Raw genomic sequence first — 144,179 nt, forward strand, 5'->3', positions numbered from 1 at the left:
GAACTGTAAGTTTTACCCCAAATAAATCCTCTTTATGAAAGCCAACCATTTCTGGTACTTGGTATCAGCAGCCCTTTGGCAAACTAAAACATATCCCCATGGGACCTGGTAGCCAAGAGAGAGATGCCTGTGACTGTGTGGCGATTATTGTATGCTGTAGTATTCAGTCTAGGAACTTGTAGTTTTTGACGGTCATGACATTGGGACTTTGAAACTGGGGCTAGCCATGTTTGAAAAGATACACCATGCTAGAAGGGCTGTAGAAAAGACTCAGAAAAGAAGCATCCATTCAAAAGGTCTCATATGTGAAACTCCCGTCACAAAGCACACCAGTTTTTTGCGACTCTCGAGATTACTGGGCTGGAGTCAAGCATTAGGAGTAAAAGAGAGGTGTTGTTGGGTGGGCTGCGGCAGGAGGTCGTGGGTATATGAGGCCCAAACTTTTGAGATTGCTTCCGAGAAATTGATCGATCCCTATGAGAAGCAGCACTCACCTCAGGTGATGGACTTCTATTGCCCTATAACTACATATATACAGCTCCATGTTTTTAGATTTAACAAGGAATTTGCTGGCAGAGGCTCTTCCTCCAGTGGGTGGGACTAGAGACTCAGACTGTTGCTTGCTCTCCTCCCTGCTCTTGCTATGTAGTTGTTTGACCCAACATCTTCTTACAGGAACCCTGACAGTCTCCCTGGAGAGCCAAGATTAGGAGGGCAACGGGAAAAAACTTTCTTCCTCCTGAGAGAGAGATGGTCTCCTGGGGATTCTTTTAGGAGCATTAAGTTGAAAGTTCTAAGTGCTGCCTTTATAAGCATTCTCTATAAAATAGTTCTCTTTGCAACAGCATTGACTCTAAATGCTTCTCAGTTCTCCAGCCCCTCCATTGATGTGGTTATGCAGAGGATGATTCAGAGAACAAATTTCTCCTTCTCTACAGTGAGTTCAGTTGCTTCTTTTACCTAAAGACTGGTACCACAGAAAAGCATATCTCATTGAATTTTAAGTATAGCAGAGCTTTTAAGGGAAGCTGTACATCTTTCCTTTGGTGTGGATTACCCTACAATTATGTCTTGGTCTCTTTATATTAATGGGAAATTTTTATTCACTATAACTATCAGTAAGCTCACCTTAGAATGAAATTAGCCAGAGAACAGATCTATATGATTACCAGGCCAAGAAACTAGGATTATTAGTTATTTTAAAAACAGTACTGGGAAGTGAACTTGACCCAGTAGTTAGGGCGTCCGTCTACCACATGGGAGTTCCACGGTTCAAACCCTGGGCCTCCTTGACCTGTGTGGAGCTGGCCCATGTGCAATGCTGATGCGTGCAAGGAGTGCCGTGCTACGCAGGGGTGCCCCCTTTAGGGGAGCCCCACGCACAAGGAGTGCGCTCTGTAAGGAGAGCCGCCCAGCGCGAAAGAAAGTGCAGCCTGCCCAGGAATGGTGCCGCACACATGGAGAGCTGACACAACAAGATGACGTAACAAAAAGACACACAGATTCCCCTGCTGCTGACAACCAAAGCAGACAAAGAAGAACATGCAGCAAATAGACACAGAGAACAGACAATTGCGGAGGGAGGGGAGAGGAAGGAGAGAAATAAAATAAATAAATCTTTAAAATAAATAAATAAATAAAAACAGTACCTTTCCACGTGTCATTTTCTTTCTGCTTGCTTCTTCCACAGACATTGTGTGGCATTGTGTTGGGAGTGGTCTAGTGTTTAGATTGTTGGGGTTTGAAACCAATGACTTGGGTTTCCATTACAGTTTCTATTGTCTTTCAGTGTGATTCTAGTTGGTTCATTCTAATGCTCCATGCCTCAGTAAAGAGCAAATAATAACAATGTCCCTAGATCTTCCATAATAGGAATATTACATCTATTAATTATCAGAGACGTTTTCCTGAGGAGTCTGTGAAGAAGGTGCCTGTTAGGTTCAATCTCAAAGTAATCATCTCAAAGTAATAGAATTAGGAATTTAAAAATGAACCTGACTAACAGTCCCTGGTCTGGATCTTCCAATCTTCTATACCAGGCTTTACCTCTTGGTATGCAAAGACTTTATCTTCTGAAATGAAGATCATCTAAAGAGAGATAGAAAGGCACTTCATCTTTCCTTCACAGTGTACCCCTTGACTGAAAGACCAGAGTTTCTGGAAATCAGAAGTATGGGCAGTTATTGTATGAGTACCTTTGTTTTTTCTTCTCTTTTTGATTTTTTCTTGTTCTTCCTCTCCCTCCTCCTCTTTTCTTTCTATACCTCCTTCTTTAGCAGTCGGGTACCATCTTTGGTACATCCATTTCCAGAGTTTCTTCTCTAAACACTGTAATGAGATATTAGGAGTTATCACACAGTAAAAATTTATTTTAGTTTAGGGTTTCCAGAAGCAGATTCTGGGATTAGAATTCATATTCAAATGATTTATTAAGGCAGTACCCCCAGGAGAACTGGTAAGGAAGTAGGGGAAGTAGGACAGGGAGGGGAAAGAAGCTATTCAAGTTACTATGGCTTAATAACAAATTACCTAAAAACCTAGTGACTTTAAGCTATGGCTCCATTTATTTTTCTCACAAGTATGCAATTTGGGTAGGGGTCAGTGTGGACCACTCATCTCTGGCCTACCTGGCATCAGCTGGAGTGTCTCAGAGAGTAAGACTGGAAGCATGTGAAGATGCACTTACGGGGCTGTCCGATTGTACTTCAGATGAGGTTGTCAGCTGGGACACCTAAATATCTAAACATGTCCTCTCCATGTAACCTAGGCTTCTTCACAGTAGGACAGCTGCATTCCAAGGATGAGCACTGAGACAGAGAGTGAGCGACTCAGATGGACACTATATTATCACCTTTCATTACCTTGCTTTGGAAGTCATGAAGCAGCACTTCTACCACATCCTGTTCGTTGAGACAGTCACACAGTTCTGCCCAGAGAGGAGAAACTTCATTATACCAAATGGCTCAATGGAAGGTAAAATAATTTGCCCTCCATGAAATAAAGCCATCTTATGAAAATTGTATTTGAGATTAAAGGAAGAGGACTTGGGATTCCTATTTTTTCACAACACTGCCCACACTACTTGTAGCAGTACAAATTGTAGGAGAGCAATTTAGTACAAGCTGGTAAAGTTAAATGTAGTCTGAACAAGCAATTCCACTCTTAGGTTTATACCCAGAGAAGCATTCTCATGTGTACTCAAGGAGACATGTTCAAGGATCTCACAGCAGAGTTGTTTTTATAGTATAAATTAGGAGATGACCCCAGTGTCCATCAGTAGGAGATAGATAGAATGTGGTATCCTCACACATGGAACCCTGTGTATAGATGTTAAAATGAATGAACTTGATCTGTGTGTATCGTCCTATAGAACAGGAATTGCAAACTTTTTCTGGAAAGGGTCAGATAGTAAATATTTTTGGTTCTGTGGGCCATGTGGTTTCTATGACAACTACTGCCCTTAAAGGGTGAACATAGCAATAGACAGTATGTAAATGAGTCTGTGTTCCAATAAACATTTTTTTATGGACATTGAACCTTGAATTTCATATTATTTTTGCATCATAAAATCTTCTTCTTTTGATTTTGTCCAATTATTTTAAAATGTATAAGGAAAGCTCATGGGCTACATGGAAAGAAATGATGGACCAAATTTGACCTGACAGCTGTATTATATCCACTACTTATATAAAACACAATATTGAGAGAAATGATACCATTTTTAGTATGATAGAATATATAAAAATGAAAAAAACCCCACAGTCTGCTCTCTGTTATTTATGGATATATATAAGTAGTAAAAGTATGAAAATATGGACTAGAAGCACAATAAATTCCAAGTAATGGTTGCATCTGGGGAGAACTGCAGAGGTTTGAACTTCAATTGTGACATTTTATTTATATAAAAAAGATCTGAAACAAATACGATAAACTTAACATCTGTTATATGTGGATAATGAAACGTGAATTTGCTATTTTTTTTATCTTTATATGTTCAAATTTTTTCATAAAGGAAAAACTTTTGGAAAATAAGAACATCTTTAAAATAAAAGATGTTTTATGTTTGTACTACTTTAAAAAGGCAATGAGGTTGAGGTGAAAAGAACAACATGGAATGAAAAAAGAAGATGGATAAAACAATGAAGGATTGCCAGGAACTTAGAAATGAGTTGATAGTTAAAATCCATAATAGAGCTTTACAGTGTAGGACAGAGATTATGGAAAATATAAATTTTCTCAGAATATGAAGGAAAAAGACAACGATGAAAATGGTGAGGGAGAGGATTTATATGGAGTCCAGAGAAAAGAGACCAGCAAATTGACAAGGGGAGGCCTGCAGAAGGGACCACTCTCCAAATGGGACACGAGTGGTAATGACAGCTGTAATAGAAAGAAAAAGTTTCCTGAGGTAAAGGAAGAGTTGAAGGAAGATTGTAAGGACTTAGTGGTCCTGATAAGGTCAATGATAAAAGGCCTAGGGTCCTTTTGAATTATAAGGTTAAAGAAAAGATCCTTGTGCATCCAAGTTTAAAACAGTCTTCAAAGGAAGAAAAATTAGATTGGTCTCTGACTTCTCTCTACAGAATGAAATGGCAGGAGATGATGGCAGTCAACAGAGTTTTGAAGTTTAGGAGGGGATATGTTCCAAACTAAGAACTGTCTTAATTTGGGAAGACTATATTGAAAATTCCACCCCAGGCCAAGGTGTACACAACTTGAAAGAATTACTTAAAGTTTTACTCCAGCCAATTGAATAAAGGACTGGGGAATGAAAAAGTCATGATATAAAAGGATTTACAAATACCTTCTTATCTTTTTAGATTCCAGTCAGGAATATAATTCTTTTAGATTGGATTTATAACCCAGGGGTGAAGCTAGGGTCTGTAATATTCCCATTGGTTCTTGTTGGTTTTTGCTATTTTTCCAGATTCAGGAAATGTGTTTTTTTGGGTAATATTCTTTACCTCATTGTTCAGATGGACTCTCTAAACACAACAAAAGCCATTCTTTTCTAGTTCAAAACAAAGACTGCAGTATTTAAATTATAGGGACATTGTGTTTGCAGAATTATTAAAGCCAGAAAGTATTTTTCCTCCCTCCACTAAAACTTATCGTAATTTTGCAATATAAGAGCATTGCATTGACAAAGAACTTGAATAATAATTTTTTGCTTCTTAGATCTCATGTTGAATGACCTGAGTGTATAGATTTTTTTAATTACGAAAAATGAAAAATCTACCAGTGGCAGATATAATCTGTGATTAAGATCCTCTTTGTAACATCTTCCAACTAGGACTTGTGAATGACTCTTCTCAGGCTAATTGTACTTACAATCAGAATATGTAATATAATTTTTAACTGTGTTAAATTATGCATAGAAAAAGAACTTTAAAGAAATAAAATAGAAAATGTGGATATTGCTGGGTGGTGAGATTCTGGGGTGATTTTAATTTTCTTTACATATTTGTATATTTGAACAGATTCCTATAATGAGCAATTATTATTTTTATTGTCGGAAAAATAGATGCCATTATGAAAATCAATATATACAATTTTATATATACCATATGATATAAATTATGGGTAATGTTATACACAAGGGGGAAATACCACAGTATTAAATTAACTGCTGTCTTTGGAAGTTAAATCTACAAATGGTTTGTTTTCTTCTGCTTTTCTTTTGTCTTTTCTTTCTCTTCTTCTTTTACATGTGGGTAGCTTATATATATTTTTCCTGCTGAAAATGCACTTTGTTTAAAAATATAATAATTCTAAGATGGATGTTTTAGTTTATTAAGCTGCTCAAAGCAGGTACCAAGCATAAAATGGGTTGGCTTTTAATGATGGGAATTTATTAGCTTACAGTTGAGGCTGTGAGAATGTCCAAATCAAGGCATCATTAAAGTGATGCTTTCTTCCCAAAGACCAGTTGCTGGCCAGCCCAGACTTCTCTGTCAAATGGCAAGGAACATGGTGGCATCTGCTAGTCTCTCCCTTCTCTTCCAGGTTTCATTGCTTTCTGCTTCTTGTTTCTGTGGCTTTCTTTCTCTCTTCCATTTTAAAGGACTCTAGTAAGAAGTTTAAGACCAACCCTGGGCCAGAACTTAACTGAAGTGAACTATCCAAAAGGTCCTACTTACGATAGTTTTACATCCACAGGAATGGATTAGCTTTAAGAACATTATTTTTGGTGTTTATACAGTTTCAAACCACCTCAATGGGCATATATATAAGAAAGAAAAACTTTCTGTTTTTAGCTTTCTACTTTAAAAGTATAGTTTATAAAAAAAAAAAAATAAAAGTATAGTTTATTTGAAGTGTAATCTTCTCCTCTTACATATGAGTTGCTTTTAAATTAGTGATTATCCAAACACTGAAGTTCACTGCAAGACCCATACTAATACAACAATTTCAGTAAAAATAATTATTTTCAATAAAACATGTACAATGAAATTAATACTTTTAAATGAAACAATTACAATGAAACAGAAGGCTTGGATTTTGGACTTGAAACTCCAAACCAAAGAGTTCTGGAGAAGAAAGGTCTTTTGAATTGATTTTAAGTACAACTTTCTTGTTTGATGGTTGAAGAAACTGAGGCTCAGCGATTTGAACTGAATAGCTCCAAGTTTCACATTAATTTGCTCTAGAACTCAGGGCTCCAGATTCCCTGTACAGTGATTTCTCTTATCAGAACCAAACTCCTGACGGTGACTGTCTTTGAGAAGTGATAAAGAGGAAAGGGACATGTGAACAATATTTGCCTACCTATCTTCTTAGACAAAATAAATAACAGTCTATTATTGTTTTTACAATTATGTGAAGCACCTTTTGAATTCCTGCTTCATGGCTCCTTGGTTAAAGCTGTTTGGTGACCTTTTTAAAAGGAAGCATGAAATCCCCACTGCTCTCCTTCCTGCTCAGACTACAGAAGTTCATTGGAGGGAAATTTATGGTAAGTTCCCTGAAAATTGAGCAGCTTCTAGGGCTAAACTAGCAAAGAGCATTTAGGTTCTTTTAAAATGTTTTAGAGATTAAAATCTATAGAAAATTTACTTCAAAAAGTTGTTCAGAATTTACAGGACCCACTAAGCTTACAAAATAATGGAAAACACCTATCAAAATAGTCAAACTCTAGATTCTTAGAGACTAGAAGATGGGAAAAAGAACAGTGATGAGGAAAATGATCTTGCAATGGCTTGGGGTGGTGCTAATAATTATTTCATTTGCCGTGGGCAAGCATCCAAGGGTATTCTAGGCAAGCCTTATTTTCCAAGACACATTCTAATCTTATGAGAACACCGTAGCAAATTTTTTTGAGATATATTTGAGATTGGACTCTGGTGTTAAGTTTTTCTGAATCTGTGGCAACGTAATGACATTATCTGGGATTTGAGGCTTTTCTTTTACGTGCAAGTGATCAAATTTACCATTTCCACTAGATGGCATTAGAAACTTTTGAAGTCATGAACTAATTACCAGTCACCTTTGTTAGGCTATATTTTACACCTGCATGTTTTAAGAGGAAATTGGCAAATTGACTATCTGGTGCATTTTCACTCAGATGCCAGGTACATGGTTAAGACACTGGTTTCAGATCTTTTCGTCGAAATAAATATCTCCTGGGATTATCAGAATATCGTTCCACATCTCATATTCCAAGCAAGAATTTTGAAAGCAACATCTATCCTCACCCCACCATAAATCAAAACCAAGTAATACTAACTTCTCTCTTCCTAGCCAGGCAATCAGTATAGACCAAACATGTTAGGTGGAAAGGGTCAACCAAAACTTGTTTTCCCAGCATGTGAAAGATTTTTTTCCCTCTTTTTAATGGGATGTCGTGTTTCAAGCAGGAGGAGGCAAAGAAAAAATCTGAAATTTATCAGCTTCTTCCAGGGGTTTGTTACAGGGAAACAGGATAGGTTTTTAAATTATAAATGAAAATTTACAGTGTCCCATTCCCTGTGTTTCTGAAAAGTCTTTGCTTCTCTAAAGCCCCGTCTAGCTAAACCAAGAAATAGTAGGTTCTGTGTGCGTGTGTGCGTGTCTTTTTCTGTTTTCACAGTGGTGCGTCTCTGTGCCCGCTGCTGCCGCCACTGCCTGCTTCCTAGCCTGGTTTTCATCATTTCTTCCTGTTGATTGGTGTCACCTCGCATGCTTAGAATGTCTGCCTGTCTGTGCAGAGTGTGAACACATTCCTCAGAATGCTGATCTGCTCGTTTCACACCAGTGTCAAAATGACTTATTAAATTCGGCACCTCCTGATACTCAGTGGCTGATGTGTTGCTGTCCAAACAGTAAATGACAATAAGCATATGCAGCTGGTGGGCCTAGCAAATTCATTTAGTTTGATAAAAATGTCACCGCAACATGCTTTAAATCGCTGTCCTTTTCATCATTGCTAATTGCTAGCTATAGACCTTTTTCCTATGCTTAATACAAGTGTTAGAATACTGCTCCTTCCAGCCTGATTAAGAATTAAAAAAAAATGTAGAATTCCTTTTCAGTGGCAGCATTATTTCATCAAGAGATGGATTTTGCTCTTAATTAGCCAACATGCCACTAGGGAAGCTTCAGAGTCATGGGTGTGAAACAGCCTCAAGCAGGAGATCAATCTAAAGGAAAAAAATGGTGACTGGGGAATAATTGGCAGCTCCGGTGAACGTGGGCTGCTTATAGCAGTGACAATATGCTCCAGTGGAATATCACAAACCTCTCTCCTCTATTTCCAACTTGGCACATTTCAGGCTCAACAAAAGCTCAATGATATATCCCCGTGGTTATTTGTCTATTGTTTTGTACGTTTTTTTCTTGCTGCTTCATTGAAGTTTTCTCATATGATCGGCTGACAATCTGGACATTTCCCCTGAATGGATTAAGGGATTAAGAATGAATATGAGTTATAAAAATAGTAATCCTTCAGTAACTTGGTGCTTAAAGTGGATTTTGAACTGATCCATACACCAGAAAGAGGCAAAACTGTATTAATTTGGTAAACCTAAGTGCTGATTTAACATACACATGCACACACACATATCTATAAATTGATAGTTGATGACATATCCATAAATTTTTTGATGGATGCCTACCATACTGAACAGGAATGCACTCCATTCATTTGCTTACACAGGTAAGAATGGGAGAAATTGCAACATAAACATTTTTTCCCAAGTGACTTGATATTAAATTTTTTTCAAATTCCTGTCTTCCTTTTTTCTTTTAAAATGAGCTTTGTGCATGGAGTTCAACTCCTGGAGCAAGTGGGCTCACAGCCACAGAGACCACCAGCCCCATGGCTCACGGTTAGCACCTCCCCTAGCAGAGGCTTCATCTGGGGTTTGGGTGGTACAAAATGGCACGAACCAAGGAGGGACATTTTGTCCCTCTTCCTGATATTTTTCCGTTTTTAAGTGAGGCGACCTTTCTCCATCCCTGTGCTAAACATGGGACATGGAATCCTGGATGTTTTCTCTTTTATATTTGTGGTTGCATCTATGTTTTTAAAGTTGGTCATGGAAGAAAACATCACAATGTTTTTGGTGAAAATTCTAAGTGATCTGCCTTGTCATCTACCTACTAAATCTTCCTGCTTTGATAATGTACTGGCCAAACTGAATTAAAAAACCAGTTGAAGACACGGGTCACCAATTTTTAAATAAAATTTTACTTTGAACTCCTACTCCACATCTAAAGTTAAGAAGTCCATTTCAGTCACCAGACTGTCTCAGCTGTGAAAGATAATTTCATTGTCTCTTCTTTTTGAGGTGTGTGTTGATGATACCTTTACCTCTAATGTGTAGAAGAAAATATCTTTGGAGTGTTTCCAGGAAGGCCCATGGAGGCTCCTTTTGCTCAGATTGAACAATGCTAAGAACAATCAAAATGAATGAGGACAGTGGGTTGTTGTGTCATGAATGAACTCTTTCAGGTCTACATGGGTTTATGTGGGCAGTTCCAAATGAGGACAGAAGCTCTTGTCCTGATCAATACGAGGTGGTGGTGGGTATCATCAACTGTACTAGAGTCTCAAACAAATAGTTTTGGATGCTGATATGGGTTCATGTCCCACAGCAAGGCAGGGTACCCTCTGGTCAGCTTGCTGGGGCAGAGGGAACTAAATCCTCCTGGCCATCCATCCAGGTTTTCAACTTGCCCCAGTCCTAGCCGCAAATCCACTTTACATATAGTGCCTCACTGCATCCATTTTCAAATAGGCTTTGAACCAATTTTCAGAATTTCCAGTTCAGTAAGGAAAATCATGTTTCAGTTATTCCAAATGAGAAGGCTGGGTTCTCCGAGCTTTGGCCTTTTCATAACACTAGCTCTCATTTATTGACTGGCAGGGGTTATTCTGGAATGATATTTATTCCACAAAACAAGCTAAAAGGGTAATATTTATTGGTCACATAAAATAAAAGTTTTCTTTTTTTGTACATAAATATTATATGAATACATTCTTTTTCTGAAATATTAAAATAATAAAGTCCCCATCTGCTCACCCAGCCCCCAATCCATGCCTCCTCCCAGAGAAGACTACCCCCTGCCTTGGAAAGCATGCACCATCCTATACTTTTCTGTACTCTTACATGTCTGTGGGCCCACAGATATCATCCGGGGTTGCTTAGGTGGGTTCTTTTTTCCGAATAGGAATGGTATCACACTGTGTGTATAACTCCACAGCTTGCTCTTTTAAATATACAATATGTCTGAACACTAGCCATGCTGTTTATATATAGAACTGGGTCATTCCTTTGAAGACACGCATGGATGTCCATAAAATAAAAGGAGCACAGTTTGTTTAGCAATTATAGATGAGAAAATAGAGGCCCACGAGGGTGAAGTGACTTATCCAGGGTACCCAGCCCCTAAGAACTGGAAAAAGGGGAGAAGCTAGGCCGGGCTCCTTCTCCACCAGGAGCAGTTCCTCCTGCAGGGTCAGCTTCCTCTTGTGAAGTCGCTTCCTTCTTCTCCTCTCTGCGCTGCTCTCCCCTGCAGTGTAGCTTCTCTCTTGAAGCTACATTGGGCTGTGGGTTCAGCCCTGTGGGTTTTGACCTGTGTGTCCTCCTTCTTGGGGCCAGATCCCCATCGACCTAGGAAGTACTCCAGGATGAAGAAATATTTTGAAAAACACAGACAGGCAGTGACTTCCAGCATTTTAATATTTTATTTTATTTTGCCAACAAATAGTTCTGAAGACCTTTGGGCTGCCCCAATCCCACAAATCTCTTAAAGATTCTTTTCCTCCAGCAGGTTCTATTTCCCATACTCAACGGGAAAGAGAGCAAGAAGGATGTGGAAAGCAGTTGCTGGGGGAAGTATTGCCTTCGCAAACACAAATATTGCCATCATGGTGGTTCCCCAACAGATGCTTACGGTAATATCGTGGGTCAACAGGAATTTTTGTTTCTGAAATGTCAGTAAAGTCAGAATGGGAGAATAAGTTCAATCACTCAGTTGCTTTTTAAGTGAAAGGGTCTTTATCCTCCCATCTTTCATGGTACTTGGGACTCAGTGGCACACTTCTGAAAAGCATCTTTCTTGAAAACAGTTTTTTTAATTCAGCAGCTTGAGAAGCCATCAGTGAGTAATAACAAATGAACTATTCCCCCCCACCAAAAAAAAAAAAAACTGTGGCTAGAGAAAAGTCCTGTTTGTAAATTCTGCTTATGCATGGAATGAACTAATTTTTGTATCTCAGTACCAAGAATTGGAACTTTGCATAAATGTATTTGCACATAAAATTTTAAAGCCATTGTTGCCCTGGCTACGTGCTGCCACCCCCCCCACACCCCCCCCAAGACCACCTGGTTAGCTTTCTGAGAGTTTCTGCGGGAAAGGTTTACAATGGCTGGTTCCTGGTTTGATGTCATATCGATAAATTATGGTGCTTTAAACAGATGTGATCTCACAGTGTGGAATCCTTCAGGGTAAACCTCGTGAAAAGGTTTCTTCCCCACTTGGTTTCATTGTAGTTTTGTTGTTTGGAGGTTTTATGTTGTTCATTTAGTTCCTTGGCTATTGGGGTTTTATAGTCGTATTTCCTTTGTTTAATATAATTTCCTTTTTTTCTTTTAGCTATTTTTGTTAGGGTGCCCAGAGGCTTCAGTTATGAGTGGCTGTAAAGTAAAATATATTATGATTATTACAATGATAAAGTATAAGCTTTTAAGAGTCTGCTTATATTGACCCATATATTCTCTTTCTCCCTCTCTCCAAGATACACACAGAGGCACATTGAAAATGCAATAGAAAACGGCTGCCAATTTAAAAGCATAAGTTAAGGAGAGCAGCCCGGAATGTACAGCCAGAGAGCTGTAGGCTGGCTCGGCTCTCAGCAGAACTGGGTCTGGCAACCCCAGATTCTGCTGCCTCTTCCCTCCTCTGTTATGTGGCAGAAAATGTCAGCCCCTGGGCTTGCACTTTGTTGTGACTGCTTATTGCCCAACCTTTCCCAAGCTGCCCAGCTCCCTGGAGACTTGGTTTTCTCATCTGTGAGTTGGGAGAGGCCTGCTTCTACCTCCTCAAACTGATGCGAGCCTGCATGAAATCGTGTGTGTAGAAGCACCAACGTGGTCCCTGGCATCTCTGGCATAGAGTAGGAGCTCAATAAATGTGAGCTGGAGTGAATGTGAATTCCACTCCTTGTTTCCTCATAGTACATGGCCTCCAATGCTCTGGGCTTCTGAGCCATGGCAGGTTTCCCAAAGTAGGCACTTAGCACTGTCTATTTTTGGTGCCTCGTTACATTTCCTGTGCCACCTGCTCCCTTCCAGTCCCAGATTCCAGACTTCACTCCTCCAGAACCTTGCTGTTGCTAGCTGTCATGCTTAAAAGGGGGATGATCATCTAATGACTACTCAACTGTGAGATCACAGGGATCTATGAATGTCATCCCTCCAGATAGCATTTGGGACATCATAGGTTTTGATCCTATTTTATTTAGCAATTGCAAGGCACCGAGAGTCAAAGAAAATTCTTTCTGATAGTGGAATTTAGGCACTGTAGCACATTTCTTATGGTGAGGGGTGAGCGGGTTTCTTCCTGAAACCCTACAAATCTCACCCCATAGGTGGCTGCCGACCCTTTTGGCTACTATTGATCTCTTCCTAAGCAGGATGCTCACTGGACACTCGGGATTAACCTAGTGCACCCAGCAATGGGAAGAGGTTGAGGGAGACTTTGCTGGCTGCAGGTGATGTTGGCTGCACAGTGTTGGGGGTGTAGGGCAGCTGCTGTGTGCTCTTCAGGGTAGGAAGGGTATGTGGAGCTGTGCAAGACAGTGCTGCGGGTATTTCTGAGAGTGAATAAAAAGGGCTGGGTGAGTGCCTACTTAGGTTCAATGAGAGCATGCCTCTCTTTACAATGTAAGCTATTTTTTCTTAAATCACCTTCGAATGTCTCTGGGAAAAAGTGTAGTTTGAAGGGAACATTGACATTTCAAGACACTACAAATCTTCTTGTAAAGTGAAAAATCCACCCCTCTCCCAACCTGGGGATTTTCTGTTTTGTAAGTTTCCACCCCTATACAGCAGACTTGCAAAAGTGAGTCCTTCCTGAAATGCAAGAGAGAGCCAAAGAAGCTAGGGAGAGGGAGGAGAGGCCGCTTTCACTCATTTTCTATAGGGAAGAAAAAATTTGCACAATTCTGCTAATTTAAGAATTTCAGAATGATCACTTTAGACACTTGATAATTTATTTTTGTATGTTAAGGAATAGAATTTAGCAAGAAGAGGCTATTGTGTGTCAAAATAGAGGATCATTTGAAATAGCAAGGAAAAATAGTGTTGTTGAACCATCCATTCAGCAAACAATTTCTAAGTACCTACTACATGGTAGACCCTGCTGGGCATTTGGGAAAAAAGATACCAATCTGTCTATATTTGCCCTTGATGACCTTGAGGGCAGAGATAGACAGACTTGTAAATGTAATCAAAGCAATAGCTAACATTTTTGAACACCTGCCAAATGTTACATGCATGACACGCAGGCAGCATCATTTATTCTCCCAAACCCTATGAGTCTACTATGAGGTAAGTTCTGTTATTGGTCCCATTTTGCAGATTAGGAAACTGAGGCTTGGTACTTGACTAGTGTTGTTCAACCAAGTAAGTGGTGGAACTGAGATTTCAGACTTTGGCCTGAGGCTCTGAAATCCCCATTCTTCATCACTACAAGGTGTTAGGATGTGGCTATTGCTTTACAGTTAAAAGATGGGCTCAAGAGTCAGGCTTGCTGGGTTTGAATCTCATGCCTACATGCTGCGAATTGTGCCCTTGACCAAACTACCTTACTGCTTGGTGTCTCAGATGAGAAGGCCAGTACGTGCCTCATTGTTGCGAGAATGAAATGGTCCAATGCAGGTATGTATTTAACACAGCACCTGACACGAGGGGGCAGTCACTCCATGCCGGCTTTAATTAGTATGAGTGGGTTGGGGCTATTGTTGGGTATGACCAGAGGGCTGTGGAATGCAGAGTGTTTCCCAGAACTCTTGGTTGGGACAGTGCTGCCCAATATGCATATTAGGCTCCATCCCTTCCTGCAGGGTGCCTTGGACTTGTTCCCCGTACAGATGTCTTTTGAGGTCAAAAGAGAGACTTGTGAGCCAAGGGGCTTTGGAAGCATGGGTGGAGGGGGGAGGAGGAACACACATCAGCGGGTCAATCTGACAGAGTCCCCTTTTGAAAGCGATCATTTGTGGTTTCGGTGAGTCTGTTTGAATGTGTTCCACTGTAGTAGTTGATATACAGGTTGCAGTCTGTTGGTTGAGAATGGAGGGGTGCTAGAAAATTTCCCTTAGGCAAAAAGTACCTCCAGTCCTGGTGGGTTTAAAGAATTAAGGTATATGCGCTGCTTGGGAATGCTAGAACAGTAGCTTCCCGCAGTAAGAAACTTTTCCTCCAATCATTTGAACACTTGAGCACTGGTATAAAGCTGGACTCTGAGAAAATGGCAGGTGAATTTACAGGATACATTCATGTTGATGGGGAGTGGGTATGATCTAACCTTTCCTGACAATGGTGACATTTTGCAGTGCAGGGACTTGAACTTGAAGCCATTACTTGGCTAACTCCTATGTAACCTTCAACATTTGGCTCAAACATCACCTCCTCTAGAAGCCTTCCCTGATCACCCCAGGGCCCTTCATCTGTGCTCACTTGCATATTCTGAACACCTCTATTGTAATATTCCCCATACTTTGTTGGAGAGATGGCCTTAGGAGCTTGTTCCCCTCATCCCTGCCTCCACCATATTTCTAGCAATGTGGACACAATAGACAGTAGGTACTTAAGTTGTAGTTGAACTCAAGGGGGTACTATTAGTGTAAGAAAAGAAGGGGAGAGGGTAGGTACAGAAAGGGACCATTGACCGTAACAGCCTCTCATTTCATGACCTCAACTCGACAGACCCGGCTATACATACCTAGCCAATGTGTTCTCAATCTGATCCCCTCTTTGTAACACTAATTCTGCCTAGTATAAATTTTATTAGTAATAGTATTAGTTTTTCCAGACTTGGAAAAATGACAAGCCTTTCCTTTCTTGGAAGAAAGGCAAACATGGCTGGCCTGCGTGCAGAAAGTAGAAGGGAAACGGATTCATCTCCCCAGCCTCAAAGAAAAGACAAGGGGGGCCGGTTAATCTTCGGCAAGATTCTGCTCTGAGTATTTTGGGAAACAGTTCTACATTGTTAACAGGGCCACCCATTAAATCTGTCACATGCTTCTCCAACTGGTGGGCTAGTTGGGGAATTGTACACACACACTTTCAGATCAGCTGTATTGTCTAGGGGCAGCTCTAACATCTGTGCCTGAGATGTTGAAAACTAGGCTTCTAAATATCTTCTCAGGCAGCCTTGGGATAATTTCAAACTTGAGAGAAAAAGTTGAGGGTAGAAAAAAAAAAAGTAAACTTCTTTTGTTAAGACATACCATTCCAAATCAGAGTGGACAGGTTGTAAAGTTCTAGATTTTGTTTGAAAATTCTCTTGAATATAGAACAGCATCCTTGCTGTGTATTGGCAAAAGAAGCCCTTCCTCTAATATAAGCTCAGACATGGCCATAAACCAGGCCGACAGGTATAATGCGCTGAAGATGTAGTATTTGTTTCTGGGAGAGCTTATATCACTGTACAACTCATCCTAAACAGATGAGTGCTAAATGCTTGGATTACAGAGGGCTGTAAATATAAACGTATCTAACTTGTCTTTGTTAGAGCATACCTCTCTTTGCAGATAGCTTCCCCCTCTACTTGCTTACTCCTGCCCAATTCTTCGATCAAGATTAAAAAACAGCAACAACAAAACAAAAAAACCCAAAACCCCTGAATGAACCTGTACCTGAGAATCACACCCCCTCCCTCAAATTTGGGACCACTAGAGGGGAGATGAGAGAGAGGGAGCAGGCCCTAGACATCAAGCTGGCCCCGCTGTCTGGGTAACTGTGGGAGAGTTGCTTCCCTGAGTTTTGGGGGAGGTGGAGAACTAAAGTTTCAACAATATGGACTTAGGAGCAGATAGACTTTTCAAATTCTAACTCTATTACTTGCTAGTCGAGGGACTTCAGACTTTGCTATTATCTTTTTCATTGTTTATTTTCTCTTCTTGAATGGGTAGTACTTTAGCATGCTTGAAAATTTTAAAAATATATGTTCTTAGAAGTTTCATTCACTCCTCTACCCCTATCCAACCTGTGGACCTCCTCCACTGTCTCTATAGGAACCAATTTGATTAGATTCTTATTGTGCCTTCTGGTGTTTGTTTGTTTTTTTAATGAAAATATAAACAAATATGAATGTATGTATGTTTTTCCCTCCTTCCTTACCCCAAAGTTATTATACTATATATACATTGTCTTGAATGTTTTTTTCATTCATAATATCAGAACATAGAGACCATCCTTATTTTTCACAGCTGCATTATATTCCATTGTGTGGCTGTATTATCATTTATTCAGTCAGTACTCTATTGCATTGTTTCTAACCTTGAGTTATTAGAAATAACTTCACAGTGAATAACTTGGTACATATGTGCTGGAACGTCTGCAGATATTCAGCAGAATGGCTGGGCCATTTTGCATTCTCATCAGCAACATGTATGTTTCCCCATAGTTTCACCATAGGAGTGTATTGTCAAACTTTTGGATGTTTGGCAATCTGATTGGTGAGTAAGTGTACCTCAGTGTAGTTCATATTTGCATTTATCATACTTTGAATAAGATTGAGCATCTTTTTTACATATTTAAGGGCCATTGGATTTCTTTGTTTCAAATGCTCTGTATTTTCCCCACTTTTCTCCACATTATTTCCCAATAAAAGTCTTGTCTTATGCCCCCCTCTGTGGGGAGGCCAGAGGACCAACCCACCTCATACCCTTGATGGGTGGCTAGGCTTTCAAAAGCTGCTACTCTTTCTCTAGCTTGGCAGACTAATAAAGAATATGTCACTGTCCTTAATCATCATTATATATTATTTTCTCAATAGTTTCTTAACAGGGATTATAGTTTCAAACCCTGTGTTCAAATAAATAGAAAAAACTTACCTGTAGTTGTGCTGGTTTTCAACATGGCGGCCACTGGACCTTTCAGTCTGGTGGCAATGGAGGCTGTGGCTGCCCAGGTCTTGGGTGTCTCATTGTTTGTGTCAGTCACCATGGGACCGTAAGGGCTGCTGCCACCTCTGGAGGCAAGGCAACACTTAAATGTGAGGACTTCAAGGTAGGACAATGTATTTGTAAAGATCCAACAATAAGTGATGCTATGCAAGAACCAGTTGACTGTACAAACGACACAGTCCATGTTCCATGTTTCCGAGTATCCAACATAACCTGGAAGGATTTCAGTGGCAATAAAACACATTTTACTGGAAATGAAGTTGGTTTTCTCAAGCCTAGGTCTTGGCTGATATGTAAATGGCTATTCATACAAAGTAGTAGTTGCACTGTCTCTCTTACCTGGGTGTTTGGGAGCAGAAAGATTTTACCTTGGATACCCTGTTTTTGGGTTTGTGAAAGTTTTGCATTTAGGGTTTTGTGGAATTGGGAGCCTATGATTTCATTCTTATTTCAATGCAGATTGTTGGACCTTCAGATGGATATAATTACATTATAGATTATTATGGAACCAGACTTACAAGACTGAGTATTACTGAGGAAACATTTAGAAAAACACAGTTAAATCCGTAAGTATTTCTAAAAATGAAACAGATTTGAGCTTCCTTGATTTTGATAAAGAACTCCCAATGTGTGAATTTCCAGATTTTCCTTTTTCCTTTTTCAAATGCTACTTTATGTATGGGTTTGATATGATTTTGTTGTTGATATTTTTGTTCTGTTGTTTCAGTTAAAAATATACTATTCTGAGATTTATTTAATGGGACTTTCTTTCAGAGCTGTAGGATAATAGTCGTTTGGACTGTCTCTAAGAGATAGATAGCTTATTACCCTGACATTCTTTAATGTCTTTTCCAAAGGCAAGTCATTTTCACTTATGAAAAATAGAAGTATAACTTATTCACACACAATATACAAAGACAAAACTCATCTGTGAGAAGTGATATGCATGGAGATTGCATTAATGCTTTACTTTTTATCTATTGTTGAGAATGAGAGTCCAAGTTTTAAGCATGGTTTAATCCAAACTATCAGAGTATTGCATGTTTGAACAGCGTGGTTCTGACTTAAAGAATCTATTTGAATCAAATGGTGGTTGGAATGATGCTGTCATATCACACATCAAAGCATACTTTAAGAATGAGTCCTGTGAAACTTATCATATTTACTTGTTGGTCATATGAAACAGTGGCCAGCAGCATGGACTCTGGAGTCAGAACATTCCTCTATTTGAATCTTAGTTCTGCCATTTATTGGACATCTTGCCAGACTCTCTGAGTTATCTTCTATGAACCTCAGTCAACTATCCTTATTTTTCCTTTGTGGTAATGAATATTTGTTCTTTCAGCTGCATTACTTCTCTTGTCACCTCCTTGTGGAAAAGAAAACGAGTCACTAACAAAGGAATACTTGAGAATCAGGAGAAAGAGGGATCAGAGGACGAAACCAGATCTTTCTCTGGAGACAAATTCATCCATTTATTTATGTATGCATCCTTCATTTATACTCAACAAATATTCATGAAGTGCATTGGGCTTAGCTCCATCTTTTGGGGATGGGAATTATCTCTCGCTTGGCAAAAATGCTGAGGGAGTTTTTTCTAGTGAGTATTTTTTTAGGTGTATGATCATTTTGGGCTGTTAAATAGGAGCTGTGCTTCTGCCACTCCTTTTACCCTCCAGGGAGGATCTTGGCATTTACCCAGAGCGACATCCTATCGTGTACCACAGCAGGGCGTGGTAAGGAACCTAGTAACATGTCAGTCACTAGAAGGCGTCTTGGCTCCAGCAAAGGCAAGCGTTTGTATGATGAGGCACGAGTGGATTTCGACTTATGTCTTTCATCACTTGGCTGACTCCTTTGTCAGACGAAAAGAGAGTAGCTGAGAGCATTAGCAGAAACAATCATCAGCCTGAGCTCCCTGTGGAGCTTAGTGGACGAGGGCTGGGCGTCTGGGTATGGACTGCTGTGAGAAGTCCGCTCACTACAGCGGCCGTCCTTCTAACCAGGGCCCTGCTGTGCTCACGGCCCCCTTTTCTGCCCACCGCTGGCCAAGGCGCATCCTTGTGTGCAGACCCCAAGGAGGGTGCCTCCCATGGTGGCGATGCTGGCTCAGCGGCAGGCAGCTGGCGACAGAGCTACGGGTTATACGGATTCGTGTCTCTAGACTGAGAACAAAGACAAGTGAGAAGGAGGTGCCATACCTCGAAGTAGTCAAATATTTTTGTCACGGTGAGGTCCAGCTTCCTGGCATCACTTAACGTCATCGGAAGTGTGTACGCTCACACTAGTTGTGACTCTCCACTAGGCGGGAACAAGAATTCATTAAGCATCTTGAAATTGTTGCTCAATTCAGAGCCCAGGTCAGTTTGGATTTCTTATCAGAATGTGACCTCCTTTGTTGATTTTGCAGGTTTGGCTGCCTCCAGGGCAGTGCATTAGTAGAAGAAAGCAAGTGGCAGTGACCACACCTGAACCGGGTCACACCTTCACAGTGGGCAGCCCTGCCAAGGTGGGAAAACCTGACAAGCTCCTCAGTGGGTGCAAATACATGAAAGAAAATGGAATAGAACTCCCCCTGCCTGGGTCTCCTCAGAAAGCAGGTTTTCTTCCCCACTCTCCTTTTTTATTTTCTCCCTCATTTTCAGTTCAACTGTGTCCTTTATGTTGTTAAAAATGAGATTGGAACTGAAAGGAAAAGAGGGAGCAGTTATGGCCAAAGATGACACCGAGAAAAGGTGGCAATTGGTGGCAGCACTAGGTTTCCCTGACTGGAGCCAGAGTCCCTCAGACAGACAAGCAGCAAATCACTCACCTCTCTGTTGCCTGCAAGTCTGTCAGAGCGAACTGCTGAGACTCCCGAGCTCCACGCAGGCCCCAGAGATGGTTCTGGCTCCCCCCTAAACTCCCTCTCCCCTTCCTCTTTGCTGCCCCTGCAGGACCTGCCGCCCATGGGCACACCCTTCCCCATTTGGGGAGGCGTTATGCCCTTTGGAGGAGCAGGTCTTAAATCCTAATTGTTTGTGGTGGCTCAGACTTGTTGGCCAGCAGGGCAAGGGCCTGGCTGTGGATCCTCAGTGAATCGGTGGCCTTGGACAGGTGAGATCCAGGCAGTGTGCCCATGATTCCCTCACAGAGGGGCAGGCCTGCAGGCAGAGGCTCCGGGCTGACACTCACCACCAGCGACCTCGAGGAGGGGCTGCGTTTCCCTTGAGGGAGTGTTGCCCTCACTGGGTGGTGATCGGAGCACTCACTTTCAGGCTGAGGTAAGGAAGTGATTATGACTGGAAACTTGAACTTGGAATGTGGTCTCTTCAGAACCGGGGTGCCTCTGTTGCACCTCGTTGGCGAAGTGGGCTCTCCCAGCTCCCTGAGAGCCTCCCGACGGAGCGGCTGGAGCCTGGAGATGGGACGTGTGAGTTGTAGACCTGACTGGGATTGTAACCCACGGTGTGGGTTTGGACAACTCACCCAGCCTCTTTGGGCCTCACACAAGAGTATCAGCCCTTTCCACCTCGAGAAATTTGATGTAGTCAAGTGTGTTATTAATTCGGTGTCATTCTTCCCCTGTAGTTTATGTAGAAAGGAAGTGGAGTTGTGGTAAAAAGAAACCCGGCAAAGCCAAAACACACATACACAAAACCCCTCGGCATCTCTCAGTTGAGTTTCACTTGTCAGAAAGTGCTGCTAAAGGACAGCTTGATTTTCCTTTATGCAGCTTGTCTGCAATTGGCACTTGAACTAAAATATTCCCTTTCATCTTTGTGACAGAAATATGATTCAGTAATTCTTTGTGAAAATGTAGATGATACGCTGCCGTAGTTACAGTGAGTGAGGTTTAAGTGGCAAATGCCTACTGATAAAGGCTTAATTAAAGACACAATAGCAGTGGGAGGTCATTACAGTAATTACAGTCCCAGCTTTATTGTTGGGGCCCAGTACTGAATTGTAGCAGCACATTATCTCTACATAGTGTCTTGGTTTGATGAGGCAGTGATCCAGTTCAGTGTACTTATACTTTCCTATACTGTGGGGACTGGTGCTTTTTTGTGAATGCCCTGGTTCCACTCTATTTCAGTGTCGACTTTGTGCATAATTAAAAATACCTGATAAAATAAATCAGCAGTCTGAGATGGGGCACTCTGTTTCAACTTTTCGTGGCCTGGCACCAGTGGTATGTGAAGGGTTACAAAGGTGCCCTGAAACGTTTACAGCTGCATGTCCATAAACCTTATCCTGGGGATTCTGAGACCTTGAAGAACATACATCTGTTGGGCCAGTGACTTTCTGTTTGTCTGGGTTGGAGCAACGGGTGATGTAGTGTGAAGGTGCGGAATGGCTTGACTTTGGGGTGTTTTGAGGTTCATAGTGCTGTCACCTCCCATTTCTGAGTAAGGAAGTGGAGCTCTCAGCACCTCCACTTCCCTCTGCTTCCAGGTCGGATCACAGGCAGACTGCTTTGTGCATGAAAGGACCAGCTCATGCCCAGACTTGGAGGAAAGGGGAAGAACCTTGACTTGGGGTTCTTGTCTTCTTATAGGCTGTAGTGTTGGTACTGAAGGGCAAGCACTTTCGAGTTGGTATTGAGTCACTAGCTCTTTGCTAAAGTGGTTAAGTGTCTTGCCAGCCTCATTCCAGAATTGTTTCCAAATGAATAACAGAATGCAGGGGTGAGGGAGCGGTAGGTCGAGCATGAAGGTGCATCAAAATGGCAGTCTTCTGCCTCTTAGAAGTCTGGGTTGTGTGTTATTAGACTTTCTATTCATTGGTTAAAGTTGTAGAAGGTTTTATCCTTTTTCCTAAAGTCACCATTTTTTCTGACTCTGCCCTCTGCTATTAACTTGCCTAATGATTCTCCAACAGGCACTTCTGCCCCTGACCTGGACTAATGAGACGTATGGGCCAAATATAAGGTGAAAGTCATGGAATATGATTTTAGGATATCCAGGATTTATAACTCAAAGTATCTCCCCACCATCCTATTGCTGATGCTTGGACGTGGTCCCAGGAGAAGTTCATTCCTTTTGGGTTATTTAAGATATCTTTAAGTTGGAAAACAGCATGGCCAGGAAAGTACTCCTTAATCTTATCCTAGGAATCTTAGGCCATCGAGGCTCAGATAAAATTAAATGGGACCCCCACATATCCTCCTTAGGTCCTAGCACCAGCCATACTGTTTGTTGGTTAAGACCCTGACTGAGGGCCATTTGGCTTCTGGCCTCTCCAAGTCTACTGGATGGAGCTAAATTGGGTTTTGCCTGACTTGAGTCATCTGTGGCTTCCTGGACCAAGTTTGATATATGACTACTTCTTCTCTGGCATCCACCTTCAGCAAGTCACAGGCTTGGGTTTTGCCACATTTCACCAAGCTCTTGGTTTAAATACCAGTAATCCTCAAAGGAGTGGTTGCTCTCTACCTTGAAATTTTTGAGGGGTTAAGTCTCACATGGAAAATATTGGATCCTTGTGTGGAGGATGGGACTAGCATGGCAGGTGGGGTGAGAATAAGAGTAATTGGGAACTTTATCACTCTCAGCAATTGATAAAACTACTAGTCATCAAATCTGGGAACATGGTAAGAATGTCTGCTCTCATGACTCTTATTCAACATACTATTGGAAGTTTTAGCCAACTGCAAAAAAAAAAAAAAAAAAAAAGAAAAAGGAATAAAGGTATGCATACAGGCTGGAAAAGAGATAAAACTGATTCTTGTTTCAGATGACATTATTGCCTATGTAGAAAACCCCAAGGAATCTACAGAAAAAACTTCTAGAACTAAGTGAGTTCAAGAAGGTTGCAGGATACCAGATTAACACACAAAAATAAATTGCATTTCTATATGCTGACAGTGAACCAAAGTTAAAAAAAACACAGAACCAATTACAATGGTTCCAAAGAAGATGAGGGACTTATGTATAAATTTAATATGACAGATACAGGATCTTTATATTGAAAATTGCAAAAAGCTGATGAAAGAAATCAAAGAAGAAAAATATTTGGAAAGACATACCATGGATTGGAAGACACAACATAGTAAAGATGTCAATTATTCCTAAAGTATTGGAAAGGTTTAATGAAATTTCTATCAAAATCTCAGCAAGGCTTTTAATAGACATTTATAAGCTTATTCTAAAGGCCCAAGAATAGTCAAAAGAAATCTGAGCAAGAAGAATTAAGTGGAAGAATCTTCCTGAAGTTAAGGTTTATTATATAACTATAGAAATCAAGATAGTGTGATACTTGCAGAAGGATAGACAAGTAGAGAATGGAACAGAATAGAGAACCGAGAAAAAAACCACATAATGTGCCTCACTAAATTTTGACAAAGAAGTAAAAGCAATTCAATGGAGGAGGGATAGCATTTTTGGTAAATTGCGCTGGAGCAATTGGACATCGATAGGCAAAAACTGAACATTGACCTAAATCTCACACCTTAAACAAAAATTAACTCAAAGTGGATCATGGACTTAAACATGAAATTTGAAGCTATCAAAGTTCTAGAAAAAAAATAGGAAGAAGTCTTTGGGGCTTTGGACTAAGTAAAGAATTCTTACACTTGAAACTGAAAGCACCATCCATAAAAGGAAGAGTTGATAAATTGGATCTCATCAAAATTAAAAACTTTTGCTTCGTGAAAGATCTTGTTAAGAGGATGAAAAACAAATGATAAATGGGGAGAAAGTGTATATAAATAACATATCTGTCAAAGGATTTGTGGCTAGAATATATAAAGAACTCTCAATACTCAACACTAAAAAAAACAGAATCCAATTAGAAAATGGGCAAAAGATGTTAACAGACATTTCACTGAAGATGATATAAAATGACAAAGCACATGAAAAGATGTTCAACATCATTAGTCATTAGAGACAAGCAAATTAAAACCACAGTGAAATGTAACTACACACTCATGGTAACACCAAGTGCAGGCAAAAATGTGAAAAACTGGGTCACTCATACATTGTTTTGGGGAATGTAAGTGGGTACAGTCACTCTGGGAAATAGTTTGGCAGTGTTTTTTTATTACACTAAACATGCAGCTACCATATGACCCAGCCATTGCACTCTTGGGCTTTGAGTCCAGAGAAATGAAAACTTATGTTCATGCAGAAACTTGTAGAGGAATGTTCACAGCAGCTTCATGAATAGCTTCAAATTGGAAACTACCTGAATGCCCTCCAGTGGGTGAATGATTAAACACACTGTGGTTCATCCATGCCATGGAATACTACTCAGTAATAAAAAGGAACGGACTATTGATTCTTGAACAACTTGGATGAACCTCAAGGAAATTATGCTGAGTGAAAAGCCAATCTTCAAAGGATACAAATGGCATGATTCCATTTATACAACATGTGTGAATAACAATTACAGAAGTGGAGTGGTGACTGGGGGTTAGGGATGTCGAGAGGGGGAGGGAAGATGTGGCTGTTAAGGGGGAGCACGTAAGAGTCTTGTGTGATGAGACAGTTGTGAGTTTTGACCGCGGCGGTGGATCCATGAAGCTACACATGTGATAAAATTGCATAGAGCAGCGCACACACACACACAAAGCGCATGTGTCACAGGGGGGAATCTGAATAAATGCTATGGTTTGTACCATGTCAATTTCCTGTTTTGATACTGTCCTGTAGTACAGTGATTATGCAAGATAGTGACCTTGGGGAAGGTTGGGCGAAGGGTGTACAGGACCTGCTTGCACATTTCTCTACAACTCCCTGCGAATCTATAATTATTTTAAACTAAAGAGTTAAAAAATGTCAATAATTCTTGGAATGGTGCCTTCTAAATCCTAGATGAGAAAGTGTTGTGTTGATCTTTTGGTGGAGGGTAGGGCTATGATGGTAGTTGGGGGAGAGAATCTTGAAAGGGGGATAATGGGGACAGAAAAAAGATTTCCAAAGAAAACATCATGTTTCACATTTATTTCTGGAGCCAGAGCCTGCCAGAACATTATATTAAAATAGTGTCTGGATTGGGGTTGTGGGGACAGAGCTGTGAAAGAAGTGGGTCATGATTTTATATTTTACTTATCTAAAAAATTATTTTTTGAACAACTTAAGCAATACAGAAAAGTAAAAAGAAGAAAAGTCTACCCATATTTTCAATAGCCATTGTTAACAGATGGCATATTTATTTCTAGTCTTCTTTTAAAAATTAATTAATTAGCTAATTATATTTTTTCAAATGAATACTCCCCCTTCTCCCATATTTTTTTTATTTTTTTAAAGAAGAATCACTCTCATATTTTTCTAGGGAAGTTATATTTGGTGGTAAGAAGCAAGGGGCATGTGCAAGAGCCATGAGAGGAAACAGAGAGATAAAAGCCCACGAGGCTTATTCTATTTTCTTACTTTTTTGTGTGTGTCTTTTCTCTGTTCTCAGCTTTTTCTACCTTTGAAAGGGAGACCAACTTCTTTGAGCTCTCAAAGAATTAACTGCACCAGGTATTCCAGGGACATTTTATGGCGCCATGATCTGGTTTATTGCTATGGAGCAGATAGATGCCCATGGCACAAAACTCCCGCAATCAGTGAGTTTGGAAGCTCAGTAAAGACAAGATGATTTTGAACAGGGTTAGTTTAAGAAATGGCTAGCTATCAGTGAGTATGGGATCATTCATTACGGATATAATCAGGGCAAGTTCATTTTCTTTTCTTTTCTTTTTTTTTAACCTGGTATTTAGAAATTTAGAAATTCCAAACCTTACTAGGTATGTGCAATTTTTAGCTATCTGAAAATAAGGTAAATTTAGAAATAGGAAATTTTATAGTTCTTGGTACTACAATGCCTTCCCTCTGAAGCTGAGGTCTCAGTCCTCCTGGAGCATATGATTTGAGAAAAGAAGTTTGATCTCTTCAACTTTCATCCTGGCCTTATTGGAAACAGAGTTACTATCTATGACTAAGATTCCAAAATGTTATCATGGATTCTGGAAAAGAAAATATGTCTTGGTGAGGAGTGATAGGGAGAATTGTGGATATGCAGGGAATTTGAAAGACTAAAGACAAATGATTACAAATGTTGAACTTGACCTGGAAGGTCAAACAGACACAAATCTGTGCATCTCATGTGGACCTCCTGGTGAAGTAAGTGCAGAGAGAAAATATTTAAACTCGGGAAAGAAGGTCTGAGTACTGAGGGGATGAGAAGGAAGATACCCTCCTTTCTGGTGGATTTTGTTTTTAACAGTTTTATTGAGATATAATTCATATGCCATGTAATTCACCCATTTTAAGTGTGCAATTTGCTTTCATCACAGAGTTATGAGCCATCATCACAATCAATTTAGGTTATTTTCACCACTTCAAAAAGAAATCTTGTACCCTTTAACTATTACCCCTCCCCCCACCCCCCTCGGCCCCAGGTAACCACGAATCTACTTTCTGTCTCTATGGCTTTGCCTTTTCTTGGCATTTCACATAAATGGAATCACATGACATGTGATCTTTTGTCAATCACTGTTTCACTTACCATAATGTTTTCAAGGTTCATCCATATTGTAGGATGTATCAGTTCTTCGTTCTTTTTTATGGTCAAATACAATTTCATTGTATGTAAAAATCACATTTCGTTTATCTGTTCATCAGTCCATGGGTAGTTGGGTTGTTTCTACCTTTTGACTATTATAAATAATTCTGCTTTAACATTTGTATACAAGTTTTTGTGTAAATATATGCTTTCATTTCTTGGGTAGATACCTAAGAGTGGAATGGCTGGAACATTTATTTACCAATTTGAGGAAAGGCTAGACTTTTTTTCCCAATTGGATGCCCATTTTACATCTCCTCTGGCAGTGTATGAGGGTTCTGTTTCTTTTCACTTCCCTGCCAGCACTTACCTGGCATTTTGATTGTAGCTGTCTTAGTGGGTATAAAGTGGTGTCTCACTTGAGGTTGGATGCACACTTCCCTGACGATTAATGACGTTGAACAACTTCTCATGTGCTTACTGGTTATTTGTATACCTGCTTTGTTCAGGGGCTTTGCCCATTTTAAAAATTGGGTTATTTGTCTTTACATTATTGAGTTGTAAGAGTTCTTTATGTATTTTAGATAGAAGTTCCTTCATCAGATAGATTTACAAATATTTTCTCCCATCTGTGGGTAGTTTTTTACTTTCTTGATTATGTCCTTTGAAGCACAGAAGTTTTTAATTTTGATGAAGTCCAATCTACGTTTTCTTTTATGGCTCATACTTTTGGAGTCATATGTAAGAATCCATTGCCAAATATGAGGTCATGAAGATTTTACCCTTATGTTTTATAGCTTTAGATCTTGCATTTAGGCCTTTGATTCATTTTGAGTTAATTTTTAAATATGGTGTGAGGTAAGGATATAATTTAATTCTTTTGTACCTGGCTATCCAGTTGTCCCAGCACCATTTATTGATCTCTGGTGAATTTTTTTTTTTTTTGGGTAGATTTTTAATGAATCATACACCCACTTTTCAATCCATGGTATTGGGAATTTTGATGACTGAGTCCATTTATTTAATAAAGTATACAGAATTGCCTGTGAAGCGAATATGCCCCATATGTATAGGGAGCCTTCTAATTGTATGGTGCCTCAGGTGGAACAGAAAGGCAAGGCCTCCATGGCAGTCGAGATGGGGTGAAGTCTAGTTATGGAGCCAGGTCCAGTGAGGCTCTTTGGAATGTTCCTGCTCTGGTGAGGAGATGCTACCTTTACATTGGAAGTAGCCTGAGACATGGGGAGCTCAGCAGGCTCAATTCAGCTCATTTAAACCCATCTGAGTTTGTTGAGGAGCAGAGCTGTAGGCCCAGACCTGAGGGGCTGGAGCCAGAGATGGTATCTCTTTGCCTGAGGAGCCAAAAAGCTGAAAGGGAAGGAGACAAGACTGGGCACTTTGGGGCCGGAATGCATCTGGGCACCAAGATTTATACCAGAAATATTGACATAGTCTAGAAGTATATAGTGTTTATTGAGGGATAGAAAGGAAAAAGAGGAGAAAGCAGGATTAGGCGGGGGGCCCTCAGACCACAGTGCAGACCCACGGGGGTCTCTGGGAGCCCATCAGGGAGCTCTGGAGCAAAGATAGCCCAGTGGAGGAGACCTGCACTGGGACAAATGGCACTGGAACACACGGGTCCTTGTAACACCATCCTGCTCCGTCATTTGGCAGGGGCTGCCCTGAGAAGACTACAGCCTCCACTCGGACTCGGGCCAAGCCTGAAGGATACACCAGCTGGAGGCTGTCAGTGAGCAGCCCTGCTCACCCCTGGGTGATGGGAGAGCTGGGTGGCGCAGTTGAGGTGTGCCAGAAACCCTGTGTCCCCTGAGGAATGAGGGTTACCCTAATGCCCCGGGCATTTTGCTGGTTTCTCTGAGGGGAGAATGAGAGAGTAACACGGGGAAGTTAATGAGTGCAGGGTGGGTAATCTGTCTTCCTTTGGGTGAATGTCAGAGGCTTTGAGTGAGTCATAATGAATGGAGAGAAAATTAGAAACCATAGTATTAGCTATTTTGTACAAAGCATTTGGCAGGGAAGTCACCCAACCTCCCTGAGCCTCGGTCCCTTCAGCTGTAAAATGGGCGTAGGAAAGGAGTTGATAGGAGGATTCCATCAAATAATCCTTGCCTGGAGCTAGGCATGGAGCTAGAGTTCAGTAAGTGTTGGCTATTATGGTTGTCATTTTTGTTACTAGTGGCATATTACTGGCAAGCATGACTCATGACATAATCAAAACAAAATTTATGTTTGGTCTCCAGTCACTGGAGTCATTTTCCTTTGTCCCTATAAGAAAATTCTGACAATCCAGCGCTTTTCTACCCCACCCCCCCCCTTACATAATAGAGTAGCCTATTGCCAAATTACATTGAGAATATATCTTCGATCTGGCAATTAGAATGTCTACTCTTAGCTGTTAATCCAAACAAGTAATGTAATTTCATGCCAATCCCTTCTCACCAGTGCAGTCTGTCTCTGGCTGTGGACTCTGCTTGGAAAGGTGGCTATAGCTGATTTCTTCTCTCTGTCCTGGCCTTGCCTTACCCACCCTGCACCAATCCTTGTTGGCTGTTGCTTTGGTGGCACCAGGGTCGATGGTATGTGGATCAAGAAGGATCAAGGGTACTGTCCTAGGTGGCTTCCCCTCTCTTGGGCCCTGGCAGAGGCTTCATGTGATGTACTTGTGGACCCTTCGTGGGCTCTGGGAGGACCTCTGCTGTGCCCTCTCTCCAGCAGTTTCCTTGACCTGGGTGGACTTGTCTGTGCTCCTAGTGGCTCCCTGTGACTCCTTCCTCAGCCCCCTCAGCTTTTACCTCTAGGTGCTTGCTGCTGAGGTCTTCTTCTCTTTCTGGGCCGCTTGATTGGAAAGGACAGTCGTAAGATCCCTGATAACTTTCTCTCCTGGTGGCTGTAAATGAGCCCCTGGGAATCCCTCCCATACCTTTCTCTCATGATCTGGGAAGGGAGGCCAGTTTCAGAGTAGCTACACTCTTCAGTCTCTGCCTCCAAAAGGCCTGTAAGCTCAATTTCCTTTTGTGTTCCTGGGTGGGAACCAGACTCCATTATGCTCCTTAAATGCACTAAGGCTTGCCTAAAGACACCATCCACTGTAGGTCTCCTGCCTTCTTTCTCTTTTTGTATTTTCCATGTAGACAGGCTGCTTTGAAATGTTGCTTTGAAATTCTGCATATGTGATTAGCAACTCAGTTTAGAGTCTGACTTCCCTTGTATCTTAGTGCCCACTTACAAAGTCAGGAGTAACATTCTATAGCATCATTGCCAGGTCAGTCCCCTTGTTGGGCCTCTCACGCATCTTTGGATCCAACTAAGGCCAATAAGGGCCCATATGTAAAGATAGAGCAGAAAGCAAATCCAGTAGTTTAAAAAAATTTTCCTCCAAGACCCACCGCAAGAAAGTCATTTTCACAGTGTAATACATGCATGCCTATATAGAGAACATGAAGATAAAAGTTTTACAAAAAAATGTGTACACTTTCTATATGTGGTGAACTTTGATATTTCCTATTCTATTCCATTCTACTCTTTTATTTTTTTTAATGAAAAAAAAAATCCCCCCTCCCCCATTGTTTTTGCACTTGTTGTCTGCTCTCTGTCCATTTGCTGTGTGTTCTTCTGTGTCTGCTTCTCTTCTCTTTAGGAAGTACTGGAACTCAATCCTGGGACCTTCTGGAGTGGGAAAGATGGGCTCAATTGCTTGCGTAACCTCAGCTCCCTGGTCTGCTGCGTCTCTTGTTGTCTTCCTCTGTGTTTCTTTTTGTTGTATTACCTAGATGCACCAGCTCTTCGTGCGGGACAGCGCTTCATGTGGGCCAGTACTTCATGTGGGCCAGCACTCCTGTGTGGACCAGCACTCCATGTGGGTCAGCACTCCTGTGTGGGCCAGCAGGTCTTGTGGGCCAGCTCTCCACTCGGGCCAGCTCGCTGTATGGACCAACTTGCCTTCACCATGAGCCCCAAGAATCTAACCCTGGACCACCCTATGGTAGACAGGAGCCACATCTGCTTCCCCACTCTATTCTTGTCTACTCTATGTTATGGAAGATGCTGGGGACAACCTACTTAAATTGATTTCATGATCTACTGAAGTGTTATGGCCCAAGGCTTGGAAAACACCAGACTAGTTGAACTGTATTGTTTTCAAAAGATGGAGTTAGGACTCAGCTTGTCCCACCTATACAGTTAAGTAGTAAAAAACAGTTGGGAATATCATAAATGAATGCATGCTGCCATTTACTCCATAGCACTTACTAAGTGTATTTTAGATACCAGGTACTGGGGATAGAGTTGAAAAACAAGTTTTTGCTCTCAAGGAGTTCATAGTCCAGTGGAGGAAAGAAACAGGAAAACAAAAATTACAAATGCATTATGATAAGTGTTTAGGGAAAAATCCCACCTCCCACCTACTCTCTTTCAAGGGGGGCGCTATAGGGAAAGAAGGTACCACTGTGGCCAATAGCCCTTTCAGGAAGGTCCTCGCCTCCATGAACTATGCTTCATCCCAGCCTGGTGTCTTCACCTGCTTCTGTCTTGGCTCTGACCTGTCCACCCACTGCCCTTCAAGTGAAGAATGGAGGAGGGACCTGGCCCAGAGGGCCGTTCCTGTAATGTTCCCTCTTCCTCAGACCTGCCTGTCAACTTCTGCCTGGATTCCTGCACCTCATGGCGGAGGCTCAGGGCCCAGACTAGGGTACACAATTTCAGGAGACACCTGCCTGCATGGCTGTGAAAGTGCAGCATGTAGCCCTAGTGTGAGTGCCTCCTGAAGTTTTGGGCCTGGTTGCCTGGTTCACTTCATTTTATTCCAGGTCCTCCCAAGTTCCTCTGTTTTGATTCCTGCTGTTTCATCACCTGGTTCTCCCTGGCTCAACCCAATAGACCTGCCGGATACTCTTATTTGTTCGTTCGTTCGTTCGTTCATTCATGTGAGCCACAAAGAGTTTTTTGAGAACCAACCATATGCCAGACAGTCACTGGGGATTCAATGGTGGATAATGGAGACAAAAAACTTATTCTCTTGGCGATTACATTATTGTAGGGAAAGCTAGAAAAGGAATTAAGTGAAAAAAGTACACAAGATAATGTCAGATAGTGATAAGCGCTATAAAAGAAAAGGGAAAAAACCCAGTGCAATATGATATGGTGAGATGCTTAGAGGTATGGAGGGGAGGACTATATTTTTTTAAAATTTTATTTATTCATTTTAAGAAAAATATTACATTAAAAAAATATGAGGTCCCCATTCACCCCCACCGCCCCCACCCCACCACTCCCCCCACAGTAACACTGGGAGAGGACTATTTTAGCGAGGTGGTCAGGAACCTCTCTGAGGAGGTGTCATTGAAAGTGAAACCTGAATAATGAGAAGGAGCCAGACTTAAAAAGAGCCACGGCTGCTCCGTGTTAAAAAGACTATATTTTGCAGACTCCCTTGCAGCTAGTATGCCCATGTGAGCAAATTCTTGCTAAGGAAGTATGCAACAACTAGGTCATGGCCTTAAAGGACAGGGTGTGTCTGCTCCTCCCTTCCTCCCTGCTGGTAGCAGGAATGCTGCCCCACGGTGCACCATCTTCAATAGGTGGCGAGGACAATTTCTTAGGGATGGCAGTGCAAGAAGCTAGAAGGAACCTGGACCCTCGAGGATTTGGCAGAGCAGAGCAGAACCCCCAAGCATGCTCAGACTTTAAATGAGTGAGAAATATTTAATAAATCTTGGTTAAGCCATGATTACATATGATCTCTTTCATACAGCCAAACCTCTAACCCAGCTAACACAAGGGAGAAAATAAAACATTCCGTTAGTGCAGGTGGATTCAATCAGAGCCTTAGGAAGAGGGTAGAGATCTAAATCTTAGAATCATTAGTATGTGGTACCTAAAGTCCCACCTGCTTATCTAATCTCGTCTTTCTGCCCACCCTGGCTTTTGGCACCAGGGTGTGTCTTAAACTGGACCGCCCCCAGGTCTTAGACCTTAGATCCACTGTAACTGCAGCCTGGCTCTGTGCTTACCTGTCAAGAGCTGCCAGGTCCCTGGATTCTCGACATCCTATGCTGAATGCCTAGCCTGCTATCTCTAGCAGGCCACTCTCATGAAAGTGTTCTTTGTTCTCTTCACAGAGAACAGCTTTGGGTTGCTATGGTATTGTTCCAATAACCTATATCTTGTCTCTACCTACCAAGAATTAGTCCTGAGAGCACAGGTTCCTTTTTTTTTTTTTTTTACTTTATTGTGTTTCTTCTCCAAGCACCACACTGTATCTGTAGGTGCAGCTCAAAAACATCCCTAATTGTGAAACAGATCATAAAAAGTACTTGACGATAACCTAAAATATTTCCAAGTACTCTAGATTAGGGAGCACTAGAATGATTTCTCTGCTCAAGCCACCAATTCTGTCCTCAGGAGAGGTTAGTAGAAGCATATTTACTGGAGTGCAAATGAGAGCTATTTAAGGGCATAATTAAATATGGAAACAGCATTATGAATTGGCATAGATGTGGCATGCACAGGTCAGTAAAACTAAAAATTTGTCTTGCAAATGTCTACTACCTTCATAGAGACCCAAATGCAAACTCCCCCTTTGGCTTCTTATAGGGTGTACTCACCAGTGGGGTATGAAGATTCACTTTTGGTTAGGAATCCCCTTGATATGCCTCCATTTCCATCTCAGTGAAGCTGATTGCAGTGATTGGGGTATGTAGATATGTCTGTATAACCCACTAACAGTGCTTCCAGCATCCAGCATTCCCAAAACCCAGAACCATGTAACTAGACATAAAATTACAGATGTTCTTAAAATACTTCCAACAGTAAGTTAGTTGAAAATACTCCATTTTATTGGTTCTATCCTTCTGGATTTGGGCTTGTCTTTCTTCATGTCCCTGGCCCTTTGCTCAGATCCAAGGATACTTTCAGAATCCAGAGATCGTCAGAAATATCTGCAAAATGAATATATTCTAGCCTGGATTTCCTGGTAGAGAACAGAGGGTACATGTTTTAGAAATAGTATCTCTCTTTGTGACAGAGAGAGTTGATTGTCTTCCAAGATTTTCTTTTTTCTTATGTTTTCTGTTTTTTTCTTCAACTAATGTTTTGGTCTCTCTTAGTAGGTAAGGAACTAAGTGAGTGGTTTTTTTTTTTCTTTTTTCTCTTTGAGGTACTGGGGGCTGGGGATTGAACCCAGGACCTCATATGTGGGAAGCCGGCACTCAACCACTGATTCACACAGGCTGCTGAGTCTGTTTGTTTGTTTTTAGGAGGCACTGGAAACCGAACCCAGGAACTCCCAAGTGAGAGGCAGGCGCTCAACTGCTTGAGCCACATCCATTCCCTGGAACTAATGTTTTGATGTAGTAGACAGAGTAAGGTATAATGTTGGAGGGGAGAGCTGATGGAAAGCACAGAGACTTGGTCTTTATCCTGGTACTGCCTTTTGTTGGCAATGTGACTTGGATCAGATAATAATGACAATGAAAATAATAATAATAGAAGGCAATATTTATTGAATTGCTGTATATCTCAGGCCCTACTATAATTGCCTTCTTTAGATTGTCTCATTTAATTCTCACAACAACCCTATGAAATAGATACTATTTTTATCTCCTTTTTATAGAGGTACAAAACCTGCCCCACCAGCGCAGCTAGTGGATGATATGGTTATGATTTTGACTCTAGAGTCCTAGCTCTTAACCCCTAAGTCATGCTACCCTGAACATCTGGGGAACTCATGTTTTCCACGTGTACAACGGATTAGATAGTGTTTAGGACCTTTTCCAGTTCTAACATTCAAGGTTTTATTTGACTACACTTTATTATTTATGGAAACACACTACTTGTAAGGGAAGCCCAGTGCTAGGTGCTTTGGGAGATGATGAAACAGGGCTAGTTTTGCTCTGAACTTTTATTCCTGGACCAGGCCTTGGCCTCTTGCACGACTGCTTATGGCTAAGTCCCCTGCTTGGAGCCTGGTCTGTTTTTGGGTCCCGGTGGCATTTCCCTTTGCATGAGTTTTGTTTTGATTCCTAGCCTCACTACACAGAACAGTGCCTAAGGCATCTGAGTTCTGCCTTGCTCTCAGCAGGGTTTCTGGGAATGGAGTTTGCCCTTGAACCCAAGTCCCTCTTTCTAGTGTCAGGGTCTTTGCTGCTGCTTGCCGGCCTGGCTTGCACCTCTACAGTTCACTTGCCTTTGTCCTCAGAAACCGCCCTTTCTTCTCAGGTGGGATATTGGTTGCCTGTGCTTTGCTCCAGGAAGCCTGTGCGATGCCTGGCCTGCAGTTCTCCCTGCCTTAGCCCTTCTTGATAGCTTTATTGCTCCTGGGGCATCAGTGAGATGAGGAAGGTAAACTTGATGAGAGGGGACCAAACACTTGGATTTAAACCCACAATACTCTGAATTATTAAAAGAATGGCATTACAGTTCTAACGTTCAGCATATTGCAAGATTGTATTTCAGAAGTGTCCTAGTTGCCTGCCTTTTATGTCTGGGAATTTTTAGCAGCCTTCTAGCACATGCTGGCATTTCAGATTCACTCAGTGCAATTAAAGAAATTACATGACTGCTAGTTTCTCCTCTTATTTTTACCCCTCTGATAAATTGTAGAATTCAACTTGATTAAAACATTTATTAAGTGAGATTTAATAGATTCCAGTAATGCTGTGTGTGTGTGTGTGTGTGTGTGCGTGCGAGCATGCGTGTGCAGTTATTATCCGATTCTTCCACATGTGCCAAGAATGGCCATGTGCATAGAGAATTGTTCATGGAACTGGCTTTATTCTGCAATTTACCAGCAATGTCAAATTAGGGGGTTTAATGGATTCCTACACAGAAATTCCTAGTGTGGTTGTATTAACAGCGAATTTCATTAAAAAGGGCTATTTTTCTCTATTGGGATTTCAGTAGAGAGACAATGTTTATTTTTTCAGTGGAAAATTGATTGTAACTAAGAGGATACTTGGCTTGAAAGTGGGAAATTATCATATCATATGATTAAATGAAAGCTTACCTTGTTATAAGGTAACTAGACATATCCCAGTAGAATTGAGACAATGTTTGATTAAGCCAGATTTTCCTACTTTATATTCAAGGAACAAATTAAAGAATAATTGAGATCCTTTTCAGATCTTTTATAAGCTGCATATATAAAGCTTCAGCTCCAGGTGGCAAAGCAATTAGCTGATGAATAAAATCAACCCCACTGTCATTCGTCAGATGTTTAAATTCTATAAACCAGATAAATTAATGTGTTCCTTAAGCCAAATAAACGGTCATGCTCTCCATGTTACCACTCGATTCCCCTGGGAAAGGTTTGGAAGCACATTCATAGAAAGGCTAGGAACTACTTAATCAGGAAGGTTGAGATTAAGTTGCCCATTTGATTTTCTAAAATAAATGTCCATCTGGCACAAGACCTATTTTCTGAGCAAAGTTATTGGAGATGGCAATCTGGTGTGTTTCGTAAACTAAGGGCAGGGCTGGACTCAGCATTGCACTCTCCTGTCTGCCTGGTCAAAGATCTTTCTGTTTCCTTGTACTTGGGATTGAAGTTATTTTGAAGTAACTAAAAGGGCTCTGGATTCATTTATTTCTTGCTCTTGAGTATTAACGCAGAGAATTAGAACTTGCCTTTGTGGTTTCAGATGTATTTCTCTGAAGTGAGTTTCCTGGATAAGTACAACTTAGCCCCCTTGTGTGTATGATGGGGCAGGTTTTGCTGGCAATGACTTCTAGATAAGCTAGACTGAAGGCCAAGAGGACATTACTTAATTAGCTGCTTGATCAGTTCTCCTGCTCTGACATTTTCATTAGAAGCTTTACTTTCAGGGCCTGCTGACTGGGCTCTAACTCCTTGTCACCTGGTTTGCTTTGCAGGGAGTTAATACCTCAGTCACTGTGGATGGTCCTTTGGATTCTTGCTAATCAAGGTGTGGTCCTATGACCAGCAGCAATGGAGTCACCTGGGAGCTTGTGGGAAACACAGAATCTTAAGTCCGACCCCAACTGAGTGAATCATAATATCCTTTTTGCCAGATTCATATGACTTTGGAGCTTGAGAAGCAGCATGTTGGAGAGCATCGCCTCTGCAGCTACAGCCAGGATTGGAGTTATGAAGCCAACACAAGTCGTCAATGGGGATATGTACTTTATGAATTTTCCAAACCTTAAAGTCTTTTTTCCTTTTCGTATGTATTCTTTAGCTACTGGCACTTGAAAAAGAGGGTGACTAAAAAGAAGAGCTAGAACTCATTTGTTATAATATTGATTATTGGAGTCCAGCATTCTTCAGAAATTTTAACAAAAATTGGTAATTATTTATAGAAATTGAATTTAGATCTTGCAGTCATTACCAAGAGAACTCTAGATGATTCTTGTTGAATTGCCAGATAGCTATCTATTAAGTGCAAAATATTGGTCCCAACATGTTACAGTAGAGAGACAACTGGATTGGAAACCCAGGCATCAGCTCATCTGATTACAGGCAAGCAGTTTCACTCTTTTGAGCTTGATTTCCTGACCTATAAAACGTGAGATTTAGAAGCAGATGATTCTAGGGTCTCTTGAAGGTCTGAATGTTTATGATTTGATGAGAATACGTGGAAGTCTGAGTAAGACGCTCTGAATACTTAACCTCAGAACCATTCAGGTGGCTGGAGAACCAAACACACACACACACACACACACACACACACACACACATGCATGTTCTCCTGATGCTATTTGAGTGATGTCATCTCTAGAATTTGTTTTGCAGGATTTTGGAAATTATTAATCCCAGGAGAACCTAGGTATCATGAAGCTGACCTTTGGGTTTGATGTAGACGTGTGTGTGTGTACATTTACAGCCTATAGGAGCTATGGGGACAGTCATGCTACACAGGGACTGTAGGCAATGAAACAGCAGCATAAATATGCTTTAATATAAGAAAGAATATGAAACTCATGAATAGCAGGATGAAGCACAACTCAACACAATCTTTGCTGTAAAATGAAAGTCTGATATTTTTCTAACCCCTGGTGTGTTGTTGTGCTGTTATTGTTTTTTTAACCACAACCTGTCCTCTCTCTCTCTTTCCTCCTCAGTGCATTTTATTCTGGATTTCATTTGGAGGTTTACTGTGGTGTGCATGTGTATGTTAAAGAAGTTAGGGTGATAATCTCTTGATGCAAAGAGACAATGCTTCAAGATTTGAAGAAGCATTGCTAAGAGAAGTTAGGTGGTTAAAGAAAAGGCTTGCCTGTTCTCTTATGTTTGGAGGGCAATCCTGTCTAAAAGCTGTGTGGGGAAGTGATGATCTGTGCTACTTCTAATAGGGAATTGATTTGCTCACTAATTCCTTGGAAGCATCCCTCCCTTCCTACTTTCCTTCCTTCCAACACAAAACTGGCTTAATTGCCAACTATGTGTTCAAAACTGGAGATAGAGAGAGGAATGACACACAATCCAGCCCTTAAGGGCTCATATCTTGCAGGAGAATGCACAGCCTGTAATTTCCATCTCTACCGATAGCTCTCACTCTGCATTTTATTGTAATGTGAGTATATAAGAAAAGTCATAATGATTATTTACAAGTGATTCCGTTTTCTGGTTACACAGTGTTTACTCAGATACACATAGGAATGTGTGTGTGTGTGTGTGTGTGTGTGCATGTGCATGTGTTGAGGGCTTTGAGAACAGCCTAAGTGATATTAATAAAGCAGATTTCAGGTCTTTAGAGGATAGCAAATTCTCCATGTAATGTACGAAATCTATCCTGGTAAATGGGTTTATGCCTGAAATTGATTCTGTTTAAATATATCCAGGGAATCTTTAGAGGGGCTGCTTTACTGGGACTCTTCTGGCCCTTAATGTTGATCTTTGCACTTTCTCTGTGGTATAATTCTGGGGAGACACATTTTCTTTAAAGTTTTGCAGGCATGACGTTGTGCTTTGTTGATGCAAAGGTGTTCAATATGTAGGAGATTCCTTGTGATCTATTAACTTTAACAAAAAAAAAATGTAGGAGAGTGGTCCTCAAGACTTGATGGGCAAAAAGATCACCTGGGGAACTTGTTTACAATGCAGATTCCCACTCCGGTTTCTCTCCCATGCCCCACGTTCTGCTATGGTAGGTATGGGATAGGGCCCCTAGGTAAGCTGATGCAGGTGGTCTGAGAAAACTGGCAGAGAATCCCCGCATTTGGATATCTAGGCATGAACCGACTATACATTTTAAACGTGTTTGAAATCCTTGGCTGAAAGATTGCTTTGCAAATGCTGAAAGTCACTAGGTCATGATTTGACAAATGAGTGGAAGCCTCATGATGCCAAGTTGCCTGGTGCAGCCATTCTGCTGGGTTCTAATTCCTCTTTCTGTCCTTGCTAGCAGCATGTCCTTCAGCAAATCCTGTAAACTTTCTACGTTTCAGTTTCTCAACTGTAAGTCAGGAATAATAATAATATAATACATATCTGATTACATTGTTGTGAATATTAAATGGCATAATTTTCATACAGTGCTTAAAGGGCCTAGCAAGTATTCAGTTCATTTTAGCTGGCTCTGCTATTGTGCTGTAACAGAAAACCAAGAATACAGTAAGTACGATTACATAGTTTTTGTATCACAACTTTCTTCTTAGATAACTCTGAGGGCTTTGCGGAGTACCAGCGTAATCAGCACAGAGTCCCAGAGAACAGCCAGGGACCCTTCAGTTACTTTACAGCGGTCCCTTTGAACTGCTGACGTCATTTCTTGTTAAAGCAGGTTGGAGGGGGCTTTACCTCATTGGTTGGGTGCTGTGACTAGTTTCCCAGCTGCTTCCTCCCACGTTTGGTATCGTCTAGCTGATGGGCAATCTTTGGGGTTCCATGGCATTTCCATCACACGGCACCGCACATGGTGGCATCTTCTCCTTTCTCTACCGGGTTCTGTTGACTTCTGGCTTCTGGCTGCTCCCCATGGTTTCTCTTTCTGACTTTCATTCTACTTAGAAAGGACTACAGTAATCTGGATTAAAACCCAGTTAGCTAGGCTACACCTTCACTGAGTTAACACCTTGAAGAGCTCTTATTTACAATGAGTTCATACCCACAAGAATGCAGACTAAGACCAAGAACGGGAGTACCCAATTCAATCCACCAAAGGTGCCCAAGCATCTTCTAACCCTCCTATACTGACAGATTTCACTGAGAAACAAGTCTGGAGTTTTTCTACCCTTCCAGGGTGCATACACATTTTCTTTTGATATGATTATCATTTACTTGGTCAATTGGAACGGATAATCTCTTGTTGAAGAGGATTAATGCAATCGACAATAAAGGTTTGGAGCGAACGGCTGGCCTGGTGTCAGGTCAATAACTGCAGAGAACAGAGGATTTGCAGGCTGGATGGTGGTGCCTCCTCCCAAGACACTTAGCTTTTAGACTTTGTGTGGTGCCTGTATTGCTCATGTACTTTTGTTCTGGAAATACGTGTATGTTTCACATAAAGCCCAAACTGATTTAAGATGGTTTGTTTTGCAAAGCGCTAGCTCAGGCTGGATTTCAGTTTTTTTTTTTTTTGCTAATTGAAATGAAATATCATCAGTACATGAGAAATGATGAACAGACATATTGTTATTTCTGTTTTATAATAAACTCTGCAGCCGTGGTCCTCAACCCTCTGAATACTGGAATCAACTGGGGACTCTGATCAGTGCTCAGCCTTCTGATTTAATCGGTCCGGTCTTTGACTTGGAAATTAGGATTTTGAAAAGTTCCTTAGATGATTTGAGTGTTTGGTCAGGTTTGAGAATCAGTGCCTTACAGGATAATTCCATATGTTGTCATCTTTGGCTTTTTAAACATACGTTCCTTGTTATGTCAAACTCGTCTCCCCAACTTCTTCCCCATAATTTGTGAATTTTTGAAAAAAAAAAAAGAAGAGATCTTCAGAATCACTCCATGTCAGTGGTTTTCCACTGGGGCCATTTTGCCCCTCGGGGGCCAATTGGTAACATCTGGAGACACTTCTGATTGCCACAGCTGGGATGGGGTGCTGCTACTGGCATCCAGGGAGTAGAGGCTCAACACAGCCCCCACTGCCAAGAACGATCCGGTCCGAATGGCGAAAGGGCCAGGATTACCAGGGCCTCAGGCTTGGCGCCTGTCATTTTACAAATGGCAGGGGTGAGAGCTTGGTCTGCCCAAGCAGTCATGCTTGATTACTGGAAGAATAAAGTGCCTAACTATTGTGGCATGCTAGCCTAACTCTGCCCTTATGCTCCCTCCCCCTTTTAACCTACTGCCTTAGGGAAATTTGTTATTCATCTTGTTTCTTCTCCCCTCACCCCCCTCAAGTATCTCCAGGCTCTCAAAGGTAGTGATTTGTATTTTAGTGTTTCAAATATCTTAAAACCGCTTCAGGTAAACTATGTAGGCTCATCACCTTTCTTTGCTCTAGGATGGCCTGATAGCAACTTGGTATAGAGGCCTGGGTTGTTTTGTGCTGATCAGGAGTTACAAAAATCTTTGATTAATTAAAAAACAAACAAACAGGCAAATGAGATAATGATTACTTTATAAATTTAGTTTGTTGAATAACATTTTTCTAACTTAAGTACCCACAAAATGAAATGATAAAAGGGCTTCTTGGAGTGTGTGTGCACAAGCATGCATGTGTGCCCACATTGGTGCTCTCAGCCCCAGCACTGCTTGGAGAGGGTTTTAAGAAGTTGATGGAGGGAAGTGGACTTGGCCCAGTGGTTAGGGCATCTGTCTACCACGTGGGAGGTCCGCAGTTCAAACCCCGGGCCTCCTTGACCTGTGTGGAGCTGCCCACGCGCAGTGCTGATGCGGGCAAGGAACTGTGCCACTCAGGGGTGTCCTCCTCATAGGGGAGCCCCACGTGCAAGGAGTGTGCCCCATAAGGAGAGCCGCCCAGCGCGAAAGAAAGTGCAGCCTGCCCAGAAATGTCGCCGCACACATGGAGAGCTGACACAACAAGATGACGCAACAAAAAGAGACACAGATTCCCATGCCGCTGACAACAACAGAAGCGGACAGAAGAACACGGAGCAAATGGACACAGAGAACAGACAACTGGGGGGGGGGGGGTGCGGTGGGAGGAGGGAAGGGGAGAGAAAGAAATAAAAAAGAAATCTTTAAAAAAAAAGAAAAAAGGAAGTTGATGGAGACTTTGAATTAAGGATATGTGAGTGCATGGTCTTTCATTTACATATTCCCTTAACATTAACATACCTCCCTGCCATCTTCACACCAGCTAATCGAATTCACTAATATATATATATATGTAATAATATATATAGGTAATAATAATATAAGTAATTTCTGGAAGGTAGGATATGGGATTATGCATGCCTAAAATGTTTTTTTTACTTCTTTATTTTCTCTATTTTTTCTTTCCTTTCCTTATGAACATGTTTTTATAATACAAAGAAAACCACTTAATTAAATAATATAACTTTATTGTCAATATTCAGTACATCAGAATCACCTGGTAGCTTAATAAAACTCTCAGGCTCCATCTCCAAGATTCTGGGTCAGGTGGCTGGGCTGGGGCTGGGCATTATTTAAAGGCTGCTGTTGACAATGGAAGAAACTGTATCACTGATGTATAGACAGTGGCCTCGGGAGTTGCTGAGGGCAGGGAGAGGGAAGAAGAGGTGTGATATGGGGGCATTTTCAGGACTTGTAGTTGTCCTGAATGATATTGCAGGGACAGATGCAGGACATGATATATCCTGCCTAACCCACTGAACGGACTGGGAGAGAGTGTAAACTACAATGTAAACTATAATCCATGCTGTGTAGCAGTGCTCAAAAATATACTCATCGACCCAGAGCCAAAGAGGCTCATCTAAGACTGTGCAGAGCTGGTGGCAGGGGCAAAGCTTGCCCAGGCAAGTGCCCATAAAGAGCAGATACATAGGGTGGGTCTCTGAATATCTTACCATGGTCCAGAAAAACTCTATTAAAGGCAGAGTCCACCCTGATTGACTTGTGCCTGGGGTGCAATGGAGGAAAGAACGTGCACAAACACAGGCAGGATATTGGTGTGTTAAAACCTGTGGTCCAGCCCCCAGGACACTCCTCATTACTGGACTCTGTTGCTTGAAAATCATGTTTGGTATGATTGAGAAAGGACTTAATGGTAGATATACCCAACCTTCTGCTCCAGCACCAGCACTGCCATCATCCATGTAAGGCAGGAGTCCCCTGAACTTGCAGGGCAGAATCAGGGGGGTCATTGGTCTTAGACTCTTGGAAGCCTACTATAGGAGGAGCTGTGGGGTCAGCACCAGGAAATCTTGCATTTTCTCCAGGGTGACTGGCAGCCTCATGCACAGCTGAAAAGTAGAGGCCACCCAGATCCTGCTGTAGTATGGCCTACCTTGGTAGGGAGGATAGCTGGAAAAGACTGACTTCCCCTCTGACCCAGCAATTCTACTCCTAGGTATTCAGCCAAGAGAAATGAATACTGTTGCTCACTCCACAAGTTGTATGCCAATGTTTTAGGTGCTTTATATGTGTCTCTTAGATAAAGGACTATTTAGGTCACATAAAAAAAAATATATATATATATATATACTCATCGAATGCAATGAATGTGCCACACTGATAAAAGAATTTGGTGATGGGGGAGGAGTGGGGCTGGGGTGGGGTGTGGGGGTATATGGGATCCTCTTATGTATTTAATGTAATATTTTGTATGATCTATGTATCTTTAAAAATTTAAAAAAATCTATAAAAATAAATTTAAAAAAAAGGCTTGCTGTTGATTCTCACGTGCTGCTGGAATTCTGAACCCTGGGCTGAGACAGTGGTTCTCTAACTAGTCTGCGCATGTATTCACCTGGGGACTTTAAGAACTACTGCTACCTGGGCCCACCGGCAGAAGTTCTGATTTATTGGGTTTGGGGTGCAATTTGGGCTTTAGGAATTTTAAGAGTTCCCTGAGTGGTTCAGGAGCTGGAAGGACAGGGCGGTACCTCTCAGGAATATATTTTTGTTGGGGAGCATCCTAACTTCGCTCTCACCAAGGAGGATCATAATGCCAGCATGCCCCTGCTTCTCCTGGCAATTGAGAGCTAACGAGGTGATATTGCTCTAAACTTTAGCATGGCCCCATCAGTACTAGAAATTACAGTCTGCCTCTTTGGGGTGTGGTAAGAATGAAAGTTACAAGAACACTAATTAAAGGAGAGTCTGTAATTTTAATTGTTGACAAAAGGATGAGCTTGAAGGAGATTTTGCTTATGGTGATCACTTTACCTTCATGAACAAGTAGATTCATAAGGGCCTGCCTTCTGGGGCAAACAATCCAATGCAATAGGTCCTAATAACTCTTCCTATCCTCCTATTATTTTTTCTTGACTTTCATTTTGCTTTTTTATGTTTAATGGTTGGGAGGGCTCCTCACACTTGGACCTGAATGGACTCCCACTTAATGGACTCTCACTACCAAGATGCCCAGGTTGAAGTCTGGACTTGCTTTTGTTAGACCAGCCTGGTGGCTTTTAAGATCTCTTACAAATACGGAACTGCTGTCCCTCCACTACGTCAAAGGGTGCACTTGGAGTAGTACTGGGAGCAGCCAGCTCCTCCCGCATGGTGGACTTTGCGAAGGGTCCCAGGCCGGGTCTGCAGAGATGGGCACAGCACATGGGTAGCAGCACAGCATGACCCTGGTGGGGCAGGAGAGCATTCCAGCTGCAGCCATTTCTGGCTCCCTGCTTCTCCACAGAAGCCGCTTGGGAGCAGTGTGGCCTTGCCAATGAGGGAGGCTCAGGGCGCCTTCCGGGAACTGACCAGCGCAGCCGGGCAGCCTGCGCTCTGGGGCTGATGACAAGTGAAATATTTCACAGAATGTAAATCTTTCATCTTGCAACTGCTCCTTTGGTGAGAAATCAGACAGTGGGTAAGGAGGGGGCAGAATCCTTGCCCCAGTGAATAAAATTAAAGGATAGAGTCTCCTGCCTTTGTTCTGGAATTTGATAGTGTGAAGTTTGTAAAAATGAAGATTCTGTGCTTATGATGGGTCCATTGGTCCTCATTGTCTTCTGGATGGGAGACACTTGTATTTCCTTTTATCTTGTGGAAAATAGAAACACAGCAGACAGAGGGACGGGGGAGGAAGAGAAAGGGAAGGCAGAGAGAGAGTGAGAGAATGAGAGAGAAACTCTCAGGCACCTGATGTGATATTCTACCCTGTGACTGCTTCCAAGTTTTAAGTTTTTTTTTTTTTTTTGCTGACAAATCAAATAGAAAAACATATGACTTAGGTCTTTTCAATCCATCTCACATAAGAAACAATATGAACTTTCAGCATAATTTGTTTATTCTGGGTCTTTGAGTTAAATTCTTTTTTTTTAAATTTAATTTTATTTCTTAATTATCTTTAAAAAAATTAATAGAGCACACAAAATGTTACATTAAAGAACATAAGATGTTCCCATATACCCCACTCCCCACCCCCCACCCCCATCACTTTTTAAAATTGTATTTTTTTGAAGATAATAGATCACAAAAAATGTTACATTAAAAAATATAAGAGGTTCCCATATAGCCCCCCCCCACTCCTCCCACATCACCAACCTCTTTCATCACTGGGGCACATTCATTGCATTTGATGAATACATTTTGGAGCACTGCTGCACCACAATGAATTATGGTTTACAGTGTAGTTTACACTCTCCCCCAGTCTATTCAGTGGGTTATGGCAGGATATATAATGTCCTGCATCTGCCCCTGCAATATCATTTAGGACAACCCCAAGTCCCAAAAATGCCCCAAATCACATCTCTTCTTCCCTCTCCCTGCCCTCAGCAACTACCGTGACTGCTTTTTCCACATTAATGCTACAGAGTTAAATTCTTTACCATGGATGCTTCTCGCCTCCAAAGTGACTATATCTAAGCTATTATTTTTTATCAAATTATCATGCAGTGCCTATAAGTGTGTAATTAGCATTGTGTTTACACTCTTTGACCTTCTCTCTGTGGTTGTGCTTTTAGGATATATTTGGAAAGGGAGCGAAAGAAGGCTCCCCAGGGAGCTGGGAGTGGAAATGTAGGGAGCAAATGGCCAGAGGTGCAGGAAAGAGAGAGGAGTGGGATGACAAGAAGGTTCACCTCCAAATTGCCAATGGCAATTTGGGGAAAGTGGAGTTGAAGTGTGAGCCTCTTAATATGGTTTTGTGGCTGGCTGTGAACTGTCGGGTAATAAATCCTTTCCAAGGTATTACTCAACCAAGGTATTTGCTCAATCCTGTTGCAGCCATTAATTCTTTGCTGAGGATAAACCCACCTTGGGAGCAGAGAAGGAGGAGGAACTGTCAGATGGGAGAACAAATAGACCTATCTGGCAGCTTCTGCCTGAACTCTGGAAGAGGTAAGGACCACCTGCCCCCTGGGCTTTACTGCTTCATTCATGGGTGGATTCCCAGAGGATGTGAGGTGTGCCCAGCAGAGGGACCCTGTCGCCCGGAGATCCGGTGCTCATGGCCAGCTAGAACCAGGGACATGAGCTTCCCTGTCTCTCTTTGCGCTTCCTGCCTCTGAAGAACTAGTCCATTCCAGCTGGACCGAGTGAGATGTTTCCTTTTTGCAGTCTTGGGAGCTTCATGTGTCCCAGGTTTGTGACGTCCTCCTTGGTCCTGGACTCCTCCCTTACTTCTGGGATCTTGAAGGATTCCCTGGGAGTAAAATGGAGCTCTTCAGACATCCCACAACTGAAATTAACCTAAATGCAAGCGAGCTGTCATCCCAGCTGTTCCTCCAATTATATCCCTAGTGAGACTTGGAAGCAAACAAACTTGGGCTCCATGACTTTTACTTAAAAAGGTCAAAAGTAAACTGGACACCAGAGAGTGAGTGATGCCCGGCCTCAGCCCTTCAAGAATGTTCTTTATCATAGGGGCAAGATTCAGGGCTGCCATGGCAAAATTTTATAGGCTCTACGAAACAGAGCTACCCTGGGAACATTCAAATAGCTTATTATGTATGATGACACAGATTTTCCAGTTAATAGATGTATTATAAACCCTCGAGACTGGCACAATTACTTTATACATTGCTTCGTATGGCCCCATTTATGAAGACCCTGTACTTGAGCCTAGGGGGTCTCTATTTTTGCTTGGCTGTGGTAATAGAGCCAATAATAAATGTGCTGGGCACTGTGCTAAGGGTGTTAGATATTTTTCTCATTTAAGCCTCACAACAGCCTAATGGGATAGGTACTATTACCTGCATATTGCGTAGATGAAAACATTTAGCTTGGAGAAGTAGGTCATGGGGACAGTCTCCCATAACTGGTAAGTGGAGAGGACTTGTAAGCATGTATTCTCAGTCTGCCTTTCGAGGTTCTTTGATTCTATCCATGATGTGCCTTAGGGATTTTCCTACTATGGGTTAATGGATAGGAGAGTAAAGCCCTCCTTTTCCTCCCCCTCCTCCCTGCCTCCCTCACTCTTTCCCTCCTTCCCTCCTTCCATCCTTCCTGACTTCCTGCCTTTCTTCCTGCCTTCCTTCTACTAGGGGCTGGGGATTGTACCCAGGACCATGAATGTGAGAAGCTGGTGCCACATCGGCTTTCCTTAGTTGGTTCTTTTGCTTGTTTTGCTTGTTGTTTATTTTTGTTTTTTTCAGGTGGCATCAGAAACAGAAGACTGGACCTCCCATGTGGGAGGCAGGCACTCAACTGCTTGAACTACATCTGCTCCTCCCTCCTTTTAATTGTGCCAACAAATCAATTTTGAGACCACAGGGCTGAAAGATTCCAACTCTCCAAGAAGAAGATGCTAGTTAAAATGAAAAGTTGCTTCTTGACTTTGTTCTCACTGTTTCAGATAGAAATGTTGACTCTTCATGTGCGTTTCTACTCATGGGTTTAGACCAACTTTCCTCTTGAAAGAAAGGACATTGAGAAATCTATAATTCCTAGAACAAAGAAAACATCCCCTTAACCCTGACAAATAAACAAAGACATAAGGATAAAAAACAACAAAACTAAAGTAGAATTCCCTTATTTTGTAGGGGAATGTTTTGAGGACTATTTATTTATCCCTTAAGCTACTGGCAGTTTCACCTGGTGCTTGGGTAACAAGATCACCCGTGGTTCTTTGAACCACTGGACTCAATAGTAGGGAAGCTTGGAAGGGTAGTGAACCAGGAGAGCTGCCTCTAGTTCTGGCCCCAGTAAGCTCTATGAATTGAAACAGCTCTATCACTTTCCCACATCTTGCTTCACTGGTTTGGAATGGGAATAAGACCACCTCTCCTACCCGCCTCGCTGGTTGTAGATGTTCCTGGGACATGTCATATAGTGGAGGTTAGTGTGGAACTGTTCTCTTACTTTATCCGGCTCATTTGTCCTTGGAAACACTTATACCACACTAACTGCATGTCAGGCACAGTACTTTATTCTAACTCATCTAATTCTTTCAACAATCCCAAGAGGGAGATATTATTTTAGTTTTGCAGATGAGAAAACAGGGACATAAAGAAGCTGATTTGCTCAGGTTCACATAGAACTAGTACATGAAAGAGTTAGACTTGAACCTAGGTGTGGAACCTGGACCGCAGGTTTTTAACAACTGTGCTATAGGCCTTCTCCATCTGACCTTCCTGAAGATAATCAGTTTTGACATATCTTTTTTTTTGACATATCTTTTTTTTTTGACATATCTTTTTGTCTCTCTCTCTCTCTCTCTATGTGCTCGTGTCCTTCTGAATAAAGAGGAAATATGTGCAACCTAAAGAAGGCTAGAACTAGAGCTTAATCCTTGTGAGACCCTATAGCCTTCAAATTTCAGGACCTTGTCTTGTGGAAGATTCTGGTGAGGTTGGAGGATTGCTGATGTCATTATCATATTTGGTGTTCCAAAGGCACTACTTTTTCCCCTAAAGAATATATTATTAAGTTCCAATATTGTATTTTTGTTAACTGTAAACTTATTTGTGTAATAATATCATCCATTTACATGATCAATTAGTCTATATGTAACTTAGAGTTGGGGTATTGTCTCCTTAATGGTAGAGATTATTAGCCTCCCTCCCAATGTCCAACAGAGTGTAGGAATATAATAATTGGCACTTGACACACATCTATTGGTTTTACTTTTTTTTATAATTTTTTTTATTACAACAATAAGTGTTCACTGTGGAAAAAACAGATAAAACCAAAATGCCAAAAGAAGAGAGATAAAAACATCCAGAATCATACTGTTCTGTTATAGCTATAAGAAAGCAATATCCATACAACTTTGCTAGTAAAAGGCTATGGTTCAAGAATTTTATACCCAACCAGGCTGTCTTTTATATATGAAGATAACAGAAATGTATTCTCTGATAGGCAAAGTTTCAAAATCTGTTTCATTCATTTGTCTCTCTTCAAACATGCTTAAAGGTAAATTCAAGGTGACCAAGAGAGGTTGATGCTGCAATGAGAGTTCAAAATATGAAGGTCAGAGTATAAAAAAGGTTGTAAGCCAACACAAACTTCGTACATAACTTTATAGACACAGATAATTATAAAAAGTAGGGATTTTATATATAAATGCTATAATTTATTCCATTTACAAAATGAAAGAAAATATAAAAAATCATTCTTAGAAGATAAATAACGTAAAAATAATTATGTGTAATCTGTGTCTATAACTCCAGATCGTGTCATCAAAGTCTGAGAAGGAAGTTATAGGAGTGAGTTGGGAGAGGAGAAGTGGGAGTTAACAGGTTGAGGGAAATTGAGGGTGTGGTAGGTGGAGACAAGTCATTTGACTTGAATAATGCCAGTTATTTGTACCTGGGGTTTGCTTAGGTCGTGAAAAATGAAATGTTAGGCAGGTGTTTTTGAAAATTTTCATATTATTCAAGTAAGGGTTCTTATCATTTTAAGTAATAAAATTCCTTAAAAATGAGCCGAGGAACTTAATGGCTTTTTAGGCACCTGTGTATTTCTGCATTTTGTTTGCTCTTGAACTTGTCCTCTCTCCGAGCTCCTGTTCTGCTGCTAAGCTCACTTCAGTGCACTTTTCTCAAAGTAACCAGGATGAAGGAAAGCATGTTTTTCTGTCTGCTTATTGACTGTTATCTGACTGACCAACTCTTACTAGAGATTAACAGCCATTTTTCTTTAATTTATATTTTTCTTTGTCTTTTGTCTAAAAGTCATAGTCATCGAGTTGAATTTGGAATGAGAGATGTGTGTTGATCTCCTTTTAAGAAAACATATTAAACAAATAGGAATTTACCAAAAGACACTGTTTTTTAATTCTGATTGAATTCACACTTAATTCTTTTTTTTAAAAAAAGATTTATTTTATTTATTTCTCTCCCCTTCCTCCCACCCCCCAGTTGTCTCTTCTCTGTGTCCATTTGCTGTGTGTTCTTCTTTGTCTGCTTCTGTTTTGTCAGCGGCACAGGAATCTGTTTCTTTTTGTTGCGTCATCTCGTTGTGTCAGCTCTCTGTGTGTGCGGACCATTCTTGGGCAGGCTGCACTTTCTTTCGCACTGGGCGGCTCTCCTTACGGGGTGCACTCCTTGTGTGTGGGGCTCCCCTACCTAGGGGACACCCCTGCATGGCAGGGCACTCCTTGCATGCATCAACACTGTGCGTGGGCAGCTCCACACAGGTCAAGGAGGCCTGGGGTTTGAACTGCGGACCTCCCATGTGGTAGATGGATGCCCTCTCCATTGGGCTAAGTCCCCTTTCCCATACTTAATTCTTGAATGGAGCTTTTTCTCAACCTGGGAGGCATCTGCACTGGACACAGCTTATTTTAGAAATGTTGGGTGTTGCTGTGGCAGTGGTAATCACCAAATGTGTGTGTGTGTATGTATGTGTTTGTGTGTGTGTATGGTGGGGGCAGGGAGGACCAGGAAGGGTTCACAAAGTGTTCCAATGAGGACCGATAGGAATTTCTCCATTAGTGGGCCAGTGGCACAGAGCCTAATCAACACGTCTGTCAGTTGGTTGGCAGCCTTTCTCCTGGTCAGGCAGCATCTTCTCCTGGTGGAAGAAAAGTGGTCAGGCCTTATTACTGAAAAGATTTCCAGTTAGAGCAGGAAGATGCATTGGAAAGTAGCTCAGACTTTGTGACCATTCTGATATCAACTTTTAGACAACGACTTTCCAAATGGTGGTCGAGGAGTTTTGTTTATAACTTCATTAAAAATGCAAAAATTAATAAATGGTTTATGATATTACCATATGTGCATAATACTGAATTAGATTTAGCAGATTTCATCTTGGCTGAATAATGAAGTGAGGCTGGCATGAGTTCCAGGGTTGAAGCAGAAGTGATGGTAGCACAACACTGTGAACATAATTAATAGCACTGAATTACATATTTGAATGTGGTTAAAAGGGGGCATTTTTAAGTTGTGTATATGTTACTAGAGTAAAAACAAAAATAAAACAAAAGCAGCTATGGGCAAAGAACTGAACTATAACTATAATGTATGATATGCAGTAGCCAGGTTATCCTGTGTTAATGTCTGAACCCAGAAAAATCAGGAAGTTGAAACGAAAAAGGCATATGTCTTGCTTGTGTAAGTCCAATAAAGTCTTGCGGGCAATGCTTTCTTCTTCTTGTCATACAACCATCTCAACCGGTAGCTTCCAGGGTTGCCAAGGCAAGGCGCTGGAGACCAATTCTTTATGTCATGGCCCACAAGTGAGTTAATCATTTCTGCCCACATTTCATTGGAGGTTAACTAGTCATGTGGCCCCACCTAATTGCAAGGGAGCTGGGGAGTGTAGACTTCCTGTGTGGCCTGGAAGGAGTGAAACACTGCTTGTGGGTGTCCACTAGAAGTCTCTGCTACATCCAGGGAGCATTTGGTTGGAATGGAGTCTAGGGAATGGTCCGAGTAGATATTATGGATATTCAGCAGGGGATGCCAAAATCCTGGGGAATCAAGTATGTGCTACTTGATTTGGAAAAATGTCAACCTGCCCAGCTCTGGGATCCCCTGCACACAGGGAGGTGGACACTGTCCCTATCTCCAGCTTCTGGCCTGTGGTCATCTTCAACTTGAATTGATATGTGCTGAATGTAATAAGAGCTTAATCAATTTTTTGTTAAATAAATCAGCGCTTTCTGGTACATTCTTAACTGCTGGCCCTGCCTCAGTGGGACTATATATTATTCAGATCTGGGCTTCCTACACCAGTCTGGCCCATCTCACTGATGTCCTGACTTACTCCAGTAGTGCTGGTTTTGGGTCCTCATTCTGTGAGACCCATAGGGCATGACACAGGTGGTAGAGGTGTAATAGGACCTTACCAGGGCTTATTTATCTAGACTCCCAAATATTTCCTGTTGTCACTACTATATACATGCTGCTTTGGGGCCTACTGAGGCAAAGAGGGTCTCTGTCCTACTACCTTCTCTTATGGCATAGGGGTTATGGGAATAGTTTCTGGGAGACACACTGCCTGGCTTCAAATCCCATCTCTATTAGTAGTGCAGTGAGACCACCAGCCAGTGACTTAACCTCTCGGTGCTTCATTTGTGAGTATAATAATAATACCTTTTTCTTAGTGTTGTCATGATAATTAAGTGAGCTAATACATGAAAAGCACTTAGAAAATGCCTGGCGAGTAGGAAGTGATTAAATACACATTAGCTCTTATCACTTTCTTTAAGACTCAGCCCCAGTGTACCTGAAGCTTCCCTGATCTAACTTCTCTGGGTGCCTTCTGCTGATATATCTGTTATAACATTTATCAGGCTAAAATGTAATTATTTACCCATTCTTCTCTTCCACAAGGCTGTGATTACTAAAGGGCATATAAGGCTCACCATTAACCTCAGTCTAAAGTGCAAAATAGATTAGCAAGTGTTTTCAGAATTGATGGGAAGAGCCAGAAATGTAGAAATTGCTAGATTTCATTCACCAATATCCAGTTCTCTCCTTCTTTCCCAGCACAAAGAAAATCTCCCTATGTGTCTGGATGAACCATGTGACTGAGTTTGGGCAAACAGAATGTGGGCGGAAGTGATGTGTGCCCCTCTTAGGCCTGCCCATAACCTTTCTGCACCGCCATCTTCCATTTGCGCTTTCTCTCCCTCCCATCCAATGGGCTGGAAGATGGTGGAGTCTAAGGATAAAAAGAGCCCAGAGCCCTGAGTCACACCTTGGAGAAGAGGGGTCTGGGCTTTTTAAATTGTTTTGGGCTTCTGAAATCTGAACCTGTCTGCTATAGCAGCTAATAAAGCCAGGATCTGGGTACAACAAAAATTTTGCTGCAGACTCCGTGGTCTGATATGACTCAGTGCACTAACAAAGGCTGCCGAGCCCACGCGAGCAGCAGACATGTACGGAAGCAACCTCTGCTGGTGAGAGCTGGGGAGGGGTGAAAGAGGAGGAGCCAGTACACGGCTCCCACTCAGCTGCCTGGGTTGCACTAGACCTCTGCTGAACTCTCCCTCATTTCCCCTATAAGGAAATGATTCTCCTTTTCCAAGTAAGTTCCTCAGAGGAAAAGCTGACTTTCCTTTCACCATACAAAGCATCCTCGAGAGAAACAATTACAGTTCCTTTTAGAGCTCTGGTTCCTTCATAGGTACCTATTGTCCTAATAAATGGAACTGCTTGGAACACAAAAGCATTTATTTCCTCTTTTAGCTAATTTAATTTTTACAGCCCCTGTGAAAACATATTTTATGTTTTACTCTTCTAATGTGATTTTAAGATAGTTTATTCTTGGATTCAATTTTGTTTTCATTTTCTAGAAAATCAATTTAATTCACAGAGGGTTCATCCATTTAATGGCTTTCCTTGCACATGGTTAATGCTTAAGCATCTGATCAAATATTCCTATAACAATATCTTCACAAGGCTCAACCGGTGAAGGTGTTAGATGGGAAGAAATCCTCTATTTTTAAAAAGTCTTTTTCGTTTGAACTAATTGAAATGGAAAACCAGTCTGATTTGGTGAAATTGAATTGCAGACTGTTTTGGAAGGAGAGTCCTGTGTGATTTCAAGTTGCTCAAACTAAATTTATGGACGTGTAGGCTAACAAAGATTTTGAGGTTATCTCCTTATCTTGCTTTACAGTAACTCTCTTGGGTACTTGAAAACTCTTTGCTGGCAAGTCCTTTAGACGTTATCCTTGTACCCTTGTGTATTGCATTCTGAATTAGGCCCATTATCAGAAGTAAATCTCAGGCTGATCCTAGTCTGTATCATTATAATGTCAAATTAGGGGCTTTTACATTTAAAATTGGGTGGCATTAGCCATTGGGAAGAAACTTCTTGAACTTCCAAATTGATCATGATTGGCATGCTTCTTCCATAGTATCAAATTGTAGCTGGAAAGCAACTTTCCTATCACAGACAACATTCCCAGCAACTTTGCATCTAAGTAGGACCATGGGACTGGATCTTGCAAATGAAAGGTTTATGGAGGTGAGGAGTATCACTTTGGGGTCAAGGAGCTTAAGAAGCAGGTGTGTCTTTCTCACCTCTCTCTGTCTCTCTATTTCTCTCTCTACATCTTCTGGCTGAACACAGACGACTCCCAAGCCCTAGAGGAGGACTGTATTCATCAGCCAAAAGGGAGCCAATGCAAAGTACCAGAAACCTGTTGGCTTTTATAAAGGGTATTTATTTGGGGTAAATGCTTACAGTTACAAGGCCCTAAGGAGTCCAGCTCAAGGTTGCTTTCTCACCAAAGTCAGTTGCCATGTGTTGAAGCAAGGTGGTTGCTGATTCTCCCCTCTGGGCTTCCTCTCTCTCAGCTGAAGGCTGCCATAGGGCTTGTCTCTCAGGGCTTCCTCTTTCTCCTGGTGTAAGGCTCGTTTCTTTCCAGACTCTATCAGTTTCAGCTCTCTTCCCGAGGTCAGCTGTATGCCATCAGGCAAATGGCTCATCTCTCCCTGGGACCTTAACTCTTTGAGCCTTCTCCTTTCTGTCACATGGCAGGAGCAGAAAGACAAAGTTTTCTCCTCTTCTTGTGTGTCTTCTTGAGGGAGTGTCATTTATATCAGCCCACCAAGGGGGCGGGGTCTCAACCTGAGTTATGCCTTACTGATGGAGCCCAATGAGAAGCCGCCAGTTGATTTTTATCAAGTAAACTTAATCAGAGGCCACTCCCTGAATTTAACACAAAGGGTATCACACCCAGAGGGATAGACTAGTTTACCAACATAATCTTCTTATTTTGGGGATTTATAAAATAATCCCAAATGGCAACATGGCCAGAGCTACAAAATAGAATGAGCCTCGATCCAAAAGACCATGAGGAAGGTGGCCTGCTGGTCAGGAACATCCATACTGGAGTCTCCAGTACACACTAAAGAAAATCATATTCTATTAAGTTATTGAAATTTTGGATTTTGTTATAGCAGCTAGTAGTACCCTAATTAATACTAAGCACTTCAATTCAATGTAACCAACAGTTAACTTTCCACTGGGTATACAAGGACATATAAGATGTGGCCACTGTTTTCAAGCAGCTTAGCGTCTGAGGGAAGTCCAGAAATGTTTATCTATTATAATTAAAAATTCTGAATAAAGGGAGCTAAGTTTAATTTTGGATGTGCTGGTTTGGAGGTGTCTGTGGAATATTCAAATGGTACTATTCTACAAATAGATAGATGGGCTTAAAGCTAGGATGAGAGAGCTAGGCTGGAGATAAAATTTGGGGATCATCAAAATGAAGATGGCAATTGAATCCAGGGGAATGGATGAGAGGAGGGAAAATGAGAAGAGAAGAGGCTTTACTACAGAAGAAGCACAAGGAAGAACATCATTTAAAGGCCAGAGGTACCACAGCCCACAAAGGAGATGGAGAAGGAAAGCCAGGGAAGGCACAAGGGCATTTCAAGAAGAGAAGTGATTGCTCAAGAGGACCTAGTGCTGCCTAAGTGGCAGAGGTAGAGACAGACAAGTTTTGCTAATCAGGAGGTGTTGAGGGGAAGTGGACTTGGCGCAATGGATAGGGCATCCGCCTACCACATGGGAGGGTCCGTGGTTCAAACCCCAGGCCTCCTTGACCCGTGTGGAGCTGGCCCATGCGCAGTGCTGATGCGCACAAGGAGTGCCGTGCCACGCAGTGGTGTCCCCAGCGTAGGGGAGCCCCATGTGCAAGGAGTGCACCCCATAAGGAGAGCCGCCCAGCACAAAAGAAAGTGCAGCCTGCTCAAGAATGGAGCCCCACACATGGAGAGCTGACACAACAAGATGAGGCAACAACAACAACAAAAAGAAACACAGATTCCTGGTGCTGCTGATAAGGATAGAAGCAGTTACAGAAAAACACTCAGCGAATGGACACAGAGAGCAAACAACTGGAGGGGGGGAAGGGGAGAGAAATAAAAATAAATCTTAAAAAAAAAGAGGTGTTGGGTGCTCAGATGAGAAGAATTTTAGTGGCAGGGGTGGCAGATTTCGCTAGGTAGAGGAATACTTAGTAAGTGAGGAATTAGCCCAACAAAGGTTCAGAAGGGGAGGAAAGAGGTAGGATGGTAGGTGGATGGGGATGTGAAGTCCAGGGAGGTGGGTTTTTTTTTTTTTTTTTTTTTTGCATATTTTTCTTCAGATGGGAGATCTCTGAACATATTTAAAGGTGGATAAGAAGAAGCCAGGTTGGGGTACACAGGAAAGGTAGGTTCCTTAGAAATTGAATTGGCTTAAGATCCAGGCTGAGGGACATGTCTTCTATTGAGGGTGAAATGAGGTTTGTAGACTGAATACTGAGATCAAGAATGTTCCATTTGGGTGGCTATTATGTTTCTGTGAAGTAAGGGTTAAGGGATCTGCTAAAATTGAGAGGAGGGCTTGGAGATTTGAAGGAAATGAAGTATGGAGACAGCCACTGTGAAAAAGGGAGAAGAGTAGAATTGGGGTGTGTGTGTAGCAATGAGGGTCCGGGGGGGCTGGGGATTGTGCGTACACCAATATCAAGCTGTACCGAATGCAGTTTTATCCAGCAGTGTTCAGTATCCCAAAGGCTGGTGCAGAGAAGTCAGCAGTGGACTAGATCCAGGATTAGGATTTGCCAACTGGGTGACCCAAAAGCTAATGGGGCAAGGGATTTGGGAAGGAGACTTTGGCAAAGGAGTTTCTCTTGTCCAGATGAGAGTTCAGTTGTTTATGGTAAAAGCAATGGTGGTGGGAAATGGTGAGGAGGGGGTTTATTTGAAGGTTGCTTGGTAGTTAGACTCCATAAGATCTGGCTTCCAGTCTGTTATGGCAGGTGAGGGAAAGTCTGCATCTAGGTTTCTGGTTTAGATGGCTGGGTGTATGGAGGCACCATTTACCACAAGTGGGAGGTGCAGTTTGGGTCAGAAGAGTACCTGTTTTTGGATTATTCTTCATACCTTTTACTACCTTCTTATGTACTAGGTAATTTAATTTTATGTATATTGTTTATTTTCATATCCCTTGGCTAGAATGTAAGCTCACTGAGAGCAGGCATTTTCACTATTTTATATCTCAGAAGCCTGGAACACATGTCATATAGTAGGTACCAAAATTATTTCTTGAGTGAATGAATGCCTAAGAGAACAACAAGTTGCCTTGGAGATATCTAGGAAGAAGCTGTAAATAAGAATTCTGGCCCTCAGGAGAAAGGAAAATGGAGTTACAGGTCTGAGTTTCCACACTGCTGAGACAGAGCTGAGGGGGAAGGAACTGGGCTGGGGGGTCAGACAGATCTAGTTCCTAAGATACGTAGATGCTAAGTAAACACTTAGCATCTATGTGACCTTGAGCAAATAACTTAACTCCTTTGGGCTTTGGTTTCTTCATCTGTAAGATGTGGATATATAATGTCTATGGGGGTAGATGTGAAGACTAAATGAGACAATGGCTACACTTATTGAAAGTACACCATATGCCAGAACCCATTCTTGATAAGGATGATCTCATTTAACCCTTGCAACAGTCCCGTGAAGAGGTACCATCAATATCTACCATTTTTATAGCAAGAAAACTGAGGCAAAGAGAGACTAACTTTCTCAAGGTCACACAGCTGGTAGCAGATCTGGGATTCAAACTCACCTACCATAATTCCTTGTGGACAAGAAGGTTTTTCAATAACTGATAACTAGGTCTTAAAAATCAATGGAAGTAGATGAACTCTCCCAGGAACAGAACACTAGAACAAAAAAGGCCCAACAAAGGAATCTTGGGAATTATCCCAAAATTAGGCAGAAAAGAACACAGAAAATGTGTATCAGAGAGGAAGGAGGGGAAGCGGATTTGGTTCAACTAATAGATCATCTGCCTACCAAATGGGAGGTGTAGGGTTCAAACCCAGGTCCTCCTGACCCATGTGGTGAGCTGGCCCATGCGCAGTGCTGATGTGCACAAGGAGTGCCCTGCCATGCAGGGGTGTCCCCCGCGTAGGGGAGCCCATGTGCAAGGAGTGTGCCCTGTAAGGAGAGCCGCCCTGTGTGAAAATAGCGCAGCCTGCCAGGAGTGGCGCCACCCACACGGAGAGCTGACACAGCAAAATGAAGCAACCAAAAGAGACACAGATTCCCAGTGCCACTGACAAGAATGCAAGCAGACACAGAAGAACACACAGCAAATGGACACAGAGAGCAGACAACTGGGGTGGGGGGAAAGGGGAGAGAAATAAAAAAAAAATCTTTAAAGAAAAAAAGAGAGGAAGGAAGAAAGAATAAGAAGGTGCTGACACTTCTCTGAAATACTGTAGAAGAAGTTGGAGCAGACACCAAATAACTAGGAATTTTGAAATAGTTAGGGTCACCTTGTAGGTAAAAGAAATTCAAGTTGCATGTGTTCTGATAGGAACTGTTCTGTGACAGGGCACATACCATTTCATGAGGCATTAGATCGAACCTAATGTGTTAATTGCTTCATTTGTAAATAGACATTAGTGGGGAATCTATACTTGCTATCAGTTTAATAGTGCTACCTTTTTATGGAACATAGAACAGTGAATCAGGCAATTTTTTTCAAGTGCATGAACCAGGCAACTTTCCCTGCCTGTTATATCTGTGCAGGAAAAGGTTCTGGGCCAGGCAATCATAAATAGTCCGCGCTGAGAATCTGGGGCCAATGCCCCCAAGTATCTGGAGGATTTAGGCAGCTTCTAAGGCAGTTCAGCTAAGAGGCATCGATTCCAGGGCAGACTCCTTTTAGGCAAACAGGATCCATTAAAACTTGTTGGTTAGATTTGTCAATTCAATTGCAAAGTGGAGAAGAGAGTCTCAAGGGATGTGGACGTGGGATAGATAAGCTTTGATGGGAATCAGTGGGGAATCCAGAGAAGTGTCCCCGTGGCCTTGTGCGTGCACATACATGCACAGCTGACAGAGCAAATGGGGGCAACGGGGAATCAGCTGGGATGTCTCTGAAAAGGAAGGTCCTGGAATAGGGAAAGATGGGCTTTGCTTCTTGAAGATAAAAGACCCTGGGAGTGTGCATGTGTGTGTGCATTGGGGGTGGGGCATGCCCCAAGAGATGTTAAGCTACGAGAGTCTGGGACAGATATTCAGAAAACTTATTGGTTATCTGCCTAAGCATAAAACCATTTAAAAAATTATTTTCTTAAAAAAGTTGGAAGTTGTAGTCTCGATGGGGCAGTAACTGTGTATATACAGTAAGGTATAGGGACACTGACTTGCAGTTGACTTGGTAGATCTGGACATGGTCCCATGGCTCTGCAGGAAAGACCATTTGGACAGCCCAGAAGTCTTTCTTTAAAATGAAGCCAATTCAGCTAGGAAACTGCAGCTCTCTTTAGTGTATCTGGGGCCAGCTTTGGAAGAGGTTGGATTGCAGAAGGACTTCCTGGTTTCATTGGAGTATATCTGGGAAGGCTTTGAGGATCTCAAATGTCTTTCCCGGGGCTTAGCAGCAGAAAATCTGCTGTTGGATTACTGTTGATTTGATGAATAATTCCCTCCCCCTGAATGGGCTCTTAAAAACGGAAGATTCCCTTCAAATGGCTAACAGTTATCAAGTTAGCATCTACCTAAGATACATTAGTCTACTGTTAGGAACCCAGTATTAATTCAAACCAAGAAGAAATGCAGTGAATGAATCATAAGAGACACATCTGTCATGGAAATTACTTATTGGTGAAATTCTGCTACTGTTACCTGAGCTTTTGAAATAGTAAAAGCAATAAGGCAGTGTGGACACTTTTGGGAATTGAAGATAGATTGGCTGAATTCCTGGTTTGCAGAGGGCCAAGTCAGCCCCTTAGGAAGGATTTGAGGACTCTCTCAAGGTAAGAGAAGCTTGGCCCTGGAGGCTGAGTCCAGGCATTTTGGATTGCTGTGGGCAAGCAGGGAAGCATCTTCCCACATTCCTGAAGAGGCTTTTGGCTGCAGCCACACTGGGTCCTCTGAAGGCTCAGGGGATCTGAGCTCTCCACATCTCTTGGCAGTTGCTTTCATATTGAGAAAGAAAAAGAAGCAGGAACTTCTTCGTCTCCCCAGGCTCTTCCATCGTTTCCATCGCATTCCCATTCCATACCGCTGTGAGCCTCGCACTGGCCTGTGGTGCTGAGAGGAGAGTTACGGCTCCTGCTACAGGCTCCAGGCCTGACCAGGCCTTCCCTGTAGCCTGTATCCCAAAGACGCAACTCTGAAGACCCTCAGCCCCTCCCTGGCATTGCTGTGGGATCCGGGTGCCCTCGTAAGGATTGCGCTGATGGCTCTGGGGTGCCCTGAGGGTGTCTATCTTTGGTGTGGGCGCCAGGCCTCACAGGTTCCACCCCAGAGACCTCATCCTGGTGGCAAGTTGCCCCCACCAACATCCGAGCCCATGGGACTGGACCATCTCCTACCACTAACCTCTTTGTTTCTCTCGGGACTTGTGCTCCCAAACCCTTCCCTTCTCCAGTGAAGAAATACCTATCAGTGCTACGAAAAAGGACTTGGAAGGTGTCACCCTCACACTAGATGCCTCCAAGTCCCCGCTTGAAGCTGCAGGTTCACCCTGTCATATGCACACGGGCGCACACTCTGGGATTCAGAGAAAGAGATCAAACCATTCCAGGCCTTATATGCCAGTTTTGATCTAGAACCCAGGGCTCTTGACTCTGAGTCTTATGTTCTTCCCTCTACCTCACCCTGATTTAAAGAAAAAAATGTGGGTTGGGTCTGCAGAACCATCTTCCAGAAGCTTGATCCAGGCTCACAGGGGAAGTTCTGCTTCCTGCCGCCTCCTCAGGGCTGAGGGTGACTGCTGTGCCCGGCACCGGAAACCATCAGGAGAGTGGATGACAAGCAGGGGCTTTGTCCCAGCAGCGCCCCGCAGCCTTCCCCAAGTGCCGGTGGTGTCAGTGTTTTCATTATTTTTGCCTGTGGTTTGTAGCTTGTCATAAGAATTCGTTCCGGCTTAATGGAGGGCCTCGTGTTGGGGTAAGAGGAGGAAGTGTTGTGGCCTCTCAAAATGCCTTTTATAAGCTCCTGACACTCTAGGGCTTGGCAGATGCAGCTGGGAACAGTAGCACTTGGGAAGGAGAGACCCACCAAGTGCTCCAGTCCAGCCCCCTTGGCCTCTAACTTGGAGCTTGCCTACCAGGCTCTTGGGGTAGATGGAGCAGGTTTTTTCTTTGCTTATTCTGCTTCTTTTTCTCTCTTTTTAAAATCTCTTTATTTGGGGGATGTATTGCCTAAAACAAGAAGGGCTCTTGGCAAAATGTGAGTTTGCTTCTTTCCCAATTCCCTTGGAAAAGGGCCTCTGGCCCCTGGTTTTCAGGTTGATTTTCAGCTCTGCTCCGAACATTTGAAAAGATTCTTCTTTTACCAGAGCATATGGATCTTGTGTTCATTTTCTCTTCTCTGTGCTAATTGAAGGCACTAATGATGCTAAAGTATTTGTGGGTTAGAGTGTTACTAATGTGCTCACATTTTTCTAGGGACCTTCATTGTCTCACCCCAAAGTCTTCCCTGAAAGAGCCTGTAGAACCCCCTGTTTTAGTTGGCTAAAGGCTGCCAAGACAATATACCAGAAATGGGTTGACTTTGACAGTGGTGTTTTTATTAGTTTAGAAGCTTGCGGTTTCAAGCCTGAGAAAAATGTCCAAATCAGGTCTTCATCAGGAGATAACTTTTCTCCCCAAGCTGCAGCTGTGGGTGATCGGGCATAAGGCAGGGCCCGATGGTGGGACCTGCTGGTCTTTACCTTCTCTAGAGCACTCTGGCTAATACACCCCCCTTTCCTCTGGTCCCCTGGGCAGTGGTTCTCAGTCTTTAGCAAGCTTTGGAACTAGTTGGAGAGTTAGTAAAGATGCAAATTCCTTGGTCTGCCTCCCGAGATTCTGATTCTATCTGGGGTGGGAACCTGAGAATTTGCATTTCTAACTAGCTCCCAGGTGTTGTGGCTGCTGCTGGTCCAGGGACCACACTTTGAGAAGCACTACCCTATGGTTCTCCTTGACCACAGATCTCATTAACCACATCTCTCCTGTGCTGTTTCCTGTTGTACTAATGTGTGTATATGTGTGTGCATGAGTGTTGGCATGCATGTCTCCTGATTCATCCATTGGAGTACACACCCATGGGGGTCCATGGCTCCTGACCCCAAGTTCAGGTTCTCCCATCACAAGTATTCAATGCATGTTCGTTCAATAAATGGATGGTGAAACTTTCAAGCGCGATGGGAGGGGTATTTCTGAATAAAATCTATGAGTTTCCTTACTTCTTGTGTGGTGCCATGATATTGTAAGCTGCTTCACCCACGTGTGGGCCAGCCCAGCTTTTTTATTTTAATCTATCCTTTATTCACACCTTGGGCCCTGTGCCTTTCTGTCCTGGATGCTCACAGGTCACAGCTTGGTGGTGGTGGTGTAAAGAAGAGCTAGAAAAGAAAATTTACCCATAAATCCACCATCCAGATATAACTCACTCTTACTATTTGGTGTACAGCTTTTCAGATTTATGCAATGAAGGCATACACAATGAACAAATGCTTAAACAAAAATCTGTTATACTGTAATACTGTTTTTGAAATTTTCTTGATTTGCCCCACTTAATGACTCTGGACTATCTTTCTATGTAAGTAAAAACACTTTTACCACATTCATTTTAATGATAAAATAGTATTTCTCTGCAGGGATATACTATAAATCATTTACCTATTTCTCTGCAAGTCTTTCCAGATTTTTAGAATACAACTTTGAGAAAAATATCCTTGTGCATTCATCTTTGTGCATATCTGCCAGAATTTCATTAAAATTAGCTAAGTAAGTTCTTTTTTGTAGTGTGTACTTGAGATGTAATTCATGGGACATTTATGTCAGAGAGGCTTATGCAAGAGTCAGAGATATCCCATTTAATAAGTACTGTTAATCACACTACTGCTCTTCCATTTGATAATAAAAAGTACTTGAGGATAGAACAAGTTGTGCTCAAGCATTTTTGTGTTGCATGATTAACCGTCTTAGGGCCAAAGGTAAAGGATTCTGTCAGTTATCATGGGGCCAATAACCCTCTAGCAATGTAAGCAGGGAGATGGGGCCCTCATGTAATTGTTGTGTGATCAAACACATCTTGAATCTTAGGAAACTAAAGTAAATTTCTAAAATAAGTGGAAGATCTGCTTATACAACTCTGATTTTAATATAAGTCTATCCACATACCAGCAGATTAATTAAGAAGTCTACTGGTGGTAATGCTAAGAAGGCTGGCAGATTTTCAATTCAGATTGACACCATTCAAGACAGAGGCATAACTGATGTTTATTCAAGAATCCTAAGACATGTCACAGATTCTGTGGAGAACATCTGATATCTATAGAGAGCTCGGAGTAAAGTTCTGGGAAAAAATATGTTCCAGACGGTTACAGATGTTCTTATATCAAATCATATTTCTATGAAAAGTTATGTAGCATGTTCGACTGATGGTGCAGCCAATGTGAAGGGACAATTTAATGTTTTCTTCCTGTTCAAAAAAATACTTGATTCCACCAACTTTATGGGCAGTGTTAGTCACATCTTTTGAGTCTTGTAATGGAGGATTTAGAAGGTGTCTGGACTTAGTAAGAAATTTAGTCGGTTGAGTTCATTTTGAAGAGTTTGAATGCTGGGGACCATGCAGAAACCCCGTGGATAGTAAAGGAATGAAGTACATTTTATAGGTCCTCAGGTACCACACCAGCTTAAATATGATTGTTTCAGATGTTGGCTCTGAGGCTTAGACATGGTGGAGGGGTGAAAAGAGGCTCTGAGATTTGTCAAAAGAGCTTTGTCATTCCTTTATGGAAGCTAATAGAGACACTCAGTAAAACATACTCCCACATTGAAGATTCTGGTGTAAATGCCAGACCAAAGAGAAGGTCACCCAAAGACTCATCATGGATGCTTGAAGTCCTCCTGATGGCTCAGTTGTTTCTCAACAATTTATGTTAACTTGTCTGCATAAACATTTGACCTGGAAATACCATTGTTCAGAATGCTGTCTGAAACCATCAAAATGAGACAGAGTCAGGAAGATGGAAGGAGTTCATAAACATTTTATGAGTAAAAGGGATTCTCAAATAAGACATCTTGATATTAGTCTAGAAGCTTCTTTGCCTCGATTTGTATGTGATTTGAGAGTGCATGGAGAACTAAGTTGCCGTTCCATGGCATTTTCAGAGTACTTGCATAATAGCAATGAAACAGAATGAAACTCCTCAAATATCAAATATCAAAAATAAGTATTTCTAATTTGCTTAAATAATTTATATTAAGATCTAAAATATCCACATTGCCAAGGAAGACTTAATTCAGCTTTGAGACGCTTAAAGGAGTATCAAAGTTTGGGGTGGCCTAGGCTATGATCACTTGGTATGTTTGTCCTAAGCTTATGCCATTGAGTGAACAATGGCTTAAGGACTCAGGAAAGGGAAGACAAGGAGGTAGCCTTGGGTGCTAAAATTAAGCCTTGGGCTATGGTGGTCATCCTGTTGACCTGGGCTGGAGGGGTTTTCCAGGACTTTGTGCTTTCAGTGCTAAAACTTTGGTGTCAGTGCCACAGTAATCTCCCCGGGAGTTACCAAGGCAGGCCTTCTGGGAATGGATCCACCTCTCTGCCTAATATTTTATGACCTTTTTCCACTTCAAGACTACAACTGGGAACCATCTCAATATGACCACTTGGATATCAGTTGAGGGACAGACACACATGTGCCTGCACATGAAAACCTGCCTGTATCTCTCTCCCTTCTGTTCTCCCCCTCTCCTTCTCTCTCCCTCCCGCTCTCCCCCCATTTCTCACTCTCTTTTTCTCCCCCACCCGCCCCACACATGCGAGCACAGTGGTTGTGTTTGCCTGGGCTCTGAATGCAGCATCCACGTTAGGAACCAAAGACAAACAGGCTCACAGATACCCTCTTCCCCTGCAGTCTTACTTGCTGTGGAGCTCTCTAGTGGGCCCGAGGGCTCGCGGGCTGATGTGATACAGAGATGAGGAGACTGGATCCTGCCATCAGGGTTTTCCCTGTAATAAGGAAAACAAAACCAATCCATCAGTAAGAAGAATGTGATAAAAGCCACCAGAAAGATAGCAACAAAGTTCTACAGGAGTTCAGACACATTGGACTTTTAGTTTCTGTTGTTTGCAGGGACGAGTTATTTGTATTGGGGTTTCTTCAATCTTTTTTTTTTTTTAAAGATACATAAATCACACAAAATTTTACATTAAAAAATATAAGAGGTTCCCATATACCCCATTTCCCACACCCTCTACTCCGCCCTCATGGACAACTTCTTTCATTAGTGTGATACATTCTTTGCATTTGATGAGTACATTTTGGAGCATTGCTACACGGCATGAATTTATAGTTCATGTTGTAGTTTACACTCTCTCCCAGTCCATTCAGTGGGTTATGGCAGGTTATATAATGTCCTGCATCTGTCCCTGCAATATCATTGAGGATAACTTCAAGGCCCGAAAATGCCCCAATATCACACCTCTTCTTCCCTCTCCCTGCCCTCAGCAACTCCCGCTGTCACTGTTTCCACTGCACTGGGTTTTAAAGGAAGACTTGAGTGGCGGATAAGCAAAGGTGGGAGAAGCAGACACACAGCCATGCAGAATGTTTAAGATTTGAACATGAGGGCCAGCGGGGTTCAGGCCAAGGAAAGGCCAGTCTGATGTGTGGCGGGGAGGGAGGGATGGTGTAATGATGGGGTGGGGGTAGGGGGGCACCTGAAGCAGGAGTGGGTTTTTAATGCGCAGAGGTGAGCAGGAGGACACTCAGGCAGGGACTTGGGACATGAGCTCAAGGCTGGGGGCAAGAGCCAGGTTTTCAGGCTCTGCCTGGGGCATGATATGTGTCTGGGGTTTGGGGGAAGGATTATGTTAAGAGGAAGGCCCAGAAGACTGAGCCCGGGAAAGGCAGGCTGGGGGCAGCGGGTGGTTGGGAGCTTGGCTTGAAACAATGAGGCCAATAGGAAACTGCAGCGCCTGCTTTAGGGCAAGTGGAGTGACACGATGAAAGCACTCCTTTTGCTTAGAAAGATTCCTCTGTTGGTTATGTACGAGATGGTTCAGAAGGAGGGCAGAAGGAGCCCCTCTTTGAGGGCTCTTTCAACAATCCCAGCGTAAGTGAGCTTGGACTGGGCATGTGGCCAGTGGGACTGGGAGGCACGGGGAAATCTGGTAGGCGTTTTGAAGGGGATATGGCAAATGGATTTGGTGACAAATTGAGTAAAGGGGATGAAAGAAGCGTCAATATACTTATCTTTAAAGTAAAGGTTTTCACTACGATTTGTAACATTCCTTTCTGCTCTGGGAATTCATGACTTCCAGGTTTCTGGACTTAGCAACGGGAAAAGTGCCAATATCCTCCTTCCTTCCTTCCTCTTTTCCATCCCACAAAAACTTTTATCCAGTACCAGATATTGTAGGGAGTAAGGAGGTAGATCCATCTCCGGAATACTTTTGAGTTTAGTAGGAGGGATGGGCATTTAAACAAATAATTATAATTTGATATAACAGATGCTATTGTGGACTTATCTTCAAAGGACAATGAGGAAGCTAAAGAGGCACAACTAACTGCATGGAAAAATGGGGAAAAGGTGACATCTGAATTAAATCAGGAAGGATAGGCAGGCGTTTGTTAGGGTACTTAGGCGGGGTGGAAAGGAAAGAGCACAAGTTACAGAAGCATGGAGGAGACTGAAGAGCAGGATGCCATCTGCGACTTGGCCACCTGCAACTTAGAGAGGTTGTCGGGGAAGGAGAGCAGGAGAGAGGAGGGCAGCGGGAGACTCTGCAGCCAAGCTTGGTGTGATCGGCTGAGGAAGGGTCTCCTTCCAAGAAGGAATTTGGACTTAACCCTTAATCCTTAATCTCTCTAATTATGAGCTACTAGAGATCTTTAGGAGGGTGCATGATCTCATTTGTGTTTTAAGTGAAAACTCTCGTTACCCTGGGGAGGATGGACCGAGGTGCTGGAGGCAGGGAGAACAATGGGAGGCCCCCATAGTTCAGGCAAGAGATGGCCACAAATGAATTATTTGGGAAGGCACACCAGTGTTGGGGGAAAGCCGAGTTCAATTTTACATATAAATTTTAAGAGGTGGCAGGGCATTCATTTATGGATTCCCTTTCTCCTTACACTCAATCAGTCTTTATTTTGCCAGACACTGTAATAGGCACTGGGGGGGGGGGGGTAACAAGATAAATAGAACATGTCTGTGACCTCCTTCAGCTTGTAGGCAGTAGTTCTCACCTTTTTCTCGGTCCCAACACTCATAATAAGGGATATGGCATACATTTATGGGAGGGGGGATGGGAAGGGATGGGCAGGGCATGAGAAAGCAGGAGGACATATGCCCTCAATGGAGACGTAGAAGAATGTGGTGTGTGTATTTTTGTGCACATGCACATGTACAGATATTACCTCCCTACTCCACCCCACCTGCCCCCATGATTTTGATAAGTCTGTTTCAATTACCTCCAAGTAACAGAATTTCAACTTCAAGTAACAGAACATCTTCAAAGTAGTTTATATAGTAACGGGCTTATTATGACGCATAACAGGAAATCCATGATAGGCCAACTCAGCAGCTCAGTAATGCCACTGAAAACCCAGATTCCTTCTATTTTTCTATTCTACCTTCCATAGTATTTCCTCTTCTCAGTCAGTTTCCTCTTATGGTCACAAGATGGCTGCTGCAGTTCCAGCCATCAGATGCAGATGTAGCTATGTCTAGTCAAGGATAGAAGGCTGTTTTCTCCTTGTGTATCTTTATCTAAAGGGCAAAGAGTCTATTCCAGAAACCTCCAGAAAACTTCTTCTAATGCAGAGTTCTCAACCTTGGCAGACCATTATAGCCAGCTTGTACCAATACCACAGACCAACTTAATCACAATCTGTAGGGCAGGGATTCTTAACCAGGGGTCTGTGAGCTTGACTTGAAATTCAAAAATACATTACTATTGTGGGGACATGTTGGTGGGTGTGATGTACTTATTAAATAATATACAGTATAGTGTGGACTTAGTAAAGGGTCTGTGGTTTTCACCTGACTGGCAAAGGGGTCTGTGGAACAAAAAAGTTTAGAAACCCCTGTTCTAATGTCTCAGTGACCAGAATGAGGTTGGAGGCTCACCCCTGACCAGACACTACAAAGGAATGGGAGAAGCCAGGTGACATCAAAAACAAAATTGTGACTGTCCGCAGAGAAGAAAGTGAAAATGGCTTTTGAGTAGGCAACTATTCTTTCTGCTTAGAATTGCTGGCTTTGGGAAGAACCCTTTAGCTTTTGGAAATAGGGCTCTGGAATGCAAATAAGCTGTTAGGACTGGAGATATAGATTTGAAAGATACTGGAAGACAGATGATAGAGATTATTTATTAATCTGAAACTGTTTTGGGCTTCATACCCCTTAATTCATGGAACACTCAGCAGGATACTAAAAGGCAAGCTTCTTAGCTGAGGAAACTGAGGCTCAAGGACTTTGAGTCACTATACAAGGCCACACAGTAAGTGGTAAAGCAGCAGTGTACTGCTTATTTTAAACTTTTCATTATGGAGAATTTTGAACATACACAAAAGTAGAAAGAATGGCATAAAGTATGTTCCATGGATCCTCATTTAGCTTCAACAACCAGCACCCATGGCTAATCTCCCAATCACCCCCATCCATTTTCCCCATCCATTATTATTTTGAAGTAAAGTCCCACCATTGTATTATTTCATCCATAAATATGTTAATATGAATCTCTGTAAGATAAGGTCTGCCTTCCTTTAAACATAATGACAATGCAATTACACTTACAATGCTTAACGGTACTTCCTTATATCATTAAATAGCCAGTTAGTGTTTAATTTTTCAATTATCTTAAAAATATATTTTCTTTTACAGTTTGTTTCTTTGACTAATATCCAAATAAAGGCTACACATTGCAATTGGTTGACAGTTTTAAGTCTCGTTTAATCTAAAAGTTCTCCTTCCATCTCTTTTCTCTTTGCAATTAGTATTTTGAAGTAAAGTGATTTGGCTTGTATAGTTTCCAAAAGTTTTGTTTTTTTTGTTGCATCTCCATGATGTTGTTTGGTATGTTCATCTCTCCTCTTATTTCCTATAAGCTGTAAATTAGAGCTAAAGGCTTGGTCAGATTCTGTTAGATTTTCTTTTCTCTTTTGGCTTGTTTACCTCATAAATGGAGGTGTGCTCTCTTCTTTCTGTTTGTGTTGTAGCAGATGCTAGTGCTCAATGCCCAGATCCTTTAATTCACTAGGGGTTACACTATGACATTCCTCCTTCATGTATGTGCTGGAAGAGCTGAGATTTAAAAATCTGACTTGAATAGGTGCCACTCTATGGGGGCAAAATGTCATGCCAGGGCAGGAGTGCAGGGGAAGAAGTGAGGTCAAATAAAAAGCCTTTGAGACAGTGAAAGATAAACTCTGAAGAAGAAAACAATCCCTATTATTTCTATCCCCAGCTTATCCAGTCACAAGTACATGCTCTGGTTAGAACTGTGAACTATCATACATCAATCTCAGTGATCATATCATGGCATGATCCTGATACATATGATGATTTTTGACATTTTCATGTGCCATGGTTGAATAAAGTCTTCCCCTTTAAATCTATGAATCAGATTGAGGGACTCAGGGGGCAGGAATGATGTTTTACCCTGCCTGGATGATGATGAAATAATTGAAGGCATCAGTGCAAGGAGCAGGAAGGTAAGTTTGGAGCCAGTAAGCATTTCCACGTAATCCATGAAATGTATTTCCCAGCCACAAGATTCCAAAGCAGTCTAGCACTCTTTTTTTAAAAAAGATTTAATATTTATTTATTTCTCTCCCCTTTCTCCTGCTCTCTGTGTCCATTCACCGTGTGTTCTTCTGCATCTGTTTGCATTATCTGGAGGCACTGGGAAATCGCATTTCTTTTTTGTTGTATCATCTTGCTGCGTCCGCTCTCCATGTGTGCGGCACCACTCCTGGGCGGGCTGTGCTTTTTTCACATGGGACGGCTCTCCTTGCAGGGCGCCCACCTTGCACGTGGGGCATCCCTATGTGGGGATGCCCCTGCATGGCAGGGCACTCCTTGCATGCAGCAGCACTGCGTGTGGGCCAGCTTACTACACAGGTCAGGAGGCCCTGGGGATCGAACCCTCGACCCTCTGTATGGTAGATGGATGCTCTATCAGTTGAGCCATGTCTGCTTCCCATCTAGCACTCTTCACTTTCCTTATGAAGGCAGCACGAAATACCCAAGCCAAGGGGAAGATGGGATCAACGAAATATACACCAAGCCAGAGGTGACAGAAACATGAATGGGTATAAACAAAATCCACTTCTGTTGTAGATCATGGCTGCAGAGTGGGGGTTTCAGGAGAGTGCAGGCTTGGGGGTGGAAGGCGGTGAGTGGACATCCTGCAGAAAGGGGAGGTGAGTGTGAAAGACTCGCTAGGGAGGAGAATCTGGAGCCTGTGTGAGGGAGAGGGGGAACCCCTGGGGTAGAGTCTGCAGATGGGACACTGCTGAGGCTCGTGTCAGAGGGTAGAGGGGCATTCACCCCATCAGCAGGTAAAAAACAATTGGAATCCTATTTCTGAAAATGCACTTATGTGGAAGAGGACATTTTTGCCCAGAATAAGTTATGCTGAAAATCTCTATTTGACTTCTCCATCATATTTATTTTGAAAACCAGTGTTGAAAGATAAACTCAGGGGGGTTTAGGGTCACAACAGGGTTTTCTGTTTTTGTCCAGCACCTTCAGGATGTGTCACTCAGCTTTATGCATAAATACCACTGATAAAGACTTTTATATTTCAGAGGGGAGAAGAAGAGATAAAGTGTGGCCTTCAGAGAAGTAAGACATGAGGGAGTTGCGTGGGACCTCAGAAATCCAGGAAAGGTGGGCAGAAGCATGAGGGGAGAATTCTCTGCCATCAAGGTGACTGAGTGTGAAGAGCTAAGTCAAGGAAGAGGAAAGAATGAGGCTGCTGGAATGCTAGAAGCACCTGTGATTTGGTCCATGTAATAAAAATTCCGTCTTTGGGCATAGGACTGCTATGCTTCTTCCCTGCGTACAGCTCTGTGGCTGAAGTTTTACATTTCAACCAATCGTTGAACCCATGTGGGCTTCTCGAGAGGGGAGGAGAGCAAGGGCTCCCATTCTGCCCCTTCTGGCCACAGGAGAGATGCCTTGGGTAGAGGCCTCATGCCACGGGCTTCCTTACAGATGATTTAAGGAAGGATGCAGGACTGGTGTTCACTCACAAAGAGAAAATTAAAGCTAGAGATTTGATCCTTTAAGAGATCTTTGAACTTATAAACCCAGGCACATATGTGTCAAGAATGGAAACTGGCAAAGATTGTATTCCATAGTTTGAATGTAATTGCTTTTGGTATGTACTTGAAAAGATAAAATATCCCAAGACATTTAACTTTAGAAAGTTGTTCTGTTGTGCTGCACAGTAAGTAATTTTCACAAGGATTTGGCCAAGATATTCAGTATCAATATGCAGAAATGGATTCAATATGTGGTAGGCCAATAAAAACAAAGTCGCCGTGACCCACGCTTTGCAGATCTAAGAGGGACAGATGAGCAAGTAGAGATAATTAATCCCAGTTTCAGTGAAACACTGTAAATCTGCAATCACACGGCTTCCATCCTGTACCTGCTCTGCCTCCTCAGGGAACGGGGCATAATCAATGACTTCTTTGGTGGGCACTGCACATGGTGTGGCCGGGAAATGGGCATTGTGGAAATAGAACCACTGGTTTGACCTGAAATCAGGGAACCCACAGAACTGACCACTTGGTTTGGAAATCTCCCCTTTGCAGTGAGGCTCAGTGAGAAGAAATAGAACCCTGCCTCATGGCTTTGCTGAGGGCCAGTTCAGGCGGGAATGTTGCCCAGAGGCTGACCCACTTCTCCCCTTTCTGGGCAGTCCCATCCAAGGAGGAGTGCTGCTGCTGCTGCTGCTGCTGCTAGCTTTTCACCCTTGCTTTAGCTCATCAGCATTCCCTTTCTCCTCCCTCCTTTGGGGGAAGGGAGTCTTTCCCTTCCTGGTGTTAAAAAGTGGGTTGAGGGAAACGGACTTTGGCCCAGTGGTTAGGGCGTCCGTCTACCATATGGGAGGTCCGCGGTTCAAACCCTGGGCCTCCTTGACCCGTTTGGAGCTGGCCATGCGCAGCGCTGATGCGCGCAAGGAGTGCCGTGCCACGCAAGGGTGTCCCCCGCGTGGGGGAGCCCCACGCGCAAGGAGTGCGCCCCTGAGGAAAGCCGCCCAGCATGAAATGAGCGAGCAGCCTGCCCAGGAATGGCGCTGCCCACACTTCCCGTGCCGCTGACGACAACAGAAGCGGACAAAGAAACAAGACGCAGCAAATAGACACCAAGAACAGACCTCCAGGGGAGGGGGGGAAATTAAATAAATAAATAAATCTTTAAAAAAAAAAAAAAAAAAGTGGGTTGAAGCATATGTGTGGGGCAGGGAAGAGGGTAAAAAGTGAGCGTAGGTGTATTAGTCAGCCAAAGAGGTGCTGACGCATAATACCAGAAACTGATTGGTTTTCATAAAGGGTATTTATTTGGGGTAGGAGCTTACAGATACCAGGTCATAAAGCGTAAGTTACTTCCTTCACCAAAGTCTATTTTCAAATGTTGGAGCAAGATGGCTGCTGATGTCTGTGAGAGTTCAAGCTTCCTGGGTTCCTCTCTTCCCAGGTCTTGCTTCTCTTTCCTCTGTGAGCTTCCTTCCTGGGGCTACAGCTTAAGGCTTCAACATCAAACTCCAACATCAAAACCCAACATCGAAAACCCTCAACTCTGTCCTTTGCCATGCCTTCTATCTGAGTCCCCACCCACCAAGGGGTGGAGACCCAATGCCCTAATGACATGGCCCAATCAAAGCCCTAATCATAACTTAATCATGCCCAGGTACAGACCAGATTACAAACATAATCCAATATCTATTTCTGGAATTCATAACCATATCAAACTGCTACAGTGGGGCATCAAGAAACATACCCATTATACTAAACTAGTACTCAAAAAATAGAAACCTTATTCTTTTGCACTTGGTATTATTTTGCTCTGCAGCCCCTGTTCATACAGAATATTCCCAAAAGAAGTCAAATGTGTCCATTTAAGTAGTAAAATTGTCTATTCAGGTTTGAAGCAGTACTTTTCAAGTAGGAAAGATTCTCTGGGTTGAAGCTTTTTCTTTCACGGTTTCTCCTTCTCTCAGCTTCCTTGCCTTTCTCACCAGGTGGCATATGGGTATGAGGAAAGACATAAAATCATTGTCCCGGTGGGGACACTGTACTTCATACACATGTTGTCCTTCTTGCTGCCTTCTGTTGACCTATCTTTGAGATGAGACTTATCTGATCTCGTTTTGGGGAGCTAGCTCTGTCCTCACTGCTTCTGCTAGCAAAGTGACTTTGGTTGATATGTCTTATGATCACTGGTCTTGGCACAAGTGGTGCATGGCAGTTGCCCTATGGTTTAGCACCCCACACTTTGCTTCTTGCTTCTGTGGATCCTCTGAGGCTTACCCACTAACTCATAACTGAACTTGGCTGTGGGAGGCCTACTTTACAGCCTCTGCTATGGGATTCTCTTGCCACATGCCAGGCAAGTTCTTGGCAAACCCTCTTACTGTTAATTCTCAGCTGCCTTCTTTATGTCCACCCCAGGACCACTAGGGAATTTCTAGATGTTTCCCATGCCAGGTGTAGCCTATGGGGGAAACAAGAGAATGTTAATTCTGGCCCACCTACTTAGGCATTTCCCTCTGCCGATGATGATCAACTGCTCTGGAGTCACAGGGGATGTGTGATGCATATGTGTGTGTGCACATGTGTGCATGCTGGGGGAGGAGTAGAGGGAGGGAGACATTAAAACCCCAGCCTAGTTATTTTTGGATTCTTCCTTAACCTATCTGGACGTTTTTCATCTCATTCTCTGCCTTCTTCCATGACCAATCCCTTGGCAGGTGAGGAGATGGGTGGAAAGTCTTCTTCCTTCCCCCCTTGTCCCACAGGAATTGTCCTACATCACTTCTCTGCCCTGTCTATGGATCACTTCTCTTATAGTAAAACTCTAGGCTTAGTCTGATGAATTTTGTTCTTAATATGTACAAAGATGACTTTTGAATAGAAATATTTTTTCTCTTTCAACAAAACTGGCTCCTAAGACAGTTGTTTTTCTCTGTCTTGAGACATCTAATATAAAACACAAGCTACAGAAGGATTTCCTGTTTCAAGGTTGTGCCTCTTCTTTCCCTGAAACAACAAAGGCCATTGATTCGATGGGTGGAGGGCTGCTGGGTGATATGATTCCTGGGTAAGGGAAAATATGTTCATGTAATATTTTCAAAAACACAGTAGGAAGTTTGGGGAGTGCTGGATTCGAAGGAAAGGATGAAATGAGGCTGCTCACACGCGGGGGGGTGGCTGACTCAGAGGAAAATGTAGCTGATTGCCACAGCGGGGTGTCCTTGGCTTATGCGGTTGCCTTTCCCAGCTGGCTCAGGGTCAGCGGACATGAGTCACAAAACCAAAGGCAGGGGGAAGACAAACATGGCCCTGGGTGTCATGGCTGCCAGAGAAGGGCCATGGCAGCTTGTGGGATCCCGTGACTCTTCTCCCTCAGCCTTTCTGCTGTGGTAGTGGGAAAGCCACCACAGACAACGTGTACGTGGATGGGCGTGGCTGTGTATCAACACAATTTTGTTTACAAAAACCAGCAACAGGTGGGATTTGGCCTGAGGGCTGTAGCTTCCCTGACCTGGAGTGGAGTGCCAGGACAGTGGAGTGCAAGAACTGGTTGAACTGACCCCTCCACCATCTGTCTGTCTCTCTCACACACATACACACTATGCCTTCACAGACCAGACCTTGTTTTTAGCATTATTATGACCCAGACTTTGGCTTTGCTCATCATCTCTCCATGGTAGAGAAACAGAGGTGCTAAACTGATTTTTTTCTTTCAGATTTTGAAATAATTGCTATTTGTAGGGTAGTTTTTCTTTTTTATTGTTATTATTATTTTTTGCCCTGGGAAATCCCTGGAGTGGCCCATGTTTTGATTGCCAGGTCTTCTGGGCAAGACTGTGGCTCAAAGACCAATATGCTCATTAGTGGAAAGGAGACGGAAGGACCAGGCGAGCAGGTGCTCCTAACTGACCACAAGCTGAAGGATAAGTAAGCCATTCTGTGTTGATTTGAGAGCATGGCTGGCCTACAAATTATATACACTTAGTCCCTTGGAGCAACCCAAATTTATTATCTTGTTGTTCTGGATGCTAGAAATCCAACACAGGTCTCATGGGGCTAAAATCAAGGTGTTGGCAGGGATGTGATTCTCTCTGGAGGCTCTGGGGCAGAACCTGTTTCCTCGCCTTGCCCAGCTTCTCGAGGCTGTCCACTCTCCTTGGATCCAGGGATCAGGATGGAGTAATCTTTGGGGGCATTTTTCTTCCTGCTATGGAACAGAGCAGGATCTTGCTGTCTTCCTTCCTCACAGTTACTTTCTAAAAACAGAGAAATGTCGAATAAATCACTTGAATCTCTTGGAACCTAAGGCATTCGTCTAGGGGGATCTGTTGAGGGAAAGCCAAGACTGCTCTGTTTGTGGGGAGCAGCCTTCTTCGGGGGGAGTCTGAGCAGTGTAATGGACACGTACCAAGCTCACAGTCTACAGATTTGTTATTCCCGGCTGTTCCCAGCTCTGCAGTGCATCTCACTGGCTGTCTGGGCCAAATGTGGTCTGAGACCTCTTTTTTGTTTGGTCCATGAACACAGAATGGCTTTTAATATTTTAAAGGGTTATAAGAAAAAAAAGACAAAAACAAAGAAGAATATATGACAGAGATTGTGGTCTACAAAACCTACAATATTTACTGCCTGGCCCTCTAGAGGAAGGATTTGCCAATCCCTGGACTAGATGATCTCTAAACTTCCTTTAATGTCTAATATGTGGGGCACTTGGCACCAGAGCATTAAAGATTGCTTTGCTTGGTGTGGAGAAGGTGGCCATGGTGGCTGCTGGGTGCGGGGAATGGGAGGAAGAGATGAGATGTGGAGGCATTTTCGGGGCTTGGAGTTGTGCTGAGTGGTGCTGCAGGGACAATTGCTGGATTGTATGTCCTCCCATGGCCCACTGGATGAAACGTGGGAGAGTGTGGGCTATGGTGTGGACCACAGGCCATGGGGTGCAGCGATGCCCAGAGATGTATTCACCAGATGCAATGGATGTGTCATGATGATGGGGGGAGTGTTACTGTGGGGGGAGTGGTGGGGTGGGGGCGGTGGGGGTGAATGGGGACCTCATATTTTTTGAATGTCATATTTTAAAAAAATGAATAAATAAAATAAAATAAAATAAAAATAAAGATTGCTTTGGTTTGTATGTCTTTGAGACGAACTTTCACAAAAAGAGAATTATTCTTTTATATTTAATACATGTATTTATAGTAATAAGCACATTAAGAGAAAATACATTTTGATTATCCATGTTGCCAGCAGATTAAATTCTCATATTAGTACTCTCTCATTAATCCTATGAAATATCAGGTCATCAGAAAACAAGTGTTTGGGCTTAGGTAAACTGACCACATCATTCTGGGACCTTCATAATGTATAATTATGGCACGCATTGTCTAAGCATCATTTAGACATTCCTGTGTCAGCTGTTTTAGTCAGGCATCAAAGTTGCAAGCAACAAAGGTGGACTCTTGATTACTTAAGCAAAAGAGAAATTCATTGAAAGAATATCTGTAGCTAACAGAATTGCTATGAGGCTCAGAAAATAAGTAGGCGAAGAGAGAGCTTTCATAGTCAGAATCATTGTACAATTCTTCCTTCAAAACCAGCCATCAAGGACATCACTGGCATCACCACTGCCTGCCAGTAAGAAATAATTCTCCACTGGTAACAGGTGTGGGTCCAGGCAGGTGGTCTCACTGGCCATGCCTAGGTCACTGCCATGCCTTGGCTATCAGGATGACTTGCAGAGCTGGTGTTTGGAGGGTTAGGAGAGGGATTCTCCAGACATAGGAAAGGAGTTGAGAATGCTGTGCAGCCCAGAACATGGCAAATATCTGTAAAATCACACATCCGGTCTAATACTAAGTTTGTTGAGGACAAAGCCAATGAACACATGCAATGGAAACCTCTGTGATATGGAAAGGCACCCTGTGACAGGGAAATTTGTAAAAAAAAAAAAAAAGAGGTAATTAGAATGGGATGGTACTGATTTGCCTGAGATTGTTAAAAAAAAATCTCTGTGATATATAACTAAGAAAGGTCTCTATTTCAAGAAGCCAGAGTACTTGGATAACAAGGACTTATCTTCCATTTTGTAGATAATTAGAGAAAAAAGTAAGGATCTGCGTTGGGCCTTAGGACAGGTTTGGGCATAGAGTGTGTGACGCTCCACCCCAGTGTTACATTATAGGCTTGGTGGACTTTTTAAGAACCAGAAAGAGCAGAGCTGGGAGCACCTGCCCAGTATTTCGAATTCTAGTCACCAGAACATGCCCCAAGGAAACAGTGGAGGCTGTAGACAATTGTGGCACCACTGCTTGTAATGGGGAAAGACTAGAATCAACCTAAATGACAAGGAATTGGTTGAATCAACTACAAAGTTAAAAGGTATTGTAGGTGAATAGTTATTACCATAAGAAGATGTTCATGCTTTATTATTAAGAATGAAAGACATGTTCTGAAGTAACTTTCTTGAAAAAGTTCAGTACATGTACATTTTTAAAAGATATTTACAAAAATGTTAACAGTGGTTGTCATGGTTGTTTTTATTTTCTTGCTTACTGAGTTCTTTTCTTGCAGGTCTTGGGTGTTTCCTGGGTGTGTGTCTGCTAATTAGAACTCCGATTTATCTTTCTTGTGTAAACCGAACCCATAAAGTATCATCTTCCTTTTCCACTTTTGATTCCTTTAGAGCAGATCAAGGAAGTTAAAGAACTTACAAAATACCCTTTTCTAGATTTTTACAACACCCTCAATCTTTAACAGTTGTTTCACCCTCAATACCCTTAATCCGACAGAAGCTTTTTAAAAACAATTCATTTTATTGTCCTCTTGAAACATTCTGTTTAGTTTTCATAGAAACAAGTCTTTCTAAATTCTCCTACTTCATCCTTATTATGTGTTTGGACATAGTGCATACTTAGCATAGTGGGTACAGTTGGGCAGTTATACTTGGGACTCTTGTGATCATGGCTGGTGGAAGCACAGGTGCCCAGGAATTCCAGGGAGTGGCCTATTGGCTCCAATCAGCCAGCTGCTCATGGGTATACATCTGCAGGTTTTAAAGGGGAATGGGGATCCTTGGCTTATCTGCTGAGTCAGTTAAGTGAAAGTTGATTGAGAGGCTATTACCACATATACTGTTTGCCTTCATCATATCCTCCACTTCTGCTTACCTCTTACCTCTCTCCAGCTCACCTGACTCTGCTGTTTGGAGAACTGATACCCTCAGGCCCATTTCTAAAGGACAAGGGACCCCTCTCCCAATATGCTGAGGACCTTGCATTGGTCATACCCTGTCTAAAGCTGGACTTTCTAGTTGAAACACCCAGAACACATTTTATTCCTCTTGTTCTGATGGCCTCAAACTCCCTGTACTGTGTCTCTAGACCCTACTGATTTTCTCCCAGCAGCTAATGGACCCTGTGTCTGGGGGCTGGTGAAATCATCCCTGGCAGATCCCTGCCACTATCTGGTAGACATGGGCAGCCTTGTTTGCCTGTTACCCTTTTGGGTCTGGTTTCCACCCCCCAGGATTGTACATAAAAGGCCTTCAGTAAATACTTATATGGTGCAGTATATCTGGGATATTTCCAGAAGGACCCGCAGCCCCATAGATAGACTGTGGAGCAGAATCCTTTTCTAATTTTTTAATTAATTGTTTAGACATTATTTTCTTATTACTCCAGATTCCATGGTACTTCCTTTCTTTCTGCCAGCTGGATTTCTGACCTCTTCAGAAATAACACTATGTCCATATTTGGTGGACCACTTTATGAGTCAGTTGGCAGCTGATCAGTAGTGGTTCCTTGCTGCCAAGGTTTGCACATTTTCTTTGTTATCACCTGGATGTCCTGTGGAGTTGGATACTTGAGGCCTCATAAGTGGTGCTGTACTAGGAATTCTAAGAGGAGTGGCTCTTGCATGAGAGAGAATTTCTTCTGGGTTTGATCAGGGAAAATCTTGAATAGCAATTTCAAAAATGCCATCACCTCTATAATATTTAGAGATCGGATTATGAAAGGCCTTTAGGCTCCCTTTGGAATCCGGGGAACCACCTGCAGAGTTGTGCTTATCTGGAGCTGTATCATTGATAACAACTTGGTCTTCCCAGAACTGTTTATTATTTCTTTTTCCCTCAAATTTTTGGTTTGAGTAGACAATTCCTTCCAAATATGTACATAAGCATCTCAAGGGCAATTTATCACATCTTATATTTTTCATTTGTATTTTCTGTAAAATTATGTAACTAAGAATATTGAAGTTTGCACATGTGAGCCAGATGGGAGCTTACAGTGATTCCTAAATGCTCATTACCCAATAGGGCCTGGCCTGATGCTTCTTAAGAACCAGGAGAACTTGATAAAAATATATACTGCCAAGTGTAATCTCAAGAGATCCTAATTTGCACCACCCATGCTATGACCTAGGAGTTTACATTTTGATGGCATTCCACATGTGATTCTGATGTGTGCTATGTGGGAACAGCCAACACTTCCAAAAGAGCTCTTCTTTGACTTACAATACCTTGTAAAGTAGACCCTGAGTCAGTAGACTGCAGACTTTAATGTGTATCAGAATCGCTCAGGAAATTCGCTTAAAATGAAGACTCACAGATCCCTTCCCCAAAGGGTCTGACTCACCAGGAATTCTGTAAGGTCTGGGAAACTGCATTTTAACGGAATCACCCAGGGACTCTGATGTAGGCAGTTTGCAGACCACAGTTTGAGAAACACTTTAGTGATAGCAGATGATAAAATAGAAGCCAGTTTTGTACACTGTTGGGGAGACAGAGATATTGGTGTTCACATTTTATTTAGGATAGCTCAATTAGAATGCACTCAACTCAGAGAGATTCACCCTAGACCTCTCTGCATGTGAGCAAATGGGTGAATATTTGTTTCTCTCACATTGTGGTTATGATTGCTTTTAACTTGCCTTGAATTCAATAAACATTTATTGAGTACCTACTATGATACTCTCCTAGAATACATATAGAGTTGACTTCTCCACCAAAAGAGTGCTTTAATTTCTTTCAGTTCTTTTGATTGACATCAAAGAGAAAGTTTCTGTTAGTTTCTACAGGTCTTTTTGTCTCCCTTATAGCCTGGTAACCCCTTTTTTTAACAAGGAGGATTTGCTGGGCTCTGAGCAGCCTGTAGAAGGAGTAGCACCAGTTCTTCCCTGGGCAGTGGGAGGAACAGCCAGAAAACAGTGGACGCTGAGGATGGACTGTCACTGGGGAACAGGAGGCAGCCGACAGTCACAGCAGAGTCCAAGAGCTAGAAAGACCCGTGCAATTATTTTGCTTTCAAAGACAACTCTGATACGGAGTGACTAAGTGAACTGAGAGTTGGAGAACCCCGGTTTGTTTCCCAGCTCTGCCGGTAAGTAGTGATGCAACCTTGAACCAGACCCTGAGCCTTTGGGAGTGCCGCTGTCTTCATCTGTAGAATGAGGATACTAAGAGTAAGGTGGCTAACTCACATGGCGCTACCTGCACAACGTGGAGCACGAAGTGTGTGTCAGAGAAAGCTGATTCTCAAAAGGGGCTTTGCCCTGACCCCTTCCTCTAGACCAACGATCCTGAATGTGGAAACGTTTCTGTAAGGAGCAAAAATTATTGTTCTGAATGCTCCTAATCCTCCTCTTTGTTCTCATCTACTCATTCATTAAAGAGATTTATCAATACCGAAAGAAGGAAAGGAGGAGAAAAAGGAAGACAAGGAAAGTGGAGCTTGGGGTAGAACACACTGGAGCATTTGGTGTGAGAGAGGTCCAAGGGAAGAACTTGCAGTGAGTGAAGAAAGTGGTACGCAGGGAAGTCTCACTGCTGAGGTGCCATTTGAGCTGAGATCTGAGTTACCAAAAGGGAGCCAGGCAGAGGAAATCCAGGGTCACAGCCTGACAGGCACTGGAAATACGAGTGCGAGGGCCCTGACGTGGGAATAAACCTAGCGTGTTTGAGAAGCAGCGGTAGACCAGTGGGAGAGAAGCAGAGCTGAGGAGGGGAAGCGAGAATGAAATGCTGTGGGCCTTGCAGGCTGTGGGGAGGAATTTGGCTTTTATTTTAAGGCAATGGGAAGTCATTGATGGGTACAACGGAGGGAAGTGACATGATTGAATGCTTGTTTTTACAAGATTTTTCTGTTTAGAAGGAAAGTAAGAGTGGAGGCAGGGAGGTCAGGAATGGAGGAAAGAGGTGATGGTGACCCGGAGAGTGAATCAGAAAGAATCCACGGCACCGGGGGCCTCTTTGGGAGGCAGGACTGACAAGCCTTGTTGATGGATTGATGTGGGGTGCGGAGCATCAAGGAATCAGGTGCAAACTCTGCATTCATCAGAGTGCAGCGCCCCTGCCGGAAACAAGAGAAAAGCCTAGCAATGTGATCTGAGGCCGCTCTGGTAGACTCTGGCACGCAGAGGTGGGAAGGTTCCACTTTGTTCACTGACTGCCAAACTGTGGGCAAGAATCATGCTATGCTCATGAGGGTGGCGTGCTGGCAGGCGGGGAGATCCCAGTGCAAGGGGACTTTGTGTCTTGCCTATGACAATAGCTGCAGCAAGAACATTTTAACCAAGGGAGGGCATATTGAGGAGTGTCTGTGTGGCTCCGCATGGTAGGGAGAGGGCCAAACGGTAGAACAGGAACAGGAAGGCAGATTTGATCTTTTAAAAATTGATGGGCTGATGCCTGAAGGAATGATCTGCAAGTTTTCAAACAAGAACCAGATCAGAGGCCACAAACTGGAAATCCAGAGCCTGCATCTGGCTCACCAATCACTTTCTTTGGTTTTCACGTTTGTATTTTTTGCCTCTTAAATATTAAATCAATTGCTGGCATTAAAAAAAATACCGCTTAAGAATTCCAGGATGCTTGTTTCTCTTGAGAATGATGCCTTGGGCTCACGTTCTTGCACATCACCGGTTTGGCTGGGCACGAGAAGCTTCTGTGCCCCATCAGAAGACAGACGTCTTCTCTGGTTTTCTGCCCTCCCCGCCTGGTCCGGTGGACTCTCGTGACTCTACCCTCTTTAGGAAGGTTGAAGACAGTAGTCCAGTGTTCTATGGGGGATTGGATGAGAAGGTCTCTAAGGCTGTTCATTCCCAACGCTGAGATTCTTGATTTCCTTGACTGATACTTCCAGGGTTTCGGTTGTCTTCCCCACCAGGCTGTTCTGGGCGTAATGTGTGCTTTGGTGGCTGTGCGGGAGGCTCTGAAGGTAGGTATACCATGGTCCCACCCCATCACCAGGCACAAGTTACTAGATAACCTCTCTGGGCCTCAGCATCCACATCTGTAAAATAACTTAAACATCTTAGTAACTACCCAGAGAGTTGCTGTGACTGTTAAATAATATCGTGCACGTAAAAGACCTAGCCCGAAGCCCGACACACAATAGGTGCCCAGTGAATGCTTCCCTTAAATAGTCATTGAGCAGCTCCTGTGCTCCAGGCCTTGTGCTGAGTTTGTAGATTGGCTGAACTGTGAGTGACATTATGATTCCAGTCTAACTGTCTCATTTTAAGCTGAGGACCCTGAGGCCCCAAATTGTGAATGCTGTGCTCAGGCCTACCGCATTAGGACCTGACTGAACTAGACCCTTCCTTAGGCTCCTCTGACCTGAAGACAGTTGGATTTGGTTGGTCTTTAGTCTGCCCATGTATTTCCTGGCCAACCTCTCCTCCAACTCCTCTTCCTCCCATTCAAGTCCACGTGTCTTTATTGAGCATCTACTGTAATTCTGGTTCCACTTAGATGTAGAACACTGGCTCTCAACTGGTGGCAATTTTGCCCCCAGGGAACTTTTGGCAATGTGTGGAGACATTTATTTTGTGGTCATAACTGAGGTGTGCTACTGGCATCCAGTGGGTAGAGGCCAGGGATGTTGCCAAACACCCTACAATACGCAAGGCAACCCTTGACAACAAAGAATGACCTGGTTCCAAATGCCGATAGTGCTGAGGTTGGGAAAGTCTGATGTAGACGACACAGAGCTGGAGCGAGCACATGTTTTACCTGCACTGGGTGCCTACTCTATGAGGGTGGAGTGTGGTAGAGGCTGCTCTTGATATGCTGTGGTGAGGGTTCCCAGAGCAGCAGTGTTCTCCATGAGCTCTTTCCGAATTACTGGGCCCCCACTGCTTTCCTTCCGGTAATACTTATTGAGAAACCGCATGGACAGAGTAATAAATAAAATGAGGGAACCACAAAGCAAAATGAAGAAACATTACCTGTTCCTTCCCTGGGGAGCTCAAATGAGGAAGAAAACTTCTGGCTGTTCAGGGTCCCTCAACAAAGCCCTTCCTTTTCATTCCAGGCAATGCTCCACGTGAACAAAACTGAACTGAAGTGTGGACACATGTCCTTATTCATTTTAAATACAAAGCCTTCCCCTCATTATTATAATAATAATTAATGCTCATTTTAGGAAGTTTTGAAAAATATATAAAGTGAAAATGCATAAATATCCCCTGTTAACATTTAGCTTATTTCTTTCCAGCCTTTATTTTTCTATGTTTGGATTTTTACTTTATGTAGTTGTGATCATGCTGAATGAACAAACTTGCAGACTGCTTTTAGATTGGTTCTTTTTCATTGCTAAACACAACTGCTATGGACATCTTTGTGGATAATACTCTTACTTTGTTTAGGATTCTTATTGGGTAAATCCTCAAAAGTAAAATCACTTATTTAAATGTAGAGATAATTAAAAAAAATTTTAAATTTAATTATTTATTTTTCTTCTTCATTTTCTTTTAAATGTTACATTAAAAAATATGAGGTCCCCATATACCCCCCACCCACATCAACAACCTCCTCCCTTATCATGGCATCATGGCACATTCACTGCACCTAGTGAATACACCTTGGAGAACTGCCGCACCACACGGAGAGTGGTCCACATTGTAGTCTCCACTCTCCCCCAGTCCACCCAGTGGGCTATGCCAGGACACACAGTGTCCAGCATCTGTCCCTGCAGCACCACCCAGGACAACTCCAAATCCTGAAAATGCCCCCACATCACATCTCTTCCTCCCTCTCCCTACCATCAGCAGCTATTGTGGCCACTTTATCCACATCAATACTACAATTTCTTCCATTACTAAGCACAATAGTTCCCCAGCAGAACACCAGTAAGTCCACTCTAATCCATGCTCTATTCCTCCATCCTGTGGACCCTGGGATGGTTATGTCCAGACCCTCTTTACATCAAGAGGGGGCTTAGATTCCACATGGATGATGGATGCAGTTCTCCTGCTTGCAGCTGTAGGCACTCATGGCTCCCTGGTATGGTGTTTGACCTTCTTCACCTCCCTGTTAGCTGGCCAGGGTAAGTCCAATAAACCAGAGGGTAGGAGTTGCAAGTCTGCAGAGGCTGAGGGCCTGGCTGTCACATGGACAGTCCAGAGATTCAGGTCTCCTGAGTATACACCGACCCCAATGCCAACCACAGGTCTGGTGAAAGTAACAGAAGAGGCATGTGTGGAAAGTTCATACCTGAATCCAACTCCATTACACTCAGGACCACAAACTCCAAAGTAGGGCCAACTGACATGGCACTGAACTCCAGAGCCATCTGCCATGACCATAGAACCTGTGGGTCTCTGTAGCCCTCAGAAAAACCAGCACCTGGGTTTCTATCTACTTTGGCTGTCTCTGGGACTCTGCTGAGGCATGCGTAAGCATTACCCCTCTGATGACCTTCCGACTCGTTTTTGGAGACTCATAGCCATATAAACTCATTTGTCCTTTCCATTTCCCCCTTTTATCCAAAGTCAAAAAGCAGTTTTAACACCTGATATTACATGTAGGCTGAGATATTCTGCTGGTCTGAGTTGACCCTTCCATTCAAGGTCTTTTTCTAGTTACATCATCAGCTGGTGCTTATATTGTAAATAGTTGTCCAAAGAGATGATTCCAATTACATTCTCACTGACATTGTCTAAAATTGCCCTCAAAAGTTAATCTTAATAATCAGAAGTTTGGGTAATGTGATTTTAAGCTAATCAAGGGCAGAGATCAAGTCCTGTATTTCTTGGAATATAGGGGATATAGATGGGAAAAGAACATAGCAAGAACTTAATAAAGTCTTGCTAATTTAACTTTCAATGTTGTTCAGTGTTGGATTCAGTGTTTACAGTGTACATTTTAATAGAAGATTTAAATAGCTCAGTTTTTGCAATGTTGAAAATCCTCTCTTCTGCATTCACAGTACGAAGTCCCTACTGTATTTTGAACCAAGTCTTTCTGTGACTACGGCATTTCATAAATACACGCATGGCCTCACTGTTCCACTGTGATCACCCTCGTTTTGGTTGGCTGTTTTATTCTGGTGTGGAAAAATGTGGATGAGTATGGGAAAATGTGGATGAGAGTTTTATGTCTATGTCCTTTCCTTTCTTATCTTTCTTTTTAAATTTGAATACCATCCAGCAGACAACCATCCCTCAAGGAATGAAAATACAGAATTTGCTTTTCCTGCTACAAGTTGAAACACATAAATGTTACGGCAAGGGAAAAGTATAGAGTCTAATTTTATGGCAGAATCTCTCTGTCTGCAGTATCAGAGGAGGCTCTTCCTTGAAGTAAGCACAAGAATATGTTTTCACAACTTAGCAATAAACTGACTTTCTTTAAAGGGAGCTTTTATTTCTTCCCTACTACTTCAATTATAAAATTGGAGATGTAGTCTCATAAAAAGGGGAAAAATCAATGGTAGGCTGGGCTGAAAACATTTGACAAGGGAATAATTTAAGACTGGTTCAACAAAGGCCATAGAGCATTTACAGGGGAAGAAATGTAAATGACTAATAACATTTTAAAAGTTCAACTTCATTAATAAAGAAATGCAAATTGGAGTGAGATACCATTGCCACTTATCAAATTGGCAAAAAATAGAATAAAGATATTCAGCGTTGATAAGGGTATAGTGAAATACATTTGCCAACATTGCTGTCTGGAATGTAAAGAGTTGTAAGCATTACAGAAATCAATTTAGCAATTAAGAACTTATAAAAAAGAGTTCACATCCGTTTTGACTCAGTAATTTCCTATTTATAAAACTATTCTAAAGTAAATATTCAGAAATTTATGCTAATATGTGTGTCCAAAGATGCTTATTTCATAAGTATTTATAATAACAAAATATTAAACAGACTTTAAATCTTTAGCAATAGCAATTGATAACTGGTTAGCTGCATTCTGGAGGCAGCACCTTGTGACTCCAGGTATGGCTCAAGGACCAGCAGCATTGCCCCACCTTGATCCCAAGAATAAGAATCTGCACTTTAACAAGATCCCCAGGTAATCCCTAAGCACACTGAACTTTGAAACTACTGGTCAAGGAGAACAGTCCCTAACCGAGACTCATCAGAACCACTTATTCATCATAAATTTATTTTTTAACCAAAAAAATAAAAAAAGATTCTCACTGGGACAAAGAGACTCTCTGAGGGTGGAGTTGGGTGATCTGCAGTTTTAGAAAGCTCAAAGGTGATTCTGATTTACAACATTGTCTATGAAATATATGCTACTACTCATCTGTAACCTCAGTCTATCACCTTCTATGGCACAAACCCATTTGCTGAATTGCCTTATGCCTTACACTGAAACCTGCATAGTACTTGCAGTTGGGAGATCACTGACAACAATGTCCAGATGACCTCTGTGAGCCAGGATATCACTGCGTCCTCCAGAACAGCACTGGGCACACGGAGCTCAGCAGATATTGTAGAAGGAAGGAGAAAGCAGCAAATTGTTCCTATAGTTTGTGCGTCTGTACTCTAATATTGTTTCCACACTGTTGCTGAGCAAGGGATTTTTGTATAGGTTTCACAAATCCAGTTTTTATTGAGTTTATTCTTTGTTTTTAGATGATTATTGACTGTATCAGACAGGATCCTGGGAGGAAATAAATGGCACATTCAAACTAGGAGTTGAGCGGAAATTGATAAAGAGACTAAGTACAAAGAAGTGGGCAGAATTGAAGGAAACCAACCGGGGCTAGTGCTGTGCCTGGGGGAGGTAACGGTGGGATGTGGTTTCTACCTCTTGGTCTAAGGGGCAAGAGAAAAAGCAGTGATAGAAGATGGGATGGCAGTCCTGTGGTGAGCACTGCCTGATGGGAGCTGAGATTTGGCAGAGAAACATTGTGGACCTCTGTCCCCTGGAGCTAGGGGGTGGGGGGCTGTGGACACCTTACTTTCTCTCTCTGCTATCCGCCAATGTTTTCCATGGTGCCCAAACCAACAGGAAGCCAGAGGGCAAGGGAGTCCCTGGTGCAGCCCATATATGTCACCTTCCTGGGGCCCAGAGGAGGGTAAAAGGGGAAGAGAGTACATCTGGAGGGACAAGAAAGACAAGCAGTGAGAATAGCATGAGTGCGGTTCTTGCTTTCTAGTCTTCCTTCCCTCAATGCTGTTGGCCGAGTCTATGAGTCAAGTGTCTAGTAGCCTCTTTGTTCTTTGTCTTAGAGTCATAAGACAGACCCAGGAGAAAAGAACAAGCAGCAAGTTTTTTTTTATGATTTGCTTGTCAAAGTGTTAAGGTTTTAGGTGGACAGTATCAATAAAAGGCAAAAGTTACAAACCATTTTTTGTGAGGAAAGCCACCAATGGCATTTTCGCTTGCCAGTTGGTCTGCTCTGCTGAATTCCCCACCTGGAGCTGGTTTTCTCTGTGGCCTTTTATGCCCAGAGACCACATCCTCTGGGCTCATACAGGCAACAGGCACCGCGAATGCAGATCGCCATCTTCCTGTTCTCTGGACAGCAACTAGCACAGATTCTTACACTTCCAGTTCTTGCTCTTTGGAAGTAATTCTAAATAATTTTGGAGGTGAATAGGGGCATTAACCTCCCAAATCTACGTCGTCCTTTTGCAGCAATGTTAGGAAGATTCCTGAGTGTGCAAAGCCAGGAGAAGTACAGGAGGGTCTTTATATAAGCTGCAGAAGCTTCAGTAGAATGTCATTTTGTGCAGGGACTAGATCCTTCCAGGGCAGCAGGAGGTACCTGGGGATAACTAGGGTCTTTTAGGGCTCACAGTGTGAAATAATAACTCTTCCAAGCAAGTGGGAGGGTATCACTTTGGCTACCATAGCCTGGGTGCCTGACCCAGCCCCTGAGTGTTTCAGGTGACCAACTTAATTCTGGGGTTGTTCACAGTAGTTTAGAATATGGATAAATAAGCTACAGGGAGATTCTAATGGAGTGGTAATTGCACGCCGCCTTACAGGCTTGAGGGGAGTAGTCTTCGGATGGAGGCGAGAGTGTTGAAATAAATAGCAGGACGGAGGCCATTTTCATGTATTTTATTTCCAGTGCATCTTACACTTTAGATGACTAATGCCCTCTTGAACTTCTGTGAGAGGAACCAAAACTATTTAATGAATAAGTGACTTTTAGTGCTTTATTTTCATCTGGAGCTTCATTTGAAACAGATCATCATTAGCTTTATGGTTTTAATTGTATTGAAATTCCTTATTGTAACCTATTGCTTTATTGCATTAGTCCATTAACCTGGGTGCCACGGAGCATAGTTTTAGAGCCTGTATTTATGTCTGGACTAATTGCATGGATGCTTTCAGTATATGCTGAGGTATTATTTCAGATCACCACATGAAAAATCATCTGAACCTCTTTCCAAACTTTAGGAGTTGGGGTAAAAAGAACCAAAAAAAAAAAAACCAACAAAAAACAAAAAAACAAAACCAAAACAAAACAAAAACCCTTGTACATTATTCTGAAAATCTCTTCCTTTGAAATACCTACCACCCGATCAACAAAGAATTGCAAAACTAGTCATTTTCACAGTCTGTGTTGCTTTCATATGTTTTTCATTTGGAAGTACTGTGGGAAACATTGGACTGCGTGCTCCTCAATCAAAACCAGGTGGTTAATGGTTAGAAACGGGGGGACCCTGTGGAACTTTACCCATGCCTTTCTCATAAGGACAAATGGAGATGCAGCATCCAAGCCACTGGCTGAGGACTTAGATGCTAAGACAAACCAAGAGTGACCAGGTCCCCGTGAGGACCTTGGACTTGTTAATAACCCCAAGGTGGCACAAGCTGTTAATACCCAGTTGACCTGAAGCATTTCTTCCAGGAATGGGAAAGTGACTGATGGAGACTCCAGCATGTTTAGATCATACAGGGTGTTTTTCACCTCTACTGGAGGAGGGAACGTTGAAGTTAGAAGAGGGCCCTTTGTTACCTCATAAAACTCGACTGACCCCACAGATGCTCAACAGCAGGAGTGTTTATAACACCCATCAACTAGGCTTTCCGTTGCACCTGTTGGGGGACCAGCTGCAGAAAGCAGGTGTATCTGGGGACTGAGAGATCGGTGACTGTGGAGAATGCTGAGGGCTGCCAGATGTATTACACGTAAACACCAGTCCCACAGCCGGGTGGACAGGAATGCTGTGGGTTTAATTAAAATGATATGCAGGTTTGATTATCAATTTCTATTTACCGTGTGAATGTAATATACCTATATATTTATATGTATAATGTATCAGAACAACCAAACCAAATGGAATGTGTTGACAGAAGCACGAGGTTCACTTATCATTAATCCAATGCACGTTATGTGTTGTTCATCGGTCCACACACTGTTTATTACATTTCCATGTCCATTAAATTTTTTTTTCCCAGACAGAAAGCTAAAATTCCAGGCTGTCCAGTTTAGTCATGAATGCCTCGCAAACCAACGAAGACACAGTTGTCAATTTAAATAAACGGAACCAGTCAGTCTCTGAAGCTTGCATTTGTATCTGGACTAATTACATGGCTGCATTCAGAGTAGGAGGGGCTGCTTTGGCCACAGTTGTTTGTGCTCTGGACTGTGGACTCTCCTGTGATCGGGCCACTCCATTGGGTTCTCATGTGCTGCCTACACCACAGTCTAGACACAGCAATGCCTCCCAAGAGGGATGGGACCCAGGGGCGGGTAAAGGCACTGCTTCCCTGGAGTCTGTATATTGGCCATAGGATGTATACAAAGCTCCAGCAGAAATTTGCTGTGGGCAGGTCTGGAACGCTAAATGTGCTTTGGGACTTTTCACTCAGCAGTCTGGAGAGATGGGACATTGCCTCTCACTCTAAACAGTGGAGGTAAGAATACTCTTTAACTTGGAAATTACATACCTTTGGGCAGTTTTTAGTAGGACTAAACCTGGCATTGGCCAAAGAGGATCCACAGCGGCAAAGTCTGTGCATCAGCACCAGAGGTAAAATCAGAGTTCCTTAGTTTATTGTCTCTTAAATGTCTGACCTGTCTTTAGATTGACACATTTTCCATATCCTTTTAGGAATTAGCTCTTATCTGAGAGGCCCTTGAAACTGTAGCAAAATGTTGTGTATATGTGAATATGTGAATTTTTTTTGGGTGAAGGTGTGTATGTAGTTTTCTACAGATTCTTAAAGTGCCCCAAGTTTAAAACCCAAGGAGAGTGTTTCTTAGGTGAACTTTTGTCTCAAACAGCACCTTTTTTCTCTTAAGGAAATGTCTTCTTTTCATGGGAAGAAATAATATAACAGCAGGAGCAATCAGAATAAAAATTTATGGCATTTTTTTATGTCCCTGGTACTATGCTGAGCACTCTACACATATTAGCTCATTTAATAAGGTGTCCATAACTGTCATAAGCACAACACAGTGTTGATCTGTTTTGAATAATTACTCTTAGTGGAGGGATTCAATTCCTGTAACATGCTATTCAAGGCCCTTCCCACTCTGGCTTGAATGCCAACCTTTTTGATATTCATTTACCCAATATATTAGTTTTCACCGACTTATTGGCTTAAAAACACCCATTTATTATCTCACAGTTTCTGTGGGTCAGGAATCCCGGCAAGTCTTAGCTGGCTCCTTTGCTCAGGGTCCTGCCAGACAGGTGTTGGGCTGCAGTCTGGGGCTGTGGCCTCATCTGAAGCTTGGCTGGGGAAAGATCTGCTGACGTGTTCCCTTGGGTTGTTGGCAGAATTCATCTTCCCCTTTCTTATTGGCTCTTAATAGGGTCTGCTCTCAGCTCCTAGAGGCCACCTACAATTCCTTACCACATGGCCCTTTTATAACCTGGCAACTTAATTCTCCAAAGCTAGCAAGGGAGACTATCTCCCCAGTCTGCTAAGTTGAAGCCTTACAGGTGTAACATAATTTGATGACTGGAGTGACAACTCATCACTTATGTCATATTGTATTCATTAGAAGCAAGTCACAGGTTCCACCCAAACTCAAGAAGAAGGGATTATACAAATGCATGACCCACTGGGGTCAGTGGAGGAAGTCACCTTTGGATTTCTCTGCTACACCCAACAATTTTTTTTTTATTTAAAGATTTATTTATTTATTTCTCTCCCCTTACCCCCCACCCCCGTTGTCTGTTCTCTGTGTCTTTTTGCTGTGTCTTCTTAGTCTGCTTCTGTTGTTGTCAGTGGCACGGGAATCTGTGTTTCTTTTGGTTGCGTCATCTTGTTGTGTCAGCTCTCCGTGTGTGTGCGGCGCCATTCCTGGGCAGGCTGCACTTTCTTTCGCACTGGGCGGCTCTCCTTATGGGGCACACTCCTTGCGTGTGGGGCTCCCCCACAGAGGGGACACCCCTGCATGGCACAACACTTGTTGTGTGCATCAGCACTGCGCATGAACCAGCTGCACATGGGTCAAGGAGGCCTGGGGTTTGAACCACGGACCTCCCATGTGGTAGACGGATGCCCTAACCACTGGGCCAAGTCCGCCGCCCACCCAACAATTATTGATTGAGTGCTCACTATATGCTGCCACAGTTTTAGCTAGGGTGTGTGGAACGCACACCAGGGAGCATTATTTTCCATTGCCCCTTTCGTTTCCAGCACGCAGCAGTGCTAGCTGCTCCCTAGATGTGCCATGCACATCAAGACCTCTGGACCTTTGCTCCCTCTGTGCTCCCAGCTTGGAATGCCCTCCCCATGTTTTCACTATCTGTTGCAATCCTTGTCAGACTAGAAGACTCAGCTCAGTGAGCAGAGGTTCCCGAAGCCTTCCCTGATCCCTCCTCCAGGGCAGTGATGGATCTCTCCTGTAGCAAGCATCTGACTTGGAAAGCTACTGAACAACCAGATTTGATACTGTTCTGCTCCAGTGTGAGTTATTTTTTTAATTTTTAATTTAAAAAAATTATGTTTTACTTTTTCCTTCATGAGTTTTTTTGTGCTCCCCTCCCCCCTCCCCACTTCACTTCCCCTGCATTTTCTTCTTGCCATTTGATGCCTAAACCTAAACAATCACTCTCAGCCCTGCTGAGAAATACCCAGACTGGGAGGCAGGTGGCTTTCCAGCCACTGAGAGGGGTTTCCAGGGGCCCCTATCATGCCAGCAGCAGTTTAGGTGCTTTTGTTCAGATGTGAAATCGTATTTTATTCTCCATTATTACTGACTGGATGCTAGAAATGGTTTTGGCCTCCATTTCTTTAGTTCAATGTAAGGTAATAAACAGCTTCTTCATTCAACCGATTTAAATAACTACTGTCCATTTTGGAGGGTTGCTTTTAGCATGACATCAATTATATATAATCCAAATGGTGTTTTCTGACCCAATGTTGCAAGTCTGTCTCCTTACCCAGAAGCCAATTACCTCCTGGAGCAAGATTAAAAAAATTAAAGAGCAGGGAAAAGGGAAATTCAGGTAAAGCAGCAAGATATATTCCTGACATTTGGACTCTGTAAAGGCAAAGGGTCTAGCATTGATTTCTTACATTTAATATGGTAGTAAAGTGAGCCAGATATTGCAGAGCTGGAAAAGAAAAAAATCCACGTTAGCAGAATGTCCTTTATGGATAACGTGGGTGTGATACAGTTATTGCCCACTGCGGCAAGCATGGCTGGCTGTCTTTGCAGTTGCTTTGTTTCTCCCCTCCTCCAAGTCTCTTTATGAATCTTCATGGACAAGAGAAACACTAGCATCAAGACTGCCATTTCTACAAGACGGCACCAGGCAGACTTAGAATTTGCAATTCTTTAAAGTGATTAATACTTGGAGTGGCCCTAGAGTGATGGATCATGCTCTAAGAGAACTAGAGAGAACTCGTCCTAATATGAGCATGACCACTTGTCCACACAAGAAGGTGTCTCGGGAAGGTGAATGCCTGGTGGCCTCCTGCTCACCTTCGCTGCCACTGAGGAAGCTCTCAGAGCAAGTGGGGACTGCAGGGAAGCTCCACGCTGGGTCTGAGTAAATTGTCTGTTCAAATATTAAGAGAATGACCGTGGAAAACCTAATGAAAATGTTGTTGTTTTAGTTTCTCAGCTACTAAAACAAATACCTTACAATGGATTGGCTTAAAAACCGGAGGTTTTGGCTCATGGTTTGAGAGGTTAGAAGGCTTGCTTCCTTCCTGGGGTGGTATCTTCCGGCTGGTCGAAAATCTTTGGGGTTCCTTGGCTTTTCTATCACATGGCAGTCCCAGGGCAGTGTCTTCTTTCTCTTCCGTGTTCCGTTGGCTTCCGGCTTCTTGCTGCTTCCCTGGGCTTCTCTCTCTGTGGCCTTCTCTGTAAGGCTTTCAGCAGTTGGGGCTAAGACCCTTTCCGATTCAGCTGGGCCACTCTTTAAAGTTACCTCATCAATAGGCTCACATGCACAGGACTGGATAAAGAGCATTTTTTTGCTGGCGTCCATAACTCCAAGCTACCCTCGTACACTATGAAATTAAGGATGGGTCAGGGTCAGGGAACAGATGGGGATGGACAGTTCCTCCACCTTTCCTGCTTGTGCTTCCCTGTAACACAGTATTTTTTAGAGCCCCGGGACTGATCCAGAGATAAAAGTAACTACTGGATAAGTTTTGGGGAGAAATAGCCCACATTTTAAGTAAAGAATCACCATGAGTTTTAATAGTTAATTCTCACTGAAAAGAATTTCTGTGATCTGTGTGTATATGTGCTTTCATTACAAGTGTGTGAGTACCCAGTTTGATAGGGAGGGTCTTAGGATTTGAGTAGCCTGAGGAAAAGTCCTGTTTTTTGACTCCTCAAATCTGCAAACATTTATAGGACAACCAGTGCTCCCAAGATGCTGAGCCAGGTTTCCTTTTCTGGAAGGACCTCTACTCTCTTCACCTGTTCTGTCCCTGAATGAAAGCTCTGGAGTGTCAGCCATAGTAACTGGCAGACCACAGCTAGACTGTCCCAATCATCCCCAGACAAAGCTTGCAATGGGGATACCAATAGTTTTGAAGATTAAATGAAATAATAGATATAAGGTTCTCAGTTGTATTATTGTTATTTTCATCATTGTTGGTGATGGGCGAGTTCTCTACCCAGGTCTGACTTTGCCCTCTTATCTTCCACTCCTTTTTACTTGTCTCCTTTTAGAGTGAGACTTGTTTTTCCTAGTACAATAATAAGTGGCAGAATATTTTTATGTTTTCTTTTGCCTTTAATATAAATTTCAAAACAGAAATAACTTTTTTTTGCACTATATTGGAATACTGGAATGTCTTGGCCTAAAAGTTGGAGGTTGACATGTATTCATGCCCTGAAATTGAGAACAGAATATTCTCCTGGTGGTCCTAGGGCAGCAGTTCTCAACCATGGTTGATTTTGACCCCCACATGACATTTGGAAGTGTCTGGAGACATTTTTTTGATTGTCACAACTGGGGAGGGCATCCTACTGGCATCTCATAGGTGGAGGCTAAGGATGTGGCTAAGCATCCTTCCATGCACAGGTAGCCCCTGCATTAGCTTCCTCTTGTTGCCATAACAAATTAGCACAGATTAAGTGGCTCAGAACAACACAAATGCATTATCTTACAGTTCTGTTGTTCTGAAGCCTAGCCTGTGTCTCATGGGGTTATATCAATCATGGCATCAGCAGAATCGCCTTCTTTTCTGGAGGCCCTAGAGGAGAATCCGTTCCTTTATCTTTTCTCACTTCTCCAGGCCACCCACATTCCTTGAGTCAGGGCCTCCTTCCTCCATACTGAAAGCCAGTGATGACAGATCAAGTCCCTCTTGTGCATCAAAGCTCTACTGTCTCTTCTTCTGTTATTGCATCTCTTTGACCAACCCTTTGGCAGCTCCTTCAAGCTTTAAGGGCCCATGTAATTATATCAGGCCCACCCAGGTACTCCAGGACCATCTCTATTTTACAGTCAGCTGATGTGCAACTTAATTTCCTTCTGCATATAATGTAATTTATTCAGATTAGGATGTGGAGTTCTTTGTGGGACCATTATTCTGCATACCACAGTCCTCTCCTACAAAGAACTGCTTGGCCCCCAAGGTCAGTAGGGTGAAAGCTTCCTAGTCCTAGAAGACTGGTGCTTCATTCAATGTGGATAAAAGGAAAAAGATAAGCTACCTTTAAACCGGCTCATTTGAAGTGTTAACATCACAGCACATTTAATAATTTGGACAATTTGCATTAAAAGCCACTGCTGGATAAGATTGCTCGTCCACTGCTGGCTGAGATATGATGATATCTTGGCCCACCTGGCAAGGAAGTGAAAAGTCTCCTATTAAATAAATGAAGCAGCAGCTTCTGGTAACAAACATATGAAAGAGAATATTCATCTTTTCTTCAATGGGAATAACATATGACAAAAGTGAGTCTTTCTTCGCATTGTTTGTTTATAGAAAATTCATTTCCACTGAGGCCTTATGTTAAATTTGCTCTCTGATGTTAGCATTTCCAGGATGCACAAGGCCACTGGAGTATGTTCTTATGATCTTACCATTTATTTACCTTGATACGAAACTCCAATTACTGTCAGAGATGCTGCTTGTTAAATATGGTAAGATCTGCCGCTTCTGAGAGTGTGAATATGTATTTGATTCTCTGGGGCCAGGCTCAGATGGAAGTTAAGAAATAAGAGTTCTGGGGACGTGGGTGCAAATTAATTAAATATCTGAAGGTAACAGTGGAGGAAGTTTGGGCTTTAGAGAAAAGGCTGGAATTTAGGGAGAGGGGATTGTACAGGAAGAGACTTCAAGGTTGGTTTTCCTTCACTTGGTGCCTGCTCTCGTGGTGTTGCATGCTGTGTGTGTGCACGTGCAGGTAATGCACACATGCGCTTGCGCTTGCCTACGTTCATTGTGGGCCTCGCTGTACTTTTGTGCTGCTTTCTAGTATCTTTCAACACCCAAAGCAACTCTTTTAGATAATCTGAAATCAGGAATCAGAGCATAACACATAACTTCCAACAACATTGAGGGGTGGCGGGGACTGTTTTCCAGAGAAAATGTTAGAATTCTCCTGATGTATTCAGACTGTCATGTTTAGTTACCGACTTTCTTTGGATAATCCAACTCTATTTTACTTATGGGCTATTCTAAAAATACAATCAAAGGACACCTACTGGCTACAAGTGACTTTGCTCATGTCTAATAGGGCTCGAAGAATGGTTTGAATTTAGTGCAGATGGGGGAAAATATGTGCTGTCATCAAGAGCCCATCACACTTTCAACCTATAAAATATCTTGACTGGAGTCTGGCCAGAGCCAGTTTGAGGTGAGAGTTTTAGTGAGGATGAATGTATTGGGTCAGATAAAGTAAGAACTGAAGCAGACCTTAAATAGACTGAAAATTGAACAGAATGGGATACTATTATTTTTGGCTCAATAAGTTGAAAAATGTTACTGTGTTTGTCTCTTCTCCCATTTTTGAGTTGCATTTAGTCTCCGTTTTAGGATTTTATATGCATAGTTTTAATTTCTGGGAGCCACAGAGGCCTGATTTTGGGAAGTAGTGATCCTCTGTGGTTCTGAATGTGAAAAATAGATGATCGCATCATTGTTGCCATACTAGGGAATTTTGGGGGGAAACATTTCCTTTCCTTCATGGAAATCTGTTCAGTGCTTGGTCCTAGGAGTATGATCCTTTCTTAGGTATAAAGCATATGCCTGCAGGAGCTCAGTTATACTTTATAACCCCAGAGCATACAAACAATTTGATTTGGAAAGCCAGTTAAGTTCCTCCTTTGTATTCCATCTTATCTGCTGCATAAGTTGTTTTGTCATTCTTCTCTGGTATGGAGAAGATGAAAGCAAAGCAGTTTTAGCTGTAAGAGGTAATATGCATTCAGCTTTATCTGAAGAAACTACCTTTTGCATGATAGCAATTAGCACAGAGGGATTGTAATATGTCAAGACCCTGAAGACATTGCAAGGCTCGAATGCAATGTGGCAGGAAAGACTTCAAAAACCAGAGAAACCAAGGTGCGGGTATACTGTGGTGGTTTCAATCTAAAGTGAGCATCAGAATCTCCTGGAGGGTTTATTAAAACACAGATGGCTGGACTCACCCCCAGAGTTTCTGATCCAGTAGGTGTGTGGTGAATTCCAAGAATTTGCAAGTCTACCAAGTCCCTGGGGACTGCTGCTGCTGCTGCCCTGGACCAGGCTTTGTGAGCTAGTGGCGTGGATATTTGGATATTAGGAGCGCACCTTCTGGCTTTGACTCTGGGCTCCCCCTGTTCCCAGTTGTTTGCCCTGGGCAAGTTTCTTAATCCCTTGCTATCTAGAGTGTTGTCCTGAGACCAGTGCCACAGAAGAGCTTAGAGTCTTGAGTCTTGGCCCCAGGTAGACCTACTGAATCAGAATCAGCTTTTTAACAAGGTCCTCAGGTCATTCGTTTAAGTTTTAGAAGCAGCGATTTACATAATCTGCTCCTCATTTTGCTTTTGCATAAAATGGGAATAACCTACCTCCTGGGAGCTTTGTGAGGTGAATCATGAGCCCTGGTAGAAGGTATGTCCTCAGTAAATGCTATCACTTATAACTACCAGGCTGATTTGGGGTGGAAAAGCAAGCAGCCTTTTTCCTTAGAGACCTAGTTTAAAGTCAAAATTGAATGTTTCTACTTTATTTTCAGTTTCTTGCTTCTGTGAGCCTTTCGTGACCTTGAAAGTCCAAGCTTTAAGTGGCAGGGGTTTGAGGGAAGTGGGTTTCTTATTTTACCCGCTCCTGTTATATATCTTTAATGACCTTAAGGGAGAGTTGGGGAAATTCTGAAAACAAAGCTGTATTAAATGGAAAGATATGCATATCTAGCACTTTTAAAAGGACTAAGGGAGAAGATCTTAATGTCAGTCAGACTTCAGTAGGGTGGCAACACTAAAAAAGCTGGAAATTGGCATTAGAATTTTTGCCCTTCCTTCTACCCGATTTCAGAATTATGTTAAGTTACTTTGCCATAAAGACTGGTGTGCCTTAGAAGGCTTCAGTGCAGTCAAACGTTTCAGTATTCCTTGGGGAGGCTCAGAACTCCGACTTGGACTTCTGAGGATGTGTTCCAGCTCAGGAGTGGTGTCTGAATTCTGAGTTTGCTCCTGGGATCTGACCCTAAGCAGCAGAAGCTCTAGGTAGCTTGGAGTCACAGGTTTTGTACCTTGGGCAGATTCCTTATATACTCTGAATCTTAGTTTCCTCATCTTGAAGGGGGAATCCTTATGTGGTTTTCCTGCCTATATCCCAAGGTTGTAGCGGGAAGCAAATAAACGATGTAGCAATCCCTCCAATCACGACAGCATGCTCTATCACTGCAGGCTCGGCAGTCACCTGGAATGCAGGAGTTGAGCTGGCTTCTGAGAACCTCAGCGAGCATTGGTGTCAGAGGTCTGCACCCCAAACTCAGGTCGTGAGGTTTTATTAAGAGTGGTAGTAAAGGCGTCGGCCCCTAATGGTGGGTTGGAACTCTTGTTCTAATTTATGCCATCTGGGAGCTGGCAGCCTCCTTTCCATATCTAGGGGGTGGAACATTTTCTGGGATAAACCCGAGGCAATGACAGCTAAGAGTCGACCTTGGAGTGTGTGGAAGCTGAGTGCTGCATTGGATCAGCAGCAGACTTTGTCCTTATTTCCCCTTTGGTAGAACTTGTCCCTGCTAGCTGCAAGCCCTGGCTCCAACTCCAAGCACCACAGCACATTGTCCAACAGGGAGGGGCTGGTTGTGAAGGGTTAAAGAAGATACATGACTTGTGCCCATAGATACAAGTCCATGGGCCCAGACTCAAGTAAGACCATCCCTTTCCATCCAGTCTCCACTGCAGCCCTGTCTTCTTAAAGGATGTGAGGAACCATCCTCCCAGGAAGCCCTTAGAGGCCTGTTTAGATAAATAAACAATCCAGCCTTATTTGGCTGCAAATCCTGCTAATATGCTTTTCCCTTTCAGGAGAAATATTCTAGTGTTGACAGTAAAGAATGCTTGGTTTCTACCACATCCTCTTCACGCTTTCCTCCTGGCTCCCTATATAATGTTCCTGTCTTTGATTTTTTCTCCCTTGGCCTTGGCCTAGTTCACCTTCGTAGATAAGAAGCCAGCTTCTCTTCTTTCTTGCATCCTCTACTTGCCTGACCCTCCCTTGCTCCATCACTAGCCTTCCTGGCTGTGATGCAGGCTGTGTCCTGGCTCACCTACAATCCAGGCCAATCTCCTATGCTACTGAGGCTGGAGAACAAAATGCTGCTTAAAAAATGTCCCTTGGGCCTTGGTTTCTGGGTACTGGATTGGTTCTATGAGAGGCTGGGCTTCAGAGCTGAGTGGAATAAGCAAGAGGCGGCAAGAGCCCTCCACCTCATGGCTGTGTTCTGTGCTTACCAACTTCTTGCTGCGGTGGTGATAGCTTTCTCCATCATGGAAGTCCCTGGGAATTATTCCTGGAAGCTCTGCATAGGTATTTAAAGCCACCTCTACCATAGTAATAAAACTTTTTATGCTGAAACTAGCTAGGGTCCTTCCTGTTGGCTGCAGCTGAATCCTGAAACGCTGAGCAGGCACTTATCATTCAGCCTGCTGTATTTACCAGTTTTCGTACCTGTGTTCCTGACCCGCCTGACAATCTCACCCCCAAGTTACCACATGTTCCATCCCAATCTGGCAGGGATCTTCCCGTCTCCTTATGCCCAGATGTGTTCTCTGGCCTGGACTCTGCTGCTCTCATGGCCAATCAAGGCATGTCCTCCAGCTTGAGCAATCAAAAAGTGCTGCTAAACTGAAATTTCTTAAACTTGGGTTGGAGAAGGATGAGTTACACATGAATTTACATAGCTTCATGGCCTGATCTTGTTCTGATGTTTCAAATGCGTTGATCTGTTAGAGGCTGATCAGAAATTCTCCACACCCTGCTCTATTGGGTATCCCAATTTTTCAAGACACCTGGAATTTTTGACTCATTCATTTGCCAAATTAAAAGAAAATTGCTTTATGTGAATGAGAGGAGCTTTGTCAAAAATGTATACTGCTTTTTATGCAGCTTTCTAGGTTTTATCAAATAGTATCCATCAGGGGATCTTTTTAGTAGAAGTAGACAGATGTTATAAAGATAAGAAACCTTTGCAAATAACATATGGTCATTTTAGGAACAAAGGACATCCAGAGTCACACTGGAGTTTTCAGGTGGGCCATTCATCTTTCTTAGGTCCATCTCAGAGGAAGCAGATAAATTTTACTTTGCCCGCTAAAAATGTCCAGAAGCCAGAGATAGCTTGAAACTACTGAGGTTTCCTGCTACTTGCAATGGGGAAATAGTATTTGTGAGGCCGGTGTATTAGTCAGGCAAAGGGGTGCTGATGCAGAAATCTGTTGGCTTTTATAAAAGGAATTTGGGGTAGAAGCCCACAGTTACCAGGCCATAAAGCATAAGTTATTTCCCTCACCAAAGTCTGTTGCCACATGTTGGAGCAAGATGGCTGCCAACATCTGTGAGGGTTCAGGCTTCCTGGGTTCCTCTCTTCCCAGGGCTTGCTTCTCTTCAGGCTCAGCTCCTCTGCTCTTGCCACAAGGCCAGCTGTACACTCTCAGGTGAACGGTTCTGTCTCTCTCCCCAGGGCTTCTGCCATGTCTAAGGAGTCATCTTTGTTCCTCTCTGTGTGTTCTCCTGTGTGTTCACTTCCTGGGCTCCAACTCAAAACTCAGCATCAGAACTCCAACTCTCTTCTTTTGCCAATGCCTTTTATCTGTGAGCCCCCACCTGTCAAGGGGTGTGGACACAATGCCTTACTGATGCGGCCCAATCAAAGCTCTAATCATAACTTAATCATGCCCAGGTACAGACTGGTTTACAAACATAATACAATATCTATTTTTGGAATTCAAGAGCCATATCAAACTGCTACAGCCAGTATGGCTTTCATGCTTGCAGTGTGGGTGGACATGTGGATATCTCACTCAGCCATTCCCTCCCTATCATGACACCTGTGTGAATGATACAAAACATCCTTAAAAGGTTAATGCATCCATCAAAGCCTGAATGTTGGAAGAGGGTGCCTGGTGGTATGTCTTGGTTAGGAAAGGGGTTTTATATGCACACGCACACACATACACACTCTGTCTCATGTACTTAAGAGTTGTTCCTTTGGAAGCACAATTAATTTCTGCCTTTGACCACAATCCATTCCTGGAAACTTTATCATAAAGTGGTCACATTTTCCCATAAGAACAGTGTCATAATTGGGCATTGCATTCCTGACCATTAAATAAACCATAGATGTGACAAAAATGTATCGTAAAAGCAGAGAAGTGACAGCTATAAACCTCTAATAATTTGAAAGAATAAAATTATGCTCTGCCACATAAAAGGGCTCGAATGTACTGTACACATTGATTATATAAGAAATCTCAATGAACTGAAAGTCTATATAATAACATAAAATGTACAAATCTAGTGCATCATAAATTTGAGCTGAAACTAATATTCTAGTATAATAAACATTAAACATTTAATTAAGAATCAGTTTCTTGCCTTCTTGGAAGTGAGAAGGATGTTTTAATATATAATTTGAAAAGCCCAGTTTCCTCCAAAAAAACCAACCATATGCCTCTTTATTATCTCAGTGAACTTTCAATTAATAAGTAGAGGCATTTCAAAAAGCATCCTTGACACAGTAGCCCACGGGAATACTTATTGCCACTAAACAGCATATTTGTCCATTAACAAACCACTGAATGAAGGAATATGTATATATTAAAGGGTGATGTAGATGTGTTCTAAGGAATGCTGAATGGATGGAATGGTTGCATTGGAAGAGGTGAGGGCTGGGGGCTGCATATACATATAGTGCTGAACCTTGAACTTGCTGTAAACTCTTTTGTTTCCCCTTAATGGCATACTTCATATGTGTCCAATGCTTTAGGAATTAATGACTTTGAATTCACATCTACATCCTCAGTAACCATACAATGCTCTTTAGCATCCCTTTAGAAGAGCAAGTTTGAGAGATTTCAACAGCTCTGCCACTATTTTCTTGACAAACCAAACTTTAAAAAAATTAGTAAAATTAGCCCATTTCCCTTAAAAATGGCCTTTGAGTATGTGTTACGGTAATATTGAGCTTTTGGGTTTATTGCTCTTGTGCCTGGAGCAGCATCTGGCACAGATTGATGCTCAATAAATACTTGTTTAAAGAATGAATGAATTAATGAATGAACTTCTCATATAAGAGCTTCAACTACCTCAGGCCCCCAGGCCACACCTTAAGAGTGTGATTGCAGAGAAGGTGCCTTGAAGAGGTCAAGAAAACTTGACTCCCAGGGATGGTTTAGAATATTCCACCCAGTAGAGAATAACTGATCAGTCCAAATCAGTTAAGGGGAAGCCAGTGTCGGGCAGTTTAAGACACAATAAGATTCAAGGGGCCAGGGCAGATATCCATCCTTTGCCTCCTCCTTTCTCACTCATTCTCCCCAGGTGATCTTATCCACTCTACTTCACCTTCCACCCATAATACAGTGATTTCTAAGCTTGTCTCTGCAGTTCAGTTTCTTGCCTCATCCTCACAGCCTTTGACTTGAGTAGCTACTTGATATACCTGACTGTCCCAAAGGCACCTCAAACGTACCTTATCTCAAACTAAATGCATTATCCTTTCTCAACCTAAACCTACACATCTTTCTATTTTTACTTTCTTGGTTAAGTCTAAAACATTTACTCACTGGGCTTTCTTGAGCAAGAGAGGGATACTGTCTAAACAAGTCTGAATCATTTTTACTGTTGTCATCCTGCCTTAGTTTTCAGGTGAAAGGAATTCTGCAGCCAGAGTCTTGGCTAGCAGGCCCTGTTGTGCTCTATCTTTGTGTTAGAAGCAGTTTCTTATGAACCATGCCCATTGAGGAGCATACATTTTTGGAAAGAAGTCCTTTACATCATGTATCACTGGTGGTTTCAACACATTTCCAGAGTAGGCTCTATGGTAGTAAGATGGCTTAGCTCAGGGAAGGGCCACTGGAGGGAGGTTTAGGCAGCAGGTACTAGGAGTTTCCCAGGGCTCAAGGGTTTCCTGGGATATGGCACTTTTAAGGTAAAACCAGGTCGGTATGTGGAAAACTGGGACAGGTGGTCACCCTATGAAGAGATGTTTTGTGTACTGTGTGAAAATGGGGAGCAAGTCAATGAAAGTGATGTGTAGAAAATTGGTTGGTCAGCATCAAGTCTTCTTGGCCATATTAAAACACAAGAATGAGAGCACTAACTTTATATTAACTTGTTTATATTATGATAATCAATGGATTTGTACTGCTGTACTGTATGAAATGGTTTTTCTATTAGAAGATAAAGATTTGCAAAAGTATTTAGTGTTAAATCCATGACCTATTTGCCTCTATTCAGACAATTAGTACTGACAAGCAATACAAACCCAAGGCCAATTGTCTATATGTGTTTAAATGATTATCTGGTTTCATCTAAAACAGGGCTTCTTAACCTTTTTTCTTCCACGGATCCCTTTGTCAGTCAAGTGAAAACCATGGACCTCTTACTAAGCCCACACTATCCTGTGTATTATTTAATAAATATATCACATCCACACCAACACATACCCACAAGAATAATGCTTTTTTTGAATTTCACTTCAAGCTCATGGACCCCTGCTTAAGAACCCCTGATCTCAAAGAATATACCACAGAGGGAGCAGTATATATCATCCAATGTGTGAGTTTTGGCTTGATCAAGTGCTAGAATGCAAAGGGACATTTGAAAATATTAACATTCTAAAGACATATTCAAGAAAATATTCCATTCACTCCAATGGGCATTTTGAATTACTTAAAAATAGTTGGCTTTTATGGTCAATTGGTTATAGCTATGTTACTGGTTTTAATCCATAAATCTTAATGCATCATCTTTTAAGACCACCAGGGACTGTATTTTAAGGTAAAGAGAAGATGTAAGAATTTCTACAGCATGCCAATTTTGTTGTAATTGTTATTAATAAATTAGCAAGGAAGGGGTAGCAAAACGATGAATTGCTGAAATTCATTAAATTGAGGATAACTCTTTGTGCTTGAGCCAATTATTTCTAAGATAGAGTGCTGAGAGGCGGCAGTAACATCCAAAGCCAAGATATCATAAAAGTGGGGAGAATTCACTAGTGGGATATCATAGCAGTGGCAGTTGTCCAGGAATTATAATCCTAGTCAAATGCTAACTGAAAATTAACTTTACCATTTTTCAGAAATCTCACTTTTTATCTTAGTGGTTGAGTATAGAGACAGGTTGCTTGGGTTTGTATCATTGTGTGACTTTGTGCAAATTAATTATCCCTGTCCGGCCTTGATTTTTTTCCCATCTGACAAATTAAAATGTTAAAGGAGCTACCTCTTGAGATGTTGGTTGAGACAATTAATATAAGCAGAGTTCCTGAAAGTGTTAATCGATACTATTATTTATATATTATATATTATTATATATTAATTTTAACACACATTTAACATAATTGTGTAACAAGATATTAATATACACTAAATTTTAGAAACTAATATGTTAATTTTTATTAAATAGATTTTGGAAATATCAGTGTTGGAACCTACAATAGCATGAAATGATAATCTGTTATTACCTTAGAATAATTGACAATGTTCTTTTTCTTTCATTATTTTGTCCTAACTGTGAGCATGCCTTGAATTTGATGATTCGAAGACTTCCAGATTACCAAAAATGGTCTAAATGTGTATGTAATGATTAAAAGGACAGATACTTGGACAAACATCATTAGTTGGGAAAAAATCTACTAGTAAATACAAGCCTTGAGTTCAGGTTGGTAGATCCTACCAGGAAGGTTTACTGTTTGTGTCAAGGTCCTGTGTCTTTTTGAGAGTTCTCACACTGGGAAACTCTGGGGTGGACTTTTACTATGTTTGTAAGTGCAAGATCTTAGTAATTTGCACACTCTTGGTAAAATGTAAGCAGTTCTTCAAAAGATTTAAAGGCAGGAATAAATGAGAGACTTCGTTTTAAACCAATAACTGATTATAATTACAATGGAAGCCTAACAAAAGTCACCAATTTACCAATAGTCTCTTTACCATGAAAGCGATAGTGGTTTACCAGGGAGATTGAATGGTGTGAAATTAGTGACACACTGATTGGATTTCAAGTAAATATAAGAAATCCTGATGATGGAAGAGCCCAGGTATGTGTTCAAGGGCGGATGAAGAATGAATAGATTTGATGAAGAAGGCTGACCCAGGCCGGTGGGGTTACATGTTTCCAGAGCTGGAGAAAGGAAAACAGGAGCGCCAGGCTTGCAGTAGGTGTTTGTTGAATGAATGAATGGTGAAGAGATGCAGATGGGGATAGTTCAGGGCAGTCCCTGGATTTGCATAGATGATCTTTCTTATTTTCAGGCTTTACATGAGGAAGGGAACCGAGTTGGGAGAGATCCCAAATCCAGAGGTTTTAGCCTGAAAGGATGGACAGGGACAAGTGGGCCTAATGGAACACACGGACCTCTGCCCCCAACAGAGTCTTCACAATTGTCAATAATTACCAGTTGCATTTCCTGATTGGTAGCTCCTGGGGGAGGGTGGGGAGCAGCAATGGTTCCCTGCCGATAAAGTTTAATGTCAAGTGTAGACTGATTTGCTTTACCTCCAGGCCCTTTTTTCTCAACTTAGAGATGGCGACTGTTTTTCTGTCAGACATAAGCTTCACTTAATGACTGTGTAGTTTATTACCCAGTAGGTCATATCCTGTATATTTTAAGAGCAAACACCTCAGAGACTGTGACTTGGTGGAAGGAGATGACATGTGTCACTGCTGTTATTTTCACTACAGCCTGGTGGAAAAACTAATTACCTTTTCATCTGGGCAAATTCAGAGGTCAGTTTACCACTAGTATATCACTACCTGAGAGGGAACATGGGTAATTAGGTGGGATGTGTAACCTGGATATACCATGGATCTCATTACATCTTATTTAGAAAGGCTATAATTTGATTGGTGGAAAATTAAGGCATCTTCTCATGGGTCATTTTATCTTTCTGCAATAATAATTCTTGGCTTGATTAAAAATTGATCCAGTGTCTCCAAGTGAATTTATTATTGCTGCAATCTATCACCCCCAGACAGATAATCTGGTTCCCATCTTTATCTGATTTGAAAAATCTGTCACTTATTATGTGTTGTTTTTTTCAATCATTTAAATTGATAGCATTCCAGGCAGGCGTTTGCAACCGTAGGTTTCTTGGAGAGAAGCTGGCAGAGAGTGAGGGTGCATCCTTTTATGGTAAAGGATCGGATAATCTGTCAATTTTAATAAATTGATTTTGAATTGGTCTATGGCAACATTTTCGCTATTAAAAATAATCAAATCCCATTTTGCAAAGTGAAAACAATTGAAGAATAGTGAGAAGGCAGATATGTTTTCCCTTCTTTCTTTCTCCCTTGCTTTCTGTCTCTTCCCTCTCTCCTTCCCTCCCTTCCCTTCCCCTTCCCTACTTCCTTCCCTCCCTCCCTCCCTCCCTCCCTCCCTCCCTCCCTTCCTTCCTTCCTCCCTCCCTCCCTCCCTCCCTCCCTCCCTCCCTTCCTTCCTCCCTCCCTCCCTCCCTCCCTCCCTCCCTCCCTCCCTCCCTCCCTCCCTCCCTTCCTTCCTTCCTTCCTTCCTTCCTTCCTTCCTTCCTTCCTTCCTTCCTTCCTTCCTTCCTTCCTTCCTTCCTTCCTTCCTTCCTTCCTTCCTTCCTTCCTTCCTTCCAGCTTCCTTTGTTGAATTAAAGGACTTTAGTTCTATTATAGATTCCCAGACTGCAAAACTAAACCCTGAACTCTGGAAAGTCAACCAAAATGTGTTAATTGACCTGTTAAGAAATCACCCAACATCAGTTCATTTGCAGGAAAAACATTCTGAGTTACTTCAGACATTCACAGTAACAAATTTAAGTTCTCATATTTTCATTGGTTCTTCCAGCTCCTTGTACTAGTTCAATAGACTATATAAAACTTGCAAACACGGATTGTGTTTTTTGACCTCTGTTTAATATTAACTATCTTTTATTAAGTATTTACTACGTGGAGGTAAGAATCTATCTGGATTAGTTCATTTTAAGTACCATATAAGCTCTGTGGGTAGGTTTAGGCACCACGAGCTTAAGTAATTTCCTGAAGTTATAGAAGTAGTGCCACCAGGATTCAAACCCTTATAGACTGACAGTAGAGCATGGTCACAACTATTATGCCACTTCTTGCCTTAGAATGATCTTTCTGAGGATGGCTCCAAGGAAATATTTAGAATAAGCATAAAGCCAATAATTTCAATAGAACAATCAATAGATATTTATTAAGGGATCATTATAATGGAGGCATCATTCTTAGGTACTTGGGAAATACAAAAGAGAGTGTGACAAGAGTCTTTTCATTAATAATATAAAAACAGAAAGAAACTTAAGTAAAAGAAATTGTTATAAAAATAACTGTGCAATACCGTTATACAAGAGACATTTATCCTGAACTGATAGTAAAGGACTGGGGCTTTAGGTATAATTCAGAGGAAGACTAACCACTGCAGACACAGCAATTCTGGAAAGCTTCATGGGGGAAGAGGGTTTTGAATTGGGTCTTGAAGAGCAGTGTAAAATATGGAGAGGGAGAGAGAAAGGAAGTTGTTTTCTAGGTAGGAAGAATGGAGTGCATGGAAACATGGAAACAGGAAGGGGTCAGATGATTTGAGGGACAAATGCCTGGAGCAGAAGACACAGAAGTGACATAGGATGGAGAAAAGGGCAATGTGTTGTCTGAGGCCACATGAGGAAATCTTGAGCACCAAGTTAAGGAGAGTAGACTTTGCATTAGAGGCCAGGGCAAGATATTGGAAGCTTTGGAGACAAAAGGGGATGTGAGCAAAACAGACCCTAAAAGGGTGAGATGAACATAGGACCAATTGTAGGCCATGTCAGAAGGCTGATCGCTGAACACCTGCAAAAGGGAGATGATTTTAGCCCTGGGGAAAAGGGGTAGTGCAAGTATCCAAAAGCCCCATGCTGTGGCTGATGCAAGGTCTACTTGACTTGGTTTCACAGCCAGGACCTGTGAAGCCTGGTACCTTCTGCTTGGCTTCAGCATCCCTTATCTTCTGCCTGTAGCATCTTTGCATCCTGCCTCCCAGTCTGATTGCCACGTCAGCTCTGGTGCTCCTGGCTCTCTCCTCACCTGGCCTGATTTCAGCCTTGTGACGCAGCTTTCCTTTTCTGTCACCTCTGTGGCTTGCTTTGGTTTTGGCCAAATCCTGCCTCCATCTGTTATTTGTGACTCACAGTTGGTAACCCTGCCTACCTGCCCTGGCTGTGGGCCTCCTCAGCCTTCGCAGATTGGCGGGAACCAGGGAGACAGACCACTTAGGAGGTGACTACTATAAAATATGGTCATAAAGTGGCAGGTCCTACAATAGGAGTTGGCAGTAGGGTTTTAGAGGAAGGAACACATATAAGAGGGTTTTATGTAAAACTTTAGGTCACTTTTAAGAGCATAGATTATAGAGCTCTCTTTTAAGATTAAACTATGTTTCAGTTGGATTTATAACTTTTATTTAAGCAAAAGTAAATGAAGTACAGGCTTCATTCATTCATAAACTCACTCATTTAACAAATCTTTATTGAGAGCTTAGATTCCACTGTTATAAATTCAGCATCTGGACAACTTTACTTCTAGACAACAGGAAAAAACAACCACCCAAGTGTTACAGCATCTTATAGTTTGCAAATGTAGTCACTCAATTCTGAAGTTAATGCTATTGATAGGTGCTATTATTCCACCTCTCCAAGGACCACTTGTCCCAAGTCACACACACTTTTAAATGGTGGAGCTGAGAATTAAACTCAGACATTCTGATTCTACAACCAGTGTTTTTCCACCATCACACAGCTGCCTATAAAATCATGCTGGCCCTGAAGAGGGGTTGTAGCTCTCGGCGCAGAATGCTTTGGCGGTGAGACAAGGTGACTTAGTGGGGAGATGGTGAGGACGGGGCCATGGACTGAAAATAAGGTAAGCTCTGCCAAGGGCTCTAACAAGTTCTAGGTTGACTGTAATAGGGGCGTCCATGAGAGTAGCAGACTTGGTTGGGTTGGATCCATGGTATGGCTTCAATGGCAGTCATATGGATGGACGCTTGTGATGAGACTGGGGGAGGGCTGCTGTTGGGTGAGTATGTGAGTGTGTGGAACTCAAAGGCAACATGACCAAATAGTCATCAGACTTGTGGTCCCTGGCTGAGGCAAAGGATGGAGCCAAGGCCGATGGCTGAAGGTATCTGGTGCTGGCCCATGGGCATGGCTGGGGATGGCCAAGGGCCCTGGTTATTGGACAGAGTGTTGAGAGGCTTTTCTTTCCTCCTTGTTTTCTTACTGCTGTGTTCGTTAGCCAGGGTCATTTACCATGTTTGGGTTTTAAGATTATTCCCTCTCATAAACTGCATTACTGTTTTCCGTTTCATGACCTTCCTGGTGAGTTGCTGGGTTGATGACCCGATATATTTAATAGGCTCTGAGCTCCTCAGAGGGTGTTAAATGTTATGGGCTATTATGTTCAGGACTGGGTTCTGGAGCCCCCAAGAATCCCAGCAGTCACTTTGCTACCTGGCTTCCTGCCCTTCTTGTTGTTTTGTGGCTGATACCTGATGAGCCCCTTTAAGGCACATCAAAAATGCTGTTTGCCAAACTTTCTGGGAGTCCATTAATATGTCAATAATAATACCTTCCACTTGTTTGCTGATTTATACTTTTCAAAGCAAATGCATACACATCATTCTTTCAAATGGTTTTAGGATCCCTGGTAGATAGATTGTAAGGCATTTTTATTTCCATTTCATGCATGGGGGAAACTGAGGTTCAAAGGCCATACAACAAAAGCACAGCAGAACTAAGTGTCTTTTCTGTTCTCCCGACTGATGGGCAAGTGCATTCCCAACATACGTGCCCTCTTCCTGGATTTTTGTTAGTTTTGGGCAACTCGGGATTTTAATTGGGTAAGCTGGGGCGGTAAAGGAGGTTTACTCTTGTCCTTTCACATGAGCTTTTAAATAATGCTGAAGATGAGGATGGTGGTGACAAATCACCTATAAGATGTGCCCATTCAGAAATCTTTCATGAGGTTCCTGGCATATCAACAGAATTCATTAAAAACCAAAATGAACCCCAGGTGACCTAAGGTCTCTTAATATGCCAATCATTCATCTAAGGAGACAGAACTAAATTACTTGGGACTGAAAGCCTTTTGCAAAACAAAGAATGTATACACACTCTCACCTGAGCCCAGCAGTTACACTCAACAGTGGCAGTTATTATAAATGATTATATTCCTACAGCAACCCTGGAGAAAGAAGGAAAGAAAATTGTGCAACCGATTTAATGAGGTATGTGTGTAAGAGGGATGGTTAGCAATTTGTCTTTAACAATCTTGTTATATGGCAAGAGGCTCTGAGGGGAAAGAGAGAGAAAGAAAGAGACCGGGAGTCAGTGCTCTATTTTCTAACAATTCTCAAGAGAAAGGAGATAAAGACCAAGAGAATTTACTGAGGAAATGCAGGCTCTGTGCTTGCAGAACCACTAGGTGATATGAACCCAGAAGGGATATAAATCTGGGTTTAACAAAGGTTTTGCCTTAGTGGTAATAGAGTTAGAGGGTGAACTGTCTCTGGAATGGTTTTCTATAGTGCTGAGGAGTAATTTTGTGACATTTCTGAAGCTCAGTGGAAGAAAATAAATACCCCTTTGGTACTTCAGCCACTCTTGCCAAGGTGGGTAGTTGCCATTTTAATTGCAACATCTGGTGCCTCCAGATATGTGGAACTTGTGCTCTCAGGGATGGGGCATAGCATGGAAGGCTATTGAGGGGTGGCCTTCTGAAAGCAGAAGAGACCACAGTCTTGGACTCATGCTTAGAATCACCTTCATGTGCATTCTCCCTTTGCTCCTTTAGTCTCATTTAGATTCATAAATATCCAGTCATTAATTCAGAATCTAAACAATTACTTATTGAACAGCAATTATGTTCCTGGCCTTGTTCTTGACTCAGGGAGGTTTAGAAAGAGACTTGAAACACAGTCCCTGTTAGTGCAGACTCTTTGGTTCCAAGTGACAGAAACACAGCAGTGGCAGGAAGGGATTCTCCATCCTCCAACTTCATAATCACCATCATTTTCCCAAGCTCATTCTCATATTGTTATTAATACCATATTTTATCAAAATCAGGATTCTATTTATTGTAAAAAGCAGAATTTTATGTAACATTTATACAAAGGAAGAAAAAACCATCCAAAATGGGAACTCCAATAGGAGACCCTTACATAAAAAGAGGATGCCAAAGAACTACCCTCAGTGAAAGGGTAAAGAAAAAATAGTCTTGCAACAGGGCCAGCAGGAAAAGCTGCATGTCTCAACCTTGGGTCTCTATAGAAGGAAGAAAATACAAATCCGAGAATTTGAGCCCCATGCTGGTACTTACCCAGGCCTTAGAGTTGTATTCGCACTGCAGGTGTGGTCAAATAATCTTCAAGCAGGGAAATGAATTTAAAGTGTGTTCCGGCAACTCTGCAGAAACAAAGGCAAATCATCCCTAGAAGAATTCAACTTCTTCAAGTTCATAGAGCATAAGATTCTATCGATTATATGACACATTCTGATTTTAGGGATGTTAAAATGTGAGAATAATGTGTATCTAAGAATTGATGAGGTACAGTAATTGTAATAATAATTTTCATGACTAACATTTTAATGTAATTCTGTGTAATTATCATTCTTTTCCTTTGCTATGGACAGTGGAACTTTTCACAATCTTCTATAAACTGTGAATAAAGGCATCTTTAAAATTATCCCTGTTTGTACTGATCTGTAACAAGCTTGCTATGAATCCCACTTCCAAGGAAATTCCATGGTCTCTCTCTTAATCAGCTCACCTTCCAAAGATTCTCCTATAAAGAAGTGCAGGACCCTGACTGAGCCCAATTCAGCTGGACTTAAATAAACAAGAACAAAATACTTGGAATGTACACTGGACGGTCCGGTGGGTAGGCACAGCTGGATGTGGTGACTCAGATGCTTCCATAGGGACCCAGAATTGCTCATCCCTTGATTCTGCTTTCTCCAGGCTGGACTCAAACTCAAGTTCCACACGGAACTGCCGCAGCTCAGAGCTTAGTCATTCCTACTGGCGGTCTCAAGAGAAAGTGAACGTCTCTTTTCCACGGCCATCAAAAGTCTCAGAATTGAGTCTCATAGGTTGGGTGGATGATGTTTTCACCCCTGGAGAAGGAAGAAAGTTTTGGTAAACACCAAGCCACATGGGCTGAGAGTGGGGAGGACTGATTCTCAACAGGGATGCAATTACCAGAACAAGGAGGCTTGGATGCTGTTCAAGATGGAAGTCATCAGTTATGTGCTGGGAACCACAGATGCCCCATAACACAGCCCCTGTGCTGGAAGGAAGTCCAGTCTATTTGTTGGCACACTCACAGTGAAGGAAAATGGCAATTGGAGGTGTAAATTAAAATTCAAGACAGCTATGTGAGGGATGTGAGAAGGTCACATGTGATAAGTGCCATTGGTACTACTAATCACAGAAGCTCAAAGGAGGATGAAATGACTGGATTGGAGTAGTCTGGGAACACTTCATGGAAGAATTTGGGAAGATGATGAAGAGAGAGGAAAGCAGAAGGGACAGGGCATGAAGAAAGGTTTGGGGAGGAATAAGGAGGGTAGTCAGGTCATCCTTGTTTTCTGGAAAATGGATCCAGTTTATGAGTGCCTTGGGTTCTCCAGACGTCTCAGCTGATGCTCAACCACTGTTTTTATTCCTGGTCAGAGCACACACTCTGGAATTAAGACAAGAACTTCCTCAGAATAGAGCAGGTCAGCAGGACGAGAAGATTCCTTGGTCTAATTCTGATCCTGTCTCAAACTAGCCACGTGACTCGGGCGAGGCATTAGATTTTTCTTGGCCTCTGTCGTCTCATGTGAAAATGGCAATCATTGACATGCGGTGTCTGTCATTTATGTCACAGGGTGGTTGTGAGAATGCGAGGTGGTGTTCGTGAAGGTGTTTGAAAATGAACGTATGATACAAACGCAAATTCCTTGGCACGCAGACTAAAGTACTGGTCTAATTTAAGCTTGTACTCTCCTTTTTTCCCTTCATTTTTACTTCTGTTAGGACTGTTCTGTAGATTGTGAAAATAAAAGATGAATTTATGTGGTTTACTAGAGTTATAAAAATGGGGAATGGAACGTCTGATCCATGAATTAATCAGCTTTCCCCTAAGCCAGTGTATATAAGACAGGCAGTGTATTCCTAGACTGTAGTAAACAAATATCTTTCCTTCCTTCCTCTCTGTGGCTTCTTCCCTCCGTCCCTCATTTCCTCCCTTCTTCCCTCCCTCCCTCCTTTCTTCCTTCCTCTTATCCATTCATCCGTCTGATATTTATTGAGTTATACACTTTCTTTAGCATATAAAGAAAATGGAATTAAAGGCAAATCTCATAGTGTTTCCTTAGATACCATTGTGAGAGCATTTGTTTTCAAAGACAGAGAACACAGCCAAAGCACAGGACATTATCTTGATGTCATGACTCTGAAAAATTTGTAGGCCTACAAAATGGCCAGCCCGAGCAGGGATTATAATTGCACTGAAATGCATACATGTGCTAGTCGATGGAAAGCTGTGGTTGGTGGAGTTTAAGAAAACGAACTTTCATAGTTAAAAAAAAAAAGACCCTGGGATCAGAAAAATGGTCTCCCTGAATCCAAGAATCTTGATTTGGTCTCCCCATTGGGTTGAGCACAGATTTCAGGGGTTTGGTTTCTCCATCTTCTTCCTTTGGATTCACTGGTTAAAGGATAAAATGTCTTTTTAAAATACCTGTTACACTACAGATGATCCATGCCTATAGTATTGATGGCATCATAGTAAGGTATCTTTGCCCTTGGCAAAGCCTGTCATGTTTGAGGAAATTCTTGGGAGGACAAGTCTCCATAGAAATTGTCGAAATATGGCGACGACCTAATGAAATCTCTCCTGTTAGGGAAAAGGAGTGTTTAACTGGTTCCATATGTTTTTTGGGGGGTGCCTCTTTCCCCATTTGGTCACTTCCCCCAGCCGGTTCTTATCCTTTGTGTTGAAAAGGAAAGAAATGTGGTTTTAGGGAGGGCCTAAGTATTAAGCATTCTTTCTCCTGATTCTTCCTAATGCAATTGTAGGTAGATATGTAGATATTAGGAGAATTTTTTTGGTTATTTCTGTCACTTGGAATTTCTCCATTAATGGAGTCTCTAAAGACATTTTAGGAATGAATAATATCTTTTATCTTGTTGGAATATGCATGGGATTCCCATCAAATCTGTCCTGGTGTGACTCTGAATAGACAGCCAGTAAGTAAGATTTCCTCTTTCAAGTCTCTGTCAGGAATAAATACTCAGTTCTTCAGTAGTGCTTAGATGAAAACCTGATAGTGGATGCTTTGCTCTGAAAGCAGACTGTGGCCCAGCTGTTCTGTGGTTTATAAATTTTTTAGCAAGGCTGGGGCTGGCGGCTGAGCCAGCGTTGGCTGGGTTCGGGTATACGCTGGGGGTTTGATTATTTCAAACAGGGGTTACAAAAACCTGGCGGTGTTTTCTGGGCTTCCCCTCTGAGGTCTGGAGATCTGTTCAACTTTTGTTCAAAGCCAAGTTCAGAAAAATGGAAAATGGGAGAAGCCAACTGAGTGCAAAACTTGAGGGCTGGCCCATTCCTGGGTGACCCTCTGTAAGCAACGTGGAGGCCCCATTCAACACCCTCTCTGAAAAATCTCCTACCCGGTGGACAAACTAGTGTTTGGGGCCCTATCCCTAGCAAAGACAAAAGTTCTCTGTTAACCCTCATTTCAGGTGTTCTGGGGGAAGAAGTAGGAAGATTCGGGCCCTGGGAGGAGAGAGTGAGGACTTAGCAGTGGAGAAAAGCAACTTAGAAGTTACCCAGGAAGTCTGCAAGACAACTTTTCCTTCTCTCTGTAATTCACCTCCATTACAAGGTCCTGAGAGCTGGAGCTCATATTTTGGCATCTTGTCCCCATTTATTCAGCCCAGGGAGTTTTGACTGGGGGCAAAAAGACAATCCCCATTGTCCAGATGCTGCTACTATGATACTGTCCATTGGGCTGCCTGGCTAGGAACTAGAAATTTAGATCAATTCTTTCCACTGGGGAATTTAGATCAATTCTTTCCACTGGGGGCTGTGAGTCTGGGGTCTGTGTGGAACAAAGCAAGGTGGAAATAGTTTTTGCCTCAATCCCGTGGAGATTGGGGGGAAATAATTGACCTAATTGATCATGTAGATGCTCAAAAGAGAACTTTGCCATGAAATGTTTGACTCCTTGGATTGAATCGGTTCGACGTCTGCATCAGAGGGTCTCAGCCCTGATGTGGGGGAGATTTAACAAATACTGGTGCTGAGCTCCATTCCAGGCCAAGTAAAGTAGGATCTCAGGGGGCTGGGGCTTTGGTACTGGGGAATCGAACGAGCCCCGGGTTCCTAAGCACTGGTCTATGCACTATTAAGTCAGCTGTGTGATGCAGGTGCCATACCTGCGTCTGGTGTCGGGAGGCCGGGGTGCAGAAGCCAGGATGGGGTTGCTATTTTTCTTGGATGGTCAGGAAAGGTATCACTGCTGGGTGGCACCTGAGAATTGACCTGAAAGAAGTGAAGGGTGGTGCACGCAGCTGCTGAGGAGGTTTGAGGGGCAAGAGCACCTCAGTTTCCTTTGGGCAGGTGGGTAGATGTGGGGGGGCATAATGGCATTTATCTCACGACTAGCTCACTGGGTCTGGTAGGAAACAGTTCCTTTGAATGACCCACCAGTGAGTAAATAACCTGAACCTAATGGCGATTATTCATTGAATTCGTAGGAAATTAGAACTAAGGTTTAGTTTAGTTTAAATGGGATGAGACTTCATAGGCTCCGGGCCTGTGAACTCGTATAATAAGACAGGGAAAGAAATTGAGTGAGAGAAGTGAAAAACAGGGCTGCTGGGAGGGAAAGGACAGTGTGGTCCCTTATTTGGTTTTGATCTGTCTAGATAGAAGCCTGGGCCAGGAGCCCCTGGGCAGGTCGTGGTGATGCTTTTGAAGGTGACCAGTGGCACTGATGTACCCCAAGTGTGACTGCTTCGCCGCCCCACGCCTAATTAAGTAAGCAAGATGCTCACAGTGGAGATTATTTCATTTATTAGGTTCGAATGAAACCTGTGGGAATTGGTAAGATGTGATCTTAAATTAACATACTTCCTGCAGCACCTGCGATGTGGTATTATCAGAATTAATTAAACAGTCTGAAATCGCAGGCGCGGTGTCAGGCTGGGATAACCAGATGCTTGGGAGCCTGCCTGCCTGGGCTGGGTCTCCAAACGCTTGAGCGCTGTCTTTTTCTCTCCCCCTCCCCACATCCTGATGGGTCTCATTGTGGAGCCTTTGAAGCTTCTGTCGACGTGGCGGAGGATTCTATGGGGATGCATATAAACAAGTAAACCAGTGTTACTCAAATTTTAATACTTTCGAAGTATTACCTGGAATGCCAACAGTTTTCTAAAGGGGTAGACAGAAAGCCTCCAAGAGCTGGCTTTGTTTTGCCCTCCTCTGAGGCTTCGATCAGTTTTGAGTTGTTTGGTGGAACAATAAGAGTCCATCTTTTAAAGTCTCCTTCTCCCCTATCTGCTACCCAGATAAAACGTGTGTGTTGGAAATATACAGTAAAATGCTGTGCATGTGTGTGTGTGTTTACCAATGAGCTCATGTGCCAGTTAGTAACATGTAGGTTTCATCTGCTCATTGGAATTTGTTTTCAAGGCTCTTTTGACCTGGAAGTTAATAACACAGACAATGATCTAAGTGCAGCCTGGTTTAGCGGCTAAAATGCAACTTTTGTTGCGTGTAGGCATTTGTCACGAAAACATCTCCTATATACTTAATTAATGACTGATGCATGTCAGCAAGCAAGGAAAGGTGGAGCAAGGATGGAATGCCTTCAGACAAAAGTGCTGGCTTAGAGGAGCCGGCACAGCTGGCTTCCTAGATGCACTGAGAACCAGAGGGCAGTCGGCTGCTGCTCAGTCAGTTGCAGAAACGTCACTGGCAGAACATGAAGTCTGGAGGACAGACTAAAATAGCTACTACTTGTACCATATTGGCACATCCCCATCCATCGAAAAGTCGTGTAAATTAACTTGTTTCTTTCTCTCTGCCTCTAAACACTATTCATACTGCTAAGGTAGCTGTCTTCTTTCTGCATTGTGGTTAGTTGTAGGGCACTGTCTCCTTCATTGAATCATAAAGTCCTTGGATACTGTGGTTTTTACATGTTCATAATTCTAGCATTGAATCTGGGATAGTTTTTGGATTCATTCGCTCCATGGGGTCTGAGTCATATTTTCCAAAAAGGAAAGTAGTTGAAGGAGAGATGACAGATCAGGAAGGAAAATGGGAACTTGTTCAAGGTCATTACCTAGTTGGAAGTGGAACAGAGATGCACACCAATGTCTTTTGGCTCATTTCGCTGCACCATGCTGCCAAGAAACATCCAGAACGAAAGCATAAAGAGAGCTTTTGTGGGAGTGCTGTCTTCTTAATCAATTGCCTCATACAATGTTTTATGAAAAGTCACTTGTGAAAGACTGATAAAGACTTTACTTACCTTGATGATGAAAGTGGAGTTGATTTACTCTGTGTAGTTGTGTCTGCCAGGGGGTAATACATTTGCCCATTGCGTTTTCTTTTTTTATGCAGTTCTTCAGAGAGCCATTCATTAATGACCCCACCCACTTAGACAGTGTCTCTAGGACAGCACCTTGTACTTAATCCAATTCTTTCTTTTCTGTTTTCTCCAAAATGGACCAGTTCTTGGTCCCACTTTCTCAGGGCCCTACCCTCTGCTGACGAACCATCCAGGTCCTTCTTTTGCCACAAAAGTGTGTTTATATAGTCTATTGTCATGACTGCTGCTCTGTAAATATTGTGGGCACCTTAGGCTCCAGAACAGTTCTCGAAACTTCTGAGTACAGTTTTTGTGCACAGAAATTGTGCAGTAATTACCATCAGAGATTTGAGGTAGCCATGGTCAGAGTCCAGTCATTTTGACAGAAGACATTGAAGGTCAGAGTAGTTTTATGAGATTATAATAGAGTTATAGAGCTGGAAGTTGACTTAGAAATTACCTGTTCAAACTCTCATTTCTCAGATATAGAAACTGAGGCCCAGAGAGGTGAAGGTCACATAGTAGGGGACAGGGTCAACTCTAAAATCTGTTTTTTTCTGACTGCTGGTTCATTGCTTTCTCTAGTCTATGCAATGAAGGCAAGTTCTCATTCATTTGTTTCTATTTTCTGCCTTAGTTCATGATGGGGTCTCCTAACCCCTCACTTCTGTAGCAAAGACATTCTACCCACAATTAAAAAAAGACAACATATAAATGTAAATATTCATTTTAGAAACATGCATATCAATTAAGTATACATTTATTTTAAATACATGTGTTAATTATACATGTTACATTAGATCACAATTAAGTCAACAGAAAGTGATGATTTGCATATAATCAAGCTTGTATATTAATCAGTTGTCAATCTTAAATGCCATTTTTCTTCAGATGGTACCTTGCAAGGAGGCATATCCGGGCCAGTGATTTGAAACAAGTGCTCGACCTACGTATTTGAAAGTGTGCTTCTGTGCATCTCTGTGCTGACCGTTTTTTCCTCCTGGCCCCCTGGGATTCCATTTTTAGTCCTTCAGGGAGCTCTGGGTATTCCTGCCTTTCTCTTAGCCATTTGCTTCTAGGATGGAGAACTTTTGAAAGAGGAGAGAAGTTTCTCTTTGCCTGGAGGCCAATGTCTCTGAAGTTCCTCACTGCTATTCTATAGGAGTTTCTAGACAGTGGTTATAAATGCCCCACCGAAGGGTATCAGTTGTTGTAGAGAGTAAATAAGAGAATTAGATAATTCTTCAACTGGAAAGAGCCTGAGTAAAATGATCTAACCCAAACTTCTCACTTAACAAATAAGGAAACCAAGGAACAGAGATGTTACCGTATTTCCCATAGGAATGTTACGCGTCCTTATAGGCCTCTTCCTGAAGTCTCCTCTGTCTATTCTGTCTCCGCAGATCTGCACTTTCCTTACTTGCCTGCAGCACTTACAGGCACTGACAATGTGGAAGGGTTTGTATGAGCATAATCTGTTCCCTGCAGGGGAATTGTTTTCTAATTTGCAGTAACCACCAGAGTGCTGGGCATACAGTGGGTGCTCAATACATATAGAAATGAAGAGGTGTTGTTTGGGAGGGTGTGAATTCATTTTGAAAATATATGGAAATTTCTCTTTTTTATGGATATCATGGTATAAAAAGCACTCAGGAGACCTAAATCTCTGGACTGTCCATGTGACAGCCAGGCCCTGAGCACCCTCTGGTTTATTGCACTTACCCTGGCCAGCTAACAGGGAGGTGAAGTAGGTCAACCACCATACCAGGGAGCCAAGAGTGCCTACAGCTGCAAGCATCCATGTGGAATCTATGCACCCTTTCGATACAGAGGTGGAGTGGACATAACCATCCCAGGGTCCACAGGATGGAGGAATAGAGTATGGACTAGAGTAGACTTACTGATATTCTACTATAGAACTCTTGTGATTAGTAATGGAAGAAATTGTAGCATTGATGTGGCGAAAGTGGCCACAGTAGCTGCTGAGGGTAGGGAGAGGGAAGAAGAGATAAGATGTGGGGACATTTTCAGGACTTGGAGTTGTCCTGGGTGGTACTGCAGGGACAGATGCTGGACATTGTATGTCCAGCTATGGCCCACTGGGTGGACTGGGGGAGAGTGTAAACTACAATGGAAACCATTATCCATGTGGTGCAGCAGTGCCCCAAAATGTATTCACCAAATGCAATGAATGTCCCACGATGAATGATGGAAGAGGTTGTTAATGTGAGAGGAGTCGGGTGAGGGGGGTGGGGGGTATATGGGAACCTCTTATATTTTTTGAATGTAACATTTAAAAAAAATAAAGGGAGGAAAAAGCAGTAAAAAAATAAAGTGCATTGAGAGGAAAGAAAAAAAAGATACAGGCAAGAAAATTTTAGATATTTTACAGAAAAAGATTCAAATAAAAAAATAGGTATCAAATTAAAAAAAAAAGCACCTAAGTGCATTTGTTTCTCAGAAAACCAGCGAATCATTTCTTGGGAGGGCAGAGGGGACAGAAGACTAGACCTATGGCTTTACCACTAGACTATACTCTTTTCTCATGCTGGGCCTGGTTCCAGAGGTAATTAATCAAAAAGGAGAATTTCTTTTGTCCCCTTGTCCTTTGGTCTGTGGTATGAAAAATGTTATTTCAGCCAGAGAAATTGTGACCACTTAGCATTCCCTATGCATTTGGTCCCTGATATTGTTGTAAGAGAGCAGGAAATGGTTCTCGTTTGACTTCTTGATTAATTAAAGTCAAACATGCCCTACTTTTATATTATTCTAGTGAAAATACCCCACTTCCCCTGACCCTCTACTCTTGTATGAAATGTTTTTCATTAAGAAGCATTCATTTTTTTTTTTTAAAGTACAATTTACAAGGAAGGACCAAGATGTTATAAAATAACTCAGCAGATGGTGATTTTAATCCTTTAATACAACACTGCATGGACCTGAGACATCACTACTTTTGGCCATGTAGAAAGTCAACAGGTGGGCGGGGCCGGTGCAGGCCGCGGTGGCGAGAGGCGGACGCCGGAGCTGGGCCGGGCCGCTGTAGTGAGCGGAGCCAGGCAGAGCCGGGTCAGGCCGCGGCGGGTACGGAGCCGGGCGGGGCCGGTCCAGGCCGCGGTGGCGGGAGGTGGACGCGGGAGCCGGCTGGGCCGCTGTAGCGAGCGGAGCCGGGTGGAGCCAGGCCAGGCCGAGGCGGCGTAAGGAGCCGGGCAGAACCGGTCCAAGCCTCCGCGGCGGGCGGAGCCGGGCCTGCGGAGGGGTTTCTGTTCTTTTTTTTTTTTTTTTTTTTTTTTAATTTATTTTACTTTATTTTATTTTATTTTATTTTATTTTTTGGAGCATCTGCAGTACTGGGGAGTTCGTGGGCCCTGGGCGGCCTATTGGGGGTTTGTGGGAAGGGAGGTGCTTGCAGACCCATTTGGGCAGACAGACGGGGGGTTTTAGGGCAAAGTGGGGGGAAGTTGTTGTTTTAGATAGTGTTGCAATTGTGACACGTGTATACCTGTATCTCTCTTCTCCCTATCCGTTCCCCACCGTTTGCCCATCCTCTTTTTCTTTCTTCCTTTCTTCTTGTCTTTCTTTTTTCTTTATTATAATTAGTTTTTTTTTTTTCGGTTTTCTCTTTCCCTCTTGTCCCTCATCTCCCACTTATTTTTATTTTAATTCAAGTATACAATAGGTGCTACAGGGAACACCTCACATTTGCTGGGTTTTCCGATCCTCCACTGCCTCATTTCTGTGTGAACTGATTTAGGCTACCTACACTATCCCCCTTCCCCTGCATCTTGATATCCACTATCATCTACTGTCTCTCCTATATTCCACCCCCAACCTCCCGTTCTTTGATCCACAAAGTGTCTAACTCTTAATTTCTAATACCTTTGTTCTGTTTTCTGTCTATTATCCACTCTTGAAACTATTACCTCTCCTTTCTTTCTCCCTCTCTCATGAAAACAATAGCTTTGTAGTTCATACCATATTCCTCCCAAATTCAGTCATCTACTTCATAAAAGGTACTCTACCTACAGCTATAACTCTATACAATCTACATGAATCTAACCTCCATCCTTCCAGATCTCATATTCTTGCTTCGTTAACATACATCACCAATACAACTTTACACTTTTCCCTTGCTTACACAATTGCCTTTCCCCAACACTAATACTTTCCTCTAAAGTGAACTTAACCAACAACAAGTAACTAGAATAAGAAGAAAAATCTGACAAAGAGAAGATATAACACCTATGCAAAAATAACAACTAATTAACCTCCAAGAGCAGACAAAGAAGCTAAGGAACTGATTAAATTCGTCAAAATAAAGAGATGACCAGAAAGCAACAAAAATCTACAAACCAAACCAATAATCAGGAAAACATGGCTGAATCCAATCAACAAACCAATAATCACGAAGGGGAGCAAAACTTGGCACAAGCAATGAAAGATCTCAGAACATTTATCACCGACAAATTTGATGCAGTAATGAAAGAGGTTAACAACATGAAGATATCACTTGGAGGGGAAATTGCAGACATACGCAAAAACATAACAGATATGATGGGAATGAACACCACAGTTCAAGAAATCAAAAATACACTTGCAGCAAATATCAGCAGACTAGAAGAGACAGAGCAGAGAATTAGTGATGTGGAAGACAGTACATCAGAAATCAAACAGATAGTAGAAGGGGTCAATAAGAAGATAGAAAAAATCCAATTAGGATTTAGGGACCTGAATGACAATGCAAAACGCTCAAACATACGTATTATAGGCATTCCAGAAGGTGAAGAGAAGGGAAAGGGGTCAGAAAGAGTGTTGCAGGAAATAATGGCTGAAAACTTCCCAAATATACTGAAAGAGACAGATGTACATATCCAAGAAGCACAGCGCACTCCACAAGTCATAAACCCCAACAGGCCCACCCCAAGACATATACTTGTCAAATTATCCAATGCTCAAGACAAAGAGAAAATCCTAAAAGCAGCAAGAGAAAAGAAAACCATCACATACAAGGGAAGCTCAATTAGATTAAGTGCTGATTTCTCTTCTGAAACCATGGAGGCAAGAAGACAGTGGTATGATATAGTCAAGGTACTAAAGGAAAGAAATTTCCAACCAAGAATACTTTATCCAGCTAAACTAGCATTCAAATATGATGGAGAGTTCAAAATATTCGCAGAAAAACAGAAACTGAAAGAGTATACCAACAAGAAACCTCCCCTTCAAGAAATTCTAAAGGGAGTGCTGCAGGAAGAAAGGAAAAAACAGGAAAGGCAAAGTTGGAGGAGAGTATAAGACCAACAACAACAACAAAAAAGACAAAAAAAAATATACAAACAAAATATGACAAACACAAATCCAATCAAAGTATGGCTAACACAAATAATTCCTTGATAGTAATAACACTGAATGTCAATGGATTAAACTCACCTATCAAAAGATTCAGACTGGGACACTGGATAAGGAAATATGACCCATCCATATGCTGTCTACAAGAGACACATCTTAGACCCAGAGACGCATGGAGATTGAAAGTGAAAGGCTGGAAAACAATCATACAAGCTAACAATAACCAAAAAAAGGCAGGAGTAGCTATATTAATATCAGACAAAATAGACTTTAAATGTGAAACAATTGTGAGAGACAAAGAAGGATACTACATTTTAGTCCAAGGGAAAATCTGTCAAGAAGATCGAACAATCATAAATATCTATGCCCCTAACAAGGGTGCCTCTAAATACGTCAGGCAAATGCTGGAAAAACTAAGTGAAAGAATAGATACATCTACAATTATAGTGGGGGATTTTAATACACCACTATCAACTCTGGACAGAACATCTCAAAAGAGAATCACCAAAGAAACAAAACATCTGAATAGTATATTAGAGGAGCTCAATCTAATAGACATATATAGATCGCTACACCCAAACACAGCAGGATATACATTTTTCTCAAGCGCACATGGATCATTCTCCAAGATAGATCATATGCTAGGCCACAAAGAAAGGCTGAACGAATTCAGAAAGATTGAAATCATACAAAACATTATCTCTGACCACAGTGGAGTCAAGCTGGAGATTTGCAAGGGACAGAAGCCCAGATTTCACACCACGATTTGGAAATTAAACAGCACACTCTTAGAAAAACAGTGGGTCAAAGAGGAAATCTCAAAAGAAATCAATGACTACCTTGAAACAAATGATAATGATAACACAACATACCAAAATTTATGGGATACAGCAAAAGCAGTACTGAGAGGGAAGTTTATAGCCATAAATTCATATATCAAAAAAGAAGAAAGAGCAAAAATTGAAGAACTAACTGCACATTTGAAGGAATTAGAAAAACAACAACAAAGCAACCCAACAGGAAGAAGAAGGAAGGAAATAACAAAGATAAAAGCAGAACTAAATGAAATAGAAAATAAGAAAGCACTTGAACAGATAAACAAGACCAAGAGCTGGTTTTTTGAGAAGATTAACAAAATTGACAAACCTTTAGCAACACTAACAAAGAAAAAAAGAGAAAAGATGCAAATACACAAAATAAGAAATGAGAAAGGCGATATCACCACTGACCCCACAGAAATAAAGACTATCATAAGAGGATATTTTGAAAAACTATATTCCAACAAAAATGACAATCTAGAGGAAATGGACAAATTCCTAGAAACACATAAACAGCCCATATTGACAAAAGAAGAAATTGATGATCTTAACAAACCAATCACAAGCAGAGAGATAGAATCAGTTATTAAAAATCTCCCAACTAAGAAGAGCCCAGGGCCAGATGGCTTCACAGGTGAATTCTACAAAACATTCCGGAAAGAACTGACACCAATCCTGCTGAAACTATTCCAAAACATCGAAACAGAAAGAACATTACCCAACTCCTTCTATGATGCCAACATTACCCTAGTACCAAAGCCAAACAAAGACATCACAAGAAAGGAAAATTACAGACCAATTTCTCTAATGAACCTAGACGCAAAAATACTTAACAAAATACTTGCTAATCGTATTCAACAACACATTAAACGTATTATACACCACGACCAAGTGGGATTCATCCCAGGTATGCAAGGATGGTTCAACATAAGAAAATCAATCAATGTAATACACCATATAAACAGATTGAAGGAAAAAAATCACATGATTATATCTATTGATGCAGAAAAAGCATTTGACAAAATACAGCACCCTTTCTTGATAAAAACACTCCAAAAGATTGGAATACAAGGGAATTTTTTGAACATGATAAAGAGTATATATGAAAAACCTAAAGCCAATATTGTTTACAATGGAGATATCCTAGACTCCTTCCCTCTAAACTCAGGAACAAGACAAGGATGCCCACTGTCTCCGCTCCTATTTAACATTGTCTTAGAAGTACTTGCTCGAGCACTGAGGCAAGAACCAGAAATAAAAGGCATTCAAATTGGAAATGAAGAAGTCAAAATTTCATTATTTGCAGATGACATGATCCTATACATAGAAAACCCTGAGAGATCTACAACGAAGATTCTAGAACTCATAAATGAGTTTAGTAAAGTCGCAGGTTATAAGATCAATGCGCAAAAATCAGGAGCATTTCTGTACACCAATAATGAGCAAGATCAGGAGGAAATCAAGAAACAAATACCATTCACAATAGTAAATAAAAAAATCAAATACTTAGGAATAAATTTAACTAAAGAGGTAAAGAACTTATACACCGAGAACTATACAAGATTGTTCAAGGAAATCAAAGAAGACCTAAATAAATGGAAGACTATTCCTTGTTCATGGATAGGAAGACTGAACATTATTAAGATGTCTATCCTACCAAAACTGATCTACACATTCAATGCAATCCCAATAAAAATCAACGCAGCCTTCTTTAAGGAACTAGAAAAACTAACTATGAAATTTATTTGGAAAGGAAAGAGACCCCGAATAGCCAAAGACATACTGAAAAAGAAAAACGAAATTGGAGGAATCACACTACCTGACTTCAAAACATACTATAAAGCCACGGTGGTGAAAACAGCATGGTATTGGCATAAGGAGAGACACATAGACCAATGGAATCGAATTGAAAGCTCTGATATAGAACCTCACATATACAACCACATAATATTCGATAAAGCCACCAAACCCTCTCAACTGGGAGAGAGTGGCCTATTCAACAAATGGTATCTGGAGAACTGGATAGCCATATGTAGAAGAATGAAAGAGGATTACCATCTCACACCCTATACAAAGATCAACTCAAGATGGATCAAAGACCTAAATATAAGAGCCAAGACCATAAAAACCTTAGAAAGCAGTGTAGGGAAACATCTACAGGACCTTGTAATAGGAAATGGATTTATGAATATCTCACCAAAAGCACGAGCAGCAAAAGAACTAATAGATAAATGGGACTTCCTCAAAATTAAAGCCTTCTGCACCTCAAAGGAGTTTGTCAAGAAAGTAAAAAGGGAGCCCACACAGTGGGAGAAAATATTTGGCAACCATATATCTGATAAGAAACTTATAACTTGCATATATAAAGAACTCCTATATCTTGAAAATAAAAAGATAAACAACCCATTTAAAAAATGGGAAAAAGACTTAAACAGACACTTCTCCGAAGAAGAAATACAAATGGCAAGAAAGCACATGAAAAAATGTTCCAAATCTCTAGCTATCAGGGAAATGCAAATCAAAACTACAATGAGATACCATCTTACACCCATAAGATTGGCAGCTATGAAAAAAACAGAAGAATACAAGTGCTGGAGAGGATGTGAAGGAAGGGGAACACTCATCCACTGCTGATGGGAATGCAGAAGGATCCAACCATTCTGGAGGACAGTATGGCGGTTTCTCAAAAAACTAGCCATAGATTTGCCATATGACCCAGCAATACCACTGCTGGGTATATACCCAGCAGAACTGAAAACAAGAACACAAACCGATATACGTACACCAATGTTCATAGCAGCATTGTTCACTATTGCCAAAAGTTGGAATCAACCCAAATGCCCATCAACAGATGAGTGGATCAATAAAATGTGGTATATACACACAATGGAATACTACTCGGCTGTAAGAACAAACACACCACAAACACATGTGATAACATGGATGAATCTTGAGAGCCTTATGTTGAGTGAAGCAACCCAGACATTGAAGGACAAATACTACATGACCTCAATGATATGAAATAAACAAGCTGCCCTAGATAGCAAGAGACTGGACGATAGGCTTATAGGAAATCGGAGGGTGGAGGAAGGATATGAGCCGATGTCTGCAGGGGTCGAATTTAAGACGAGATGGTGGTAAGTATGAACACAAAGAAGAGATAAAAGGGGGGCAAGGGGTTGCCTTTGGTTGGGGCTTTGCGGGTTTGAGGGTGGCTGGGGAGGGACGGATGGGTAACGTTGCCCAAAAGTGGGGGGAGGGAGGGGTAGCATACGAACCAGGAGAGGGTCAGGTGTTGGTGGAGAGTAAAATGCCGAGAAAATCATATCAAAATATAATAAAGAGGGTTACCTGTTTAGAATGCTCGGAGGGAAGGGTCTGATGCAGGACGGACTCCTGGGGAATGTCTAAATGCTCATTCTGCCAGAGTGGGTGACACCATGGGGTAGAAACCCAAGTAGTGAGAGTGGGGGTGGACCCACATCCTGGGGAGGACTAATGCCATCAAATAGAGGGAACTGTATCCCTCGAGAGAAAGGGTGGCTCCCAGGGCATTGGGGCAGTTGAGTAAGTTAGGACCTGAACACTATTCCATCTATCTCTGGAAGTGGCTCCTCAGGAAACGGAGGTTGGCTATCACTGAGGACACCAAGGTGGAAGGGAAAATGGACGTTAAATGTGTGGAACCAAAGTAAATGGGGGGTAAGAGAGGAGTTTCTTGAGAGTACACAAGGATGGATATAAAACATGTAATATTACACTATAACATATAGGAGATGACAGACTGATAATGTAAACCATAATGTAAAACATAGGATAACTAAAAATGTAAAGAACTGTGTATCCTAAAGTATGCACCACAATGTAAGCACAGATGTCACCTTGTTAGAAAGCTAATGTCTCAGACTCTGTACATCACTTTAAGTAAATATGATATGAATAGGGCGTAAGAGTATCACTGTGGAAGGGAAAAGGTTTTCTGGTGGATGTGTGGGAGTGCTGTATATTATATATATACATTGCTGTGGTCTAGGACTCCTGTGAAGAAAAGCTGAATAATTAGGGGGGGGGGGGGGGAAAAGGAAAAGATAGGATGTGGAATTTTTTCAAGTCAACATTCTTTATCTAAGTTCTTTATCTAACTTTATCCAAGTTCTTTATCTATCCTTTAAGCTCATCGCTATATGCCATTCCCTAGTAAGGGACCATGAAATTATATTGGGCTTCAAATTTCGGGGAGTTCTGGATCACAGAGTGTTTCAACAATGGCAATGGAGGGATACTGGTATGGGGTACCAATGACAGGTGATATATGGCTGACAGGGAGCTGTACAGAACATATGTCCAGGGTGCATGGTAATGTTTGGATATACTCATAGTGGCAACAATTAAAAACCACAGTAGGGGGGGTACTGGGTTCCTGGCCAATGGTGCTCTGTCGTGGTCCCTAGGGGAGCAGCGACAGTCTCCCAGGTACAGTGGCGGGGACCGGGAGGGAGTGAGGGTTCAACAGTGAGCCCCTGATGCTAATGACTATGCTTGTGAGCTGATAAACCCAAAATAAGAACAAGGCCTAGAACAACTTTGTGCCTGGGAATTTCCTCCTGTCAGCCTTCATGTTACTCAAATGTGGCCAGTCTCGAAGCCAAACTCAGCATGTAAATGCAATGCCTTCCCCCCAGCGTGGGACATGACACCCGGGGATGAGCCTCCTTGGCAACGAGGGACCATTATCAACTACCAACTGATGATGCAACTGGAAAATGACCTTATACAGAAGGTTCAATGCGGATCAGCAGAATATCCATGTCTACATAAAATACCATGACTTTAAAATGCTGTTTGACCTAAAGTAAGGGGGAAATGGAAAGGAGAAATGAGTTTATATGGCTACGAGTTTCTAAAAAAGAGTCTGGAGGCTGGCAGAAGGTTTGCCCTCATGCACAACTGAGCAGAGTCAGAGAGACAGATAAAGCAGATACAACCCCCAGATATTGGTCCCTTTGAGGGCTAAAGAGACCCACGGGAGTTATGGTCATGGCCGATGGGGTTAACTACCAGGGCAGATGGCCCCTCTTTGGAAATGGTGTTTATGAGTGATGAATCTGGACTCAGATGGGATCTCCCTTCATAAGACTTTCATGCCAATGTGCTGGAGGTGCAGTTAATGTTGGGGTTTAAGATATATTTAGGGGATTTGAATCTCTGGACTGACAATGTGATAGCCAGATCCTGAGCCTCAACAGACTCCAGCACCTACAATCTGATTTATTGGACTTACCACACTCAGCTAAGATGGAGTTGAAGAAGGACAACCACCACACCATGGAGCCTAGAGTGATTACAACTGAAAATGGGAGGATTGCATCCAGCATCCAGGTGGAATCTGACCCTCCTCTTGACATAGAGGTGCAATGGACACAACCAATCCAATGTCCACATAGAAGAGGTGGCATTGGAATGGGAAAAGTGGACATAGTGGACGAAGGGTATGGGGAAAGGCAGGAAGAGATGAGAGGTGGAGGCGTCTTTGGGACATGGAGCTGCCCTGGATGGTACTTCAGAGGGAATCACCGGACATTGTAAATCCTCACAGGGCCCATTAAATGGAATGGAGGAGAGTATGGGCTATGATGTGAACCAATGTATATGAGGTGCCGAGGTGCCCAAAGATGTACTTACCAAATCCAATGGATGTGTCATGATGATGGGAACGAGTGTTGTTGGGGGGGGGAGAGGGGGGGTGGGGGGATGGGGTTGAATGGGACGTCACATATATATTTTTAATGTAATATTATTACAAAGTCAATAAAAAATAAAAAAATTAAAAAAAAAAAAAAAGAAAGTCAACAGGAGAAATGTGTTGGCATTTTGAGATATTTATGGCATATTTACCAAATGCAAGGCAGTATAATAGATCAGACCTGTTTCTATCCAAAAGACCTTGTAGTCCGCTGAGAAAAATTGAAGCATGGTGCCTGAAAGATATTGCTATTTCTAAGAAAATAATTTATGCTCAACATCAAGTCCACGAATTTTATTGATCACCTACTATGAGAGATACAATAATGAATCAGTTAGCTAGGGGCATTGTCCTCTTATTGAGTACTGTCCCATGGTTTATAAACATGAAGCTAGGACCACAGACCAAGATGGCAATGTAATTCCATGCTTTGACCTATTCTCATAATAATTATATGTGCACAATAGTAATTATGGGCAAAATATAAAAGAAAAAATAAAAAGACAATGCTTAGTCTTGAGAATAAGACAAACATTCTTGTGGATCAGAAATGGAGTGGCTACCTAAGGCTGAATGAAGCTCAGAAATACTGGACTTCAGCTGGAGAAACAGGTAGTGGTGCCTGGGAGTTGGCTCCAACCAGGACTAAAACGTGCTCATCGGAAGATGGGAGATTAGACCCCGGTTTACTGCTTGAAGCCAAATGCAGGGTATAGCTGTTGCTTTCCCCAATACCAACTTAAGAAAGAAGGCTAAAAAAGATTGCTGCCAGCTGCTACTGGAGCTACAGATTAAAAGAATCCACAAACTTTAGGAAGAGAGGTGACTTAGACAGTGACCCTGAACTAAATCAAGTACTTTCTGGCTGATGTTTTTTCTGCAACAACCTATATCACCCAGAAGCGTGGGACTCAAATTGCTTTGGTCAAACCACGTTCCAGGCTGTAGATCTAGGAAGTGGACCAGAAGTGGCCATCCGAAATGTAGAAAAAAGAAATAAGAAGTTAAGATTTAAATAAAGCAGTACCATGAAGAGACATGAAGGATGGATTGAGAAGTTTACCATATGTGGGAGCTTGAATTGTGTTCCCCAGAAAATACAAAAACAAGAACCTGGTCTTAATTTTAATCTGTTCCTGTGGGTGTGAACCCATTGTAAATAGGACCTTTTGAAAATGTTATTTTTAGTTAAGGTGAGGCACAACTGGGTGAGGTTGGTGCTTAATCCTATTGCTAGATGCTTTATGAAAAGAAAACCACGTGGAAGAGCCGAGGCTGGAACCCAGGACAGAAAGGAGAAGACACTACCATGTTTATTGCATTGCCATGTGATGGAAAAAGCCAAGGACTCATGGATTTTTTCCCAGAACACCATAGTCTTCTCCTAGCCTCAAAATCATGAGCTAATGAATTCCTATTGATAAGCTAAACCATTGTGTGGTATTTGTATAGCAGCTGGAAAACTAAGACACCATGTATCTAACTACAATTCCAGAAGAAGAGTATGGAAGGAATGGGGGAGAAATAATATTTGAGGAGAATCTAGCTGATAATTTTTCCAGTATTGAATAAAGAAAGGGTTACTTATATAAAAGTATACTCTAGAACTAAGCTAGGTAAATAAATATAAATTCACACTTTGACACATCCCAGTCAATCTGCTGAACATCAAAGATTTAAAGAAAATCTTAAAAAAGTACTAGGAAGAAAAGAAAGATGAAATTTAAAGGAAGTATAATCAGACTGATGAAACACTACTCAGCAGGAAAATTAGGTGCCAGAGGACACTTACTATGTTCAAAATGCTTGGGGAAAATAATTATCCATCTATAATTTTATATGCAGCTAAATATCATTCAAAGTCAAGACAAAATAAGGGTGTGCTCAGACATACAAAGACTAAGGAAACTTGACACTCATAGAACAATTGAGGGTTGTGCTTTAGCAAGATAAAAAATGAAGCGGAGGAAAGGCACAGGATGGAAACATTGATTAATACAGAAATTAATAAAGTATATTGGTAAATTTACTTAACTATTGACTAAACAAAATCCTCATTTGTGTGTGTGTTTAAAACATGTCTAAGTAGGATGTTAGAAAAAATTGAATATGGAGGTTGTTTCAAAGGGTAAATCAGCAAGCTAAGGTTTGTTGGTTTGGGAAGAGGATAGGAATTTGTTAGAAAACTTTGTAATTATAGCTAATTGCTTGGGATTAAAAGCCAAATGAAACAAAACCAAAATCCAAATATAAGAAACTTAAAATAGAGTCATACAGAAAGGTTGAAAATAAAGGGGTGGAAAAAAAAGTATATACTGGTGAATACTAACCAAAAGAAATCTTAAATAATGATATTAACAACGGACAAGATAAAATTTAAGAAAAATAGCACTAACCACTCTAATCATAGAAATTGCATAATAATAAACAATCCACAAAGACGTCATAATAATCACAAATTTGTATTTAAAAATACTTTCTCAAAATATATGAAACAAAAGCCAACAGAATTACAAGAGAAATTTTGTCAAATCTGAAATTCTTGTAGGAGATATTTATACATTTTACTATAAATGTACCTATTGAGTAAACAATAGGATATAGAAAATTGGGACAACAAATGATACTCAACAAATAGGGAATATACATTATTTTCAAGAAACACATTGAACATTTACAAAAATTCACTATGTTCTAGAGTGCAGAAGATCTCTCAGCAAATTTCAAGGAATAGCTATCATACAGACCACGTTCTCTGAAATTGATTTACAAAGCATAGAAATGTAGTAAAAAGAGCAAGAATGAAATTCCATTTTAATAACTTACTTTTCAAAAAGACAGTTATTATGGCAGCAAAATGGGACAAGTGATCATCTCTGGAAGCTAGAAAATAGGGGAAACCTAAGGAGAGTAGAGGGAGTTATATAATAAAATAAAGATGAGCATAAATTGATGAATTGTAAACAAAAGAGACCATCAATATACTCAAAGGAGTGCAGTGGTACCTACAAACCTCTGACAAGTCTCCTAAAGGGAAAAAAAAGATAAAAAGGCATAAATAAATAATTAAAAGGGACATTACTATAGATGTAGTAGAGATTTATGATTATGAGAATGCTATGAACAGCATGGTGATAGTGAATTGTAAATGTAGAACAAAATGGATAGCTTTCAAGACAAATGTAAATAAAAATTTATTCAAAAAAGAAATAGAAAGACTGAATAAATCAATAATAATCAACAGGTATAAAACTCATATAGTTTCAGAGGTGAGTTTTGACATAAATGGAGCATCTTTATCTGATATGAATATTTCAGAGGATAATAAAAGAGGGAATGCTATTGAACGCAATTGGGACTCATTCTTAGCAAAAGTGGCCAAGGACCTAATGAGAAAAGAAAATTGTAGATCATTTTATAAAAGAAAAAGACACATATTTTTTCAAACTGAATTTTAAAACTCATGCATCATGACTAGAAAGGCTTATGTTTGGTATGAGAACAAATTAATCATCTGAAAATCTATTAATGTAGCGACACTGTTATCAGATAAAAGGGGAAAATCCATTTTATCTGTCCCATAGATACAGAAAAATTATTCAGTTTTTTAATTTAGAAATTTCTCCATCAAAGTTAAGAACAAGACAAGGTTGTACTTTAGCAATTATTGATTCCCCTATTATGGCTTCTATTAATATTGTACTAGAGTCATAGCCAATGCAATAAAATAAGAAAAAGAAATTTAAAAAGAGATAAGAACCAAGAAGGAAGAAATGAAAGTGTCTTATTTGCAGGCAACATGATGATCTATATAAAAAATTCAAGAAAACATGCAGCAAATTTTAGAAATAGTTCAGAGAATTAAACAAATTGTTGAATCCCAAATCAATGCCCAATATCAATAGTGTTCCTGAACTCAGTCCTTTCCTGAGTGTTTATGGGGCTAAGACATTGTGCTTTCTTTCAAAAGGAATGTGGAAGCAAAATAAGTGTTTTAAATTTAAAAAGGTACTAGAAGAGACAATCTGGCATGAAGTGCAATGTTCAGATCAGAAGTGGACATCTATTGCAAAAATTAAATAGTGGTATCAATGAGAAAACATATAGCAAAAAGTTCCCAGTTAAAAGGAACAACATTGATGAATTAGGAATAAATGTAAAAAAGGTGCGCAAGTCTTTTTAAAAAAAATTAATTTATTAAAATATCATCCACACACAAACATACATAAATAAGTATATAGTAATAGTTATGAACTTACAAAACAAACATCACACAGGAATCTCATAAATCACCCTACCACCAACACCTTACATTGTTGTTAAACCTTTTTAACTAATGATTAAAGAGCATTGTCAAAATATTACTACTAACCAAAGTATTTTTCCCCCAACCCTCCCTATTATTATTATCTATCATTTATATATGAACATACATAAACAATTAAGTGTATAGTAAAAATCATGAACTTACAAAGCAAACACACATAACATCATACAGGAGTCCCATACATGAACCCTCCACCAACATCTTACATTGCCATGAGACGTTTGTAACTAATTATGAAAGAATGTTGTCAAAATCTGACTACTAATTATAGTCCTTATCCTACATTTGGTGTATTCCCCCCGCCCCAACCTACCCTATTATTATTTTAAAATATATTTTGTATGACAAAATTGTAAAATTATGAAACAATCATGCACCTGTGCAGAATTCCCAACACCCCTTCATCAACACTACACCGTGGTGGAACATTTGTTACAGATAAGATGATATCATTTGATTGTTACCATGTCCATAGTACACATTTGGCCCTATTATCAACACAGTACATCTTTGGCATAGATGCAAGAATATAATATTACTGCTAACCACAGTCCTTTGGTCATTCCAGTTTTATTTTTCCCAAGCATTCCCAACATCCTGCAGTAGTGATGGACATTTACTCTAGCTCATAAAGGACACTCTTGCATCTGTACCATCAGCCACAATTCTCATCTACCTCTTGGTTTACTGTGCTATTCAGTTCCTAGATTATTTCTAGCATTCTGTCAATTGACATTTTCATCCCTAGAATACCATTTTCAGGCACATCCCAATTTATAAACTAGCTATTACTCACTTTTTATTACCATCCATTCTATACATTTCCACACTTTTATAGTAAAGCTAATTAAAACTTCTACATACATTAAACATCAGTAATTCATCTCAGTCCATCTCATTGACTCTAAGAATCCACCTCCTACCACCAGGTCTTGAAGATATTTTCCTAAAATTTCTTCTAGGAGTTTTATGGTCCTCGCTTTTATTTTTAGGGCTTTGATCCATTTTGAGTTAATTTTTAGATAAAATGTGAGAAAGGGGTCCTCTTTCCTTTTTTCTGCTATGTATATAAAGTTCTTTCAGTACCAGTTTGCTAAATGGATTGTTCTGCTCGAGCTGTGTGGGTTTGACAGGCTAGTCAAAAATCACTCGACCATACATGTGAGGGTCTATTTCTGAACCATAAACTTTGTTCCATTGATCTATGTGTCTGTCTTTATGCTAGTACCATGCTGTTTTTACTGCTCTAGCTAGGAATTGTGATTTAAAGTCCAGAGATGAGGGCTTGCTTTTTCTTTCTTTGATGTTTCTGGCTATTCAGGACCCCTTACCCTTCCAAATAAATTTGAAAAATTAAAAAAAAAATGCTGGTGGAATTTTTATCAGGGTTGCATTGAATCTGTATATCACTTTGAGTAGAATGGACATTTTAATGATATTTAGTCTTCCAATCCATGAACATGGAATGTTCTTCCAGTTATTTAGGCCTCTTCTGATTTCTTTTAACACTGGGTTGTAGTTTTCTGAATACAAGTGCTTTACATTTTGGTTAAGTTTATTTCTAACTATTTGAGTTTTATGTCTGTATTTTATTTTTACCACTCTTTTGACACTTTTAGTTACTTTTATTGATATAATCGTCATTTCTAGACTCTCTTCCAGGACTCTCTCTCTCTCCTGTCTTTTCTTTTCAGGCTCTAGCATACCCTTTAGTATTTCCTGAAAATATGGTCTCTTGCTTAGAAATTCTCTCAGTTTCTGTTTATCTGTGAATAATCTAATCTTGCCCTCATTTTTGAAAGACAGTCTTGCTGGATATAAAATTCTTGGCTGGAAGTTTTTCTCTTGTAGTATCTTAAATATATCAGACCACTGTCTTCTTGCTTCCATGGTTTCTGCTGAGAAATCAGCACTTAATCTTATTGGGTATTCCTTATATGTTATGCATTGCTTTTCTCTTCCTGTTCTCAGAATTCTCTCTTTTTCTTTGGCATTTGATATTCTGATTAGTATGTGTCTCAGAGTTGGTCTAATCAGATTTTTTTGGATGGGAGTACATTGTGCTTCTTGGACATGGATATCTATGTACTTCAATAGGGTTGGGAAATTTTCTACCATTATTCCTTCAAATATTCCTTTGCTCATTTTCCCTTCTCCTTCTGGGACACTGATGACATGTATGTTTGCATGCCTTTTGCTGTCATTTAGTTCCCTGAGACCTTGTTAAATTTTTTCCATTTTTTTCTTCATCTGTTCTTTTGTATGTTCACTTTCAGAGGCCATTTCTTTAAGCTCACCAATCCTTTCTCCTGCCTTCTCAAATCTGTTATTATATGATTCCAATGTTTTTTAAAAACTTCATTTATTGCACCTTTCATTCCCATAAGATCTGCTATTTTTCTATGTATGCTTTCAAATTCTTCTTTGTGCTCATCCATGTCTTCTTAATATCCTTAATCTCTTTAGCCATCTCATTGAATTTATTAAGGAGATTTGTTTGAACATCTATGATTAGTTGTCTCAACTCCTTTATGTCATCTGGAGGCTTATTTTGTTCATTTAATTGGGTCATAGCTTCCTGTTTCTTGATGTGGATTGTAATTTTTTGTTGGTGTGTTGACATCTGGCTTACTAGAGTATTTATTCTGGGCGCAGTTTTTCTCTTTAGTTTAGGGCTTTTGTCCTTTCTCCATTGGTGGTTTTACAGTAGGAACCAAGGTTGTAATTGGTGCTATAAGCTGTGGAGGCTCAAGCTGCCCTTATTGTGCCAGGGACCAATGAGGCTTCTCCCAACTTTCTCCTTTGCCAGAGGTAGGGACAGAGTCACAGCTGTGTGGAATAATCCAGGTCATGCAGGCCTAGACTGTAGTTGCCCAAAGAGACTGATGAAGCTTCATACTTCTTTCTCCCCTGCCTGGGGGTGGGATGGAGCTGCAGGTGTGGGCAGCAATCTATGCAGTGTAGGTCCAAGATGACCACAGTTGCCTTGGAACACTTCCAATTATTCAGTTTGTGTCAGCCAAATGTACCAACATATACCTGGATAGGCTGGTGCAGGTCTCTCCAGCCTCCTCCCTGTCCGAGGTGGGGCTGAAGCCTAGTCTAGGGCTGCAGGCTGATCTGTGTGAAAGAAACTGGCTTCTACTTTTACTGTGATTTTTGGTCCTGGCTTTCCCTCAGGCTGGTAGCAGAGTCACATGGCGGCCACCGGCCTCTTTCTGACTTGGACAGGCTCAAACTTTAGCTGAGGATTATGCTTTAGCCCACTGAATTTACCCATCAGCAGCTGAAATTGGTGCCCAACTGTCTCTTCCTCCCCCATTTTTGGGAAATGAAGCTTTCAATTCCAGCCGCGTAATAGTGGAGGATGGGTACCAGCCTCTGTGGTGTGGAGCGCTCTACTTACTAGTCTTCTCTGTAGATGGGCAGTCTCCTCCTTCCATTCCTTCAAGGATGTTGCAGGATGCTCTTCTGGTCTGCTGGAGCCCCCGAACAGGTGCTTCAGCTAGCTCCAGAGAGCTCTGGGTGTTTGCTAACTGCCCTGTAGCAGGAGCTGACTCTAGGAACTCCTTACTCTGCCAACATCTTTTTGGTTGTCTGTGCAAGGCTGTATGAAGCATTTTACCAAATATTATTTGACATAAAAGACCTTCATAAATGTAGAATTATATCATGTTCCTGGATGGGAAGGCTTAATATCATAAAGATCTTAATTTATTCCAAACTAATCTATAAATTCAATGCTAGTATAACAAAAATTCTGTCAGAATTTTTTTGGAAGTTGATAATCCGATCCCAGAATTTCTAAGGATGAAGGAAAGCCTAAGACTGGCAGACAATTAAAAAAAGAAGAAGAAAGTGGAGTGACATGGTCTATGAAACATCAATAATTAAATTATAAGGTAGATAATCAAGATTGTGTAGTATAGTGCCAAATAGATCAATAGGTTACAATGGAGAACTCAGAACAAACCCATATGTCAATCCATACTTGACATTTGACAAAAGCAGTCTTTTAACTCACTGGGGAAAATATTTATATAATGATGATAAGGCAACAGGTTATCCATACTGAAAAATGTAATATTAAATCTCTACCTTATCTGGTATATTAAAAAAATGAATAAAGCAAATCTTCAAAAAATTTAAAGGAAAATATTTGACAATATTTTTGTGACTTTGAGGTTTTTAAGTGTTCTTAAACTTGATGCAAAAAACACAAACCATAAAAGAAATACTTGGTAATTTAACACATATGTATGCATTTATATATATACACAAACATACATACATATACGTACGTATGTGTGTATATGCTTCTAAATAAACAAATTGAAAAAAGAAAAGCTGCAGACTGGAAGGAGATATCTGCAATGATGCTCATTAAAGCTGATGAAGAATTTATAGCCTATGAAACAAAAAGTGGTACAAGTCTATGATGCCCTCCCTGGATCCAGATTCTTGGGTCTGCATCTTGGATCCACCATGTAATAACTGTGTTACCTTAGGCAAGTTATTTAACTTCTCTTTTTTTCATTTTTAGAAACCAGTAGAACAGTTTTACCTACCTGACAGCATTGGGGGCTTAAATGAGTATGTAGAAGCCCCTAGAATAATGTCTTGTACTTAGTAGGCATTCCAAAATTTTGACTGTTATTCAAATATTATCCTGACTATATTAAAAAATCCTCTAAATCAATGAGATTGACAATCCAATAGAGAAGTGAGCAAAGGATATGAATTCATAATAGAGGAATTCTGAATGGCCAATAAATGAAAAAAAGGTGCTCATTGCCCTTAGTAATTGGGAAAATACAAACTAAATTAATAGTGAGATATAAGCTTATAACCATTAGGTTAATAAGAATGTAGAAGTCTGACAATATGAAGTGATTGCAAGAGCGTGGAGTCATGGGAACTCTCATGTTGCTGGTAGAAATATAAATTCTCAAAATTGGTAATATTTGGTAAATCTGAAAATACACATGCCTTACAACTCAGTGTTCCCATTGCTAAGGCACATTGTAAAGAAGCATTTGCAAAGGTACAAAGGACGTTTATTGAAGTCTTGTATGTAAGAGCAAAGAAATTGGAAACAACCTAAATATCTACCATGAGAGGAAAGAATAAATAAATTGTTGTAAAGTCACATAATAAAGTAAAATATAGAACTCTAAGATGAAGTAGTGTTGCATTTATCACATGGATAAATCTCAAAACATAAAATTGGATGGCAAAACAGTTAGTCAAAGAATGACACATGCAGTTTACATATCATTGATATATGAATTAAAAACATGCAAAATAATGTTATGTATTATTTATGGATGCACAGGTAAGTAGTAAAAGAAAGGAAAATTTATGAGAATAATAAATTCAAGATTGTGGTTTTCTCTGAGGAGGGCAAGAGAAGAATGACTTTGGATATGGGTATACAAACATTTTTAAGTGTATCCGTAGTATTTTATATTTTTGAAATAAACTGAAAAAATCTTAAACAAAAAGCTGGGGGATGAGAACTGTGTTTTCCTGTATCTTTAAAATACCTCACAAAATACTTGTGAAATTCACACAAAATGCATGTTTACATGTACATTTATTTTTTAAAATTTTTTAAATTTTTAAAATTTTTAAAATTTTTTATTTTTGTCTTTATTCATTTTTTAAATATTACATTAAAAAAAATGAGGTCCCCATATACCCCCCCACCCCCCTCACTCCACTCTTCCCCCCATAGCAACATTCTCCTCTATCATCATGAGACATTCATTGCATTTGGTGAATACATCTCTGAGCATTGTTGCACCTCGTGGTCAATGGTCCACATCATAGCCAACACTCTCCCACGTTCCATCCAGTGGGCCATGGGAGGACATACAGTGTCTGGTAATTGTCCCTGCAGCATCACCCAGAACAGCTCCAAGTACCGAAAATGCCTCCACATCTCATCTCTTCCTCCCATTCCCCACACCCAGCAGCCACCATGGCCACTTTCTCCACACCAATGCCACATTTTCTTCAATTACTAATCACAATAGTTCATGAATAGAATATCAGTAAGTCCACTCTAATCCATATTCTATTCCTCCATCCTGTGGACCTTGGATTGGTTGTGTCCACTCCACATCTATATCAAGAGAGGGGGTTTAGATTCCACATGGATGCTGATTGCAATCCTCCTGCTTTCAGTTGTAGGCACTCTTGCCTCCATGGTGTGGTGGTTGACCTTCTTCAACTCCATGTTAGCTGAGTGGGGTAAGTCCAATAAACCAGAGTGTAGGAGTTGAAGTCGGTTGAGGCTCAGGGCCTGGCTATCATATGGTCAGTCCAGATATTCAAATCCCCTGGGTATATATTAAACCCCAGCACCAACTGCAATTCTGATAAAGTAACAGGAAAGGCTTGTGAAAAAAGATCACATCTGAGTCCAGCTCCATCACACAGAAACACAAACTCCAAGGAAGGGCCAACTGACATGGCACTGAACTCCATCTGCCATGACCATAGAACCTCTGGGTCTCTGTAGCCCTCGGAAGAACCAGTATACGGGGTTGTATCTACTTTATCTGTCTCTGGGACTCTGCTGAGGTGTGCATAAGGGCAACCCCTCTGATAACCTCCTGGCTCTTTTTTGGAGACTCATAGCCATATAAACTCATTTGTCCTTTCCATTTCCCCCTTGATTCAGGTCAAAAAGCATTTTTAACTCCTGTTATTATATGTAGACTGAGATATTCTGCTGGTCCAAGACTTTTCTCTTTTAAAAATTTGTAGCATACTAACTAAAGTCTAAAGGATACAAACAGATTTGTTAAGGTTTGCTATCTTTGCACTATTATGTTAAGCTCATATGTAACTTTACATGAAGTCAATAACTAAGCTGCTCAGTTATTTTTTCCCCCTTATTTTGAGTCATTATTCCTTTAAAAATAATTAGCTTATAAGGTTGATTCCAAGCAAAAAGAAGATGCACTTATTTTTCTAGAATGCCCAGACCTCAGAAACTGAGCCATCAGCCCATTACATTTCTGGTGTCTTTAGAGGAGATCTAGTTGAACAAAGGATTATAAACTTGCAGCATTTAATAATTTCATGTTGAAATACAGGAAAATAAGTATGTAAGAGAGAAGGGGCTCAGGGAACTGGAAAAAGGCTAATGGCCTGGCAGGATGACGAGAACACTGCCCTAGCCTAGGGAGGTGTAGGTTCTAGGCCCTGCCCAGCTGCTTCCAGGTGTGTCCTCATTTGTAAATGGGGAGATGAGCTGTGTGGTCTCAGCGGTTCCTCTGAGCTCTTAAATTCTGGAATTCCACACTCCACGTGCTCTTTTCTGAGCCATTTTCAAAAAGAGGCATAATTTGGTACAATTAGAGGCCCACCTCTAGTAGCATGTTTACTGTTTAGTATATTTACCTTTCCACTGGAACCTTCTCTTACTTCAGTCCTCGGCGCACTGCACACTCAAACCAGGACACATATTTGATTCAGTAAATTAGATGCATATGCAATTTGTCCTTGGGTGACCTTGGTGTTCTCTTCACCGTGCATTTTTTCTGAGGGGCTGATCAGTTGGTGTGACCTTAAAAAAATGGCTCTGACTACTTGGTTCTTAGTAAGCTAGGGTGTAAATTATGTGCATTTTTGAGAATTTAGCTCTATAAATAGGCCCCAGCTGATCTTACAACCAAAAGTATTTTAGAATAAATGAAGTACATCTCTGAAATTGTAAGAGGCTCCCCTCTATAATAAACACTAAATATAAAATCCATCTAACCTAATATTAGGGTTTGCATTTGAAATGGGCAGATATGACAAAAATTATGTGTATATATATATATGTATATATATGGATGATAGTAATGATGACCCTTTTGTTCTGAGCTATTAGAAGTAAATGGCATATAAAGTAATTAAAATAACAGAATTCTGGGAAATGATGGAATGAGAGATTAAAAGCAGTGTTAAAGTTTTACATTCTTGTGGAAATCCATTGATCATAATTAGCACATAAAGCTAAATCAGAATGAATGGGTGGATTCTAAAGTACAAGCGTAATATTGTAGGTTATGGATAATGTCTTTTCTTTTTGTTTAATGGATATATGATCAGTTCTCAAATGCTTTTCAGTTTGGTAATGGAAATGGGTTTCCCTTAAAAGCCCTTCTCCTAAGCTTTTGTAGCACCAAGACATTAACGTTTTCTTCAAATGCGATCTGGACCCACTGTACGCACTGTCAACTTAAACAGGTACCAGAATAGACAGCTCTGGGGTGAAGGGCAAGGGTCAAACCATCAGAAGTGGCCATCTATTGCAGAATCATCAAACAGGCACGCCGTCAATGGACTCAGGCGCGAATGTGAGAAATTAATCAGCTCAGCTCTCAGTGTTTAGCCAGGCTGATTATATATGCCCCGGAATGTGAGCACAAGATGACAGACCTGAGAAACTAAGGTAATAGGAGTCCATTCCCAACAAAGGCTGGGAAGACAGATCAATTTGCAATATTCTTTTCTGCACCCATGCAACAAAGCAGAAACATGAAAGCAGAACATTAAGGGATGCTCCCTATGAACTGGACAAATCAATAAACATCAGTGGTAAAGAAAAAAGTTTCTCATTCTCTTGAGTACCCTGAGGGCTTTTCTGTCTTGCGGGAGTGATGAGTAGTGGTGGCCTCTGTCATGTTTTTTTCGCCGACACGGTGTCATCTCCTGCTGTCTCGAGGTGAACACTGCTAAGCATCAGCTGCAGGCGGATTTTGTGGGGGTGCTTAAGGTAATGGCTGTCTCTTGTTAGAAAGAGATGTGCCGGTGGCTGGGGGTCCCCCCAAGTCTGTGGCCTCAGGGGGAAGCACTTTGGAGGCAGGGGCAAAACCCAGTAAGATGGTGAGTGTTTTCTACGTCAAGGTCAAAGGGCTGCAGAATAGTGAGAGTCCTCACTGCTTTCCTGGACTTGAGTCAGTGGAGAAGAGCTGGAAAGAGTCAGCAGACAAAGAATAGCCAGGAAGTAATTTAGAGAGGAGAACCTGCTTAGGTCTAATACAGGCTCTTAGCAGCAAGTTTCCAGTCTTGACTTAATGTGACAGAGACCTAGATTTCCATGCACGTGTGAGCATGGGCAACTGCCTTGTGCATGTGTGTGTGAGTACATGTGCATGAATGTGTGTGCATATGTAGGGATGAGAAGAACTAGGACAAGCAAGAAAGGGACTGTCAGGGTAAGCACTTTCTGAAACTTA

The 144,179-nt window shown here is 41.7% G+C and overlaps 1 pseudogene; it reads left to right on the forward strand.

Moving 5' to 3' along the window:
- Nucleotides 1-17,565: 17,565 nt before the first annotated feature.
- Nucleotides 17,566-18,184, forward strand: LOC101443606 (TM2 domain-containing protein 1 pseudogene; annotated as a pseudogene).
- The last annotated feature ends 125,995 nt before the right edge of the window (nucleotides 18,185-144,179 follow it).

Source organism: Dasypus novemcinctus, chromosome 17, assembly GCF_030445035.2.
Source record: "Dasypus novemcinctus isolate mDasNov1 chromosome 17, mDasNov1.1.hap2, whole genome shotgun sequence".
Taxonomy (NCBI): Eukaryota; Metazoa; Chordata; class Mammalia; order Cingulata; family Dasypodidae; genus Dasypus; species Dasypus novemcinctus.